The sequence below is a fragment of the Schistocerca nitens genome, chromosome 11 (assembly GCF_023898315.1).
Source record: "Schistocerca nitens isolate TAMUIC-IGC-003100 chromosome 11, iqSchNite1.1, whole genome shotgun sequence".
Lineage (NCBI taxonomy): Eukaryota > Metazoa > Arthropoda > Insecta > Orthoptera > Acrididae > Schistocerca > Schistocerca nitens.
In genome coordinates, this window is record NC_064624.1 from 174,135,199 (window position 1) to 174,248,874 (window position 113,676).

Sequence of the window (113,676 nt, forward strand, 5' to 3'; positions counted from 1 at the left end):
CACTTTGTTTCGTTAATAATTATGCCATACTGTCAGACGGCGGAAAAGCTGATGCAGATGTTCGACATGCTGATATACAGAACCAGAGAATACTAAACTGTCGTCCATATAACAAAATACGAATGGTAATTCTCGAAGCACCTCATGCATGAATCTTTGCCATGTTTGGGCAGCGTTTCTGAGGCCAAATGGCATAAAATTGTACTCAAACAAACCGAATGGTGTGATAACTGCTGTTTTTTTAATGTCAGATGGAGCCATGGGAATCTGGGAAAATGCTTTGACGCAGTCAATCACACTAAATATTTTGGCATTGCTAATCGTACTGTTAAAATCAGTCACATTGGGTACTGGGTAGCGGTCGGGAATTGTGCGGGCATTGAGCGCCCTGTAGTCTCCACATACTCTCCATGAATTGTCTTTTTTACGGACCATGTGAATTGGAGATGCCCATGAACTATCAGACCTACTTACCTGTTTTTAGAAGTCTGTCGAACTCAGCTCGCGCCGCGAGCAGCTTCTCTGGAGGCAGACGCCGCGGGCGGAAGGCAACGGGTTGACCTTGTGTCGTGCTGATGTGGTGTTGAGTATTGTGTCTGCATTTCCTGGTTGCGTTGACGGGTTCGGTAAGTGCTGGAAAGTCTTGAAGCAGTTTACGAAAAAGTGACTCCTCCGACAGTGCTCTGATATTGCCTACAGTATACGAATCGTTACGACTGTCGGGTGACGTGTGCGCCCCGCTTAGTTGCGGGTACGAAATCGTATCACAATATCCCGACGCGGATGACGCGGTAGATGAGCCGGAAATCTTCGTGCGGAAAGACACGGGCACATCGCACAGCACTTGAATCGACGCGGAAGACGCAGTAGGCAATATCCCTTCTGTGGGAACTGTCACCAAACGACGGTTAACCAGGTCGGGCATAAGTCGGTAGATCCGTAAAAAGTCCGCTCCAATTATAGGACTCGGCACATCAGCAACCACAAAAGTCCATTTTGGATGGAAGTTGGAATTCAGATGTAATACCAACTGTTTCTCACCATAGGTAGATATTCTGGAATTATTTGCCGCAGTCAGCACATGTTGCGTTGTTGTCGTGAGTTTATCACCTCTCTTTCTTGGATAAACACTGACTTCTGAACCTGTGTCGATCAGAAACTTCTCACCTGAAGAGAGGTCCAACACGAACAATCGGTGTGATTGGTTGACTGCAGACACCGTGGCGTTTTCACCTCTTTGAATCACGCTATGACTCGGGCGCCTATGTTGTTGTTGACGAACGTTAGCGCCCTTTAACGCCCGCCTTTTAAGTTTGGGTAGCTGCAGGGTTGAATACATTGACGGGCAGTGTTACCGAAGCGTCTGTGGTACCAGCACCATTGATCTGTCAAATCCTGTTGGATAGCATTTCTTCGTCTTTTCCAACTGCGACTTCGTAGTTGCTGGTGGTGTGAAGTTACTTGCACGTTGAGTTTTGCCACTTGTGCTGCCAGTAGCTGTATGGTGGGTTCGGTCGATGAGCACTGCTGTTGGGAAGTATTATTGCATGTTCCTGGCTCACTGACGTCAGATTCCATCACACTACACGTTCTTGGGTCTCCTGGCTGTAGTTGAATTCGGAACACGCAGAAACTTCGGTTAAGGTGTTTGCGATGGTGTCTGCCTTTTTTGCTAAGACTTTCAATGGTAAGTCTGTTTCTGCTGCAATGACGGCACGGATGTTGGCAGGAAGTATACGAAGCCATATTAGACGTAAAGGCTCTTCAGGTAGGAGTTCCGGGCCGGCTAATGTACGTAAGGCTTTGAGTACTTGTGACGGAGTCTTGTCGCCCAAATCTTCGTATGCGAAAATTTTTTGTAGTCGCAAATGACCGAGCGGGGTGGCGCAGTGGTTAGACACTGGACTCGTATTCGGGAGGACGACGGTTCAATCCCGCGTCCGGCCATCCTGATTTAGGTTTTCCGTGATTTCCCTAAATCACTCCAGGCAAATGCCGGGATGGTTCCTCTGAAAGGGCACGGCCGACTTCCTTCCCAATCCTTCCCTAATCCGATGAGACCGATGACCACGCTGTCTGGTCTCCTTCCCCGAAACCAACCAACCAACCAACCTAGTCGCAAATCTGGTGACAACGTATAATGCTGTATGAGAGCTTCCTTTAGCACAAAGTAGTTTTGTTGCGACAAGGTTTCTTCTACTTGCTCTATCACTTCTAAATTTAGATGTGAAACCACTATATTAAATTTTTCAATGTTGTTAGACACCCCACGCTGTCGAAATATGCATTCAGCTTGCGTAAACCAAAGCTGGGGCCGCGTCGGCCAGAACGCGGAAAGCTTAACATTTCCGTGTCGCGCGTAGGTACTCCCATCTTTTGCGTTAACATCTGTCGTTCCGTTTTGTGGCGAATCAAAGGGCGTGGACCGCGATCCTTGGTCGAACAGACTGTAGTCTTCAATCTTGATTCCACTGCCCCATGCTTTTGTCTCTGAATTCATTATTCTCGTCGGTATATATATTTTCTTTATGCTTCTGCTACGATTTTTCGGGGTCACCACTATGGGAGCCTTTATATTTTATGAAGTAACAGCTTTTTCATGAGATGAGAAAACATTTTATTTTCCAAGCACAGATCAAAAACTAACAAGAATAAACAACTCGTAACCAAGCCGATTACGGCAAAGATAAATATCTATCAGCTGCGGCTTTCACCCGCTGTTTTTGGCGCAGTGAATAAACGACGTCGCCACAATCTCTTTGTAGTTTGTATGATTTCAGCAGATTTGTCGTTTGGTATCTGTTTTGGATACTTGTGAACATTATACTTGTAAATGTGATTGTTTCCCTGTTGCTGTTAGTACGGTGTACATTTGATACGCGAAGAAATTGTAGAAGTATACCGTGAAATTTAGACCCGAAAGTGTGGCTAACCTGAAAATGAACTCCTAGGATCATGCCGTACCGGCGTACCTGAGTAGCAGAAGGTTCGAAATTTAAAAATTGGTTGAGTTCGTGTGGTTTTTTGTTGTTCTGATTTCTTCTACAAGTCTTTGTGTGTTTGTTGTTTTCGTGTTTGCGCGTAAGTATAGTTGAGCTGGAATCCTGATTTATGAGAGGCACATTTAAAGATTTCAGCATGTCCAAGTAACAGTGAAATGTAAAAGTTGTATCAGCGTTGTCTTAGGAATCGGTTGACTAAATCGAGGATTGTTTTGTGAAAATTATACGTCTTTATTTGCAGACGAGGATATCATATTGTAAACCCATTTATAAACTTACACCTGTCTTTTTCTGTTTCAGAATGTTCAACGCGGGTTTGAACGATCATTCAGCTAAAGGCATTATGGGTTATGTGAAACAGGAGGACACGGTATGTTTTCACATCCTTAGTGGCGGGATGAGCTTGTTTAATTAAACTATGTCGCTTAGATATTGAGGTTGTGGGACATTTGTAACTTTCTGAAAATCACATTCAGCATATGAACAGGTGGATTGCTTAGATTGAGGATGGGGACCGCCTTGGTTGTAACCATTTTCACTTCGTTACCACAAAATGTTTCTTCGCAATGGACCGTACTCCCCTCTGGCGAAGCAATTTGAAAAATCAAGCAGCAAATTTGTTTGTTGTGGTTTAATGGTAGAGTAAACCATGTACGCACAGAGCGCCACCACTTTCAACACTAATTTTTTATTTTTTTTATTCTATGGAAACATATGATGCTTGGGTATAGAACATTTCATACTTCATTTGTGCTTTAATGAGAAACTTTGGTATAGTTATCCACGTTTAGATCAATACATAGGCTGTATGGATGCCATCAATTGGGGGTGCAATATTTCTTATCTGATAAATGTTTCGTGGATTCTTTAATTAGTCTTACAGTATTTATAATAATGTATTCTTGCTTAATTCATTGGGTATACAGGAATATTAACTGGCTGTCTACAGTTACATTAAATACTCATGCACAATGTAACAGCTGTTTGGATGATGTATTCACATGGTACAGTCAGAATTTCTAGATTTTTGAATGAACCTGTACAGTGGCCTTGTTGCTACTATTTGTTATACACAGAGACCTTTTCTGTATCTTGAAGAGTCCGTATAACTGAAGTATTTGTATTGTAACAAAAATAGGTCACTTTGGGGCATGAAATATTGGAAACTGGTGCAAGGATTCACAGAGCATAATATTCTGTGGATAGTCTTTTTTACCAAAGCCTTTACATTTTCTGTTGAAATCTAGCAGTCTAAATTCAACCCAATGCATCATCCTTTGTACTTGTTGTATGATCATTGTGTGCTTTATTGAACTAGAAGCATATAGAATCAGTTTTCTTTTAGATTTAAAGGTATGTTATTTTTTAGTGAGCAGGTGAGGCCATTTTCAGGGCTGCATTAGAATTTTCTGTGAATTGTGTTGGAGCTTTAGCTGTGCTAATTATGTTGCTGTCATCAGAAAACTGTATTCTTTCTCAGCATCTGAACCTTGGGAAATCGGTAACATCCTTGTCCGTGGGACTTTTATGGTATTCATGCATTCTTTGACACAAACTGGGATTTCAGCAACACCAGTTGACCTCTTATTTTTATTTTTTAGTTAGCATATTATTCTTGTCACCCCCCCCCCCCTTCCTCTCTCTCTCTCTCTCTCTCTCTCTCTCTCTATCTCTCTCTCTCGACAGAGTACAACTGAGTTTGGTTGCTGGTCCAGGGTGGGTAAGATGTACGTGTCAGAAAATTTGTTTTAATTTCTTTACAATGTTATTGAAGTGCTTATTCACAAAGTTTGCTATTTATTTTGGATGGTTTGACTGTCTTTGTTTTTAATTTGTTAATTTTTGTTTGCACAATCTTGCCGTTTTCTATGTTCTAATATTGCAGGCTTCTTTACTTTTAGTTTCTGTTATCAATAGTATTGATGGTTTGTAACTTTTTTAGTGGATAGCAGTAGCTTACTATAAAATCTCCCAAAGATTTCATGAAATTGCAAAAAGGGTGTGTCTGTGAGACTAGTTTTCATAGAAGTGAGGTAACTAAGTGTTTGAGGATTTGTTGATACGTCTACTCATCCAGGTATTTCTCTCTGAAGTTGGAATGGAATGCAATGTTTTGAGAAATTTCTCTTCAAATTTTAATTTAAATATGGACAGTAAAACATTTTTTTCTGTTATTTCAACATACACTTCCTCCCACTCTACATATTTCTACAAACATTTTTATTTTTAATATCTGATGCAGATGACCTAACAGACCTAGATTTTGATCATTATATATAATCATTTTTTCTTGTCTTTACCTGTTGCTACATGGTCTGTAAGAGTAGACGATTGAACCCCTACCTTTCAAGGAGAATCTACTGTGGAAACATGCAAATTCATATGAGGTTAAAGCTAAATACAGAATTTCGTTTACTGTCCACCTATGGTCAGTAAGATGTAAAATTGAACTGTATGTTTGTATTTGCATTTATCAGCATCCCATGGATGTTTATTTTGCGGCATAGCTGCTGCACTTGCTTGGCATCTGGACAAAGCATTGAATTTGTTAGTCAGTAGTGACGTGTAGCTAGCGTGGCACTAACTCCTGCATCGGGGGAAGGGGTGAGGGGTGTAGAGTCTGGTTTTAGGGAGATTCGGGTATGCACAATGTTTTTGGCTATAATATTACTTGAGACGCTCAAAATTGGTAATTAGAGCTTCCCCCTGTACTTTCATGCTTTCCCATTATGGCAATGTATTCTTTATATGCTATGGTTATCGTTTTATTCCCCATGATTGTTTTCGTTGTTAATGTAAGCATCTTATCGGCAATTTTTAGAACTGCAGTCATCTGTAATTACTGTTATGGTTTGCTTTTATGATGAGATTTAGCAATTGAACACTATCATAGCTCACAACCTGCAGGTGCCATCTGCTGAGGACCACATGTTCTGGTCTTAGGGACCTTGTATGTTTCCATATCCAGTGTGATGCATGCAGCCAGAATATGCACAACATTGTAGGCATGTTTTTGATGTAAAGATTTACTGTAAGCTTGATACTGTTTGGTTTGCATTGGACTGTGCCATATGGCATAATATGGTAATCTGCTGCTTTCTTCTTATTTCTAGTGTAGATTGTCACTTTGGGGACAGAGCAGGTTACACATTTAAAAAAAAAAAAAACCCTTTAGATCCTCTAGTGTTTTATTCTACTTTATAGTACTGCGCCCTTTGGCAAGGGTATTTACATACTGGGATATTTTATGCACTGTATCCCAAAGTATCTACCAAATGCTAGTAAGTTCTTATATGCCTTCTTGGTAATCCAATCTCACTAAATGGGCTAATACCACTGTTATGAAATTTTGTTTTTCTTCCGGTTAGGGCAGTCGGATGGTGCCTAAATAAAGATGAAATGAGTCGGTGGGAAATAATAAAAAATTTGAACACTGCAACTAAGGCTGCTTGTTTCTTCATGTGAAGTACATAGTGTTCACAAATGTACTTCTCGTGGCTGAACATTATTTTTTATGATTTGATGGAAGACTGTTTAACATTTAGTTGTACTTTTTGTGGTCGTCACCTACTTTTTAAGCTTGAGGTTACAAAATCCTTAAGATGGGATGGAACCACTGCTTTTGCCTGCTTGCTACACTGCACATCTGATTTGCTGCTATTTCTTCCTCTTTTTGATGCCTCACCTTCTGTTGCTTCCACTCACTGGCTTGACAAATTGTTAGTACATAACCCTGGGAATTTGGGAATTACGGAAGCGTCCGATCCCGCCCGTCTGCTTTGACCCATGACGTCACAAATATGGCGGAAACGACCATAAACCATGATTCCAGTATGGCGCATATAAAGTCATTATGTACACATTGTGAGGACATAAATATATCGAAAAACAAACACACACACTTTCCACAAGAAGCGTAATGACACTAACGGGACAAGCGCGGGAAATGGGGTGTTTTGGGTGGGGGGCAAACTAAATATAAACATATTTAGACGTCCACCCCCATACAAAACCACACAAAAAGACGAAAAAAACCGACATCACAAAACTCCCCAAATACCACTAAACAATATCATCTGGAATCGGACACTTCCCTTGACCTATATAGCTCAACAGCAGCTACCGATCCCATAAATTAGGATCAAACACTTCCCTTGGCCTATATAGTTCAAAAACATCTCCTGATACCAACATACACAGGCACACATCGGGATCGAACGCTTCCCTTGACCTGCGCACTTAATTTTCTCCGTCATATCCATTCCTGAACAAAAACAACGAATTAATTCTACTAAAATTACCACCCGACGTACAGCGAACACTAAATTAACCTTCACACAAAATCGTTAACTCACTGAAACGAATTCCACTACAAACACAGCTGACACACTAACAGTTCTGGATAGTGAGCAAAAGCAAACTGAGCCCATTACACCACATGAACGAAAACCCTGAACATACCACCAGAGAGCACAACACGACGACATCTACAAAGACGCCACACTCAAACCAAAGTCCGCGCCGTCATGACGTCACACGACAACACCATTACGTCACGGGTCAAAGCAGACACGTGGGATCGGACGCTTCTGTCGACCCGGAATTTGTATAGTGCGCTTAAAATAAGTTCCAAATTTTGACCTCTGGCTCACAGGAAGAGACGAGATGCCGTAGCTGAGGTAACACTGATGGCGTGTCTGCTTTCCGTACCGCGCTGCTGTCCGTGTGCTTGCTAATGCACCACTGTTGCGATGCTGTGGATAAACAGAACCAAGTGATGTTACACATTAGATACATCTATGTTCAACAGCTCTACTGTAGTAGTTCATTTTCACATTGAATTGCCTGGCAGTCACCAGGTGTTGTGGACAAGTGTTTTGTGTCGGTGTTGCGTCAGTAATAACAGTGCGGCGTGTCTGAATGTGCGATTCTCAATAAGAGAGGTCATCTGAGAACACGTTCACCGGCTGCGAAAATACTGAACATTGGAAGCAGGATACTGATTCGTGGACAAAGTCGTGAATTTGTGTTCCCTGTGTGCAGTTATTTTGAACTTGAGTGCAGTAGTGGCAGTCTGATTCTGAATGTTACAGAACAGCTGCTGCTCCTTATAGTCAGCAATCTAGATTCCTGAGAATTGGGAAGGATAAGGAAAGAAAGGAAAATATGAATGACAAAAGAACATCAGCTCATTCTTCACTGGAAACTCCGGGCCAGAAATGAGGTTAAGATATGTGGATAACAAAGATGGGCATATTAAAGCAGGATGCAATGTGCAGATGTGTGTTTGCTTATCAGTACCAGGAGTACCCTACAAATAAGCTTCTTTTCAGCCGTGAAGCTTTGGAGCTGTTCGTTAGGAGGAGGTTGTCAGTTTGAAATTATCTTTACGAGCTTGGTTTCTGGAAGAACAAATTTTTGTCTTGAGAATCTATCTACATCGGTACTCTGCAAACCACTGTGAGGTGCATGACAGAGGGTACTTGTATAAGTTACTAAGGTTTCTTTCTGTTTCACTCACATATGGAGTGCAGGAAAAATGATTATTTGAATGCCTCTGTGTGTGTGTGTGTGTGTGTGTGTGTGTGTGTGTGTGTGTGGTAATTATTCTAATCGTCTCCTCACGACCCCTATGTGAACGATATGTGTGGGTTTGCTGTTTATTCCTAGTGTTACCATTTAAAGTTGGTTCTTTAAACTTTGTTGGTAGACTTCTTCGTGCTAGTTTGTCTATCTTCAAGAATCTTCCAGTTCAGTTCCTTCATCATCCCTGTGACACTGTCCGATGGATCAAACAAACCGGGGACCATTTATGTTGCCCTTCTCTGTATGTGTTTAATATACCCTGTTAGTTCTGATTGGTACAGGTTCCACACACTTGAGCACCATTCTAGAATTGGTCACACAAGTGATTTATAAGCGATCTCCTTTGTAGAATGCCTTGTACTCTACCAATAAACCAAAGTTCACAGCCTGCTTTACCCATGACTGAGCCTATGTGATCATTCCCTTTCATATCCCTACCAAGTGTTACACCCAGGTATTTGTAAGACTTGAGATGGCCGATTCCAACAGTGACTGACTGATATTATAGCCATTGGGTACTAAGTTTCTTTGTTTTGTGAAGTGCAAAATCTTGCATTTAGAGCAAGTTGCGAACCTCTGTAGTGGTGCACATCAAAGGCAAGAAACTGACATCATTGAGTACTTCCAGATTCCTCAATTATTCTACAATTATGGGCAACAACAACAACAACAACAACAACAACAACAGTATCCCTTTGTGACCTTTCATATTGGTAGAAGATTATTCAATTCTTTCCTGTTTTGTCTGAATGCCTCCAATCACGAATTCCAATTTTCGCTAATTCCTCTTTGACACATTCCTCTCACCTCAGCTTGCTCTTTAAACCCTTTTGATTCCTTCACACACTGCATTTAATATTGTCTTAATCATTCTATCCTTAGCTCCGAGTACCACTCGTGCCCTTTCCAGTCTTTTAATCTTAGTGCAACTAATAACATCTCGTTCTCTGCACACATTATTTTCTCCGTATTTGAATCTCCACCACCACACATTTTTTCCACTGGTCCCAGAATTTGTCTCAAGAGCTTTGTTTCAAATATGCCAACTTGCTATTCATCAAATTATGATACTGTCCAGATTACAATACCTGGTCTCACTAAAATCTTAACTAGCTTTCCCAAGCAACAACTTGCCTTTCAGATGTTTTCTGAGGGCACGGTAGAAGTCGGATGACATTACCTGTTTTTGGATTTCAGAGCTTGGAATTCGTGATTGGAGGCATTCAGACAAAACAGGAAAGAACTGAATAATCTTCTACCAATATGAAAGGTCACAAAGGGATAATGATGTGGTTGTTGTTGTTGCCCATAATTGTAGAATAATTGAGGAATCTGGAAGTACTCAATGGTGCCAGTTTCTTGCCTTTGATGTGCACCACTACATTTTCAATATCTTGTGCAACTGCACTGCACTTCTTTTGGTATTTATTGAGTACTTCTCGGTTAAGATTAGATTCTTCAGCAGAAGCACCTTTTTTATTTGTTCATCATTTTTGTACCATAAGGCAACCCCCCCCCCCTCGTTCCCCCCCCCCCCCCCAAAAAAAAGCAATTTTTATTTACTAAAAGCTACTATATTTTAATAGTGGTCACCTTCTCGAAGTTTGTGAATGGTATAAGTTTGCTAGTTTAATTCCCATATGTTGCAAGCAACCTTTCTCAGATTAAAGATTTGGCTGGCTGTAGACATTTTAATGCTGCAGCTCCCCATGTCCATTTAGAAATCATTGATACAACATTTGATGCTAATTAAATGTATTTTTAAGCTAGTCATATAGCTATGTATATGTGTATAGTGTGTTTACAATAAGTCCAGTACGGTGCGAGTGGAGGGAAGTGTAGTTGCCAGTGTGTGCTGGGCATGTCAGCAGGTGACTGCAGTATTTATATCTGCATGGATACTCTGCAAATCACATTCAAGTGCCTGGCAGAGGATTCATCGAACCACCTTCACAATTCTCTATTGTTCCAATCTCGTATAGTGCGCGGAAAGAATGAACACCTATATCTTTCCGTACGAGCTCTGATTTCCCTTATTTTATCGTGGTGATCGTTTCTCCCTATGTAGATCAGTGTCAACAAAATATTTTTGCATTCGGAGGAGAAAGTTGGTGATTGGAATGTGAGAAGATTCCGTCGCATCGAAAAACGCCTTTCTTTTAATGATTTCCAGACCAAATCCTGTATCATTTCAGTGACACTCTCTCCCGTATTTCGCGATAATACAAAACGTGCTGCCTTTCTTTGAACTTTTTCGATGTACTCCGCCAGTACTGTCTGGTAAGCATCCCACACCGTGCAACAGTATTCTGAAAGAGGACAGACAAGCGTAGTGTAGGCAGTCTCCTTAGTAGGGTTGGGTTGTTTGGGGAAGGAGACCAGACAGCGAGGTCATCGGTCTCAGCGGATTAGGGAAGGAAGTCAGCCGTGCCCTTTGAAAGGAACCATCCCAGCATTTGCCTGGAGCGATTTAGGGAAATCACGGAAAACCTAAATCGGGATGGCTGGACGCGGGATTGAACCGTCGTCCTCCCGAAGCCTCCTTAGTAGGTCTGTTACATTTTCTAAGTGTCCTGCCAATAAAATGCAGTCTTTGGTTAGCAATCCCCACAATATTTTCTGTTTTTTCCTTCCAATTTAACTTGTTCGTAATTGTAATACCTAGGTATTTAGATGAATTTGCGGCATTTAGATTAGACTGATTTATCGTGTAACCAAAGTTTAACGAGTTCTTTTTAGCACTCGTGTGGATGACCTCACACTCTTCGATATTTACGGCCAAGTGGCACTTTCGGACCATCCAGATATCTTTTCTAAATATAGTGCCAGGTCTACTCGGCACAGAACCATGCATGTTCGCTTGACTACGTGAACAGCAAGCCGTGCAAGCCGGCCGATCTCCCATCTTTCTCAAACAATTTTAAAGAAGCTATGTAGTAATAAACTCTTATTCTCGTGCATCTTATGGTTTAATTCGTCAGCTTTGTGGTGAACCCTGTCTCATTTCTTTAATGGTCACAGTTATTGTGATATTTCGATAGTAGGTAAACTACTGCAAGAAATTCTTATTTTGTAATGAAAAATAAGTATTGCTATGAATTTGTGTTTGGTACTTGTTAGGTTGCATGTTACTGCATATTAGATCTAGATAATATATTGAATTATTCCTTAAACTTGAAAGGCTATTGCTGTCTGTTTCCAATCTCGTGAAAATGGAATGTATGTAAAGTGCTTCATCACAGACTTGTGCAGTGGTGAAAAAATTAGAACAAAATATTGATAAATTCATAATATCTCATAAATGGTTCTTGTAGATGATAGTGGGCAAGGCGAGTGCGTTTCGGCGTATGATTAATATGCGAAACTTCCGTGTCTCTCGTGACATTCGAGTAACTGCATATTTTTTCAATGAAATAGCATTATTATTGAGGACCGTTAGTAGCTTGTGAAATGAGAACAGCTGTGGTTTTGTACAATATAAATGACACCTATTTATTTTTATACTGAGAATGAGCTGTTTCATAAACTATTGACCTGACTTGGACTCAGTTGTTTGTTTAATAATACACTATTTCAACATTGTCACAGTTTCAACTGCGCTAGATGTTAGAGTGATGAATACACTCCTGGAAATTGAAATAAGAACACCGTGAATTCATTGTCCCAGGAAGGGGAAACTTTATTGACACATTCCTGGGGTCAGATACATCACATGATCACACTGACAGAACCACAGGCACATAGACACAGGCAACAGAGCATGCACAATGTAGGCACTAGTACAGTGTATATCCACCTTTCGCAGCAATGCAGGCTGCTATTCTCCCATGGAGACGATCGTAGAGATGCTGGATGTAGTCCTGTGGAACGGCTTGCCATGCCATTTCCACCTGGCGCCTCAGTTGGACCAGCGTTCGTGCTGGGCGTGCAGACCGCGTGAGACGACGCTTCATCCAGTCCCAAACATGCTCAATGGGGGACAGATCCGGAGATCTTGCTGGCCAGGGTAGTTGACTTACACCTTCTAGAGCACGTTGGGTGGCACGGGATACATGCGGACGTGCATTGTCCTGTTGGAACAGCAAGTTCCCTTGCCGGTCTAGGAATGGTAGAACGATGGGTTCGATGACGGTTTGGATGTACCGTGCACTATTCAGTGTCCCCTCGACGATCACCAGTGGTGTACGGCCAGTGTAGGAGATCGCTCCCCACACCGTGATGCCGGGTGTTGGCCCTGTGTGCCTCGGTCGTATGCAGTCCTGATTGTGGCGCTCACCTGCACGGCGCCAAACACGCATACGACCATCATTGGCACCAAGGCAGAAGCGACTCTCATCGCTGAAGACGACACGTCTCCATTCGTCCCTCCATTCACGCCTGTCGCGACACCACTGGAGGCGGGCTGCACGATGTTGGGGCGTGAGCGGAAGACGGCCTAACGGTGTGCGGGACCGTAGCCCAGCTTCATGGAGACGGTTGCGAATGGTCCTCGCCGATACCCCAGGAGCAACAGTGTCCCTAATTTGGTGGGAAGTGGCGGTGCGGTCCCCTACGGCACTGCGTAGGATCCTACGGTCTTGGCGTGCATCCGTGCGTCGCTGCGGTCCGGTCCCAGGTCGACGGGCACGTGCACCTTCCGCCGACCACTGGCGACAACATCGATGTACTGTGGAGACCTCACGCCCCACGTGTTGAGCAATTCGGCGGTACGTCCACCCAGCCTTCCGCATGCCCACTATACGCCCTCGCTCAAAGTCCGTCAACTGCACATACGGTTCACGTCCACGCTGTCGCGGCATGCTACCAGTGTTAGACTGCGATGGAGCTCCGTATGCCACGGCAAACTGGCTGACACTGACGGCGGCGGTGCACAAATGCTGCGCAGCTAGCGCCATTCGACAGCCAACACCGCGGTTCCTGGTGTGTCCGCTGTGCCGTGCGTGTGATCATTGCTTGTACAGCCCTCTCGCAGTGTCCGGAGCAAGTATGGTGGGTCTGACACACCGGTGTCAATGTGTTCTTTTTTCCATTTCCAGGAGTGTATTTCTAAACTCTGGTTTGTTTTGACAAAAGAAGCAGATTTAACATGGCAATAAGAGAAGTTATGTATCCCTCAAAACTTGTCACAGTTGTTCATGAATCAGTCTCCTCAACTATCTTCATTGTGTGGCTGACAACTTGAGACCAGTCCTGTCGTATAACATTCGCAGTGGCATCTTTTGTCAGCATTTCGACCTCAGTGAATGTAAACTTTGTGCTGTTGTTGGCCACATTTTTTGACCTAGTCCCATATATTCTGTCGGATTTAAATGAGCACGATACAGAGGAAGCCTGATTAAACTGTACAGTTTGCCTACAGCTAGATCGTCGACCTGGTGGTGTGAAGTTTTGGCTTGTACAGCACTGCTAATTTCAACTTTATCTCGTGGAACATTTCTTTGTACCCTGAGCAAAATATCCACTTTGCTCCACAGCATTGTTGGAGATTTACACATCACAACAGAGGGGTCGACAGAAGCGTCCGATCCCACGCGTCGGCTTTGACCCGTGACGTCATGACGGTGCGGAGTTTGGTTTGTGAGTGTGGCGTGTTTGTAGATGACGTCGTGTTGTGGTTTCTGGTGGTATGTTCAGGATTTTCGTTTGTGTGGTGTAATGGGCTCAGTTTGCTTTTGCTCATTATCCAGAATTGTTAGAGTGTCGGCTGTGTTTGTAGTGGAATTCGTTTCAGTGAGTTAACGATTTTGTGTGAAGGTTAATTTAGTGTTGTTCGCTGTACATTGTGTGGTAATTTTAGTAAAATTAATCGATTGTTGTTTTTGTTCAGGAATGGATATTACGGATAAAATTAACAGTGCGCAGGTCAAGGGAAGTGTTCGATCCCAATGTGTGGCTGTGTATGTTGATATTGGTATCGGGAGATGTTTTTGAGCTATTAGGCCAAGGGAAGTGTTGGACCCTAATTTATGGGATCGGGAGCTGCTGTTGAGCTATGTAGGTCAAGGGAAGTGTCCTATTCCAGATGATATTGTGTGTAGTGGTATTTGGGGAGTTTTGTGAAGTCGGTTTTTTCGTCGTTTTGTGTGGTTTTGTATGGGGGTGGGTGTCTAAATTTGTTTATATTTAGTTTGCCCCCACCCAAAAACACCCCATTTTCTGCCCTTGTCCCGTTAGTGTCATTAGGATTTTTGTGGAAAGTGTGTGTGTTTGTTTTTCGATGTATTTTCGTCCTTATAACGTGTGCGCAACGACTTTTTGTGCGCCATATTGGAATCATGGTTTATGGTAGTTTCCGCCATATTTGTGACGTCATGGGTCAAAGCAGACGGGTGGGATCGGACGCTTCCGTATTTCCCAACAGAGAATTCCGAGGAATGTTTCGCAGCAGAATGTTATCTTCACAGTTGGTGAACATTTTCCTGGAGGACACTTTTATTGCAAATATCATATTCAGATGTACTGAACTGTTGTTATTAATTCAAATCAAATCCAAAACACTTAGTCACAATACCTGATGACAACAGAGCATTCCAATGCCACAAAATGCGGCTTTGAGACCTGGTGAATGTTGACGCATCTAATGCGTGTGGTGCAGTTTATTTGTGGTGTGGTAACAGGGGCACTTTACCGGCAGAACGACTGGCAGCTTGTTAGGGAAAGCTGGCTCAACATTGCTGTCTCATAGGCAACGGTGTCATGTCCCCCTCCAGGTAGCCAAATGTAAAGAGTCGCAACTAATTTTAAAAGAAGCTATAGCTATATAGCACAAGACACAGCAAAGTGAAAAAAAAAGCTCTAAAGTAGTTTTACAATGAGAGATATATTTTAATGCTCATCTTATTTTGTGGATGTATTTGTGGCTTCAAATGTTAAATTCTGTAGGGGACGATGTGAAGGTCCAGGTCTGTTGAATGTTAGTGAAGAATTTATTCACATTTCATTTCCCATCTAGTCGTGGCAAACAGCGATACCTATGCGTCAGCTCTTTGCACATCACTAACTAGTCTTCCTACTAGCATCTGCAGATATCATTTTAATCACTGTCCTCAGTTAAGTTCTTAAAACCTTTCAAATGCATTTTAAATATAAATCAGTTTTCAACATAAAAAGTGACATGTAGAGAACATACCATTCAGAGCATGATGAATCTAACATAAAACTCCACATGTAGACAGAGTATGCCCCATTTCAGCCTGAAATAAAGAGTAACTTGCTTTTGGTGCGTATGACAAATGATGTATTTCAGTATGAAGTTATGGATTGTTCCAGACCTGGTAATTGGTCAAATTAATTTACGTACATAGTTTTGTGCATCCATGAGTGAACAGTTACAAAGAAAACATTCCTCTTGATATAAGAAAATTTGTAAAAATAATTGTTATTCTACATAACTTTCAAACAAAGCTTTTGTAAAAATTACTGACAGTGTCCCATCACCAAATTAATACACACTTTGTATTTTCTTCTATATGATTGTTCTTTTTTTTTATGAAAAATTGAGTTTACTTTTGGAAAGATATGACGGTTCTTGATTTAAGGGGTAATAAAATGTTAGAAGAGGTACCGCAGCCAAAATATTGTAAAGTGTGAAATACGTACCATTTCTGGTCAAATTGAACAAATGGAACCTGCAGAATAATTAATTTCTTTTAAAATTAAAAATTAAAATGTTCCGTGAAGTGTCACAGAAAAATCTGGAAAAGAATGAAATTATAATAAAAATTTCCATACAATACACCAATCACATAGGCACCTTTTTGTACCTCAGACTTTAAACTTCAGGTAAAATGTAACTGAAAAAAGTGCAGTCATTAATTTTGTAAAACAGTATCTTAATCTATTGTTCAGCAAATATCCCTGCAATTGTGATTCATTATGACATACTCTTAAATATACCTTGTTGCCAAATGTTTCATCAATATGTGATTGCTGTTACTGCTTTGTGTGTATACACCACCATTACAGGAAAAAATAACTTATTTTCTAGGATACTGGCATTGTGACGGTGAAAAAAGAATTCGATCTGGAATTTGAAGAACTGGAATTCGAAGATTACAGACCAGAGGTATGTGTTCGCTAAATTAGTATTTTAATTTTTCACAAAAGGTTGCTGTTTGTTTAATAATCATATTCATCAGATGTAGGATTATCAGTTTACATATGTAAGGTCTTTTAATGGATGTTTGCAGGGAATGTATTGAATTATTTTTCAACCAAACTATGAGCTCTGTACTTCTTTCCTATTACACTCTGAGAAGAAGGGGAAAAAAATACACACTATGAAGCAGTTACGCAAATTGGTCACAAACTGATAATTGTAAAGGTATTTTGATGGAAGATGTAAAACTGTATACTGCGGTTGCCAATGGATGAATGTGTGATACTGCAGCACAGTTTCACCGCCCAACTGGCAAGGATAGTAAACAGGGGACATGTTGATACCAAGGCATAAGGACTTGGTGAATTTCATCCTGTGTACTCAGCTGGACAGTAACTGTGCCTCACAGACAAGTGTGTGAATAATATATGCAGGTGTCACCCTTTGAGACAGGGCATGTAACTGGCCTCAAAGAACCCGATTGGAGTAATTGTCAGAACACTCAAAATTGAAATTTGAGCAATGCCACTATTCGAATGGTGTTGGCGGGTATGGGTGAATCGTGGCCAAACACACTGTAAAGTTGGAAGCAGTCAACCTAGAGACAACAGAACACAAGAATAGAGCAATCATCAGAGTGGAACTCGAAGTCCCACATCAGTATCATCATCGATTTGATCTCCCCGGGGGGGTTCACTGCTCTTTGTCGCGCTTGTGCTCGGCTACCGAGGGCCCCCACAGCCTTTGCAGCATCTTTTCACTTCCGTCTATCCTCTTACTATTCCTTTTCCCTCGGGAAACATGTCTGGGGTGTTTTTGGGAATGTGTTCCCCATTTTCAGTAGTGGACATAAGAACAGTTTCACCAGTTTTTCATTCCTTTTTTCCTTTCTTCATTTACCTTCTCCTATCCCTCCTCGACTTCAGGGTTTGAGGTGCCTCTTTTTTTCTCCCTGTGCTCTACCGAAGGCTGACCCACGCATCTGAGCCGATCATCTTCAGTCAGTGGCTACGTAACGTAAATGGAATGAGGCTAACGATTCAAAGACCCTCCCAACTGCTCCACGGTTTCTCGTGGTTTCACATACTGAAGATCATCAGTCCTTTGCAATGGGAAATAAGTTTCTTAATCAGAAAGGTGTTGATGTAATTGCCAGCCCTGTGAAATCTTGCTCTCGTTTACCGATGGCACTTTGCTTTTGGATACTGCTTGTGATTCTCAAGCACAACTACTGCTTGCCACTTCTCCACAGTTATTATGATCATGTTGAGGCCCATAGAACTCTGAATTCTTCCCTCGGTGTATTTTACACTAGACTGCTCGAAGGTCTGATTGAGGCAGAAATCCAAACGTAACTCTCTGATCAGGTTTTCATTGCCGTCCGTGGGGTAATGAAACAGGTAGATTCCTCCTTAGTGCCAACCCACACTACTTCTCACTTTTGATACAGTGGTGCTTCTGTCCAACATCAAAGCAGGCTACAAAGTTACCACAGTCTGACTGTACTTTCTGAACCTGATGCACTGCTACCGTTACCATTGTTTCCACCACACTCGAATGTCTTGTTGACACCTGGCCAAATGTGTAACCTGTGTAGGCATGTGCACGAGGGTGGTTGTCCACCTCCATTTCTGCACATAACTGTAATGACGACCGTGCTGCCTCGTCTCGAGATTGTCCCGCGTATCTCGATGAGCGGGCTGTTCAGGTGATCTGGGTAAAGGAAAAAGTGCCTTACCGGTCACTCGCAAGTACTGGCTAGTTGCAAACCCTGTGTTCTACCATCTGGCACTTACAGTATTGTGCTTTACGGATTTTGGTCCACGGAGGACGTGGCCACGCAGAGGTGCGATCTCAAATTCAGCTCTGACGATGTGAAATTGCGCAGTGTCACACAAGTATCGCTGTCTCCTGATTCAGTTGTGCAATAAACCACCAAACATTTGCCTCCCAGGGTGAAGTCTCCTGCTCCACAACCAACTGGCCAGAAAGGACAGAAGGAATACTCCCTCAAAGACTTCTTACATCCCTCCAGCTAATAAACATCTGACTCTTCCTCTGCCAAGCCGAAAGGCTCCAAGAAGCCAAACAAAGGCAAACGGTCTTCTCGGAGAGCCTCTTCGACGGTGTCGCCACCTGATACCCTCACTTGGCTGACCTCCCTGTCTCCGGTGTGCACCGCCAACCGTTTTTCTGCCCCGGACCTCGCAGATCGACAGAGGGAGAATGCGTACGCCTCTGTAGATCTGATGGAGCAGGATCCTCCAGTCTCTGTGCCATGTAACAGTGTCTTTGAAGGCTGGCACTTGGCAGCTGCCGAGGTGACACTCCTTAATTTTTTCCTTCTTCGCCTTTCCTCATTATGACTCCTTCAATGGAACGTTTGTGGCCTACAACGAGGATGTACGGCTTCTCTTAGAATTGCAGCATCCATTAGTTCTCGGCCTACAGCAAGCAAAGTTGTCCCCTCTGAGCTTTCTTTCACATTCCCCCCACCTGCTCCAAGGATGGCATTCCACCTCATGGGGAAGTCATACTGCTCATATGAGATGACGTTCATCTCCTAACTGTCGGCCTTCATACTGTTGCAGTTCGCCTTTTCTTTCCTCACTTGTATCACTTACATCCCTCTGTCATTCGACATTCAGCATGGCAGATTTCCTCCTACTTATTGGACAGTTAGCTCACCCCTTTCTGCTGCTTGGTGACTCTAATGTGCACCATCCACTTCGGGGTTTGCCTGGGACCTGTCAGAAAAGTGCCCTCTTGGCTGACCATTTCAAGCAACTTAACCACCTCTACCTTAACACAGGAGCACTCACATTCCTTTCAGACTCCACACACCTATTCCCAGCTGGATCTATCCTTCTGCACTGCCCAGCTTGCCCATCATCTCGAGTCGTCTGTTGTCTCTGACACACATTAGTGACCATTTCCCGTGTGGTATCCGTTTGCTGACTCCTACCTCACCTATGTGCATACCCAAATGGCAGATTACTAAAGCCGACTGGAGGCTTTGCTCCTCCAGGTGGAATATCTTGCAAACTTTATCCTTACTGCCGCGGAATATTCCGTTCCTCGCACTTCCTGTTTACAACACCGTGTCCCTGTCCGTCGGTGGACTGAGGCGTGCCACAATGCAATACACGTGCCGAGACGTGCTCTCCGTGTTTTTAACCGTCATTCTATGATGGCAAAATGCATTTATTAAAACAGTTGGTGCACAGTGTCGTCGTGTTCTTCGGTATAGGAAAAAAGCTAGATGAATTTCATCCACTAGTTCTTTCAACAGTTCCACTCCCTCTTCCATCCTGGGGACCAACCTCAGACAGCTCCCCGTGACCGAGATCCGTTCCCCAATCTCCGTCCTGATGGTAGCAGACAATACCATAGTGGACCCTATTGCTATCTGAAACACCCCGGGCCTCCATTTGTCGACATTTTGAGGTCCTCCCATTATCGCCCTGCCTTCCTCTACCGGAAAACAGTGGAGGTGGCTCAGGCGATTCCCTACTCTCCTCAGAGTTGTGAGTGCTACAGTGTCACCTTTACTATGAGGGACCTAGATCGTGCTCTTACTTCATCCTGATCCTTCGTCCCAGGGCCAGACGTGTTCACATTCAGATGTTGCAGCAACTTTCTCTCGTGGGCAAGCACTTTCTGCTTCATACGTACAACCGCATCTGGGCAGAGGGCACATTTCCCAGATGTTGGCGTGGAGCCACTGTCGTACCCATACCTAAGCCTGGTAAGTGCAAACACCATCTTTCTAACTACCGCCCAATTTCTCTCATCGGCTGTGTTTGCAAGGTCACCTGTGTTTGGAAGGTGATTTATTTTTTATTTATTTACACATCAAGTTCCGTTGGACCAAATTGAGGAGCAAATCTCAAAGGTCATGGAACGTGTCAGTACATGAAATTACGACATAAAAGTAGTAACAGATTAAAATAAATGTTCACGAACCTGGAAAAATTCGGTCCATAAGTTTTAAGTAAACGCTATCAGCAATACAATAAGAATCGGCTTAATTTTTCAAGGAACTCCTCGACAGAATGTGAGGAGTAACACATGAGGAGACTCTTCAGTTTCGATTTGAAAGGCCATAGATTACTGCTAAGATTTTTGAATTCAAGTGCCAGCTTATTGAAAATGGATGCAGCAGTGTACTGCACACCTTTTTGCACAAGAGTTAAGGAAGTCCGATCCAAATGCAGGGTTGATTTCTGCCGAGTATTAACCGAGTGAAAGCTTCTTATTCTTGGGAATAAACTAATATTGGTAACAAGAAACGACAATAAGGAATACACATATTGAGAGGCCAATGTCAAAATACCCAGACTCGTGGACAGAGGTCGACAAGAGGTTCGTGAACTCGCACCACTTATTGGCCGAACCGCCCGTTTCTGAGCCAAAAATATCCTTCTAGAATGGGAAGAGTTACCCCAAAATATAATACCATCCGACATAAGTGAATGAAAATAAGCAAAGTAGACGAATTTTCGTGTCGAAGTATCACTCACTTCTGATAGCGTTCGAATAGTAAAAGTGGCAGTATAAAGTCTTTGAACAAGATCCTGAACGTGGGCCTTCCACGAAAGTTTTTTATCTATCTGAACACCTAGAAATTTGAACTGTTCAGTTTCACTAATCTATGCCCTTTCTGTGAAATTAAAACGTCAGGTTTTGTTGAATTGTGTGTTACAAACTGTAAGAAATGAGTCTTACTGTGATCTAACGTTAGTTTTTCTACAAGCCGTGAACTGAGGTCATGTACTGCATTATTTGAAACCGAGTCAATGTTGCAGACAACATCCTTTACTGCCAAGCTAGTGTCACCAGCAAACAGAAATATTTTAGAGTTACCTGTAACATTAGAGGACATATCATTTATATAAATAAGGAACAGGAGTGGCCCCAACACTGATCCCTGGGGCACCCCCCAATTGACCGTACCCCACTCAGACCCCACATCACCGCCATTCTCAACATTGTGAATAATGACCTTTTGCTATCTGTTGCTAAGGTAAGAGGTGAACCAGTTGTGAGCTACTCCCCGTATTCCATAATGGTCCAACTTCTGGAGCAATATTTTGTGATCAACACAATCAAACGCCTTAGTTAGACAAAAAAAAAAAAAAAAAAATGTGCCAAGTGTTCGAAACCTTTTGTTTAACCCATCCAGTACCTCACAGAGAAAAGAGAATATAGCATTTTCAGTTGTTAAACGACTTCTAAAGCCGAACTGTACATTTGATAGCAAATCGTGTGGTATAAAATGATTAATTATCCTTACATACACAGACTTTTCAATATCTTTTGCAAACACTGATGGCATAGAAATAGGTCTAAAATTATCTACATTACCCCTTTCTCCCTTTCTATAAATCAGCTTTACTACTGAGTATTTTAATTGCTCAGGAAACTGACCATTCTTAAAGGAAAAATTACAAATATGGCTAAGTACAGGGTTAGCATTTGCAGCACAGTACTTTAATACTCTGCTAGACACTCCATCATAGCCATGAGAGTCCTTAGTCTTCAGTGATTTAATTATTGACTCAATCTCTCTCAATTGTCTGTATCACACAGGAGTATTTCAGACATCAGTCTCGCAATGGCATTTGCCAAGAAAGCTATGATTTCCTGTAGAAACTAAATTTTTATTTAATTCGCAAGCAATGCTCAGAAAATGGTTCAAATGGCTCTGACCACTATGGGACTTAACTTCTAAGGTCATCAGTCCCCTAGAACTTAGAACTACTTAAACCTAACTAACCTAAGGACATCACACACATACATGCCCGAGGCAGGATTCGAACCTGCGACCGTAGCGGCCGCGCGGTTCCAGACTGTAGCGCCTTTAACCGCTTGGCCACCGCGGCCGGCACTCAGAAAATGATTGTTAAATACTGTACATATATCTGACTTATCAGTGGCAAAAATATTTTTGCTGCGAACTGACTTTGTTGTCGACCTTGTGCTGCTGACCAGACACTTCCCTCACAACTGACCATATGGTTTTAATTTTATCCTGTGAATTAGCTATTCTATTTGCATACCACATACGCTTTGCCTTCCTACTAACATTTTTAAGCATCTTACAATACTGTTTGTAATGGGCTACTGTAGCTTGATTGTGACTACTACTAACATTTTGATATAATTCTCACTTTGTTCTACATGATATCCTTATCCCACTAGTCAGCCACCCGAGCAAACCCATTACTGCTAGTACCCCGTTTAGAATGTGCTAATGCAAAGCAACTCTCAAAGATCATGAGAAATGTGTTAAAGAAAGTATTAATATTTGTCATCTATATTATCAGCACTATAAACATCCTGCCACTCTTGTTCCTTGACAAGTTTTAAAAAAACACTCTATTGCTGTTGTATTAACTTTCCTACATAGTTTGTAATTAAATATAACATTGGTTTGAGTACAAAAGCGTTTTAGTGTTAAAATTAGTGCATCAAGGTCTGAAAGACCATTCACACTTTTACTAACAGAAAGCCCATATATTGATGAAGAATGAATAAAAATATTGTCTATGACTGTACTACTGTTCCCCTGGAAAAAACACAGTTTGCATCAGATCATATGAATTTAGGAGATCTACCAACATCCTTTTTCTTGCACAATCATATACAAAATTAATATTGAAGTTACCACATATAACTACTTTCTGGTACTTCCTACAAAGTGAGTCAAGAACCCTCTCTAGCTTGAGCAAAAATGCTCTGAAGTTGGAGTTTGGGGACCTATAAACAACAACAATTAGAAGTTTAGTATCACCAAATTCAACTAACGCTGCACAACTTTCAAAAATCTGTTCAGTGCAGTGTCATGATACGTCTGTGGACTCAAATGGAATACTGTGATGCAAAGTATGCTTCATGCCTGGCTGGTACGGTGGCTCGAGTTTCGCAATTTCCTAATACTGCACAGTGTGGCTTTTGAGCGTGCCGTTCTGCAGTTGACCGTCTCGTCACTTTGTCCACCCGTGTTGTGAATGGTTTTCTGCAGAAATCTCAGACTGTGGTCGTGTTTTTCGATTTGGACAAAGCTTAAGACACCTGCTGAAGGACGGGTATCCTCCGTACTCTACACATGTGGCTTCTGAGGCAGCATCCCTTGTTTCCTTCAGGAATTTTTAAACGACAGAGTTTTCAAGGTACACGTGGGTTGTGCGTCAGGTTTCCGCCCTGACCGTCGTCCTCATTGCCATTGCCACTAGCTCTCTAATGGCCTGTCTCCTGCTGGGCATCTCTGGCTCCTTTTTCATTGATGATTTTTGCCACCTATTGCAGTTTTCCACGGACTTCTTTCACTTCGCGGTGTCTTCGGCAATGTCTCGATAGTCTTTATTCACGGAGCATCGATAATGGCTTTAGTTTCTCCACTGACAAAACCGTTTGTATGAATTTCTGGTGATGCAATTGGTTTCTTCCACCTCCTGTACATGTTGGGCCTTGTGCTCTTCCATTTATTGAAACTGAAATTCCCGGGGCTCCTGCTCAATAGGAATCTTTCTTGGTCCTCCCACGTATCTTACCTGGCAGCCCACTGTATGCGGTCCCTCAATGTCCTAAGTGTCCTCAAAAGTACTTCCTGGGGAACAGATCAAACCACCCTCCTGCGTTTGTACTGTCCCCTTATCTGTTAGAAACTAGACTGAGTGTTTTGTTTCTGCATCTGCGTGGCTGTCCGTCTTAAACTGTCCCAATACTATCCACCATCGTGGCATCCGTTTGACCACTGGCACACTGGAACCTAGCACAGTTGATAGTCTGTATGCAGATAGAATAACATTGTGGATAGGCTACAACCTCGCCTCACTCCCTTCCCAACCACTGCTTCCCTTTCATGCCCCTAAACTCCTATAACTAAATTGTAAATAGCTTTTCGTTCCCTGTATTTGACCCCTGCCACCTTCAGAATTTGAGACAGAGTATTCCAATCAACATTGTGAAAAGCTTTCTCTAAATCTACAAATGCTAGAAATGTAGGTTTGTCTTTCCTTAATCTACCTTCTAAGATAAGTTGTAGGGTCAGTATTGCCTCACGTGTTCAAACATTTCTACAGAATCCAAACTGATCTTCCCTGAGGTAGGCTTCTACCAGTTTTTCCATTAGTCTGTAAAGAATGTGACAGAGTTTACACCCCTAAAGAGATGTGGACATCATAGCAAACAGTATTTCTCCTGCTGTGGTGGAATGTGAAGACATAATGGACTTTGACACATGGTGGCTTTGTCAGTACAAAAGAAACGTACAGTCTAGGGAAACGGCCCATCTCAAGATGCCTCGCCACGAGAGAGGGAGGGAAGGCAAAAAAAATTCTGTGGCAATGTTCAAAGAATTTCGTTATGACGCAATAAAGCCAGGAGTCGTGACAGTCTGCCCTTTGTAAACAGCTGTGTCAGTTACTCCATTAATCTGGCAAAAACTATACGTGCTTCGATTCAAATTGGCTTGCAAAGGCTATGTGATGGAAAAAGGTTAGAATTGATAAAAAAGAAAACTGAAGATATTCAGAAAATGGTTAAGTACATCGATGGAGAAGATGCTGAGATTTTGTATGAAGAGATATTGAAATGACCCACTGCAAGTGATAACTTGCCATGACAAATTATGAACTATCCAGAACTTTGAATTCTATGAAGCAGCTGTTTTCATGTTCAGTTGAAAATAATTTTCAAATAATTAGTTAATGAATTTGAGTTTTAGTCCAGAATGTGTAATTTTGAACATAGTCATAAAAGTGCTAAAGTCCCTTGTTGACTGAAGAAAGGATCTGTGTTATAAATTTTCAGTTTTTTTTTTCATAAGATATTTTTAGAAGACATGAAAATTATTTTCATTCACAGTATGTATGAGTAGCGAGCAACAAATGTCAAAAATTTCAGTTCAGTCTGTCAAGTAGTTTAGCAATAACAGTTTCTTGTCTCTCCTGAAAAGTAAGAAAAATTTACACAGTTATTTTTCCCACAGACCAATTCAGTTCATGAAGACATTCTGAATCAAACTGAGGAGAAAGCAACATTACAGCACAATGTGGCCAGAAGAAGCAGTTGGTCACTAAGACACATTCTGAGACACTGAGGAATGCTTAATTTGGTAGTGGAAGGAAGTGCAGGGGTAGAAATTGTAGAGGGAGACAGAGACTGGGATACATTAAGCAGCTTCTAATTAATGTGGCATACAGGAGTTGTGCAGAGATGGAGAGGCTTGCAAAGGACAGACTAGTGTGAAGAGCTGCATTAAATGCAGACTGCGAACAAAGTACAAGGAGTAAAGCTAACTACTTACTTCACAGTAGAGGTGGCGTTTGTTGACAAGCACGTAAATGAGGCTGAAATCACCAATGAGCTTTTGCTCAATGTCATTCCTCATCGTTTGTACTCCATGCAGAACAAATTGTGTGTGTGTGTGCGCGTGTGTGTGTGTGTGTGTGTGTGTGTGTGTGTGTGTGTGTGTGTGTTCTGAATGTTAAATTGTTCAAATATACAAATATAAGATAGAATGAACCATTTACCATTGCTTCCACACATAAGGTGTATACTTTCTAGATACTAGCCAATGTAAGAGGGGGTGAGCCTTTACTAAGGAAAGACATTTTGTTTCAGGAATTTGGGGATAAGGTGATAGAGCTGTTTGGTCTCCAGAATGTATCTGCTGACGCCAATGGTCTCAAGGTAAGTTATGTCCCTTCGGGATTTAGAACTTCTGTGTGTAATATGTAAGAAGCATATTAAGTTGGGAATTGTAGATTGGTTCATTAAGAATTACGTAGTGGAACACTTCAATTTTTATAATTTACATACAATACCTGTACAAAACGTGTATCAAAACACTTGTCAGAGACTTTTCCATATCTGATATAGGTTTTCTGAATTTACCTTGGACTTTAAAAGTTTTTGCAATGTAAAGTGGTGAAATTTATAGATCAGGTTAGTGGTGTACGTGAGTATTCTGCACAACAGTGTTGTGAGCATTAGCTGAGAGGTGTGGTGGGAAGAAGGAGGGCGTGTGTCAGTAGCTGGCTCTGCACAGCCAATGAGGGAACAGTGGGCAGATGTGTTTCCAAACAAGATACAAAGGAATAGTGGCACATTCTCACATCAATATAGATGTGAGATCTGCTGTGTATGTGAAAAAAGGAGCTAAGCTCTGATTGCACTGTTGACAACCACCTTAGAAATCACGACGTACTCAAAAGAAACAACAGAGTATTCGTGGCTACCAAGTATATAGATTCCAATGCTGCTCATAGAAATAAGTTGCCTCCTTTCTCGCCTCCCTTTGGTTATGTGAAATTGTTGTCCCATTGGGTATGTGAAGCTGACGATTGCTAATTTGTCAGCAGTAAAGAAACACCCCTGTGGCTGATTCTGGTGCCGATCTACACTTTAGCCTGAGAACGTTAGTGTGATATTCACATCTGCAGCTTCACCAACTGGCTACCAAATGCTGCATTCCAACATAACCTAGACAACCAGTTACGCTAAAGATTGTTCTGTCACCAAAACCAGGACTTCGGGGGTTGATGTCCGATACCACACTCCTGCCATTGATTGTAGTTTAGTTAAAGAAGCTCCCATTCTGTAGTGTCAGTCTAACTATACTCTCTTGTTTTGTTGTTTCCAGATTTCAACCTGCCAGAATGATCAAGATTCAGCACAGATAATAATCAAAGAGGAAACTGTAAGTACAGCTGTGTTTTCTCATTGCAATTTTTCATTTTATGTTCTATTTACTTACTTTCTGTAATTCTGGTCCCTGTTAACTAATGTAACACAACTGAATACTGTGTGACAAATTTTGTTAAAATGAATTCTATGAACACCTAATATAAAAATGTGGATCTCATTATCAGTGTACAACACCAGTCATCAAGGGTGTGGTGTTGGGGAACTTAAAAGTGTATTTACAAATTTTCTTGGCATAAAGGTATATACTTCACTATATATTTATATGTAAAAAGGTAGCAGCACCTGTTGGACAATGCATTCAATTCAGTTATATTCTTTATTCACCATTGACCTCTTATAGAAGAATAGGTTTAGACATTAAATGTACAGTTAACAACTTTACAGTGAGGTTCTTATAGTTCAATTCCTGATCTTTAAGAAATATTGGTAATGTTGTTTTCAGTAACAAGTAGTAATTCAGAAACTTGAAAATATTACATAGCAAGTGCTGAGCAGATATTGGAAGTTTACAAAAAAGTTATAAGCATGTTATTTTATGTGAATTTGCGGTGTGTCAATCTGTATTGGGGTATTGAAGTCCAGTTTGTCTTTTTAGCTCTCTGAAGTTGTATATTTTCTCTGGTGTAAAGTGGTTGCAGCTTTGCAGAAGTCATGCAGAAATAAAGAGGCATTATGTGGAACTCCTTTTAGATGGAGGACAAAATGCAAGAAGTGAAGCTAACTGTATATTTCACAGTAGACGAGGCATTTGTTGACAAACATGTAAATACGGCTGAAATCAGTGATAAGCTTTTGATCGATATCATCATTCAGAAATAACTGTCAACTTAAGGTGTGGTGCTGGGACAAAGTAACTGTGTTAGTTTGTACTTACTTTTACTATTCCAATATTTGTCTTCTGTGCAAAAACACGTATGTTGCTAGTAATGATTGCAAGTGTGTGTTTAGTGATAAAAATATTAATCAGATGAATGAATAAATGAACTATTTATCATAACTTTCACACGTAAGGTGTGCAGTTTTAAGGTGTGTAATTTGTAGATACTAGCCAACGTCAGGATTGAGCCTTTACTGAGAAAAGACATTTTGTTTCAGGAATTTGGTGATAAGGTGATAGAGCTATTGGGTCTCCCAAATGTATCAGCAGATACAAATGGTGCCAAGGTAAGCTATGTCCCTTCCAGATACAGTACTTGTATATGTAATATACAGGGTGTTCATTTTAACTGAAGACATTGAAATATCTCAAACTAAAAATTAGATCAAAAAAAGTTACAGTTCCAATTTGTTTATCTTGGAGGGTGACTTTCACTGATACCACAATTCCCCCCACCCCACCACCACCACCACGCATGTGGGTGAGGGGGCTGGCTTTGAAATCTTCAATGGGAACCCCTGTTTTTATTGCAGATTAAGATTTTTACAGCAAAATCTGCATATGTTTTGTCTGAAGCATTTTCTTCGTTTTTCCATAGATGGCACTGTAATCGGAGAAATAGAAATGGATAAGCAGTCGTAATTTGTGACATGTTACTCAATAGCCTTTTAATATTCAGTGGCACGTGGACCCACCTCTGTGCTGTGAGGGTACTACATGCCAATATTCAATAACTTCTAATTGGAAATCCCATCTGCAATGTTGTATTCCCTCAACATATCAAACGTTTTTGGATCTGACGTGTAGTTCTCGAGATATTTCATTGTCTTTACTTCAAATGAATGCCCTGTATAAGAAAGTTATTAAGTTGTGAATTGTACATTGGTTTGGAAGAAGTTATTTAGTGGGCTATTGCCCCATCCATTTTCCATTGTTTACGTATGATATAAGTAAATAATACGCATAAAAGTACCCTTCGGGACTTACCCATTATCTAATATAGGTTATGTCAATTTATTTTGATACTTACTGCATGCAGCAGTATTCTCAACACTCGCGGTGTCGTATTGGGGGGGGGGGGGGCTGGCTGGGGGAACTAAAGGAGTTGTGTTAGCTGCTGTCCCTGTACCACCAGTGAGAGGGCAGTGGGCAGACTATATTTTTCCAAGCAAGGTATGGAGGAATATTGCGATATTCTCACGTCAATATTGATGTGAAATCCACTATGGAAAAATAATCTGTGCTCCCAGGTCCCATCTTAACAACCGCTTCAGACATTGTGACATACTCTGAAGAAACAACCGAGATTATAGATTTCAAAGCAGCTCGTACAAATATATTGTCTTTTCTCACCTCTCGTTGGTTATGTGAAACTATCATCCCATTGGGTACATGCAGCTGACATATTGCCAACCTATGAGCAGTAGGGAAATACCATTGTGACCAGTGCTGTCTCTGATCTAGACTTTAGCCTGACAACCTATATTTAGCATTCACATTCAGTAGCTTCACCAACTCGTATTTAACTTATTACGTGCTAACTTAACCCAAAAAATCTACACCACAGATCAGGCTGTCATCACAACAGATATTTCAGGGGATGGGGGCCATTATCACACTCTAGCATTTGCTTACATTTCAGTTAAAGCAGCTGTAATTCTGTAGGAGGAGGCTAATCTACTCATTTGTTTTGTTCACAGGTTCCTACATGTCAGAATGATCATGAATCAGCACAGATAATAATCAAAGAGGAAATTGTAAGTACTTTTGTGTTTGTTACTCTTTGAAATTTTTTATTTCATTAAAGTCGATTTATTTATTTTCTTAAATTCTACTCGCTGTAATATTCTTCTAACTGTATGTGGTACAGAAAATTTTGCTAAATATTTACAGGCATCTAATTTAAAAAGCCTGCATCTTAATACCAGTGGTCCACTTTGTGTATGGTCATCGGTGGTCTGGAGTTGAAGAACCTCACAGATTTTTGGGCCTTTTTTTAGTTTTATTTGTTTTTTTTTATTTTTTTATTTTTTTATTATACGAAAATTTAGTGATAAGACTACTCTTATGCACAGGATTTGTATAGTGGCATGTGATTCCATTGTAGCCAAGTACAAGAGAGGGAGGGTGGGGTAGGGCAATATACTAAAAGTTTAAAACTCAAAATTATTTTTATTATGCATTTTGAATGTGAAGTCGATAAACTGACTGGTGGCGGCATCAGAATACTACCCCAGAGAGATCCGTCAGGCATGTGACCTCTTTCAAGTAAACTTCCACAAGGTACATGTAGAAAAGCTGCTTCTGCAAATTTTTTGATGTTGAAGTGCCCCCCTCCAGCAAGACTCCCAGAAGTAACTTCTGCAAGTTAGTGGAAGTGTTTTCTTGCTGCAAGTACCTGTCAGTTGCTGGAAGTTTTCTCACACTTCCAGAAGATTTGAGAGTTCAATATCGGTTTGAACATCTCTGTGTCAAAAAGGAGAAAAGCATAAAGTTGGATGGGCCAAATTGAATGTAATATTGAAACCCTGAAGCATACATAATGGCCAGTTCAGCCAATGAAGTGAGAAGTGACTTTGCCATTGCCGATTACTTTTTTTTTTTTACAAGAAGCAGCGGAATAACAGTACAGGTGTCTTAAAATTTTAGTTGTTGTTGCATTTTTGTGTCCTGTTTTCAATTATTTAATCGTAAAATGGAGAAGAGGTATTTGAAATTTATGTAAGACATTCCCAGAAAGATACTGTAACCTTGCTCTTGTCTACCCATGATTCAACTAACACTCTTCAGCAAATATTCCCAACAAGTTCCTGGAACATAACCTGTGTGAGCTTCTGCTGTAACGTGAACACTTCAGGAAATTGTTCACAAGCTGCTTGTGGAAGTTACATGGTAGTGGATACATGCCTCAGATCAAACAGGCTTAAATAGATTAGTTCACTTACACCTTTTCTTAGTAGCATTCAGTTTCATAAAGTGTGTGTTTGCATTTGGAATAGCATTAAATTTCACTGTTACTGCCATGTTGGTGCAATATGGCTAACACTACGGAATAAATGCAAGATTTAGAAATTTGCTTACAATAAATCCCAAATATAAGGTAATTAATCTGAATTACTTTGAACTTGTAATTGTGAAGCAGTATGTTTTTAAAATGCAAGACTATTAATTGAACAATAAGTATAGCCTCTACCATGAACAGGCATTGGAAAAGATTAGTGATGTATTGCAGTAAGAGGTTATTTTTATGGCAAACTGTATTCAAAGAATAATTTTGACTTTAAAAGGGGTGTAGTGAAAATTAGATTCTTACTAATGCCATTTGGTAATTACTGTGAAAGCAGCAGTGGTCACCCGTCATATTTCAACAACAGGTCACATCATCTTCTTTGTGCTCTCATTTCAGAGCTACAACTATGCTCAGCATGCTAGCCACCACTGGACTTCAGTAAAGGTCGCCGTCAGGCAAAGATAACTTTCAACATTTTATCGCGCGCGTGTGCACACGCGCGCGCGCACACACACACACACACACACACACACAGTGAAGTGAAACACTGTTAGCAAACGGAAAAGTTGAAAGTTGTATTTATGATTTGAATACTACTACAGAATCGAGCTTTGCAATAACAAACAAGGCTTGAGGTGAGAGGATGTGGAGAGAGGAGGTGGACAGAGGGGTTCAAGGAAATGGACATACATTAATTTGTGTGTCTAAACATTTATTACAGTAACGTGTAAGAATTTGAAGTACATTTTGAGAATTGTTGCAAGTGTTACCATTTTATACATTATATGTATTTATATAATATATGCATTAAAACCATACATAAATTAAAGTAGTAGATACCTAAAGACACCTATATTAGAATTCAACATATTGTCAAAATTTCGAAGCAGTCAGTCCGGAACTTTTGGAGATTCACGGTTTTGAACAAACGAACATTAACATATTTATATATATTAAAAGTTTTGAGAACCAAATATCTTAAGTTAAAACAAAGCATTCATACATAATGTACATAGTAAGGTTCAACAGTTTTCACAAAATTGTCACCTTCACTCCCTGGCTCATTCACAGCTTACAGGCCATCGGTTATGTAATGTGCAACCAACTTAAGTAAAATCCACTAGCCACATGGGAACTGTACCACTATAGCAGTCACGGTACCTGTACGTTACATCCTCTGAACGACAGGCAGTTAGTTTCTATTATTTTTACCAGCAGAGTAGTAGTGCATAAATATTTAGTAAAACAAAACTTCCCACTCAGTGGAAAAAATGGAGACGTGCATGCTAGTCGAGATTGGAATGACAGTTCTATAAATAAAATATATCGTGCCCAGTGCAATTTGAAATCTCAGAAACTGTCAGCAAAATGTAATATACAGTCAGAGTAACAACAACGAGATTCTTCCCTAAAATAGAGCATAGAAAAAGAGTTTATTAACATTCAGTACCCCAAACTTAACTAATGTCAATACAGTTAGTAGTCGGCATAACCAATATACAGTAAAATGCAAACCCACAAACATGGTCAATCTGAAAGACATGTACACAACACACTGACAAGAAGTCGTGCCATATAGCTGATGGCCCAATACATATGCTAGCTGCAGTAACGTGATGTAAACAGTACCACCAAAACTGTAATTTCCCTTCCAACACAGTACAGCTCTTACATGTGAAACATTTTGCACCAGGAAATGAGCTGGGAATCGAAACCTGGATCACCCTGACAGGTCAAGACAGACGGTAGTATCCAAAGATGCGGGTACAAAGTTCCTTAAACACAACTTGTAACTTTCAAACCAAATAACACGATACAAAACATTTCTGGCTGCAGACAGTGTAATCTCGTTCTGGCAGTGTTGTAACTTAATCCTTTGACTGCTGGAGACGCACCACTTGCTCGGCACGCTGAGGCGCTGCGGCCTGCGGCGTAATCTGGCAGCCTGCACTAAGTGCCTGTCCCTCGGACCCCGCTGCCCGACCTGCCCTGTGCTCAACACTTCTGGACCGATTACAACTTGCGCAGAGCCAGCATGAATGTTTGACGACTTTGAGCTGTAATACCTTGGGCAATAGTTTTTGTACAGAAATAAAATTTGGCCATATTGCACAACTTTGTGTTCTCTGAAGAAGAAGAAGAATAATGAAAAGAATTTCATGAGCCATATTGAGACAGAAAATTGTAGGTAAAATTGGCCAAAAAAATACTGTGTTGGCTACACAAACCGTAGTCAGTCTTTGGCCACACCAATCGGCCTCGTCTAGCGTCCTCGGTCCGTATATTCTTCTTCAGACAGCCCCAGCATACCGTATTTACTCGAATGTAAGCCGCACTCGAATCTAAGCCACACCTGAAAAATGAGACTCGAAATAAAGGAAAAAAAAATTTCCCGAATCTAAGCCGCACCTGAAATTTGAGACTCTGAATTCAAGGGGAGAGAAAAGTTTTAGGCCGCACCTCCAAATCGAAACAAAGTTGGCCCATTGTAATATGAGACACAATTTAGGTCGAATGAAAGACGATACAGCTACAGTAGTTTGGTTCGAGTCGTAAGCTTAGCAGTTAAGCTTTACCAGGTAGCCATTGCTATGCGTCAGGCGCTCCGTCCGTATTTATACGGGTACCCTTCCTTTTTCACGTGCTTCGTCTGGTTTGAATCTATTGCTTATTTTGCTTTGATCTGATAAGTGCCGTTTTCTTTGTTATAGGTGTTTGTCACTCTAAGCTGAAAATGCATTACTGTACTGTGTCATGCACTGTTTGTCGCATTTTGATAGTGCGTGTTTACAGCCTGTAGCCGCTCGCGGCATGACTTGCTTTTGTGCGCGCTACCGCCGCTTAAAAAAGAGGAATCGTCTCATTAGCGAAACAATGGCAAGAGACTGCTATTTGTTGTTACTTACACTGCTGCTTTCTTTGATAATGATCAACAAGAACCAAATAATAGACTGCGTATGATAGAACATGTTCTGAACGAGAGTTTAGCGAAAATTTTTCTCCGTTTGCAAATCTTTGCGGCCGCTTCTTTAGTACATCAAATTCTGCACAGAAATTAGTCATCTTACATTTAAAATCTAGTCAGTTGCCGTGCTTCATTTCTGACTGTATCAATATTAGGCATAAGAATAATACGAATATAAACATGACATGACACGATACGTATATTCTTCCGCGTTTGCTGTTGTCTCACTCTAGTTTCGTAGTTTATTAGGCAGACAGGATTTAAATGAGATAGCAGCAAACACGAAAGAATACATGGCAAAATGTTTATATTCGTATTATTCTTATGGTGAAGAGAATAGTGCATGTAATTCACATTTCATCAGGTTCCTATTAGCAACCATCTCTTCTCACAGGTAGGAAAAAACTCGGAACGTAGAGTTGGCCATATTGACAAACATCCCTAACAGTCTTGCCAGTCGGATTTTCGTAGTACATTGAAATTCTGCTACATTCGAAGATGAACAATACGGAATTTGTATTTACTTCGTTGGATAATGTATGAAAATGCAGTGGTCGAAACTCGGGGCGGAGAAAAAAAAGCTCGTCTTCTACCTTTTTTTTATTTATTTATTTACTGATGCAAAGGTTTTGGCGCCAGTATTTTGCATTGTGCCCACAAAGCATGCTTGTGTAGAGCTACATATATTCGACGGCAGAAGTTAGTTGTTGCGGCACCTACCAACATTTTTCAGAACTTCCGCTTGCTTTGCACTCGATTCTAAGCCGCAGGCGGTTTTTTGGATTACAAAATCCGGAAAAAAAGTGTGACTTAGATTCGAGTAAATACGGTACTCGTATCCTCTCTGACCTGATCGATCCATTGGAGTCGTGGTCCTTTGCCTCTAATACCTTCCTCCACTACCTGCCTGATGATCTGGCATTCTCGACACATTACGTGTCCGTACCACTTAAGTCTTCTTTCTTTGATCACTGCCACAATGTCCATCGATTTGTATAGCTCCTGAAATTCACAGTCCTTTATTTTCCTCCAATCATCTCTGTCCTTCACTGGCCCAAAAATCTGTCTGAGGATGGTATTCTCAAATGTCAAGAGTTTTCTTTCCATTGTTTGGACGATGGTCCAGGTCTCTGCTCCACGTGAGACTACAGGTTGTATTATTGTCGTGTACATCTCGGTCCTTGAGGATATCGACGGAAGCCGGGACTTTTAACAGCTTTCCCAGAGCTAACCTTGACCTGTTTCCTGCTTGTATTTGTGTGGTAATTTCCTGGTCTATCTCGTTCCTGTAATTGAGTATAGTCCCAAGATATTGAAAGTCTTTTACCATTTCAAAGACTTTGTCCTCCACCTTCAGGGGGTCTGTCATCATTTTCTCTGCTAACTAAGAGGTATTTTGTCTTATCCGTATTCAACTTCAGGCCCGCTCTCATTGCCTTTTCCATTAATGTGCATGTCATCTGAACCAGGTCTTGCTCTCTCTCTCTGCTACTAAAACTAAATCATCCACATAGGCCAGAGTGTTGATCCTTCCTCTTAGTTGCATTCCTGTCTCCAGGCTTGCTACCTCTCTTAGGGCTCTTTCCAGTACCAGGTTAAACAGAAGACAGAGAGGCAGTCTCCTTGTCACACTCCAGTCATCACCTTGAACTTCGTTGATATGTTTCCGTTTACTTTCACCATGCATGTTGTCCTTTGGGTGCGTATTTGTGTCAGTTTTATGAGTTTTGTGGGAACTTGAGCCCTTTAGAGTTCTTGCCGTATTGCTTGTCTATTCACACTATCACATGCTAGTTGGAAGTCTACAAAAAAGCAGTGACCATTTTTGCGGAATTACCAGCTGTTTGCTAGCACTTGCCGTATTGTATGTAAATGGTCTACAGTTGACTTTCCCTTTCTGAAACCTGCTTGTTGGAATCCCAGTACTTTCTCGACATGTGGTGTTACTCGCTTCAGTAACAAAATGCTCAAGATCTCGTTGGGTCTCCTTTCTTTGGTATAGGGCAGATGACAAGACTCCTTCCATTCTTCAGGGATCCTTTCCTTCTTCCAAATTAAGCAGATTAAGTGGTATAGACTCGCCAAAAAAATAGTTGCTCGAAAAATTTCAAAGTTTGGCTTCTTGCATCTCCTGGACTAATGCTATGACTAACGTGAACCTTGGCATGTAGTAACCTAACAACACAAGGTTCTCAAATATAAAGTTTTATGTGCTTAGAACTTTCCAGTACTGAATGAATCGAGCACAAAATTGAAGATTTTTCTAAAAATGTCAGAAGTGTGGTATTTTTGTTCCGATATTGCTAAAAAACTAAGTTCTATAAAACATTCCAAGTTATATAATTGGAAAAAATATAGGCGCAAAAATCAGCCCCGAAAACAATGTAAACTTCAGATTCGCATATTTATTGGAATTAATGCATGATGAAAATGAAATTTATAGTGCAATAGATTAGTAGCACAAAGATAGGGAATAAAAATTTTTATTCCCCAACTATTTTCCAATAATCTACAAATAAGTGAAAAAGATGTTGAATTTTATGAAAACGTGAAAACAGGGTATATTTGATACTTCTTTTACAAATACCGTTTTCTATTATTGCTTCAAAGCCAGTCTCATTTGAACAACCAATTTTAAGCCATCCGCCCTCTCCAGAACAGTGAGTTTGTTTCCAGTATTGGCTAACAACAGAGGCAAAGTAGTAAGAATTAACTTTGGCGTGTTATTTCTTGTTGATCGAAGGTGTTTGAAATCGGTTACGGAAAACAGGTTTTATACAAACATACGGAATGTGATCGATATTTGTACTACGAAGGAGAAAAGAATATAACTGTGTATGTTACGTGTTAATAATTTAAGTGTATCGTATGTAGGTTAATATATGGGTTTTGTTTTACTGGCACAATCTACTCGGTGTAATTAAATTTGCCATAGTATAGATACTTCGCCATCTTAATCACGAGATCAGTTTGTTTGCCAGGAAACTACTACATATGAAGAAGTCGGGCATTGTTTGAATAACACTTAATGGAATGTTGCAAGTTTTGCATTGGTATTTAGTTTCCCGGCGCACTTTGTATCATGCAAACCACGCATATGCGCATTAGCGTACTTTTCTGCGGATGTTCACTCACAGTAATAGCTGGAAAATGTTTTCCAGTGAATCGCAGAGGATTCTCTTCATAGTAGCTGCTTCCCCTACCAGCTTTTTCTTCTGTTCTTTAGTATAGTTTTCTACAGTCTCCGGTACGAGAGAAAGGTGAAAGTCTGTGAGTGCTATTTTTCGCCCTGTTACCGACCGGTGGAGAGTATGAGCCTTTAGAATGCACAAATCAAGAATGTGAAAAAAAATATTTCTTGTGGCATTTCACAGTGTTACGCACTGATCCCATTGAGCTCAGTAACATGTCACAATGGTCAACTGCACCCGTACTCTATTTGTAATCTACAATACGTTGTGGTTTCTTTATATTTTTGGCAGGATTTCTGTCAGTCTTCTCTGTTGCAACCATTTGTGTTGTGTGACTTACGGTCACCATGCATGCCTCTCTCTTATCGCAACACTCAATAGTAAGGATCTTGTCAGTGGACTTACTGAGTGTCTCCTGGTTTTAATTTCTTCTGCAGTTTTGAAATGTTGTGCCTATTCTTATGAACAGTGCCACATGTGGCTGCTCCGTGGTTGTGAAGCCGGAGGAAGAGGTCCGAGCTGGAGTACCAGTTATCGACATACAAAATATGACCCTGTTCTAAATGCCGTCCCATAAGAGTTGCCACTACGTCGCCACTTTTCCCTAAATTGTGGAACCCAATTTCTGTTGTGCATATACATATAATAAAATCCAAAATATGCTCACTCTGACAGTCACACGGTACAAATGGCTTTATTCCGAATCTGCTTCGCTTGATTCGAATAAATTGCTTAAAAGATAATCATCCTTTGAACAGCAAGAGACTTTCATCTATACAAAGCTTGTGATGGTTACGAAATGAATTATGAAACGTCTTATGAACTTTGTCAACAATCGTCGTAATTTTAAGTAGACTGTCACTTCCAGTACTTGCAGGGCTATCACTGAAGTGTAGCATTCACAGAAGTAGGCACAAAAATGGTCTCAGGACATAGTTCCGCTGAAAAATGGTGTGTTCAAAAGTGTGTCGCCGGACCAATAAACACTTAATTTTAATTTCTTAACTTGCGCCATTAGAAGGCAAGTAGCAACAAAAAATAAATTTCCTCAAATCCAGTGTCTTTCCACTCTGGCAGTTGAGAATTCACAGATTCCGTATTATTTTCTCTGGTGTAAATGTAAAAGAGATTTGTTGTGTCTGCTATAAATTGCAACAGTTCTTCAGTTATGAATGTCACAATAATGAAAGAATGCTTAGGTCAATATCTAGTTCACATTTTGTCCTGAACTCTTCATCAAAGTAATGGTTTAACGGCTGAAAATCAGTTTCTTTTCAGTCAAACGTGTCACTTAAGTGTGGTCTTTTACGAACCGTTTCACTGTCACTTTGATTCCTCGGATTCAGAGAAACTGATGACTGTAATTCTTGCTCTCCCCTCTGATGCAAAGGACTGAGGAGTACAGCTTCGAGATTCTGTCGAAGACTCACCACTGCTAGCAACGTCAGATAATTCACACTCACTGTCGATCATAGTGAGCGTATCCAGGATCTCTCTATCTGTGCAACCACACCGATGTGACATTTCTCCCGTAGGAAACAAGAAAACTGATGAAAATACAGGAAGCGAAGTCAAATTCTGCAAAGAGGGAACACAGCAACGTACATGTATGCACTATCGAACCATACAGTCAGACCACTGAACAGCTACAGGAAGAGCAGGGCGGAAAGACAGTTGTGCGCATTTACGTGTGTGTCACGCTCAGGTAGCTGTGACTCGGTGTGCCTTTGTCCCTAACGGTGAACTGAGGGCCGCGCTTAAACACGTCAGGTGCGCCAGGGAACGGTGAGGCACGATGAGTTAAAACGTCCCCAGCAGTTGAAGGGTTAAACTACCGAAGTAGTTGCAACTTAACAGTTGCCGAGGACATAGGTAGTGAACAAAATGGAACATATCAGGTGTGTTCAGTAAATTGCCGAGTGAATTCTCTCGCCCCTCAAACATGTTCCCTCCTAGAAATTCAGCTACTAACAGACTATAACTGCCCTCTTAGTTATTTAACAAATTTCTAGGCTATTGGACAACTAAGAGGAAGTAGTTCGCGATTACATCCAGATATGTAGGTGGTTCTTTACTTATACTGTGGGACTGAAGGCAACCTATGCACCACTCCATAAGATTATAATGATGTATACTTAACAATTTTCTTGATTTGCAAGTCACTCAATGGAAACAGCTTGTTAACTCTCAAGACAAGTAAAATGTTCCCTAAGCAGTCCATGGCTGTCAGTCTCTCTACCCACAAAGTAAAATTTAATTTGAAAATTACCGTATGAAGGGTCAAATTGATTGACTGACTCACAATAAAACTTCTTTCAAGATCCGGTAAACAGTAACTTTGTTAACGTTGAAATACCCATGTGGCATTAATGACAGCCACACACATAATATCAGGAAATTTCACATCTCTTGATAACGTGCAAATAATTTGACGAAACTTCTTCCACATTTATAGAATTACTAGCTGCAATACCCAGCATTGCTTGGGCTGTTTAATATCGCCACACAAGGTGACTGACCCACGTGCCTTGTTGATAGTTGTAGCAAAGGCAAACTGCATGGGAAACTACAGTTGCTTTAAATAGAAGAGCATATTTGAACCACTGGGTGTCAACAGAGTGCGATGACTGGGTGTATACGACCTGGGACAACCGGGAGATGTGGGGAAAACCCGGGAATTTTTTCATCCGGGAGAAAAGCGGGAAAAACCCGAGAATTGTTTAGAACTCTGAGAATTATTCATTGTATTAGTTTTCAGTTAAATTTTTGTGTTTTTTGACTGGTAAGAACCAATACTCTAACAAAGGATATTACTGTATCCCACTACTGCAGAATGATACTGCAGCAACAAAACATGAACGAGAGAAAGAAAAACGAAAATAAAACTTAAGTTGCAAAGGAAATGCGCCATATACAACAACACAACACAGTGCTCGTACAAGCGTCTGCCAACAGCAAAGTGTGTCAAAAGCTTTAGGAAGACTATGCAATGCTTCGTAACAACAAATTGCCTCCGATGAGCGTGACGTGACAACTGTTTAAATTAGATTCGTTTGAGCAGTTGCGGGCGGGCTCTTGCGCATGCACAATTGAGTCTCGTATGAGCAGTACCTTCTCTCACTTCTGGTTACAGAAGTGTGGGTGGGTGCCACTATCTAATATTGCCTCAGTTCGGAAATATAGTAAATCTGGGGCTGATGCACAGAGCAGTCTGAGTTGTGGTGGAGAGGTGGGTCGTCGCCACGTGACCTGTGTTTACGTCTAGTGATTTTGTTGCTTCCTCTTCGTTTATTGCTCTCACGTTAAATGATAATAAACTGATTTTTGCGGCAGGTAGCTATCAAATTAATTAAAATACGTTTGAATAATTACGGAAGGTAAAATAAGTTACTAGTTTTAGATTTTATTTCCACCTTCCTGACAGTCAAGCATTAATTGCCTTGCAGAACAATGAAGTTATTTTTGTCGGTTTTCTAAAGAGATTTGACTTTTATTAATCTTTTCAACCAGGTAGTCAATTTATTTGAAACAAAGTGTTTAATTTCACACTATTGGCTAGTTTCAACTGTTCGCTGCATTTCAAGTGCTCGTATGGCATTATACCATAATAAAGAACGAAACATGAGATAATACAGTACTGGTACTCCAAGGAAATTTACATATGAATCTGGACATACGAATATGCATTTTAAGCCGAATTATGCATTTTAGTATGGTTCACGAATTTCCGATGGTCTTGAAGTGTCCTCTGATGTCTTGTTTCTTTTATGACATAATGTGAGATCTTTTAATGTTTTACACGTACAAACATACTGGCTTCCTACGTCATCGTAGCTGCACAAGTGGGGTAACACCTAGTATCTGGTGCTCTCTGACAACTACTGAAATGAACCTATTTCTAACAGGTCATGGGAAAATATTGCGAATGGTGGTTTGAAACCGAATTTCCTTTTATGCTAGATGAACTATATGCGAGAATGTACGATGAATTTCTAAAATCACAAAGTGTTTGACTCACTTAAAAATCAACTGTTAGAGGACAACCATTTAGAAGAATTTCGAGCCCAGAAGATCCAACATTTACGTTGTTATTACAAATTTTACTGGCACATTTGTGTGATCTGTCTAAAAGTGTAACACGCACAATAAAAGATCAACATTATATACGGAAACTTAGCTTCTCTTCCAGCTTATTAATCTTAGAGACCAATATTATATGTGAATGCTATGTATATTAATTTAAACAATTAACTTTTCTTATTTGTGTGTTTGCACTACTTAAGAGAGATATTGCTATTGGCTGACTACGTCATGTGTCCTATGCTGTCATCAGCTGGCGAGATCACATGACATGAGCTATGACTGGATTACAAAAGCGCGTAGCAATCTCGATTTCAATGCTTTGGAAAGTGACATACGGTATTTGGTGGAATTCAAATTTATACCTTCGTAATATGGAAATATGCAGCGTACAAGTTGCTGCACATCAAAGGTTTTTCAGAACATGTTCCCCCCCCCCCCCCCCCCCTCCTCCCCGAGTTTCGTTTCCTAAGTGCCAGGAAATTCCACCTCGGTATATAAAACCATAAACATTCAAAGGATTGATGAGTTTCACAGTGCCAAGGAAGAGTATACTGTCACTTAACACGATAAAAGTGTATTTTCACCCAGGAGAAAGTGTATTTTTAACCGCGAAATCCGGGGAATTTTGTTTTTGTCCACGTATACACCCTGGATGAATGAATGTGTCTTCACCTGCGGCAGGTTTTTTTTTTTTTTACCCGTACGACTAGACTAAGTGATGCTCAAATAAGAAATGGTGATGTAAACTACTTTAAAACATTCGTTTCCAGAGAAAATACTCTGTTATCAGTATTTGATAAACTGAAATTTGATGTTTCTGTTAAACTTTGAGAGGAGCAAAATGTTTTGCTGATAGCATTTTTAATTAATTTCTTTGAACAAAGTTTTGCAAACTTTATATGTAAGGGTTATATGAAAAGGTTGATCCAGACTAGTTACCAGAAATGATACCTGTATTACCTCAGCATATCACAAAACGCCTAAAGGATTAAGTGGAAGTACTGGACCGTAGGGCAGAGGAACATTCACCTTTTATTCTTCACAATATTTATTGAAAGTCAATCAACAGAAATAACAATTATCATAAACTTCAAGTGAGAGAACATTTGTACATGAAGCTCATCAGTTGGCCTTAAATACCAAAGAAAATATAAAAGTTCTGCAAGGTATGTAGGAGAGCTTCTGTGAAGTTTGGAATGTAGGAGACGAGGTACTGGCGGAATTAAAGCTTTGAGGACGGGTCGTGAGTCATGCTTGGGTAGCTCAGTTGGTAGAGCACTTGCCTGCGAATGGCAAAGGTCCTGAGTTAGAGTCTCGGTCCAGAACACAGTTTTAATCTGCTAGGAAGTTTCACAGTCCGCTGCAGAGTGAAATTCTCATTCTGGAAGTTTCAAAGCATAACAACTTTTCAAATGCGAAAGGGAATACCATTTTTATTGAAAATAGAATACACTCGACGCCTAAAGGGCTATTGTAAGATTACTTACAGGCAGTTTCGAAACCTTGCCCAAATATATTCGTTTAAAAGAAACCGTAACCTTACATACGAACTCCAAACTACACAGGCAGTAATTTACATCACACACTACTCTTACAAATAGTTCCCAGCTTACTGCATTGGCCAAGTGCGGACATGAACGTTCTGCGGAGCAGCTGACACGGACCACACCTGGTTGTGCCGCTCGGGCCTCATTTATCGGTCTGACAGAGGGCGCGAAGTACAGTAGGTGCATCTGACTTCACTTCCCCCGAATGGTTAACTCGGAGGGCTGTCATTGTGTGCACTTAGACCTTAATGGAACATTCAATTGTGTCAAATGCAAGAACAAGTGCACTACACGCCGGAAGCGGCTACAAGTGTAGCGGAGTACGTGTGGAGTGCACATGTGGGTTTTTTAGGTTAGAGAATTCCCTCCCTAGGCCTGACAAGACGCCTCCTGAGACGCGGAAAGGTAGGAGTAGGCAAAGTACAACAGGGAATAACAATATTAATGTGCTAATAGTAAACTGCAGGAGCGTCTATAGAAAGGTCCCAGAACTGCTCTCATTAATAAACGGTCACAACGCCCATATAGTACTAGGGACAGAAAGTTGGCTGAAACCAGACGTAAACAGTAATGAAATCCTAAACTCAGATTGGAATGTATACCGCAGAAACAGGCTGGACAGTGAAGGGGGAGGCGTGTTTATAGCGATAAGAAGTGCAATAGTATCGAAGGAAATTGACGGAGATCCGAAATGTGAAATAATTTGGGTGAAGGTCACGGTTAAAGCAGGCTCAGACATGGTAATTTGATGTCTCTATAGGCCCCCTGGCTCAGCAGCTGTTGTGGCTGAGCATCTGAAGGATAATTTGGATAATATTTTGAGTAGATTTCCCCACCACATTATAGTTCTGGGTGGAGATTTTAATTTGCCGGATATAGACTGGGATACTCAAACTTTCATAACGGGTGGCAGGGACAAAGAATCCAGTGAATTTTTTTTAAGTGCTTTATCTGAAAACTGCTTTGAGCAGTTAAACAGAGAACCGACTCGCGGCAATAACCTATTAGACCTTTTGGTGACAAACAGACCCGAACTATTTGAAACAGTTAACGCAGAACAGGGAATCGGCGATCATAAAGCGGTTACTGCATCGATGATTTCAGCCGTAAATAGAAATATTAAAAAAAGGTAGGAAGATTTTTCTGTTCAGCAAAAGTGACAAAAAGCAGATTACAGAGTACCTGATGGCTCAACACAAAAGTTTTGTCTCAAATACAGATAGTGTTGAGGATCAGTGGACGAAGTTCAAAACCATTGTACAATACGCATTAGATGACTATGTGCCAAGCAAGATCATAAGAGATGGAAAAGAGCCACCGTGGTACAACAACCGAGTTAGAAAACTGCTGCGGAAGCAAAGGGAACTTCACAGCAAACATAAACATAGCCAAAGCCTTGCAGACAAACAAAAATTATGCGATGCGAAATGTAGTGTGAGGAGGGCTATGCGAGAGGTGTTCAATGAATTCGAATGTAAAGTTCTATGTACTGACTTGGTAGAAAATCCTAAGAAATTTTGGTCTTATGTCAAAGCGGTAGGCGGCTCAAAACAAAATGTCCAGACACTCTGTGACCAAAATGGTACTGAAACAGAGGATGACAGACCAAAGGCCGAAATACTAAATGTCTTTTTCCAAAGCTGTTTCACAGAGGAAGACTGCACTGTAGTTCCTTCTCTAGATTGTTGCACAGATGACAAAATGGTAGATATCGAAATAGACGACAGAGGGATAGAGAAACAATTAAAATCGCTCAAAAGAGGAAAGGCCGCTGGACCTGATGGGATACCAGTTCGATTTTACACAGAGTACGCGAAGGAACTTGCCCCCCTTCTTGCAGCGGTGTACCGTAGGTCTCTAGAAGAGCGTAGCGTTCCAAAGGATTGGAAAAGGGCACAGGTCATCCCCGTTTTCAAGAAGGGACGTCGAACATATGTGCAGAACTATAGACCTATATCTCTAACGTCGATCAGTTGTAGAATTTTGGAACACGTATTATGTTAGAGTATAATGACTTTTCTGGAGACTAGAAATCTACTCTGTAGGAATCTGCATGGGTTTCGAAAAAGACAGTCGTGTGAAACCCAGCTTGCGTTATTCGTCCACGAGACTCAGAGGGCCATAGACACGGGTTCACTGGTAGATGCCGTGTTTCTTGACTTCTGCAAGGCGTTCGATACAGTCCCCCACAGTCGTTTAATGAACAAAGTAAGAGAATTTGGACTATGGGACCAATTGTGTAATTGGATTGAGGAGTTCCTAGATAACAGAACGCAGCATGTCATTCTCAATGGAGAGAAGTCTTCCGAAGTAAGAGTGATTTCAGGTGTGCCGCAGGGGAGTGTCATAGGACCGTTGCTGTTCACAATATACATAAATGACCTTGTGGATGACATCGGAAGTTCACTGAGGCTTTTTGCAGATGATACTGTGGTGTACCGAGAGGTTGTAACAATGGAAAATTGTACTGAAATGCAGGAGGATCTGCAGCGAATTGACATATGGTGCAGGGAATGGCAATTGAATCTCAATGTAGACAAGTGTAATGTGCTGCGAATACATAGAAAGATAGTTCCCTTATCATTTAGCTACAAAATAGCAGGTCAGCAACTGGAAGCAGTTAATTCCATAAATTATCTGGGAGTAAGCATTAGGAGTGATTTAAAATGGAATGATCATATAAAGTTGATCGTCGGTAAAGCAGATGCCCAACAGAGATTCATTGGAAGAGTCCTAAGGAAATGCAATCCGAAAACAAAGGAAGTAGGTTACAGTACGCTTGTTCGCCCACTGCTCGAATACTGCTCACCGGTGTGGGATCCGTACCAGATAGGGTTGATAGAAGAGATAGAGAAGATCCAACGGAGAGGAGCGCGCTTCGTTACAGGATCATTTAGAAATCGCGGAAGCGTTACGGAGATGATAGATAAACTCCAGTGGAAGACTCTGCATGAGAGACGCTCAGTAGCTCGGTACGGGCTTTTGTTAAAGTTTCTAGAACATACCTTCACCGAGGAGTCGAGCAGTATATTGCTCCCTCCTACATATATCTTGCGAAGAGACCATGAGGATAAAATCAGAGAGATTAGAGCCCACACAGAAGCATACCGACAATCCTTCTTTCCACGAACAATACGAGACTGGAATAGAAGGGAGAACCGATAGAGGTACTCAGGTACCCTCCGCCACACACCGTCAGGTGGCTTGCGGAGTATGGATGTAGATGTAGATGTAGATGTAGATGTAGATGTAGCCCGGACCCACCACGATAATCGAGGCCTCGGTGGGTGCCGACATTCGAACCTCTGCATAAGTGTATCACGGATTTAGCGTACTCTGGTACATCGTGCAGTTGGAGCTCCACAATATTGTCTGGATCAAACTGAACACTCAGTTTTAAAACATTACACGCAATAATCCCCACGGCTTGGATAGTAAGGCAGAATGCTGAAGCCACTAGACACCGAGCAACAACGGGTCGATCAGAATGGTGCAACAAATTGCGTAGTGTCCGACCACAACATGGATTACTAACAGATTTTCGTAAGTGAGCACCCACTGATAGTTTAGTGTCAGGTGAGGTACACTTCCAATACGGAAGGCAGAAGGTGCGTGGCCAGTGAAAGACATAAATAGAAAGATGTCACCTTATCAGGTCAGCGAAATGATCGTCCAGCAGCATCAGAGGGAGGTCACCAGTTCAATCTCGCAATAACATGTAATCGGTTAACGGCCACCAACGGCTTGGCTGCGCAGACCATCCCGAGACACAGCTGTTAAAATTGTCACCTGTACAGTTCATTTTCAAAACACCTCTTCGCCGACCAGGTTACCTCCTCTCATAAGAAACTGTCGCCTCTCCCCATCCAAAACAGCTCTTGCGCTCACCCGTCGATCCGCTCACTGCCGCACCGCCTCGCGACAGACCCGCAAGTGCCGAAAAGTTTGCACCTCTGAAGGAATATCGATAGCTGCAAAGCCGGCATGGTTCAGAAAAGTTGGTAATGTCGTTGCAAAGAGAGAAATGAGTGCACATGTGAAAATACGCCATCGATGGGAGCAGTAGTTCGTAAGTTAATGTCAAAGTTGCTATAATGTAACCTGATAATTACACTACTGGCCATGAAAATAACTACACCATGGAGATGACATGCTACAGACGCGAAATTTGACAGGAAGAAGATGCTGTGATAAGCAAATGATTAGCTTCTCAGAGCATTCACACGAGGTTGGCGCCGGTGGCGACACCTACAACGTGCTGACATGAGGAAAGTTTCTAACCGATTTCTCATTCACAAACAGCAGTTGACCAGCGTTACCTGGTGAAACGTCGTTGTGATGCCTCCTGTAAGGAGGAGAAATGCGTACAATCACGTTTCCGACTTTGATAAAGGTCGGATTGTAGCCTATCGCGATGGCGGTTTATCGTATCGCGACATTGCTGCTCGTGTCGGTCGAGTTCCAGTGACTGTTAGCAGAATATGGAATCGGTGGGTTCAGGAAGGTAATACGGAACGCCGTGCTGGATCCCGATGGCCTCGTATCACTAGCAGTCGAGATGACAGGCATCTTATCCGCACGGCTGTAATGGATCGTGCAGCCACGTCTCAATCCCTGAGTCAACAGATGGGGACATTTGCAAGACAACAACCATCTGCACCGACAGTTCGATGACAGTTCGGAGACCGTGGCTGCGGTTACCCTTGACGCTGCATCACAGACAGGAGCGCCTGCGATGGTGTCTTCAGCGACGAACCTGGGTGCACGAATGGCAAAACGTCATTTTTTCGGATGAATCCAGGTTCTGTTTACAGCATCAGGATGGTTGCATCCATGTTTGGAGACATCGAGGTGAATGCACATTGGAAGCATGTATTTGCCATTGCCAGACTGGCATATCACCTGGCATGATGGTATGGGGTGCCATTGGTTACTGGTCTCAGTCACACGTTGTTCGCATTGACGGCACTTTGAACAGTGGATGTTAAATTTCAGATGCGTTACGACCCGTGGCTCTACCCTTAATTTGATCCCTGCGAAACCCTACATTTCGGGAGGATAATGCACGACTGCATGTTGCAGGTCCTGTACAGGCCTTTCTGGATACAGAAAATGTCCGACTGCTGCCCTGGCCAGCACATTCTCCAGATCTCTCACCAAATGAAAACGTCTGGTCAATGGTGGCCGAGCAACTGGCTCGTCTCGATACGCCAGTCACTACTCTTGATGAACTGTGGTATCGTGTTGAAGCTGCATGGGCAGCTGTACCTGTACACGCCATCCGAGCTCTGTTTGACTGAATGCCCAGGCGTATCAATGCCGTTATTAGGGCGAGAGGTGGTTGTTCTGGGTACTGATTTCTCAGGATCTATGCACCCAGATTGCGTGAAAATGTAATCACATGTCAGTTCTAGTATAATATATTTGTCCAATGAATACCCGTTTATCATCTGCATTTCCTCTTGGTGTTGCAATTTTGATGGTCAGTAGTGTATATGAATGCACGGTGTCTGTTCTTTTGGGCATGTCTGAAATAACAGACATCACATGGAATCCACACCTGTAATAGACATTATGTAAATTAAGGTGGAGGGGGGAGAGAGGAAAGGGCAGGAATTATTGTCAGTTGCATCAGTACGTTACGTGAAATTGGCAGCGACGAGTGAACGTGTGTACCAGACTGTGAGTTGGCCCCAGTATCTCCTGCTTACTAGGCCGTCGCATTAAGCACAGCGCCATGCAGACACAGTGTCTGCCACAATTGTGCGCACTGTCTCGGCACATCTCAGTGCCGACCCACGTTCCCACAGGATGCCACTTACCCGCAGTCCTCATCAGTGTCCTCCACGCTTGTTAGTTTGAGATTCCTGCAGAGGTCGAACTTAATTGTGCTTCTGCACTGAAGGTGGTGGATTCGTGGCCTGTAGAGGCAAATCTACGTGTACATCTACACCCGTACTCCGCAAGTGTGGCGGGGAGGGTACCCTGAGTACCTCTATCGGTTCTCCCTTCTATTCCAGTCTCGTATTGTTCGTGGAAAGAAAGATTGTCGGTGTGCCTCTGTGTGGGCTCTAATTTCTCCGATTTTATCCCCACGGTCTCTTCACGAGATATACTTAGGAGGGAACAATATACTGCTCGACTCCTCGGTGAAGGTATGTTCTCGAAACTTCAACAAAAGCCCCTACCAAGCTACTGAGCGTCTCTCTTGCAGTCTTCCACTGGAGTTTATCTATCATCTCTGTAACGCTTTCGTGATTACTAAATGGTCCTGTAATGAAGCGCGCTGCTCTCAGTTGGCTCTTCTCTCTCTCGTCTGGCAACCCTATCTGGTACAGATCCCACACCGGTGAGCAGTATTCGAGCAATGGGCGAACAAGCATACTGTAACCTACTTCCTTTGTTCAATTATATGAACGCCCGAGCAGAATAAGCAGGCATGATTTGTATTACCTAAATGGAGGCAGAGAGGAGATCAGAGTACTCCGATGTCCCACTCGGCACTCCGTACGGTGTCAGTAGCTTTGTGCGTCACCTGTTGTGATGTGGACTTTTGCCGACTGAATCTGTCTGTGACACTCGCCTGAGAAGTTCCTCCAATGAAATAGTAAAACAAAATGAGAATTTTATCTGCATATTCGTGGACTCTTGCACATTTTCGTCTCTTTCAGCACCTTCGCTACTTGCGTCTTTTGGGTGGTGGGATGTTATTTGTTCTAGTTGTGTGTGAATATCGTGATAATTTAGGCTGACACCTTTTAACTCTTGATGTGTGCATACTTTGAACTAAGTAACTCACAACTTTTATTTAAAATGTTATTGAAAGTGCAAACTATACTTACTACGCTCGTGTCAACCAATTTTTATGGATATATTTTTATACCATTTCGTTTCTTGTCTGAGTGTGCTAAATTGACAAATGGTTTGCATTTGTAGAGCTGAGGGGAAACGCTCCCAGGAAGCAAAATCGTGGTGACACACTGGCGCCATGTGATGCTACAGCTGGAAAAGTGGGGTCAGACTAATGTTTCACCAGAATTTTGACACACAATTTAATTAGAATTCTTTGCCAGAAGAAAATTAAACATGAATTTGCATCCAAGGTGCAGAAGTCAGCTTCCATTGAAAGCTGAGAAACCTAGTTTGTGTTTCTCTTGAAGCACCTGAAATTTTGGATGTTGTTAGATGTGTTGAGACATTGTTTGTTGCAGGATTGTGACATTGACAACGGCTCTGTCAAAGACTTTGATTCTCCGCATTTTGCAGATGAGGTGAGTTCTCATTTGAAAGTTACTTGATGACCTCTAAATTATGGCTTTTCTTTTGTCTGTTGCATGTACTGTAACTGTTTTGGCTTTCTGTGGCTACTGCCACATAACGTTTTGGTCTCATTTTATGTATGGAACTGCAAATAAAAATTATCTACCCAGCAAAGAACATCAGTAAGAGTAAAGTCATACAAATAACTGATTGTAATAATTGGTGGGGATATAATGTGGAAAACACATGGGATCCATCCTAATTAAAGCAGGATCCAGATTTCAAGTCTTCAGTAGGATCTTGATAAAGTGCAACCTTTCTCCAAAGCCGAAGAGTTTCAAAATAGTACAGCAATCCATCATAGAATACAAATATTAAATGTGGATTTCAGACAACAGACGTCGCACCAATGCAGTTAAAGATTTGACACTCCGCCATTTTGTTGTCACCAAGTGTCGGATGCACACGAGTGATAAATTGGAAAAGTGTGTGCATAACCTTGTGTTGTTATTCTGAATATGTTGAAATTTATTCCAAACAAAGAGCATTCACATACAGCAATAACTTTTTGTTTTCATATGAAGAAAACTGCTGTTGAATCAAGCTGATTGCTTCAGAAACTTACGGCAAACATGCTCCATCGCAAGATAAGTGTCAGTGATAGTTTCGACATTTCAAAAATGGTGACTTCAGGAGGAGGAGGAGGAGGAGATTAGTGTTTAACGTCCCGTCGACAACGAGGTCATTAGAGACGGAGCACAAGCTCGGATTAGGGAAGGATGTGGAAGGAAATCGGCCGTGCCCTTTCGAAGGAACCATCCCGGCATTTGCCTGAAGTGATCTAGGGAAATCACGGAAAACCTAAATCAGGATGGCCGGACGCGGGATTGAACCGTCGTCCTCCCGAATGCGAGTCCAGTGTGCTAACCACTGCGCCACCTCGCTCGGTCCGGTGACTTCAGTCTTGCAGACAAAGAATGGGGAAAACCACAAAAAAAAAAATAGATGTGGAATTGTGAGCATCGTCGAACGAAGATGGTTCACAAACATAGTAACAACTTGCTGCGCAATTGGGTGTTAGTCGACAAGCTGTTCCCAGTCGGGTACGAGAGATGGCTTGAACGACAGGCAAAAGGAAAAGTGCAAAAACTTGTGATTTTGATTGCTCGGTACAAAAGGAAGTCATTTTGGCATTGTATGCTAAAGAGGATGAAAAGTGGATTTACGATGAGAATCCCAAGCGCCAAAAATTGTGAAAGGAGCACACCGTCCATATCGAACATGGGACAGAAAGACAATGCTTTGTGTCTGGAAGCACCAGAGGGGCGTGGTCTATTATGAGCGGTTAAAACCTGGAAAACAGCTCATATTAAACGTTACCAACAACAGTTGACTGATTTGACCCATTCACTGCTTGAAAAAAGGCCACAGAACCTGAAGAGGCAACAGTCATTTTTCTTCGTGACAGTGCTCCTATACATGTGGCAAAACTCAGCTGGGACGTTCTATACCATGCAGCCTATGGCTTACTCACCAGACTTGGCTCCTTCAGAGTACCACTTGTTTGCAATGACGGGTCACGCACTTGCTGAGCAGCGCTTTGGTTCGTACGAAGATGTGAAGAAATGGCTCGATGAATGGTTCGCAGCAAAGGGGAAAATTTTTGCTGATGTTGTTTTCACAAATTTCTCGAAAGATGGGAAAAATGTGTAACAAACAATGGAGCATAATTTGAATAAAGCGCTATTTATCAGTCCCCTGAATTTAATATGTATTTTAGACAAAAAAAATCTGCATTTCGTACTTCTACACCTGGTAGAGCTTGAGTGTACTGTCGGCTTAAATTTGGTTCGTTTAGCTTTGTTTGAAGTGTAAGGATCTTATGAAAGACAGGACAAAAAATAGACATTTGCAACAAGAGTTGCCATGATGTGAACATGTATGGCTAAGCCAGTGTTGTTGTGTAATGGTCCTGTCAGATTTCAAAGTTTAGAGTTTGCTTACCTCAGTTGGTGGAAATCGTTCATTATTCTGCTTACCTCAGTCTTCCGTGTAGACTGTAATTGTAGATGCAGCAATTGAAGAGATGTTCTCCTTATCGTGCAGCGTATGTTGGAAGGCAATGGCATAAAACTATTTCTACTTTCGTTCAGTAATTTTACTAACATTTCTTGTACATGTGTTTCATTTGTTCTCAAAACCATTATAGTATTCTTCATATAACAACTAGTTAAGAATACAGAAGGACAAAGAATGTACAATAAAATGTACAATAAAATGTTAATTTGTTTTTTCAAACTCATTACAGTTATTTATGTTTGCCTTCATTTATTTTATGGGTGACATGCTGCCCCAGTGTAGGCCAGTGACTGACAGGGCCATCTGCACACACACTTATCTCGCGAAGTCACTGCAATTGCTGTCATACTTTGAAGTACATATCATCCCTTGGGCTGGTCTTGTAATGAGACACATTTTTTTTATTATGGTGTGTGTGTGTGTGGGGGGGGGGAGGGGGGGGGGCATTTTTTGGATTACGATTGTCATAAATATATCCTGAACTGTTACTTCTTGACTCAACATTCAGGTTAATGGTGTTAAATTTTTCCTTTGTGTTATGGGCTTCTTCACCTGTGCAACTTTCCCTTTGTCGGAATCTGTAAAGTTTTCTTGAACTTCAACTCTCTACTAAACATTAGAAAGCACCTCGTCATAGGTACCAATATATTGCTCTTTCCTTTACAACACGGAATCACTTCTTATAAACTACATGAACATTAATCGCTCTTGATACTTACTCTGTAAGATGTTCACTCCTTACAGATGGCACAAAATCAGAAAGCTAATCATACAGTCTTCTGTGATGTCACCATATTGTCACGGTATTTGATGTTCTGTGGCGCATAGAGTGTGTCCAAGCCGGGATGTGGCAGCACAGAATAAACCGCCTAACCAAGAGGTACTGCAAAGTGGGGAAAATGTGCTAGTGTTGTCCCACCTTGCAAACTTACTGCTTCCATTCAGACCCGTGTACATCCACAAATATGAATAAACTTCCAAACAGGAGTCACTTCCAAACTCATCTCTTAACAAATAAAAATTCTTCCAAATGTCACAAACACTATTCGCCAGTTAGGTAAAAAAGGGATAAAATCTCCCTTTTCTCAAAGTAATATTACACCACATATTGCTCTTCTTAGACAAATGATGCCATAATCATCTTATTACCCAAATAAACAAAGAATATTTGTAATTGTGAACAGCTTTGGACATTTATGTACTGAAAAATATTTATGCACGACCAAGTAGCAGTTCGGTCAATTTGGTTATGCAGTTCAGTTGCCCTATGTTGCGATAATAGGTGCTGTACTGTAAGTCCATTTCCAGTAATGTCCAGTGCTCATAGAGAACTCGGCTTGAACTACCCACTTACTGCAGTTTACCTGACATTGAAGCAACCTGATCAAAATTACATAAACAATGTGACAGAGTAGCATACTCATTCAGTATGCATTTAAGATCTTGAGGTAAGATTTGGTCCTCCAAAGTTAGAGTGCAAAACTATTTTTACATTGTCTGTATTACTCTATAGTTAAGGACTAGTAACAGAGTAACTGTCAGTTATCTAGATACCCTGGATGGATATTCAGTTTCTAATCAGTCATAAACAGTCCAGTTGCTTTATTGTGACCGACTGTCAGAAGCCTGAATAACCACCTCTTTCAGCAAGGACGTGCAGGAAGGGTCCGTGAGGTTCTGTAATGTGTTGAGGGGGATGTGGAGTTAAGCTGACTCCAGTGTTGTGGCCAGCTGTGACAGCTTTCTCGGTTGGTGATCCACGGCTCAAATGGCCCGATTGAGTTGGTCCTCCAGATTCTAGATCGGATTTAAATTCAGTGTGTTTGGTGGGCAGGGGAATATGGTAAACTCACCTGGTCTCTTCGACCCACACATTTTCAGTGCAACAAGCTGTGTGGTGTGTTGCATTGTCCTGCTGGTAGATGCCATTGTGTCAGAGAAAAAAACAAACTGCATGCACACATTGACATTGTTACTGACAATAGATATGTACTTGTCGGTCTGTTGTCCCTTCCTGAATTGTGACGAAGCAAGCTGGAATATTTTTAATTCCTCTCTTGTTTTGCCATCTGCCTCTCCTTAAATTCATTTTGTTACTTTTAACTGTTCCCCATTAGCACATGTGAATATAATCTGTATTTTCATAAGAGAGAGGTTGGCCCTCAGTTCTAAAGGATTTAACACCAGATCTAATTTTGTGCTTAGTTTTATGTATTTGTTTGATTTTCTAATTTATTTTGGTTATTCCTAGTAACTTTCATTATAGGGAAAAATCAGTAATTGTTTCGTAACTTAAATTCTATTGTTGACATATAAACAAATATAAATTCTGTAATAATTGTAAATATTTGGAAGATGAAATGCTATTAATCTTAAAATATCTATTTAGATCTCTTAAAAAACACGTTAGCGAAACCAGCTCTTCATTAATTCCAAACTAATTAACGGTTTTGTCATAAGTATTGTTTGCATAACTATATTTGTTAATTTTTGTGATTTAAACAAATAATTTGGCCTAAACCTTGTAATAAACTGAGCTGTTAAAAAGACGCAATTTTTTGATGTATTCAGTTAATTTAATGAGTTAAGTTTTAATTGTAACTTCTGTAAATTTATCGTCAAACAATGTGTAGTTTCAGTACCATTTATTGTGACGATATATAAAGGCCCGATTTTTGGCCACGAAACAGTCAGTCCACGGCCGAGAATTTGACTAGTAACCTTTGCCGGTTAGAATAACAGCAATGCTTCAACTTAACCATGTAATAAGTGTTAAACGATTATGCCGTGCGTAAACCGGTGAGTGTCTGCTCCATACGTACCTCATTATTCTTAAAAAACTGTGAACTTTGTGGTTCGGTTATACTGCTCGTAGACATTCGACAAGAACTATTGTAGGAGTATGCGGAGTTTTGCCTGCAAACTATTAATGGGGTTTATCGCAAGTTAAACAGTAGTGCACTGGCCGTATAACTGTGTATTATTAGGGAGCTGTGAACAATGAAATTAAAGTGCTGTAAAACTTAACTGTGCATATGTCAGCTACATCATTTAAAGTAGTCAGTGTCTGAATCCACAACCCATTTTCCAGCCAGTGTAGCAACACAGTACATAGACACTGAGGACAACAAACAACCGTCAACAAAAAAAATTAAAAGCAGGTGGAACCGCCACAGAATGGCTAGATCATCCAGGGAATGCCATGAAAATATTCCCAGATAACACCACTCCTTCCTGTGACTTCGACTCTTCCGATTGTACACCCTAATGGCCATCTATCCGACGGAGCATAAAATGCCGATTCATCTGAGGCGGCCACCTCTCACCACTCATTGGACATCCAATTGCAGTATTTGTGTGCAATTTCCAGCATTCGTCTCCGATGAACAGAAGTCAACTTGGGTGCACGAACCAGGCACCGACTGTGGAGGCCAATATGCAGCAGTGTTCCCTGAACAATTATTGAGGAGACACACTGTCCATAGCCCCTTTGTACACCTGGGTGGTCATTTGCTCATCGATTTGCCTGTATATATCTCCACAGCTGTTATTTGCTCCTGTTGTCTGTGGTGCACTACAGTTACCAAATGCCGGTTTTGGAAAGCGCGATTTTACCATGCACGGTATACTTTAACCGTGGTGGCGTGGAACCGGATTGCAAACTTGGCCGTTTTGAAAATGCTTACACTCTTGGCCTGAAAGCAAATGATCATTTGCTCTTGGTCATCAGATTAACTGCTGTGTTTATGCATTACGACAATTACTGCACTGTTTTCCACATCCCCCGACACACTTTATATACCCTCCACTGCTAGCGCTGTCATCTGCCATCTGTGAGTAGTTGTTGCATGCTGACATTTTTATGGGCAGTGGTCACATTAATCACTTAGCAGGTGCGCCATATTTTCGTAATGAGTGTGGGTGCGAGGCGTACTTCGTATGTGTGTAAAGAATAGCTGCCTTTGTTACTGAGGTAAAAATTTATAAGCAAATCACACTTCAATCTTGGTTTAATTTAACAATGATAAAATAAGCTTACATCATGAGCTAAAGCACTATTTAATCAAACAATAATAAAATAAACTTTAAAAATAGGTTAACGAAAGGCAAACCTACTTATATAGCATTTATAGACTTAGAGAAAGCTTTTGATAATGTTGACCATATCACTCTTTCAAATTCTAAAGATGGGAGAGTAAAATACAGCGAACGAAAGGCTATTTACATTTTGTACAGTCGTAACATCGGAGGGGTATGAAAGGGAAGCAGTGGTTGAGAAGGGAGTGACACAGGGTTGTGGCCTATCCCCAATGCTATTCAGTCTGTATTTTGAGCAAGCAGTAAAGGAAAAATTTGGAGTAGGAATTAAAATTGAGGGAGTAGAAATAAAAACTTTGAGATTTGACAATGACATTGTAATTCTTTCAGAGACAGCAAAGGACTTGGAAGGACAGTTGAATGGGTTGGAGAGTATTTTGAAAGGAGGATAAAAGATGAACATCAACAAAACGATAATAATGGAATGTAGTCTAATTAACTCTAGTGATTCTGAGGGAATTAGATTAGGAAACGGCACACTTAAGGTAGTAAATGAATTTTGCTATTTGCGAAGCAAAATAATTTGAGGGTCAAAGTAGGGGGGATATAAAATGTAGACTGCCAATTGCAAGAAAAGCATTTTAGAAGAGAAATGTAACATTGAGTATAGATTTGCCAGAAAGTCCTTGCTGAAAATATTTGTGTGAAGTGTAGCCATGCATGGAAGTGAAACATGGATGATAAATAGTTTAGATAAGAGGAAAATAGAAGCCTTTGAAATGTGGTGCTACAGAAGAATGCTGAAGATTAGATTGGTAGGTCACATAACAAATGAGGAGGTATTGAATAGAATTGGGGAGAAGAGGAATTTGTGGCATAACTTGATCAGAAAAAGGGATTGGTTGGTAGGACACGTTCTGAGGCATCAAGGCATGACCAGTTTAGTACTGGAGGGCAGCATGGAGGCAAGGCATGACCCGTTTAGTACTGGAGGGCAGCATGGAGGATAAAAATCGTAGATGGAGACCAAGAGATGAATACACTAAGCAGATTCAGAAGGATGTAGGTTGCAGTAGTTACTCAGAGATGAAGAGGCTTGCACAGGATAGAGTAGCATGGAGGAGAGCTGCAGCAACCCGATCTTTGGAATGAAGACGACAATAACAAACAAAATAAACTTTTATTATATCACTCTGTTGCCACGTTAAAGTTCTACCACTCACTAATCCACTTGAAGCATTAAACAGTGCAGTTGCATCAGATCCCAGCCAACCACTTACTAGATTGCTAATTATCTTGTAGACAACTGCATCATTATGGGATTGCGCTGCTAGCTTGTAATCTAGGTTGTTTTCTCACACAAATTGTAAATTTTTCCTCACCTATCTCACTGTTTATTTTATATTGCCACTGCTGACTTGGAATTCTGACAGAATAACTTTGGGCTCACAAATGTCAAATAAGAACTGAATGGTACAAGAAAATTTATTTGAGTTGGCACACACATAGGTGCATCTGCTTAAGGATCAGTGTTGCTGGGCTGTGTAAAATCCTTCAGTATCATCTTCTGTTATCCATTCAATGTTTAAATTCGTTGGGAAGTGGTAAAAACAGGTTTCTAAAGACCAGGAGCATGTACTGGATATTGACATCTGTAATATGTCCTATGTTAATTCGTGGGGCTATAGTATGGTGGAATACAGCAGAACAACAGGTGCCTGCTAAGGCTTTTGGGAAGATGCAGAGACTGGCCTCCTCATCTGTAACAGGTGGAATTCACAGCACACCCACTGCTGGGACGGACACCGTGCCGGTCGGACGTGTCCCTGTTACGCCATCGTTACAGTGGAGGCAGCAGCACTGGCACACGGGCTAAAAACTGAAAACCTTTAGGATATCCAGAATCTCACATAAAATAGTGGTAGTGAGAAATAGGGCATGTTGGATGACTGTACAGTAACTTCCAGCTGCTTAAATAAATCTTTCTAAGTAACAGTCAAAAGTAGTGTGTAGTGGTGTAATGAGCCATGGTACTACACAGAAGACATTCTGGTTTATTGACAGATGGAAAGCAGACTCGGGTGCCGGGGCTGGGATAAACGGGTACAGCCTAGACTAGAAAGAGCAGTCTCTCTAGAGAAGCTGGCCACGGTAGTTTAGGTGGAAATATTTGCTGTCAGCTTGTGTGGAGGAAAATCTACATCTTTTCTACAAAAATTGTGGCATCTACATTCGTTTCGACAGCCGAGCAACTCTGAAGTCTCCACCACCACCTGCAGTGAGATCAGAGATTGTTGCAGAATGCCACGCAACCTTGTGAGGCTATGGGAAAACAGGGTAAACCTGCTGTGGTGTCCCCGGTCACTCGGGAAACACGGCAGTGAAAAAAGCTGGTAGGCTGGCCGGGACAGGAAAGACGATTCAGTTTGTTAGATTGGAACACATCCTAACCTTCACTAAGGCAGCGGTAAAGTAGAAACTACATTAGGAGGCAACATGCGGAGTATTGGACTACAATCCCAAACCAAAAACGTGGAAGCCAATGATGCTGAAACTATGTTTGAAGAGAAGTTCTGCAATCCTGAGCTTGAACAGGAGGCAGGTGAATCTTGTGGAAGGACTAAAGACTAGTTGTGGGAAATGAGTGACAGAAATTTGAGCTCCAGATGGCCAAGTACTTAAAAAAAGAAAATAACATTTTTAGTGCATGTTGGGTGAAGCATGAGCCATTTATGTTGGCATAGTTTGTAGGCAGCAGATGATGCAGCAGAAAAACTACAGAACAATAGTCAGTGTGTCGTTGGGTTGAGTCACTGTGCAGGAACTTTATTTTAATATTTAATTTTTCTGTTCCACTACAAATAACCAAAATTATCCTCAGTGTACTGTATTTAGTAATGCTTTTATAAGGCACGAAAAGGAAAGATGAAGAAAAATTTGGCATTGAAAATAAATTAACAGGAGAGGATTGTAAGATGTACACAGGAATTTCGTATTGATTAGCTGCCCCAACAGACGTTGGCCTGTCCAAATTTCAGTGAATTTATTTGCAGTCTTTTGTGGTTTTGTGAAAAGCTATTGGAAATGTGTAAACAAAATTAAAATGGAGAAAAAATGTATTTTTGAGTAATCATTATATCAATGATTGTCGCCATGGATATTCATTTTGAGGAGTAGCACATTCAGAAGTATTCCAGTGGCAAATTTGTCATGCAGTTGGAATGTGGTCAATCTGGAACCACACGATTTTGTTTCATTGAAGTCTCGATTGAATTAAGTCAGAATTTAATGTCAAACAAATGATTTATTTTCTTCCATTAAATATGAAGTCGCAATGAATATCACTCAGATTTAGACTGCAAGATCAATGTTAAAATAAATAACTAACACAAAGAAATCTCTTGTTTTGATCGGCTTCCTCTGACGAATCATCGATTTCTGTGCTTTGATGCACTAAATTTTTTGTTTTGTTGTCTGCTGTGAAAACAAACAAATCTGATGATTTCCTGGCATCGCAGCAGACAACATACAATTGCCTGTGTGAGAAGCGTGGATTTTCTGGGTTAATGCTGCAAATACTCAATGACTGCCCTTGTGAATAGTTTGTCATTGCGAATGCAAGCTGCTCCGATGAGTTGTTTCCATTCCAGGAGTACACCGAACAAAACAAAAAAAGCATCAACCAGGTAAGTCATCGTGTAGCCCATCATCAGTTAAGCTAGTGTGCATACGGACTTTTGTTCAAATTTTCAGACATTCCTTTGCCGTTGTCCCACAAAAAATAAAAAAAAGAATTACACATATCCACCATTTGAATTGTGAGTTTTAGCCTTGAGTTCATAGAAATATCCAATGGAAACAAGCCGTTTCATGTTTTCCTGAATTTTCTGAGCAACTTTTCCAATTTTTCTTTCCCTAAAAATCTTACTGGGCTATTATGAACCCTTTTTCTGCTGTTCTCAATTGATGGGCTTACTGACAAACAGTTAATTTTTATTTATTTGGATTATTTTGCAGGTGTTGATTTAGACGTGTTGGGGCAAAACAGGAAGCAGTAATTTTCTGAGCATCTTGCGCGCTTTATGAATGTGACATATTTACAATGATGGGGTTGATTCAAAACGTTTCTGCGGTAAAACATACTTGGGTTGCATTCATAAAAGATTCTCTCTTATCAAACGTTGTCAATGAACCATGCGTAATGCTTAATTTTGCCAAATCTCGTGATGAGATAAGAACAGATTTGAAGTTTCTTGATCAAAATCTTTACCTGATGATAAAAATAGATATCATACAGCACTAGCAGAGTGTGTTTGGGAAAAATTACTTTCATACTGTACAATGACAAATCTTCATCATCTTGAAAATTTTCATCATATCATTGTAAATTTTTTGTCCTTGCTGAGAGTCAGTTAACAGAATAAAATTTGTTCTCCTGCATGTGGGGGCTTTGTTGTTGTTGTTGTTGTTGTTGATGATGATGATGATGATGATGATGATGATGATGATGCTGTTGCCTTCAGTCCTGAGACTGGTTTGATGCAGCTCTCCATGCTACTCTATCCTCTGCAAGCTTCTTCATCTCCCAGTACCTACTGCAGCCTACATCCTTCTGAATCTGCTTAGTGTATTCATCTTTTGGTCTCCCTCTACAATTTTTACCCTGCACGCTGCCCTCCAATACTAAATTGGTGATTCCCTGATGCCTCAGAACGTGTCCTACCAACCGATCCCTTCTTATGGTCAAGTTGAGTCACAAATTGTTCTTCCCCCCCCCCCCCCCCCCCAATTCCATTCAGTAACTCCACATTAGTTATGTGATCTACCCATCTAATCTTCAGCATTCTTCTATAGCACCACATTCTGAAAGCTTCTATTCTCTTCTTGTCCAAACTATTTATTGTCCATGTTTCACTTCCATACATGGCTATACTCCATACAAATACTTTCAGAAACAACTTCCTGACACTTAAATCTATACTCGATGTTAACAAATTTCTCTTCTTCAGAAACTCTTTCCTTGCCATTGCCAGTCTACATTTTATATCCTCTCTACTTCAACCATCATCAGTTCTTTTGCTCCCCAAATAGCAAAACTCCTTTACTACTTTAAGTGTCTCATTTCCTAATCTAATTCCCTCAGCATCACCTGATTTAATTAGACTACATTCCATTATCCAGGTTTCTGAACTGTACATTCTGCTAGGTTTAAGTTAATCAATTGTGCATCATGGTCTGACAATCCATTTATCACAGGGAAAGCATGTGTGAGTTTTTCATCCTCATGCTGTACAAATACACTATCTACTATCTTGAGCTATACTTGTAGGAAAGTTGATCACTTACTCTAAATTATATGTCATTAATAACACTTCTAGTTCACTTTTCCTATCAGAATTCCCAGAAAGTTTACATTGAAATCATCACAGATTAATAACTTCTTTTTGTCTGACAGACAGCATAATATGGAGTCTACTTTTTTTATGAATAGCTTCCAATCTTCTAATGGGGACCTGTACACTGTTGCTAATATCAACACTACATTATCTTGCTGTAGTTCACATGCACAAACTTCAAAGTGCTGATCGCCACAAAATTTACTTACTTCTACAGTTTTGTACTTTTATCCACGTTTTGCGTCAATAGCAACTCCTCCTTTATCCTTGCTAGATCTGCAAGTGTAAGACTCTAAATTATACCCGTTTATACTGTCATTTCCATTCCCACAGTTACGTGTTGTTCAGACAAAGTATATAAACGTCATTCTGATTTTTGACATTATCTAAACACACTAACAGCTCATCTACTTTATTTTTTATTCTCCTGATATTTTGATGAAGTGAATTGATACTACCCTTTGCTTTATCCCTATTTAGAGTACATGAAGCTTCTTTTATTTTATTTTTCTTGACTGTTGTCTCTGTGGACTTTGGCTTTAGCCTAAAACCCTGTCTGCCTGGTACCATTAACCACAGGGATCATCCCTTGTGTGACTGTGCCCCCCCCCCCCCCTTACTGTATCTGCTAGTAGTGAGGCTAAGTTATCTTTCTCATTCCTATTTAGGTGCAGGCTGCGTGCAGTGTATTTCCACCCATCAATAGAATCAACTGGATCAACACTTCTGTGAGATTTTGCCGGTATCTGGAGAACCCTGTTCAGCTCAGTGTTAACATGCCTTACAGCAGTGTTTACCCAGGGCCGATCATGGCACTGAAAGACTTCCACAAACCCCGCATTTGTGTGCCCAGTTTCTGCTCCTATTTCGTCCAGGTCACTTTTAATACTATATCTTGGATTCATAGCCAGTAATAAAGTTTGTTAACTATTTGTGTTACATTAGATGGTGAAAATAATGAAACGTATCTACATTTTCCGTATCTACATGACTAAAGTACACTGCATTTCACATTTACTTGCTTGGCACAGGGTTCATAGAACCACCTTCAGATTTCTTTTCCCATTTGCTGTTAGAGTGGAGCATTCAAAACATAAGGATTTTAAATCCTTCCATGAGAGCTCTGATTTCTCTTACTTTATTCGAATGGCAATTTATCCCTGTATAAATGTGAGTTAACAAAATATTTTCATTTTTGTGGGAGAAAGTTGGTGACCGAAATTTTGTGAGAAAATCTTGCCACAACAAACTTCTTTGCTTTAATGATTGTCATACCAGTTGACATATCTGTGATACTCTCTCCTCTACTTTGTGGTAGCACAGAACAAGCTGCTCTTTGAAATTTCTCAGTACCCTCATCTACTGAACACAGCACATGAACAGCAGTACTCCAGAAGAGGACAGACCAGGGTATTGTAGGCAGTCTCTATATTAGGTTTGTTATAGCATCATAGTACCCTGCCAGTGAAATGTCATCCCCACAATTTGTATGTGATGCTTCCAGTTTAAAGTTGTTTGTAACAGTAATCCTGAGGAATTTACTTAAATCTACAACCATTATATTCTTTATTTACATGTAACTGGTTCCTAATGGAATTTCTTTTAGTACTCATATGGAGGACATCAGACTGCTTATATTTAGGGCAATTACTACTGGGCAATTACTGTTTTTTGCACCATGCTGGTATCTTGTCTAATTCATTTTGCAATTCATGTTGGTTATGTGTCAATAACTTTCTTAGTCAGTTTTTGTAATCTTTGAACAGTGTTTGATCTAAAACACTACTGTAAATTTATGTCAGTGATAGTAATGTGTAATTCACTGGATTACTTCTGTTTCCTTTCCTGCTTATTGATGTGACCTGTGTGTCTTTCCAGTGAGCAGGCGCACACATTTTGTAGAGCAAGCAGTGGTATTTAACAGCTAAAAATGACATTGTTTCATCGCCATACTCTGAAAGGGACCTAATTGGATTACACTTTGGAAAAGATTATTTGTCTGTAAGTGACTTCGGTTGCTTTGCTTACTGAAGATACGTACTTCTAAAGCTGTTCTTGACTTGAATTCTGGAATATATACTGCTTCGTCTTTGGTGGTGGAATTTCAGGAACCCTTCTTAAGTAATTCCACTTTAGTGATGCTGTCATCAGTAACATTACCGTTACTACTTTGTGGTGAAGGCATCTGTTCCGTCTTGCCATTTGGTATACTTCGTACAGCCAAATCTCATTGGATTTTCTGCCAACTTTCGAAACAAAATTTCGTTGTGGAAACTAACTTGCATTGAAGTTTGTGCTAAGTTTCGAGCTTCTGTAAATAACTATTACTTGTAAAAGCCATCTCTTTGCTTGCCCACGCTCGTATGTGTCTCGTTTGTCATTCCTAATGGTGCCAGGGGTGCCTTATACACTTGGTATTAAAATATGTCATATACATACCAAATGTGGTTAAAATTACTGCAGGTGTTTTGATTACATGCTTGACCCCACAAATTGAAGTGCTAAGTGTATCCCAGCCTCATAGTATTTTTTCCTAGGTAGTAAGTCACATGTTTGTTTATGTCTTTGTACATACTGTGTAAACCACCATAGTGCCTAGCACAGGGGAATTAAGAACCTGCCATTTCTGTTTCTTCATGGTCTCCATGATGTTCCTCCATGGGTGTAACAAACCTGTGATCATTTGTGTTGCCAGTGTTCGTATATGTTTTGTATCTGCTGCTAGTAGTAACCAACACGGGTCAGACACACTTCAACAGTATTCTGTCCGCAGCTCGTGGTTTAGTGTGCATTGCTGCCTCTGGATCTTGGGGTCCCGAGTTCGATTCCCGGCCCGCTTAGGGATTTTCTCTGCTCGGGGACTGGGTGTTCGTGTTGTTCTCATCATTTCATCTTCGTCATTCTAGACAGTGACTAGATTGGACTATGAAAAAATGTGGACTGTTTAAAAATTGAAACTTTGTATGGGTGCTGATGACAACGCAGTTGAACGCCCCACAAACCAATAATCATCATCAACAGCATTCTACAGTGGGGCCCTCAAGTGGTTTGTAACCTATTTACTTTGTGGACTGTCTGGTTAACTGCCAGGACACTGGGATAATGCAAGGTCTGGTCTTCTGCCTTACATACAGCTGAGCTTATGTAATCGATCCATTTCCTATCACTACACGTTCTTACATGTAGGTGTTTGCATGAGTTGATCAGACTTGTATTGTGACTCAATGATGTAGTCATAGGATATTACTTTTTTCGTAGTGTGTAGTGCATGATTTTACATTATTGAACATTTAAACTGTAATGGCAGTCTCTGCACCATTTCAAAATCGTATCATGAAATGATTAGATATTTTTGCAATTATATGCAAATAGTATATCATTAAAGGTAACAGAATCCTGCAAATAGTCTGAAGTTGCTATTATAGTGTCTCAGAAGTCATTAGTTACAGCAGGAATAGCAAGGGTCCCAACACACTTCCCTGCAGCAAGCACTATGTTATTTCTACTTACGTCAATGATTCTCCATTCGAGTCAACACACTGCTTTTTCCCCTATTGAGAAATCCTCAATCCTGTAACCAAGTGTGTGATATTGCACATGATAGTACTTTAGTGTGCAAAGTGTAGTATAAATTTCTCCACGCTTTCCAGAGCTGAGCTTACATGTCACTTCTTTTTGTACTGTGCCCTCAGCCCCATTTTTTGGGATGCTAAGCATTTCCTGGTGCCATTCATTCTTACCAGCACTCCTGTTATCAGGACTTAACATTCAGCACAGCCATCTACAAAACTGTGGATTCGATACTTAATACATTAAAGACCAATTTTTCAAGTATATCCCACTCCACCACCATTAACAGTTTTCTCCAAGTTTTACCTCGACAGTAATTGGTGCAAGAATAAGTTGGGTGGTTTATCTGGACTTCAGCAGAGCTGCTTAAGTTACAGTACTGGCTATCCCCATTGTGGGTGGTTTGCTGTGCATTTTGTTTCTGAGCCGTGTTCGTTACAGAAATTTTAGTATTGCTCATTAGTGCCTTACCAGGTAAGTCTGCTGGTGGAGATAAACCTACAAAAAAGAGCAATAGGTTTTTAAGGGGATACTAGTCAAACAGAGACTGTAAATTACAGAGATTTAATATTATATTTCTGACCCTACCTTCTGAGTACTTAAGTAACATATTTCTTTCTCCCACACATTTCTCCAGGAACGATGCTGATGATAAAAATTTGTGAAATTAGAGCTTGTATGAGGGCTTATTGACTGATGCATTTCCAGTAGACTGTTCTCAAATGGAACAGTCTAGGGTGAAGATGGTATTGGCAAATTAAGTATTCTCTGCCATATTACGTAAGCTATCTTCTGGAGGACAGAGGGTCTGTCGGCTAGGAGTCACCGGGCATATTTTCTCTGGGGTTTCCATCGATATTTGCAGCTTTGTTTCTGCAGTGTCGTGTAGCTGGAGTAAGCCCAAACAAATTGTTCATTACATCTTTCACGTGTCGCCAAGTGTAGACGGAAGGCATTGGTCCCTTTCCCTTTACAAACAAAATTATTTTTAAGCCAGGATTTCATGTGTCCAACCAATAGAGCAATCTTAAACGAATCTAGTGTGATATTTGTTTTATCGATATTTGCACCACTGGCCATTAAAATTGCTACACCACGAAGATAACGTGCTACAGACGTGAAATTTAACCGACAGGAAGAAGATGCTCTGATATGCAAATGATCAGCTTTTCAGAGCATTCACACAAGATTGGCGCCGGTGGCAACACCTACAACGTGCTGACATGAGGAAAGCTTACAACCGATTTCTCATACACAAACAGCAGTTGACCGGCGTTGCCTGGTGAAATGTTGTTTTGATGTTTCATGTAAGGAGAAGGAATGCGTACCATCACGTTTCCGACATTGATAAAGGTCGGATTGTAGCCTATCACGATTGCGGGTTATCGTATCGCGACATGGCTGCTCGCGTTGGTCGAGATCCAATGACTGTTAGCAGAATATGGAATCGGTGGGTTCAGGAGGGTAATACGGAACGCCGAGCTGGATCCCAATGGCCTCACATCACTTGCAGTTGAGATGACAGGCATCTTATCCACACGGATGTAACGGATCGTGCAGCCACGTCTCGATCCCTGAGTCGACAGATGGGGACATTTGCAGAACAACCATCTGCACGAATGGTTAGACGTCGTTTGCAGCAGCACGGACTATCAGCTCGGACACCACGGCTGCGGTTACCCTTGACGCTGCATCACAGACAGGAGCGCCTGCGATGGTGTACTCCACAACTAACCTTGGTGCACGAATGGCAAAACGTCATTTTTTCGGATGAATCCAGGTTCTGTTTACAGCATCGTGATGGTTGCATCCGTGTTTGGTGACATCACAGTTAACGAACATTGGAAGCATGTATTCATCATCGCTATACTGGCATATCACCCGGCGTTATGGTATGGGGTGCCATCGGTTACACGTCTCGGTCACCTCTTGTTTGCATTGGCGGCACTTTGAACAGTGGACGTTAAATTTCAGATGTGTTACGACCCGTGGCACTACCCTTCATTCGATCCCTGCGGAACCCTACATTTCAGCAGGATAATGCACGACCGCATGTTGCAGGTCCTGTACGGGCCTTTCTGGATACAGAAAATGTTCGACTGCTGCCCTGGCCAGCACATTCTCCAGATCTCTCGCCAGTTGAAAACGCCTGGTCAATGGTAGCCGAGCACTGGCTTGTCACAATACGCCAGTCAGTACTCTTGATGAACTGTGGTATCGTGTTGAAGCTGCAGGTACACTGTATACGCATGTCTATTTGACTCAATGTCCAGGTGTATTAAGGCCATTATTACGACCAGAGGTGGTTATTCTGGGTACTCAGGATCTATGTACCGAAATTGTGTGAAAATGTAATCACATGTCAGTTCTAGTATAATATATTTGTCTAATGAGTACCCATTTATCATCTGCATTTCTTCTAGGTGCAGCAATTTTAATGGCCAGTAGTGTAGTTACGGAGACAAAAATGGGAAGTATAACCAGTACTCCAGCAGTGACAGCCCCACCCTGGCCTATACTGACTGCTGCCGCCGTGCAGCAGCACTGCCCAGTCGCTACTGCAGCACTGGTTATTCCTTGTGTCTTACTGTCCCTGTCAATACGTGTTAATATAACAAAAATTGCGCTAGATTAATTTGAGACTACCCTATTGAATGAACACATAAAATTCTGCTTTACAAATTAATTTGTCTAAAATGGGAAAGAAACCGCTGCTTTCCATGGATGCTGGCTGTCACATGTAAGACGTGGTGACCAATACTTGCTTGGCCGATTCCAGCTACACATTGCAAAAATAAAGTTGTGTGTATTTGCTGATGTGCTAGAGAAAATTTGCACGGTGACTCTTAAGAGGCAGACCCTGTAGATGCAGGTATCACTAGGTACAAGAAATGGCCTTGTTAATTTCTTGGTATTGCTCCAGTTGTTGGGAATTCAAAGTAGCTATTTGTTCTGAAATATTTGAAGCTGTGTTCTGTCAGTATAGGTCAGCAGGAAATCGTAAAGCTGTCAGTAACCAAAAGTCTGTATGTTATTGTCACAGAAAACGACTGATCTTTAAAATGAAGATACAGATTTGCCAGCCAGCGCACATCTTCAAGAGACAAAAATTTAGTATCCCAAATACACACATAAAAGTACAAGAAACAGTTTTCTTTTAGAACTACTTGTTCCTTATTCGGGGAGGAGATGGGGATAGGTAGGAGGTGGTTTGAAAAGGAAAGACTGGTGACTCTAGCTTCAGCATAGGGGGGGCACAAAGACCACTAATATTTATGCTCTGTTGATGAATTCTGACATTACCACAACACGAAATTGCAATTGTAAATGTATTTTAACTGTGAAATCAGAGTATGATGAAAACAAATAGTGAGAGGTGGGAGAAAAGAAGAAAATTAATCAGGGTTTGGCACTTCACAACCTGTTAACAGTAATATTTAACCGACTGCTTATCACCAAAATTTAAAGATACATCTTAAATACTTTCAACCTTAGTTTTTATCTCTTGATTAATACCTCTCATCAACCATGAAAAATGTTATTTAGAAGCATAATATTTTGTAAAATAACAATTTTTCAGCCTCTGTCACATTTTCCAACATTTACTTGGACAAAACGTACTGGAAGTTTGCTACCATCGCGAAATGTGCAACCGTAACATCATTTCTGTCCTCCTAATCGCTCATAAAAACCAGAGGTTACATGCTGTACCACCTTACAGTGAGGCCTTCAGAGGTGATGGTCCAGATTACTGTACACACCAATACCTTTAATGCCCAACGGCACATCATCTTGCATTGATGCATGCCTGTATTCATCGTGGCATAGTATCCACAAGTTCATCGAGGCATTGTCGGTCCAGATTGTCCCTCTCCTCAGTGGCAATTTGGCATAGATCCCTCAGAGTGGTTGATGGATCACATCATCCGTAAACAGCCCTTTTCAATCCATGCCAGGCATGTTCAATAGGATTCGTGTCTGGAGAACATGCTGGCCACTTTAGTCAAGTGATGTCGTTATCCTGAAGGAAGTCATTCAGAAGATGTGCACGATGGGCACGTGAATTGTTGTCCACGAAGATGAATGCCTCGCCAATATGCAGCCGATACGGTTGCCCTATCGCTTGGAGGATGGCATTCAGGTATCCTACAGCCGTTACGGCACCTTCTGTGACAACCAGCGGAGTGCGTCGGCGCCACATAATGCCACCCCAAAACAGGGAACCTCCACCTTGCTGCACTCGCTGGACAGTGTGTCTAAGGCGTTCAGCCTGAACGGATTGCCTCCAAACACATCTCCGATGATTGTCTGGTTGAAGGCATATGCGATGCTCATCAGTGAAGAGAATGTGATGCCAACCTGATCAGTCCATTCGGCATGTTGTTGGACCCATCTGTACCACGCTTCATGGTGTCGTGGTTGCGAAGATGGACCTCGGCACGGACGTCGGGAGTGAAGTTGTGCATCATACAGCCTATTGTGCACAGTTTGAGTCTTAACATGACGTCCTGCGCCTGCACAAAAAGCATAATTCGACATAGTGGCTTCATTGTCAGGGTTCCTCCGAGCCATAATCCGTAGGTAGCGGTCATCCACTGCAGTAGCAGCCCTTGGGCGCCCTGAGCGAGGCATGTCAGTTCCTGTCTGTCAGTCAAAGGGGCTGTGTCTGTGATACAATATCCGCGGTTAAAGTCTATCTTCAGGAGTTCTGGGAACTGGGGTAATGCAAAACTTTTTTGATGTGTGTACAATCAGTTTTCTCACTCATTAGATGCAACCTCGTCATATCAGAGTAGCACTTGCACCCGTCGTGTTCAGGTATTTGTTGGATATACTCAAATATCTACCTTCTGTAGTTTTTACTCTCCACATCTCCCTCTAGTACCATGGAAGATATTCCCTGATGCCTCAATACATTCTATCGTCTTGCAGCTTCTCCTTGTCAGTGTATTCTACACACACTTTTCTCTGCCAGTTTTGTGGAGAGCCTCCTAGTTTCTTGTCTTAGGAGTCTGCCTTCATTTTCAGCGTTCTCCTGTAACACCACGTCTCAAATTCTATATTCTTTTCTTCCTCACAGTCCACGATTCACTAATGCTGTGCTCCAAATATACATTCTCAGAAATTTCTTTCTGTAATTAAGACCTGTGTTCGATACTTATCGACTCCTAGTGGGAAACCAGTAAACCTCCCCAATTCTTTGAAGTGTTGGACTCCTGTGCAGTAAAACAGTTTCAAACCTGTGGTTACTTTACAGATGTATCAGTGTGTTAAAATACTTGATATTACACATGTAAGCAAGGAAAAACTTTAGAAAAGGTTTGAAATTATGCTTAAAGTTTGTTGAAAGTTGCTAAGTACTCTTATTAGAAACACTGGATGAGTAATACAGTCAGGATAGTTTACTCTCCCGTTTTTCGGGCATCTTAGTGTTTGATGTCCTGTCCCCTGATCTGTCTCTTACAACAATATAATTTTTCAGATTCGTTCAGTGATGTGTAGATACTGCCCACAGAGTGTAAAGTAAAGAAGTAATAAATTAAAACTTTGTGTCTGACGTTGAAGTTTTACCGCGAGCCATTTTAAGCAGTAGCTAGTTTCCAAGCATCTCAATGTCTGATGTCATATCTCCTGAATTTCTTAATGATGATTTATGAAAGCATTTTAAATATTTAAATTTGGTCAACAACAATGCAAAATATTGAAAATAAGATTTTTGTTGCACCTGGAAGCCATTAGATTAGCAGCCTGCCCGCAGCTATTACTGGGTTGCAGGTACTAGGATAGTCACTTGGTAGTACGAGGTAACACAAAAAAAATTGGACTGAGAGTGTGCTATCATTCGTAGTGCAGAGTTCTCCCAACGGACAGGGTTAGTAGAAGCCTTTACAAAATGACTGTACAGACGACATCAGTGTGTAGCTGAGCGTGTGAGCGTAGTGTTTCTCTGACTTTCGGTGTGCTCTGCTTGTGAAGTTGTTATGGCAACTTTAAGAGAAGAGAGTGTGTATGAAATTTTGTTTCCTGCTTTAAAGAAATCAACAGTGGAGACTCACCAGACACTTATAGTGGCTTTCCAGGATGATTCTAAGAGCCACATGAACATTTTCAACTGGTTTGGGCACTTTTGACTTGATGAGACGAGTGTTGAAGAGCAAACTCATCCTGGATTTCCTGCAACATAGCCAAATTAGGGGAAATGTTGAAAAAATCTGACAAAAAAACGAGAAGCATTGTTACACGAGTGACCAAATTTCGTCAGACGTGTATGTGGGTTGGAGCTCGTGCCAGTGAAATTTGAGTGAAAACTTGCAGAAGAGACGACCTGCCACTAAATTTGCTGCGTGTCTTCTCACACAGGAGCAAAAAACCGTGCACGTGAATGTGTACCAGGACTTGATAAGAGATTGAAAGTGACCCAAACTTTTTGAACAAAGTCTTTACAGGTGAGGGGAGCTGGTGTTACACGTATGACCCAGAAACCTAGCACAGAAACCTAGCAAGCATCAGACCAGTGGAGGACTCCCAGCTCTCCTAGACCAAAAAAGTAACCTGGGCAAGTGAGGTGGAATTTGAAGATGATGATCATTGTACTCTGGGCAGACTGTTAACCATTAGTTTTATTTGGAAGTTTTAAGACATCTGCGAGAGGCTGTGTGGAGGAAATGCTCGAAACATTGGCAGTCGGGTGATTGGTTCGTTTGTCGTGACACTGTTCACACACACATGCCCTTATGAATGACTCACTATTTGGCATTTGATGATGTTGATGTTTGGTTTGTGGGGTGCTCAGCTGCGCAGTCAACAGCACCTGTACAGAGTCCCAATTTCTAGTCACTCCCTTTGGCATTTGATGGATGGTCTGTCACTCCACCTTCCATATTCCCCACGCCTAGCCCCGTGCAACTTTTTCCTATTCCTGTAAATGAAAAAATTTAAAAGGGAAGTGTTGCAATGTGGAGGCAGCAAAAACAGCTTCGCAAAGAGTAGTGGACAATGTCAAAGTTGAAGAGTTCCAGGCATGATTCAAGCAGTGGGGAAAAAAGACTTGACAAGTGCATTGCCATCTGATGGAAAGTACTTTGAAGGTGACTGAAGGAATTGTATAAAAGTTTATGAATGAATGTTTTATAACAAAAATTCAGTTTCCTTTGGGTCTCCCCCTTGTATACATGTCCTGTTCATGTATTTCTTATGTTCTCCTTGCTTCATCTGTCATGCATTATACTCCTTCCAGAGTACAGTTGGCTTAATTCAAACCTCGATAAACGAAATTTATTGTTAATCGAACTTGTTGTCGCTTCCCTTGAAAAAACTTCAGTAAATCAAACTAATCCTGTGTTCCTTCTGATCCTGTGTAGTAAGTCTCCCCTGACCAGCGGTTGTGGGTGACTTTCCTCAAATCTACTCCTTTCCTTAGACCTCTCCAGTCCTTTTCCTTCACCCTTCTGCCTGAAGGAGCCACTGGCTCCGAAAGTTGCCAATTACAACTGTCTTCTGTCTGTCTGTGTCTGTCTGTGTGTGTGTGTGTGTGTGTGTGTGTGTGTGTGTGTGTGTGTGTGTGTGTGTCCTGCCACCACTTGGTGAATAGATTTTTTATACATCCAATTAAATTATTTTATCAATAATTGATTGTTTTCATTGTTACAATCCTGTGTTTTGGTGCACTTGAAATGTTGAAGTGACTGTCATGAAAAATGCCCTGCAAATACTCTAATTTGAGATTGGCAGCTGTCTATCACTAGTTAATTCAAACTGTCAATTGTTCAAGTGTTCATCTCTTCGTGACACTCCTGTGCTCTCTCAACACAGCGCAACTTCATACAGCATATAGATCAGTTGTAAAAATGACTTCTTCAAAGTGTTTGACTTTCACAGATAAGGTGGTGGTTATTGAGGCTGTTGAATGAGGAATGACAAAAAAGCATGTAATGGAAATTTTTGGGGCTGCACATTTGGGCTGTCAACAACTCCGAAGCCGAAAGATTACTGAAAACGTATCATAAGCAGTGAGGAAGTGAACCCCGTGAGATAAGTTTTTGTTTCCTGAAGAATCCTTGTGGAAGTGTATTTGTCACTGTAGAGGACAAAAAAAATCTCTTCGAGCTGACGTGCTTGAAAAGCTTCAGTCATTGGCTGTTAGTCTGGGCACTGAAGGCTTAGCTGCTAGTGTGCTATGGCTTACAAAAGACATAAACTTTGTTTTGTGGAGAAAATGACAGTGTTGATACAGTTTGTTCAGCATGGAAAAATGAATGAAATTGACACTTTCTTATGTAATTTCAAAAATGTGTGTCTTTCTTTGAAATGCTAAAACAAATAAAAAAAATGTTGATAAGTTTAATGCTAACCACATTTATAATACTTTTCATGACTCACCTTTTTGTGGATTACTCTTTGCGTATTCTGTGCTCATTGTGTTAGGTTTATTTAACAAATCCTGTAATTCTTTTGCATAAACCTGAACAGAGGAGTGCTGTCATCATTTAGTAGCATTGATGTCCTTGCATCCTAAATTTTAATCTCACTTCTAGAACATGGGGGAGAGGCTGCATTCATCTCTTATGTGCTTTTTTAGTGTCATATGCTTGTTGTCTGTCATCATGCGACTGAACTAATTTTGCAAATTGTTGCAGGTACCGGGTCCAACACTCAGGAGGTCATCAAGGAGGAGGTAAGTTCTGTGTCCAGCTCTTTTTTTTTTGTGTGGGGGCAGGGGGGGGGGGGGCGCTGATGCAAGCTGTCGAATGTAGACGTAGCAGTTTCCCTCCTACATAAAACCTGCTGCTAGGCAGCATCCGTAGTGTTGTTTTCTACACCCTAGATGCCTGGAATACAACCAAACTAAAGTACAGGGTGGCAATAATCAACCTTTTGCTACTTGACAGGGCCCTTGTACAATGAGTGACTGTAGGGCAATGAAACTTTATGGAAACGTTTGTAAGGACATATAGAAGAGAATTAATGAATAAACCATTGAAAGAAAGATGTTTCAATTTCCATGTGTGAGAAGGTAACTTTCGTCACTTGGTTACCGTGTTTACGTTCGAGTGTACAGACATTAGTCCGTGTGATGACAGTCTACATCCCTGACAACCTGAATGTTTGTACAGATACCATTTCACATTGGCTGTTGACATCTCCCTGGAGCAATTCTCAAATTGCTGGCTAATTATAACTTTGAAATTGTGTTCTACAATCCCATTGTAGGAACAGGACCTTTCTGTACTCCTTTAACGCATCGCAACTCTCAAAGAGCAGCAGCACGGTTCTTTTGCTTAAACAGCTTCAAGAGTAAAAGCTCTGCTAATCTTGTCCACACCCATGTTAACTGTCTGCAACTATAATCACACTGATGCTTGTGGTTCAACCCTGTGTTGCCGTACCAGTACTAGCATCTAACAAGAAGTCAAGGCACTGACACCAATAACAATGCAAATCCTGTGTTGCACAGTCTGAATGTCATTTCTATAAAGTTGGGTATCCATGTGATAAATAGTTTTGTCTACTAGCTCAAGTTTAATAAATTAATACAAATTAAGTTGCTTGGATTTAGAATGCACCCCCCCCCCCCCCCACACTCTCTCTCTCTCTCTCTCTCTCTCTCTCTCTCTCTCTCTCTCTCTGTGTGTGTGTGTGTGTGTGTGTGTGTGTGTGTGTGTGTGTGTGTGTGTGTGTGTGTGGACAATTTTAGTACTCCAGTAGGAATCCCTCGACAGAAGACAGCATTCTTTTCGTGAAATGCTATCAAGAAAATTTAGAGAACTGGCATTTGAAGTTTGCTGCAGAATGACTCTACTGCTACCAATGTACATTTCAAGTAAGGACCATGAAGATAAAAAAAAAAAAAATAGGGCTCATAAACTTGCATCTAGACAGTCATTTACTCTCGCTCTCTTTGCCATAGGAGTTGCAATAAAAGGTAGCCTCTGCCACGAATTATATAGTGGCTTGTGTAGTATGTATGTAGAGGGAGATGGAAGTGGAGTTGACACGTGGGTGTTTAGGAGAGAGTGTGTGAGCGATGACAGATTGAGCTGAGGTGCTCCTATGCCTGTGCACATTCGGAAACAATTGTGCAACTGTAATCATCTGTATTTCGAGTTTTTGGTGGATATACAAGGTGTACATAAAGACTGGGAACACTTTCAATTATTTATGGCACAAGAACCAAATGTTGTACAGATATCTGTATATGTCATTTTGAAGAGAAACCCTGAAAGTTTTTTTTCGTGTATACCACCACGGCATAGTTCGGTAATTTGCCGATCGGTGCTAGTCGCAAACGTGGCGAATTTAGGTGCGAAGTGAGTTTTCTGTGTGTTGGAGTCTGACAAAAACGAGTGTGCTAAAACTGTTCAATGGATGTTTAGAACTGTGCACAGTAAGAAGCCACCAACAAGGAAGGCCATTTACCACTGGCACAACAAATTAGTTAAAACGGGCTGCTTGTGCCCACCAAAGAGAAGTGTGAGTGAAGTGAATGTGGAGCGCATACGAGAGACATTCGTAAGGAGTCTGAAGAAATAGATGTGTCGTGCATCCCGTGAACTCGAAATGGCTCCAGTGGCAGTGTGGAAAGTCCTGTGACAGAAGCTGTCTATGAAACCATTCAAATTGGAGCTAGTGCTGCATCGACAGATCGGCCGTACTACAGAAGGGGACAGCTGTTTCACGAAGTGGCCTCCCCGATCACCAGATCTCGCTCCGTGTGACTTTTTTCTGTGGGGATACATTAAAGATCTGGTGTATGTACCGCCTCCACCACGTGATGTAGCAGAGCTCCAGGAGAGAATACAGGAAGCGACTGCCACAGTCTACAATGCAATGCTGGGAAGGGTATGGCAAGAATTCGATTACCGTATTGTCGTCTGCTGGTTCCCTCGTGGTTCACATATCGAATGTTTGTAAGAAAACACTTTCAGCATTTCTCTTCAAAATGCACTATTTATGACATCTGTACAATATTTAGTTCATGTGCAATAAATAATTGAAAGTGTTCCCGGACTTTATGTAGCCCCTGTATCTGCAGTTCACTGTGACCTGGTTAATTAGCAAATAGTTTCCCTCAGATCTATTGGATTTAAAGGATGCAACCAGAGATACTCCATTTCAAGAACAAATGTTTTGAGCATATATTTCTCTTCTGTATTCTGACTGAACTGACACTGAAACTTTAGCAGTCGCAATGATTATTTTAAATGAGGGCCACAGAATACTGGAGGGGCCAGAGATGTCATTCAGTGGTAAATAGCTTTGCAGGAACTGAATCTCCTGTTAGCTGCTCGGTCTGTGCTGGAGTATCAGTGGCTTGATAGGAGCTGCACTGTAGCCATGTCTTTCTGATCTGATTGAAAAACATTCTAGATTCTGTTGTTTGTGCGAACTGGAACAACTACCTCTATTAATTAAACCCTTTGCTAAATGAATTTAGGCTGCGTCCTTCACAACATAGGCCCAGAATGAGAAAAGGAGACAGTAGAATTTCGACATAGTCATACAGTATAGAGTGGGCAACATCCATGAAGTACTCTTGATTTATTGGGCACTAAGAGCCTGACGTACCTTTGGTGCTCTGCGCATACCTTGCGAACTGGAGACACCTTCTGCCCAGCCTTGTGGATCAGCCAGCCTTGATAGCATCTGAAAATGGTGCTGCCTGTAGTGGAGGGCAAAAGATAACTTGAAATTTAAAATGATGAGTATCTTATTTTCAATGAGACTTCCTGTGTATTCCGTGTGCTACTGTGTTTAAAATAACGGTTGCAAGTTCTTTTCAGTTTGTCAGCTCACTTGGAAGACGGCTGACAGGTATACAGTAGAAACATCGGCTGAAGAAACTAAATTCCTGTGGTTTCACATCCAAAATACGGGGTCAACATTGCTGAAATCAACAAACTGCAGGGACAAATTCCAGACCGGAAAAGGAGGAAAAATTGTTCTACGAACGTGTGTCCGGAAATGCATTGTTGCCCCGGTGTATGGTGCTGACGAATGAAAGTACCTCTGACAATGTGCCACATGTTCCTTGTGTGTTGCAGGCTGTGTGATTGATGTAGCATGCTGTAAGCAGCAGAATGGTCTGGTATTCATTTTGGGGACAGTCGGAGATGGCGTTTGTGGCTGGCCGAGCAGATGGAAATGGTTGAGAGGCGGCGCAGCTATACCGAAGCAAGTACCCTCACAGACACCAGCCACATCACACACTTATAAAGTCCTTTCTGGGCATTTGTGTGACCACGGGACCCTTCAGACGAACGTGCAAGGAGGCGGACTTTTAAGAAACCGATAGTCTAATTTTCTAAATGATGATTACTTTTTGGAGGCCTGGTAACTGTAAAATGGTCCGCACAGGAATTTTTTTTCACTTCATTTCTTCACCATTGAGAACATTTGAATCATTATGGGCAGAGCCCTCCAGCCTGCTCAGGATTTTGATGATCTAACACGGCAATTGGAAATAATTTTGTACGGTATCCCTCAGGAGGATATCCAACTACTTTTCCAATTATTGACTTCCTCAGTTTGTGAAACTCTTCCTCCTTGAATAAATCATGCAGTTTTTCTGAAATAGTAATCATCTGTTTGTCTGTACAGCACATCTGCAGATTTCCATTCCGTTTGAATAATTCCTTCATCGTGCATATATTTTTGTCCGAGGCTGTGCTCGAGCGTCGATCTGACATATCGGCAACGTATCAGAGAGCGTGCCTCTGACTTGGTTAAATTTCTTCCTCTAAGGCAGCCTGGCGAGAACCCCAAACACTAGAGTGGTATTCGAGAATGAATTGCACAAATGTTCTGTGTATATTCTGCTTGTATTCATTCCACTTCATCTCTCTTTGCAGTATTAAGCTTAGACGTATAATCAGAGTGTGTGTGTGTGTGTGTGTGTGTGTGTGTGTGTGTGTGTGTCGAGCAGCACACCACTGCAAGTGGAAGCATGTATCCTGTAAATTTTCACTTGTTTATGTAGAATTTGTCAGTTACCACCATAAGCTACGACAACTCACAACAGATCGAATAAAAATTCACTGAACAATTCACCACAAGCTGGCCGCGATGGCCGAGCAGTTCTAGGCGCTTCAGTCCGGAACCGCACGACTGCTAAGTAGTTCTAAGTTCTAGGGGACTGATGACCTCAGATGTTAAGTCCCATAGTGCTTAGAGCCATTTGAACCATTTTTTAATTCACCACAATCGCATTCAATGCTCGGGGTGACAAAGACATGAACAGAAGAGTTCTCAGGCCACTACTAAACGTGCACTGGCTGTCGGAGAATGTGTGATGTCATGTGTGCAACAGCAGCCTAAAATTGACAACCTTTTCCTGTGACTCTGACTATAATATTGTACTTGAACATGAAAGTATTATGGTGTGTATACGTCTTCATTAAGGTACATTTTTCACATTTAGAGCTAACTGTCATCACACCAAAATGACATTCTATCATAGTCGTCCTCTCTCCTACAGACACCAATAATGACAGATCATTTATGTGTATAGAGGACAAGAGTGGCTCTATCACACTCCCATGGGCACTCCTGATGATTTTCTTGCATGTGGTGAACACTCACCATCAAGGACAATGTACTGGGTTCCGTTACTTAATCTTGGAGCCAGCCAAGTTTCTGAGAACCTGTTTCGTATGCTCAGACCTCCTTTAAGTCTGCAATGTGGCACTGCGTCAGACACTTTACAGAAATCGAGGAATTTAGAATCTGCCTCTTGCCTGTTGTAGGTGTTTCTCATGAGAGTGCTAGAAAGGGCCAGCTGAGTCCTGCATAAGCAATGCTTTATCTGTGTCGATTAGTGGATAGCTTTCCTCCGTGGGACATTTATAACTTTCAAACTTAGAGATGCTCAAAAATTTTGCATCAAAGTAATGTTCAGTATATTGGTCAATAATTTTGTGGGTCTGTTCTTCCACCCCTCTCATATACAGCTGTCACCTGGACACTCGTAAATTGCTTGTGCTTCTGCACTATGCGAGACACCCCCGCACGGGTCTGGGGGTTAGAATAGGCCCGAGGTATTCCTGCCTGTCGTAAGAGGTGACTAAAAGGAGTGTCTCATGTTTCAGCCTTTATGTGATGGTCCCCTGTAGGATTTGACCTCCATTTTTTTAAATTTTCCCGAAGAGCTAGCCAATTGGGGAAGGGTGCATCATTCCTGGGTGCATTTTCCTCCATCCACTGTGCAGTATTGTTTTCTGCACTGATGACGATAATGGGCTTGTTTGCGCCTGATATCCAGCACAGTGGCCAGTCCGTTGTGGTGGGGCTGCCATGTACCCTGTCGGTTGTAGCCCCCCTGACAACACAGGGATCTCTCTGCTGCTATTAACTCCCCACGTATGCCGAGGGGTAGATGCCCATCTCCCTGGGGCATCGGGACTCCCGGCAATGGCCATCCTGCCAGGTGGCCTTCGCTGAGGCTGGGTGGCGCCTGTGGGGAGGGCCCCTGGTCGGAGTGGGTGGCATCAGGGTGGATGACATGCCATGAAGCGTAGTACGTCATCCCTTGCTGGTGGTCCACCACCAGCAATCTCTAAGCGGTCGAGGTCTGACTTCAGTGCTAAGAAATATGACCCCCAAATCGTTTCCCTCTCTGGCCACATCGTGGGAGGAACGCCAGGCTAAGGCTGGCAGTGAAGCTTATTTGCCCGGATACCTCGTATGTATGAGAGTTGATAGGGAATCTTTCATGTCAATGAAGCCTCAGTTTTTTGTGGAACATTTAGAGGACACGTTTGGGGAGGTGGAGGGCTTGTCCAAAATGTTCTCTGGGTCAGTTTTGATAAAAATGGCATCCTATGCCCATTCACGGGTATTACCTGCTTGTGACAACGTGGGGGATGTTTCTGTTACCATCATACCTCATAAGAGCTTAAATATGGTCCAGGGTATTATTTCAGATGGACCTTCTTTTACAGTCTGATGACGAGCTACACACCAACTTAGAGCAACGAGGTGTTCATTTTGTTTGGCGTGTCCATCTGGATCCGAAGGATAGTAAAGTTGCCACCGGTGCCTTTTCCTTGGCCTTAGAGGGTGACACATTAGTTGAAAAAGTCAAGGTGATGGTTTACTGCTGTGCTGTGAAACCGTATATCCATCCTACAATGTGGTGCTTTAAGTGCTGGAAGTTCAGCCATATGTCTTCCCACTGTACTTCCAGCATCACCTGTCACGATTGTGGACATTCTTTACATCCGAATACTCTGTGCCCTGCCTCCCATCTGTGTCAACTGCGGAGAGCACTGTTCCCCGTGCTCGCCGGACAATAGGATTCTACAGAAAGAAAGGAAAATAATGGAATAAAAGATCCTGGATTGGCTGGCCTACACTGAGGCTAAGAGAAAATATGAGAGGCTGCGTCCTGTGCATATGACACTCACTTATGCCTCGGCTACAACAACGATTCTAGCACCTTCCGCCATGTACAGACTCCACCCTTCCCCTTGATCATGGTGGACACTCCAATCCCTGTTGCTCTGTGCTCTGGCACCCCCCCCCTCCCACCCCACCCCCCCTCAACCATCAGGGACATCAGTTCTCACTTCTCAGCCAGTGAAGTGCAAGTCTCATCCACCAGTGGCTGAAACACACACAGGTAACTGGTTGTAGGGCTTCACAATCCTCTTCAGTCCCCGAGACTGAATCAGTGAAGCCCTCCCAGCCGGAAAAACCTAAGGAGCAGTGAGAGAAACCAAAAAAGAAAAAGACCCCCAAGAACAAAGACATAGCGGTGGCACCCACACCACCGCTACCTACAAGCTCTGCGTCTGAGGATGAAGTGGAGATTCTGCCGTGCACTGAGGACCTAGATCTCGCTGGGCCCTGAGGGCACAGTGGATGTCGATCACACAGGTACTTAATTGTTGGCAGCAGGTGACATTGAGGTGTAAACTGCCTCATTGAGTGTATCATACCTTTTGTGCCTCACAATAACGTCATCCCCCAGTGGAATTGCTATGGTTATTTGCACCGTCTGGCTGAGCTGCGGCAGTTGTTAAGCCTTACACCTGCTTTCTGCATTGCCATCCAGAAAACCTGGTCCCAGGCAATGCAGACCCTGCCTTCTGTGGCCATAGGGGATGTTACAAGAAGTGTAGCAAATATAATAGTCAGGTGGAGTTTTCGTCTATGTCCTGAACTCTATATGTAGTGAACCTGTGCCCCTTCGCACTCCCCTTGAAGCTGTGGCTGTCAGGATAAGGACAACACAGGAAATAACTGTGTGCAATTATATCTTCCTCCAGATGGTGCAGTTCTCCTGAATGTCATCAACTCCCTAAACCTTTCCTACTTTTGGGAGATTCTAACGCCCATAACCCCTTGTGGGGTGGCACCATGCTTACTGGCTGAGGTAGAGATGTAGAAAATTTACTGTCTCAACTCGACCTCTGCCTCCTAATTACTGGGGCCCCCACACATTTCAGTGCGGCTCATGGTATTTACTCATCCATAGATTTATCACTTCGCAGCCCGGGACTTCTCCCATCTGTCCACTGGAGAGCCCATGATGACTTGTGTGGTAATGACCACTTCCCCACCTTCCTGTCAAACCTCCGGCATCATTCCATGGACGCCTACCCAGATGGGCTTTAAAGAAGGCAGACTGGGAAGCTTTCACCTCTGCTGTCACCATTGAATCTCCTGACGTGGTACCGTCGATGTGGTGGTTGAACTGGTTACTAGAACGATCGTTTGTGCGACAGAAAACATGGTCCCTTGTTCCTTAGGGTGCCCCAGCAAAAGGCAGTACCTTGGTGGTCGCTGGAAATTGCTTATGCCATTAAAGGGCATAGGTGGGCTCTACAGTGACATAAGCAGCACCCTTGTCTGGAGCACGTTATAGCTTTTAAACGGCACTGTGCCTGCATTCGCCAGCTTATAAAAAGACGGAAACAGGAGTGGTGGAAAAGGTACGTTTTGACCATTGGGTGCCATACGTCACCTTCCCAAGTCTGGAGAAAGATCAGACGTATTTTTGGGTACCAGACCCCAACAGGTTTCCGTGGCATTAACATCAATGGCGTGTTATCTACTCTCACAAATGCGATTGCCGAGGGCTTTGCCCGAGCCTCTGTGTTGGAGAATTACCCCACAGCCTTTCGAACCCTCAAATGGCCGATGGAAGGGCAAATCCTCTCGTTCACTACACGCCACACTGAACCCTATAATGCCCATTTAGAGAGCAGGAGCTCCTCAGTACCCTTACACATTGCCCCAACACATCTCCTGGTCCAGATCAGATCCACAGTCAAATAATTAAACATCTCTCTTCCTATTACAAGAGACATCTCCTCATCATCTTCAATCAGATCTGGTGCAATGGCACCTTTCCATCGCAATGGCGGGAGAGCACTATCATTCCCGTGCTCAATCCCAGTAAAAACACGCTTGATCTGGATAGTTATCAGCCTGTCAGCCTCACCAACATTCTTTGTAAGCTGCTAGAACATACGGTGTGTCGGCAGTTGGGTCGGGTCCTGGGGAGTTACTTGGCCTACTGGCTCCATGCCTGGGTGATTTCCGCCTACTGGTGTTGCCGAGCGGCACCTACAGGGAGCCATACACAAGGTGCAGTCAGCTGCAAAGTCATGTGTCGTGCACTTTAGTCTGCATTATATCATTAATCCAGAACCAGTCAGTCACTCTAGTGGAGACATATCGATTCTTAGGACTGGTTTTCGACGTTAGATTGATTTGGCTACCTCACCTCTGTCAGCTTAAAGTGGAGGTGCTGGCGGCACCTCAATGCCCTCCGCTGCCTGAGCAACACCAACTGGGGTTCAGATCGCTCTACGCTGTTGCAGCTATACAGAGCCCTTTTTCAATCCCGCCTTGACTATGGGAATGGTTTGGCATCGCCCTCAGCACTGCGTTTACTCGACGCAGTGTACCACCGTGGAGTTCGACTAGCGACAGAAGCTTTTCGGACGAGTCTGGTGATCAGCGTCCTGATGGATGCTGGTGTCCTTCCATTGAAGGTTAGGCATGCACAACTGCTGGCCAGTTACGTCACACACTTTCGTAGTTCTCCTGAGCATCCCAATTACCATTTTCTTTTGCCACACACGGGGGTTCATCTCCTGCATCGGTGTCCCAGGTCAGGGCTTAAGACTGCAATTCGTGTCCGATCGCTTCTGTCTGAACTGGAGTTCTTCCCTTTACCACCTCTACTCGAGATCCATTCGTGAAGACCTTCACGGTGTAAACCTAGGCCAAAGCTTCGTCTGGAACTTCTGCACGGCCGTAAGGACTCAGTTAATCCCACGGCTCTGCGCTGTCACTTCCTCTCGATTCTTGACATGTCCCGAGCTCTGAAGTTGTTTACATTGGCAGCTCTGTTGGCTTCACCTACGATCAGAGGCCACGTTGAACAGCATTCCTTGCCTGATTGCTGCAGTGTTTTCAGAGCAGAACTGGTGGCTTCCTTGCCTGATTGCTGCAGTGTTTTCAGTGCAGAACTGGTGGCTATATCTCGTGCACTTGAGTGCATCCGTTCATGCTCTGGCAAATCGTTTCTTCTCTACTGACTGCCTGATCAGCTTACAAGCTACCGAACAGTGCTATTTTTGCCATCCGTCGGTAGGGCCATCCGGGAGTCCATCCGTGCCTGGGACGGCCCCGTCGTTCAGTGGTGTTTGTGTGGACCCCGGGACATGTCAGAATCCCAGGCAACGAACTTGCTGACAGGCTGACCAAACAGGCTACGCTGGAACCTCTTCTGGAGATCACCATCTCCGAATCTGACCTGCATTCAGTGTTACGCTGCAAGACTTCTCACCTTTGGGAATAACCTTGGTATGCACGACAAACTGCATGTCATTAAGGAGACTACGAATGTGTGGAAGTCTCCCATGTGAGCCTCTCTCAGGGGCTCTGTGGTTCCCTGCCGGCTCCACATTGGCCGTACGTGGCTAACACGTTTACCTCCTCCGTCGTGAGGACCCACCTTAGTGTCACTGTGGCTCCCCTATGGCAGTCGTCCATCTCTTGCTGGGTTGCCCAATTTTAGCCGCTCTGCGGCAGACTTTTAACCTTTGCAGTACCCTACCTTTGGTGTTGGGCAACAATGGCTCAACAGCAGATTTAGTTTTACATTTTATTCGTGAGGGGGGTGGGGGGGGCATGTTATCATACCATTTGAGGGTGTCTCTTTGGCATTCTCTCCAGGGCCTCCACCCTTCCTCCAGTTTAACTCTGTAGCCCTTTCTTTGCATTTGTTTGTTGTGGTGTTCGTCTTTTCTCTTCATGTGTTCATCTTGCCTTGTCTTTTGGGGTGGACAGTTTAGTGTGTTGCAGAGTGGCTGGCACATCCTCTTTTATTCTTGTGATCAGCCAGCCCGGACCTTGTGCTCAATGGTTTTAATACCTTCTTCTACTTTCGCTTGTGGTGTACATTTTTCCTGTTTTTTGTTTGTTCCATTCATTTTCTTTTTAGGTGTGGTTCCACATTCCTTTTCCCCCTTTTACTTTCCCAAACATACTTTGGGTGTTGCTTTACCATAAGCCTTCTTTGCATCAGGGAATAGGGACTGATGACCCTGTAGTTTGTTCCCTTTATACCACAAACAAACAAACCAACGAACCAACCAGCTATGCGAGAGATTTTCAGTAAATGGAAGCTAAGCATGTGGCCATTTGGATTTTGTAACTACTTGTTTTTGGCTGCTTTTCAATGACGGGGATACTTCCTTCTCTGTCCTCCGTATAGGAGTTTGTGTGGTTGTCAGTTGTATATCTATATGATCCTCTATGTAAATGACAAATGCAAAGTTTTAAACTTAAACCTGTCCTGTCCTGCTACACCATACTGGTCCAAGAGTAAAAAGAAACCTAAGATTTTGTTTAGTAGCGTATTTTCTGGGATACTTGGCCAGCATGTAATTGTGGAAGTTGTATGCTTTTGTGCAGCAATATTTTTCTGTTTGTTGTGATGTATATTATGTCTGACTTTTTTGGAAACACCGTTTTTGACTCATCGAAGTTCTGGACTCGGCCAGTTAGTGGCTGTGGTGTTGGACTTGTAGTGAAAGAATTTGGGGAAGCAAGGTGAATCCAGTTTGGATGTGGATGGTTAGCAAGGTGGTAACTGGATGACGGTGAGGTATGTGCTTTCTGCTTGCCCTAATAAACAGTTACAGGTCTGTGCGGATGTAGATATCCTCAGTAATACTGACTTTGCAGATAAAAGTCTGAGGCTATGAGGATATCTGCAGTTCCCCAATAGTGTTTACTTTGTGTGCAGTCTCCATATTTAGATTTTAATCAAGAAGCGATCGATAATAGTGATTTTGGATGAATTACCTCAACGTTGGCTCGAATGCACTGTATCCTGGGGAGTGTAGATTTGTTGTAAATTTGTGCAGTGTCATTGCGATCCCGCTGATTTTCTGCACATTTACACATACATTCCATTCCGGTTGTACTAGCAACTGCACTACATCTGGCTATTCCTGTTTTGTGTATGTTAATGTAGGTCACTTATGTAATTATTGAAAACAGGCGTTAAGTGAGAAAAAGGCTTCTCTAGAACCCTGCATCAATTTAAATGATCGCTTTATGGTCTGACAATTGTTTATCACTACAGTGTAATGTTCAGTGTAAAATCAGTTAATTTATCTGTGTTCCTTTTAACTTTGTATAAAAATGTGGTCCATTTTCAGTCCACTGAGAGGTGTGATTTCAACAAATGAAAATTCAGGCCACATGCTAGTTTACGATCAGAGCTCCAGCATACTGAACACGTTAAAGTAGTTTACCAGATTGTAATATCGACCATTGTGGATAAGAAAGATGGAGATAAGGAGAGCGTTTTTATTACCTACACAGACTTCTGTTGACTGTGAAGAATGGCTGCTGTAGGAGGAAACGAATAAAGGAAAGCTGGTACTTCCGGAGTGCTGTACACTCACCTCGGCGTGAGGGCGGACAGTGAGGCCGTTAGTCTGAAATGAGACCTTCGTAGAGGTCAGATGGAGGGCAGTGGTGAGAATGGATAGAAGGTGTTGAGAGAAGAGTGTTTTGTGGGCATGATTTCTGGAAGTGTGGGTGACACGTAGGTGACAGTGGCTTCAGTTAGGAGCTGTCAGGGTTTCACCTGTAGTGACGGGTTAACAGATACGCGTTTTTAAACAATTTCCTTGTATCAGACACACACTTGTATTTCTGTAAAACTGTTTCAGTGCCACATGGAAGCCTTTGCCTGAATGTGCTTTTGAACATAGTATCACAACCAGCCAACTTCTTTATTCCATTATCATAAGAAAGCTGCTACCTTATCGGGCAACCACTGTTCAACAACCATTGTGAGGTTGTCGTTACACTCCTGACCACTTAAATGCTTCCTCAAGTGCTGGATGGCAGAGCGGGGCTATACAGGAGGTGATAAAGCTGGTACCAACTGTTTAGTGGAGGTTTCACGAAACGAGGTGTAGTGGTAGTTTTAATTATCGCATCAGAAAAATTGAGTTAGTCATGAGACACATTAAGGGTGTCAGTTGCTCTCTACATATTCATTTTTGATGCTCTCTACATATTCATTTTTGATGAACACATTTTTCCTCGTCATGGATGACTTGGAGACCCCAGTTTTAGGAGTCTGCATTTTACAATTAGGGAAACATTCCTCCCCAAAAGCCACATAATCACAATTCTGGAAATCCCTGTTGTGCAGTGGCTTTTTGCCTGAGGTGCTGTGTCAGGAGAATGTGTGAGATGAGACAAAATTTGATTGCCCAAACAAGCAACCTGTGAGACTGTGTGTGTTGCAGAATTAGATGGGACATTCTTGTCGAGATAAAACTCCCGCTCAGTCATTTTCCTGTAACGCATTGTCGTGATAGCCTCCCGTAACCTCGTGACGAGATTTTGATAGTATGCTCCTGTGACAGTTTGCCCCATATGGGAATAATCTGTTAGCCCCACACAGCGACAGTCCCATGACACACCCGGCATCACTTTGTCGTATGACAGTTTGGTCTCGATCTTCCCCGGTGTGGTGAATTCGCACATTTCCACTGCTTCCTCTGCCCGTTGGTCTCTGGCTCACAGTGGTGTAGCCACAACTAGCCCGTGATTATCAGGCAGCAGAGGATGTAATATAGATTGGCTCGCTTTTCCGTTATTACCTCGGTGGTGGGTTTTTTGAATGAGTGCGAGCATTAATGGAACTCGGCTTACGCCAGCATTCGTAACGTACAAAATGTCATGCAACAAACAGTCCTCTGTCTGATTTTTCAGTTTCTCAACTATCCCCCTTGATTTATGGTGTGCTAGTCTGAGTACTGTGCCTCCACTTCTGTTGGGGCTTCTGGTTCTTCACAGTAAAATGGTCTGCCACTTCATTCTTAGTCGTTCAGACTTATTTGAACTCCTCGGAAGCATCCGCATCACCTAACCACTGCACAGTTAATGTAAACTTGTGCCAACTTGGCACAGGTTGTTGCAGCATTGTCCCCCTTCAGATGCAGATGATGAATTACTGCACGATATCCCCTACTATCGATGGGCTGTAGTACTTTGCTTTGGCTTGTTCAGCGGCATGCTACAGTACTGTGGTGTGGGATGTCGGTGCATATGAGGACTGTGCATATCCACAAGCACCATCCCGAGCCTTCCCCAAATCTAGTACACATTATTTTTGGCTGACATTGCTTTCCTGAACTCTTTCTTTGATGATATGAAATGCCTCCATTCTGTGGATTGTTGTTTAGATTCTAATGTAACAGGAGTCATTTATGTTTCATCTCCAGTGACAGTGTGGCTAAAAAATTCTTCTTTTGAGGTATTTTGAAGCATTGGATGCTCAGCACTTTATAAGTCAAATTTGAGCACAGCTTCCAGTAGTTTGTGTTGTGTAATAATTTATCTGTCTCTTATAACATAGTCGGTAACTGTTCTAGATCGTCTGTCCTAGCCGTAGCTAGTTATTTTATGTGGCCATCTTGTATCTTGAAGAAGGTATTTTATTCCATCGGTTTATTTTTGGCACAGAAGTCTGACAATCTCGCCTCAAACATTCTTTTTCCCATCTGAAAGGGACATTACATTTTCGTAGTCTGATGTGCAGACTCCAGCTCGAGCAGTTATGTCCCGTATTATATGAATTTGTGGCATCTGTTCTTTCAAATGTGTCTGGAAGAACAGACACCACGCGGAATCCGCAGCTGTGAAACATTCTATGTAAAGTGAAGGGGACCGTGCTGTCAGCTGCAGCAGCACACAGTGATCCCCTTCAGTTCATACTCTCAAAAAAAAAAAAAAAAAAAAAAAAAAAAAAAAAAAAAAAAAAAAAAAAAATTCACTCTCGCTGTGAGGAGTCTTCGATTTATGTATGCAGTGTCTGTTATGGTTTCAGTATATTCGTACAGCACAAAACGAACTCCATTCTTAGCTTCCTTTTCCTTACCATGCCTGTATAGGTTGTAACCATTCCTCAAGTACTGTGATTTCACCCCTTCCGTTTTGTCCACTTACTCCTAATAAATTTTTCTTCCTCCCATCCATTAAGTTAATTAACTCTTCACACTTGCCACTGAATGTAATTGTATTCAGGAATCCTACATTTTTTGGTTTCTTGATAAGGCCCCTTCCGGTCATGCGGTAAATATCACCAGAGAGAGAAAGACGGCAATAGAAGTGACCAAGAGATTGCACTGTCTTGGCTGATTGTCCTCTAGTCAGTGAAAATGAAAAGTCCATACAATCATTGATCTTCTGTACCATGATCTAAAAACAGATCTATTCATTAACAAGGGTTAATTCCTTGTCAGTTTTATAAATATTTTTCAACACAGTTTATTTGGCCACCCTGTAAAATCACTGGATACAGCCGAAACCCTCAAAATATTGTCTCGTCAGGTATTAAATAAATGTCGGAGGCAATGAAAGGACAGGTACCTTTGGTACCTTTAATAACGTTTAGACTACTGGTAGCTTAAGCCACATTGAAACAAAAAGCAGTTCCTAAACTAAATTTTAGTCCAGAATGAAATTGCAGTCCAACATTCTAATTTTGCACGAGATTATTTCTTTTGGATCGGTTTCTCTTGCTGACCCTGCCTCCATCTGTATACACAATACAGGCACCTTCCTTTTTATTGAATGTAGCTTCAAAAATATATAATTTTGGGCCATCAGACTTCATCCAAAATTATAATCTAGAATGTTTTCCTAACAAATTTTTGCCACTCGGTTGTATAAAATAAATTTATAGCATCTTTGTTTACAAAACTTTACTGTATGGTTAAATGATGATGGCGTCCTCTTGGGTAAAATATTCCGGAGGTAAAATAGTCCCCCATTCGGATCTCCGGGCGGGGACTACTCAAGAGGACGTCGTTATCAGGAGAAAGAAAACTGGCGTTCTACGGATTGGAGCGTAGAATGTCAGACCCCATAATCAGGCAGGTAGGTTAGAAAATTTAAAAAGGGAAATAGATAGGTTAAAGTTATAGCAGGAATTAGTGAAGTTCGGTGGCAAGAGGAACAAGACTTTTAAACACAAGAATACAGGGTTATGAATACAAAATCAAAATCAAACGGGTAATGCAGCAGTAGGCTTAATAATGAATAAAAAAAGATAGGAGTGCGGGTAAGCTACTACAAACAGCATACTGAGCGCATTATTGTGGCCAAGACAGACACTAAGCCCACGCGTACTACAGTAGTACAAGTTTATATGTCAACTAGCTCTGCAGATGACGAAGAAATTGATGAAATGTATGATCAGATAAAAGAAATTATTCAGATAGTGAAGGGAGGCGAAAATTTTATAGTTATGGGTGACTGGAATTCCACAGTAGGAAAAGGGAGAGAGGGAAACATGTTGTTGTTGTTGTTGTTGTTGTGGTCTTCAGTCCTGAGACTGGTTTGATGCAGCTCTCCATGCTACTCTATCCTGTGCAAGCTTCTTCATCTCCCAGTACGTACTGCAACCTACATCCTTCTGAACCTGCTTAGTGTATTCATCTCTTGGTCTCCCTCTACGATTTTTATGCTCCACACTGCCCTCCAATGATAAATTTGTGATCCCTTGATGCCTCAAAACATGTCCTACCAACCGATCCCATCTTCTAGTCAAGTTGTGCCACAAACTTCTCTTCTCCCCAATCCTATTCAATACCTCCTCATTAGTTACGTGATCAACCCACCTTATCTTCAGCATTCTTCTGTAGCACCACATTTCGAAAGCTTCTATTCTCTTCTTGTCCAAACTGGTTATCGCCCATGTTTCACTTCCATACATGGCTACACTCCATACAAATACTTTCAGAAACGACTTCCTGACACTTAAATCTATACTCGATGTTAACAAATTTCTCTTCTTCAGAAACGATTTCCTTGCCATTGCCAGTCTACATTTTATATCCTCTCTACTTCGACCATCATCAGTTATTTTACTCCCCAAATAGCAAAACTCCTTTACTACTTTAAGTGTCTCATTTCCTAATCTAATCTCCTCAGCATCACCCGATTTAATTCTACTACATTCCATTATCCTCGTTTTGCTTTTGTTGATGTTCATCTTATATCCTCCTTTCAAGACACTGTCCATTCCGTTCAACTGCTCTTCCAAGTCTTTTGCTGTCTCTGACAGAATTACAATGTCATCGGCGAACCTTAAAGTTTTTATTTCTTCTCCATGGATTTTAATACCTACTCCGAATTTTTCTTTTGTTTCCTTTACTGCCTGCTCAATATACAGATTGAATAACATCGGTGAGAGGCTACAACCCTGTCTCACTCCTTTCCCAACCACTACTTCCCTTTCATGCCCCTCGACTCTTATAACTGCCATCTGGTTTCTGTACAAATTGTAAATAGGCTTTCGCTCCTTGTATTTTATTCCTGCCACCTTCAGAATTTGAAAGAGAGTATTCCAGTTAACGTTGTCAAAAGCTTTCTCTAAGTCTACAAATGCTAGAAACGTATGTTTGCCTTTTCTTAATCTTTCTTCTAAGATAAGTCGTAAGGTTAGTATTGCCTCACGTGTTCCAACATTTCTACGGAATCCAAACTGATCTTCCCCGAGGTCCGCTTCTACCAGTTTTTCCATTCGTCTGTAAAGAATTCGCGTTAGTATTTTGCAGCTGTGACTTATTAAACTGATAGTTCGGTAATTTTCACATCTGTCAACACCTGCTTTCTTTGGGATAGGAATTATTATATTCTTCTTGAAGTCTGTAGGTATTTCGCCTGTTTCATACATCTTGCTCACCAGATGGTAGAGTTTTGTCAGGACTGGCTCTCCCAAGGCCATCAGTAGTTCTAATGGAATGTTGTCTACTCCCGGGGCCTTGTTTCGACTCAGGTCTTTCAGTGCTCTGTCAAACTCTTCACGCAGTATCTTATCTCCCATTTCATTTTCATCTACATCCTCTTCCATTTCCACAATATTGTCCTCAAGTACATCGCCCTTGTATAAACCCTCTATATACTCCTTCCACCTTTCTGCCTTCCCTTCTTTGCTTAGAACTGGGTTGCCATCTGAGCTCTTGATATTCATACAAGTGGTTCTCTTCTCTCCAAAGGTCTCTTTAATTTTCCTGTAGGCAGTATCTATCTTACCCCTTACGAGATAAGCCTCTAAATCCTTACATTTGTCCTCTAGCCATCCCTGCTTAGCCATTTTGCACTTCCTGTCGATCTCATTTTTGAGACGTTTGTATTCCTTTTTGCCTGCTTCATTTACTGCATGTTTATATTTTCTCCTTTCATCAATTAAATTCAATATTTCTTCTGTTACCCAAGGATTTCTATTAGCCCTCGTCTTTTTACCTACTTGATCCTCTGCTGCCTTCACTACTTCATCCCTCAAAGCTACCCATTCTTCTTATACTGTATTTCTTTCCCCATTCCTGTCAATTGTTCCCTTATGCTCTCCCTGAAACTCTCTACAACCTCTGGTTCTTTCAGTTTATCCAGGTCCCATCTCCTTAAATTCCCACCTTTTTGCAGTTTCTTCAGTTTCAATCTGCAGTTCATAACCAATAGATTGTGGTCAGAATCCACATCTGCCCCTGGAAATGTCTTACAATTTAAAACCTGGTTCCTAAATCTCTGTCTTACCATTATATAATCTATCTGATACCTTTTAGTATCTCCAGGATTCTTCCAGGTATTCAACCTTCTTTTATGATTCTTGAACCAAGTGTTAGCTATGATTAAGTTATGCTCTGCGCAAAATTCTACATGGCGGCTTCCTCTTTCATTTCTTCCCGCCAATCCATATTCACCTACTATGTTTCCTTCTCTCCCTTTTCCTACTGACAAATTCCAGTCACCCATGACTATTAAATTTTCGTCTCCCTTCACTACCTGAATAATTTCTTTTATCTCGTCATACATTTCGTCAATTTCTTCATCATCTGCAGAGCTAGTTGGCATATAAACTTGTACTACTGTAGTAGGCATGGGCTTTGTGTCTATCTTGGCCACAATAATTCGTTCACTATGCTGTTTGTAGTAGTAACCCGCACTCCTATTTTTTTTATTCATTATTAAACCTACTCCTGCATTACCCCTATTTGATTTTGTATTTATAACCCTGTAATCACCTGACCAAAAGTCTTGTTCCTCCTGCCACCGAACTTCACTAATTCCCACTATATCTAACTTTAACCTATCCATTTCCCTTTTTAAATTTTCTAACCTACCTGCCCGATTAAGGGATCTGACATTCCACGCTCCGATCCGTAGAATGCCAGTTTTCTTTCTCCTGATAACGACGTCCTCTTGAGTAGTCCCCGCCTGGAGATCCGAATGGGGGACTATTTTACCTCCGGAATATTTTACCCATGAGGACGCCATCATCATTTAATCATACAGTAAAGCTGCATGTCCTCGGGAAAAGTTACGGCTGTAGTTTCCCCTTGCTTTCAGCCGTGCGCAGTACCAGCACAGCAAGGCCGTTTTGGTTAATGTTACAAGGCCAGATCAGTCAATCATCCAGACTGTTGCCCCTGCAACTACTGAAAAGGCTGCTGCCCCTCTTCCGGAACCACACGTTTGTCTGGCCTCTCTAGATACCCCTCCGTTGTGGCTGCACCTACGGTACGGCCACCTGTATCGCTGAGGCATGCAAGCCTCCCCACCAACGGAAAGGTCCATGGTTCATGGGGGAAACATAGTAGGTGAATATGGATTGGGGGTAAGAAATTTGCACAGAGCATAACTTAATCATAGCTAACACTTGCTTCAAGAATCATAAAAGAAGGTTGTATACATGGAAGAATCCTGGAGATACTAAAAGGTATCAGATAGATTATATAATGGTAAGACAAAGATTTAGGAACCAGGTTTTAAGTTGTAAGACATTTCCAGCGGCAGATGTGGACTCTGCCCACAATCTATTGGTTATGAACTGTAGATTAAAACTGAAGAAACTGCAAAAAGGTGGTAATTCAAGGAGATGGGACCTGGATAAACTGAAAGAACCAGAGGTTGTGCAGAGTTTCAGGGAGAGCATAAGGGGACAATTGACAGGACTGGGGGAAAGAAATACAATAGAAGAAGAATGGGTAGCTTTGAGGGATGAAGTAGTGAAGGCAGCAGAGCATCAAGTAGGTAAAAAGACGAGGGCTAGTAGAAATCCTTGGGTAACAGAAGAAATATTGAATTTAATTGATGAAAGGAGAAAATATAAAAATGCAGTAAATGAAACAGGCAAAAACAAATACAAACGTCTCAAAAATGATATCGACAGGAAGTGCAAAATGGCTAAGCAGGGATGGCTAGAGGACAAATGTAAGGATGTAGAGGCTTATCTCACTAGGGGTAAGATAGATACTGTCTACAGGAAAGTTAAAGAGACCTTTGGAGAAAAGAAGAGAACCACTTGTATGAATATCAAGAGCTCAAATGGAAACCCATTTCTAAGCAAAGAAGGGAAAGCAGAAAGGTGGAAGGAGTATATATGAGACAGGCGAAATACCCTCAGACTTCAAGAAGAATATAATAATTCCAATCCCAAAGAAAGCAGGTGTTGACAGATGTGAAAATTACCGAAATATTAGTTTAATAAGCCAAGGCTGCAAAATACTAACACGAATTATTTACAGACAGAATGGAAAAACTGGTAGAAGCCGACCTCGGGGAAGATCAGTTTGGATTCCGTAACAATGTTAAAACATGTGAGGCATTACTGACCTTACGACTTATCTTAGGAGAAAGATTAAGGAAAGGCAAACCTACATTTCTAGCATTTGTAGATTAGAAAAATCATTTGACAATGTTGACTGGGATACTCTCTTTCAAATTCTAAAGGTGGCAGGGGTAAAATACAGGGAGCGAAAGGCTATTTACAATTTGTACAGGAACCAGATGGCAGTTAGGAGTCGAGGGGCATGGAAGGGAAGCAGTGGCTGGGAAGGGAGTGAGACAGGGTTGTAGCCTCTCCCCCGATGCTATTCAATCTGTATATTGAGCAAGCAGTAAAGGAAACAAAAGAAAAATTCGGAGTAGGTATTAAAATCCATGGAGAAGAAATAAAAACGTTGAAGTTTGCCGATGACATTGTAATTCTGTCAGACAGCAAAGAACTTGGAAGAGCAGTTGAACGAAATGGACAGTGTCTTGAAAGGAGGATATAAGATGAACATCAACAAAAACAAAACGAGGATAATGGAATGTAGTAGATTTAAGTCGGGTGATGCTGAGAGAATTAGATTAGGAAATGAAACACTTAAAATAGTAAATTAGTTTTGCTATTTGGGGAGCAAAATAACTGATGATGGTCAAAGTAGAGAGGATATAAAATGTAGACTGGCAATGGCAAGAAAAGCATTTCTGAAGAAGAGAAATTTGTTAACATCGAGTATAGATTTAAATGTCAGGAAGTCGTTTCTGAAAGTATTTGTATGTAGTGTAGCCATGTATGGAAGTGAAACATAGACGATAACCAGTTTGGACAAGAAGAGAATAGAAGCTTTCGAAATGTGGTGCTACAGAAGAATGCTGAAGATTAGATGGGTAGATCACACAACTAATGAGGAGGTATTGAATAGAATTGGGGCGAACAGGAGTTTGTGGCACAACTTGACAAGAAGAAGAGACTGGTTGTTAGGACATGTTCTGAGGCATCAAGGGGATCACAAATTTAGCATTGGAGGGCAGTGTGGAGCATAAAAATCGTAGAGGGAGACGAAGAGATGAATACACTAAGCAGATTCAGAAGGATGTAGGCTGCAGTAAGTACTGGGAGATGAAGCTTGCACAGGATAGATTAGCATGGAGAGCTGCATCAAACCAGTCTCAGGACTGAAGACAACAACAACTACAACAACTACAACAACTACAACAACTACAACAACTACAACAACTACAACAACTACAACAACTACAACAACTACAACAACTACAACAACTACAACAACTACAACAACTACAACAACTACTACAACTACTACTTTTGTACAAGAAGCGGCAGTAAATAAAAAGGTCGTTGTTTGTATACAGAGGGGTCCAGATAAAGTAGACACTCTTTGACAGTTAATATCTTAGGAACATGACATATTATTGCAATTTTGTGCTGTAACATAGTGTATAGTTTCCTCATCAGATGGTGGCATGGGTCTTCCAGCAGATGACAGTGTAGCAATGAATGAAGTAAGATTGTCATTTGAGCAAGACAAGGTCGTATTGAAGTGGTACTAGAAGCACAAACGTAATGGAAGTACGACAGTGGCAAAATGGGTGCGGCCACCATCATGTACAACAATTTATCGTATTTGTGATAAGTTTGGAGCCAACGGTAGTCTTTATGATGTGCATAAGGAAAGGTATGGCTGACCAAAAACATAAACAAGTCCAGCTTCCAGTGCTGCTGTGTTGCAAAATTTTACTAGGTCACCTCAGAAATCTGTAAAGCAGGGCGCACATGAAAGTGGGTTAAGCCAATCAAGTGTACAATGAATTCTGAAGGCTGTAAAGTGGAAAGTGTACATTCCAAGATTGCTGAATGCTATGAACGAGGATGACCCAGATTGAGGGATAGAGTACTGAGAGTGGTTTGAAGGCATGCTTTGTGAGCGTGAACAGTCTGCAGGGATGGCTATCTGGTCTGACGGGGCACAATTTAAGCTGAACGGCACTGAAAGCAGCCACAACTGCATGTACTGGGCTCCTGAAAACGTTCTCGTTCACGTGGACAAACAAGTCAATCAATTGTGTGTTAATGTATGGTGTGGCCTGTCATTGCGCAGTTTGATTTTCTCATATTGCTTTCAAGGTACCATAATTGTTGAGGTGTATCTTCATATGTTGCAAACACAGATTTTACCTACCAGCCGAGAGGTGTTTGAAAACATAAGATTTTACGTACAGCAAGATAGTGCTCTGCCTCACTACCCCGGAGACATCAGAACTCACGTGGATGTAAATCTACCTGGATGATAGATCGTCAAAGAGGAGTTGTTCAGTATCCACTGTGGTCTCCAGACGTTACACCTTTGACTTCTACCTGTGGGGGACCTCGCAAAATGAAGGTTTCAACAAAGCCAGTTACACTGAACGAGCTGTGAGAAACTATTGAGGCATCCAGTGTGGCTGTCACACCAGCAAAACTGACAGCAGCGGTTTGGCCAACAGTTCAGCAGCATTAACATTGTTTGGCTGCTAATGGGGTTCACGCCCTCCATCGGTGATGCTGGAATTCAATATGGTGTTGGCCCACCGTTAGCCTCGATGACAGCTTCCACTCTTGCAGGCATATGTTCAATCTGATGCTGGAAGGTTTATTGGGAAATGGCAGCACATTCTTCAAGGAGTGCTACACTGGGGAGAGGTATCGATGTCGGTCGGTGAGGCCTGGTACGGATTCGGCGTTCCGAAACATCTCAAAGGTGTTCTGTAGGATTTAGCTCAGGACTCTGTACACGCCAGTCCATTAAAGAGATGTTATTGTTGTGTAACCACTCCGCCGCAGGCCGTGAATTATGAACAGGTGCTCGATTGTGTTGAAAGATTCAGTGGCCATCCGCGAATTGCTCTTCAACCGTGGAAAGCAAGAAGGTGCTTAAAGCATCAGTATAGGCCTGCACTGTGGTAGTCCCATGGAAAACAACAAGGGGTGCAAGCCCCCTCCGTGAAAAACACGACCACACCATAACACCATCGCCTCGGAGTTTTACTGTTGGCACTACACACGGTGGCAGATGACTTTCACCGAGCATTCACCATACCCACACCCTGCCATTGGATCACCACATTGTGTACCGTGATTCGTCACTCCACACAACATTTTTCCACTGTTCAATCGTCCAATGTGTATGCTCCTTACACCGTGCGAGGCGTCATTTGGCATTTACCGACGTGATGTGTGGCCTATGAGCAGCTGCTCGGCCATGAAATCAAAGTTTTCTCACCTCCTGCCTAACTGACATAGTACTTGCAGTGGATCCTGATGCAATTCGGAATTCCTATGTGATGGTCTGGATAGATGTCTGCCTATTACACATTACGACCCTCTTCAACTGTCGGCGGTCTCTGTCAATCAACAGACGATGTCGGCCTGTACGCTTTTGTACTGTGTGTGTCCCTTCACATTTCCACTTCACTATGAAGTCTGAAACGGTGGACCTAGTGATGTTTAGGAGTGTGGGAATCTCGCATACAGATGTACGACACAAGTGACATCCAATCACGTGTCCACGTTCGAAGTGTGCGATTCTGTGGAGTGTCCCATTCTGCTCTCACGATACGTAATGACTACTGAGGTCGCTGATACGGAGTACTCCTGGCAGTAGGTGGCAGTACAATGCACCTAATATGAAAAATGTGTGTTTTTGGGGTGTCTGGATACTTTTGATCACATAGTGTATGTCCTTTTGATCTGCTAATATTGACTGTCAACCAGTGTCTGTTTTTTCTGACCCCTCTGTATGTAGCATGTTGTTCCCATGGTACTGATAAACACAGATTGAATTTTTAAAACATAGAATTGGTGAAGTGTCATTGTTTCCTCGTCAGTAGTTAATGGTTTTCTGTGAGTGCATTGTAGGTGATCTGTAACCACTGTGTAAACAGTGATAAAAGAACTAGCAAACTTGTTACTTGCCTATTGGTTGCATTTAACTGCTCCCCTGATGCCTATGAGTCTCTGACACACATCATACAAGCACCTAAGACCAGTTGGGCAGACCAATTAAGTAAATATTAATTAACCCCTACTTATAATGTTCCTATATGAGTATATTCTGTAGATTGTGTCGAGCAAGATTGTCAGACTTGACTTCTTTGGTTGGATACTGGGAGTATACTGATGACTAAACAATGGAGCAGCCCATTTTAGACTACTGCTCAAGAGTGGAGGACCTGTACCAAATGGGACTAAAAGTTAGTCCCATATATACCAAATGGGACTAAAGTCTTTTCCCCCAACATTTGAGGCTTTAATGAAACAAATTGGTTACACGTGTATTGTTCAAAGTATTTTCCATTGCTGGCAACTACTTTCTCCCATCTTTTGGGCAGTGTACGAATCCTGCGTCGAAAAAATTGTTCATCTTTTGAAGCGATCCACCAATCGATCAAATTTCCGACTTCTTCGTGAGATCGGAAGTGTTGGTCAGCCAGACCGGTGCACTATTGATCTAAACAGGTGATAGTCAAAGGGAGCAATGTGTGGAGAATACGGCGGGTGGGGTAGGCCTTCCCATTTTAACGTTTCCAACTACGTTTTGACCTCTTTCGCAATGTGAGGTTGAGTGTTGTCATGCTGCAAAATCAGTTTATCGTGCCTCTCGCTGTATTGCGGCCATTTGTCTTTTAATGCTCTGCTCAAACGCTTAATTGCGTTCGATAACGAGCACCTGTGATTGTTTCACTCAGTTTTAACACCTCATAGTACAGAACGCCGAGCTGGTCCCACCAAATGCAGAGCACGATCTAGGAGCCGTGAATATTCGGTTTGGCTGTCAACGTGGAAGCATGGCCGGGATATCCCCATGATTTTTTGCATTTAGGGTTATCGTAATGAACCCGTTTTTCATCCCCGGTAACAATGTGATGCAGAAATCCCTTCCGTTTTTGCTCTGAAGCAACTGTTCACAAACACACAAATGCCGTTCAACGTCTCATGGTTTCAGTTCACACGGGACCCAAGTTCCTTCTTTCTGAAACGTGCCCATAGCCTTGAGACGTTTTGAAATGGCTTACTGTGTCACTCCCACTAATCGTGCCAATTCTTCTTGAGTTTGAATCAAGTCTTCACTCAGCAATGTCTCCAATTCTGCGTCATCGAACACATTCTCTCTTCCACCACTATGCCGGTCTAAGACATTAAAATCACCGTTCTTGAAGTGTTGAAACCACTCAATACACATTCTTTCACTAATAGCGTCTTTAACATACGTATGTGAGAGTATTCAATGAGACTCAGCAGCTGTTTTCTTCATACTGAAACAAAACAGTAACACCTCCCCCAAATTACGAGAATTAGGCCCGTAAACTGACATCTGCAATCAAGAACAACTTTATGATGCAGACGCAAATCAACTAATGTTTGAATGAGGTTATGTTGACCGAGGTCCAAGCTAACTGCCTGACGTCTGCGATCTGTTTCTTTCGACCGCTACGTTGTCGCCACCTATCGGCAAACGGCGGAAGCAAAGTTGTACACCTTGTAGAAATATACCACAACTCCATACATCTTGCTCCTATTGGCATGTGAAAAGATAAAACAATTCCAGTGCGCAAAAAGGAATTTAATTAGTCATTCTCTTGCTATATGTGAATGTCATAGAGACCCTGATACTCGCTATAGTCTACAGCGGTTTGCAGAGAGAGATTCGATCGCGTGGACTCGGATTTCCGGTCGATAGAAAACTGTCACATCATAGTACTGGGCGCGAAGGTTTATTATATGATGCTTGATTCTGCATGATGCTGATTATTTGTTTACAATAACAGGGTGTATACAAACCGGGACATCCGGGAAAAACCCGGGATTTTTTTCATCCGGGAGAGAACGGGAAAAACCCGGGAATTTTTTTAGAATTCCGCGATTTTTTTTAGAATTCCGGGATTTTTGTTTTAGTTTTCGGTAAATTTTTGTTATTTTGACTGGTAATAAATATTCAAACAAAGGATAGTACTGTACCCCACTACTGCAGAATAATACTGCAACAATAAAACATGAACGAGAGAAAAAAACTAAAATAAAAATTAAGGTGCAAAGGAAATGCGCCATGTACAACAACAAAACACAGCGCTCACACAAGCATCTGCCAGCAGCGAAATGTGTCAAAGGCTTTAGGAAGACTATGCAATGCTTCATAACAACAAATTGCCTCCGATGGGCGTAACGTCATAACTGTTTACATTGGATTCGTGTGAGCAGTTGCGTGCGGGCCCATGCGCATGCGCAGTTGAGCCGCGTATGTGTAGTACCTTCTCCCACTTCTGGCTACAAAAGTGTGGCTGTTATTAGCTGTATAAGAAGTAGCAAGGTGCTACTCGGAAAAATTTTACTGTCGCGCGCAAGCTGCCATATTCGCTGGGAGCGAACCGGGGTATCTGGCCCGGGCGGCAATTTCATTGAAACATTAATCGCCTTGCAGAACAATGAAGGTATTTTTGTCGGTTTGCTAAAGAAATGTGGTTTTTATTAATCTTTTCCGCTGAGGCAGTATATTTGTACGAAATGTTTAATTCCACACTATTGGCTAGTTTCAACTGTTCTCTGCATTTCAAAAGAGCATGTTTTCGTCTTCTTGCAAGTATGGCATTATGTCATAATAAAGAACCAAAAATGAAAGAATACAGTACTGGTACTCCAAGAAAATTTACAACCGAATCTGGACGTACGAATGTGCACTTTAAACTGAATTATGGACGTTATTATGGTCCACGAAGTTCCGATGCTCTTGGAATATCCTCTGATGTCTTGTTTCTTTTGTGACGTAACGTAAGATCTTTTAATGTTGTACACGTACGAACATACAGGCTTCTTGCGTCATCGTAGCTGCGCAAACAGTGTGAGACCTGTTATCTGGCGCCCTCTGGCAACTGCTGAAACGGACCTCTTTGTAACAGGTCGCGGGAAAATATCGCGAATGATTGATTGAAAATCGTTACTTTCAAAGTAAATTTCCTTTTACCCAAGATGAGCTATGTGCGATGAATTTCTTTAATCACAGAGCGTTTGACTCTCATTTAAAAATCAACTCTTTGAGTACAAACATTTAGAAAAATTTCGAGCCCAGAATATCAGATTGTATGTGAAAGCTTTGCTTTTCTTGTAGCAACACTATGTATATTAATTTAAACCATTAACTTTTCCTATTTGTGTGTACGCGCTACTTAACAGTGATAATGCTATTGGCTGACGACATGACGTGTCCTATGCATTGAATATCCGCTGTATCGGCTGGCGAGATCAGGTGACGTGAGCTACGACTGGCTTACGAAAGCACGTTACAATCTCGACAAATTGATAAGTTTTACTGTTCCGAGGAGAAGTATACTACTGTTACTTGACACGGAAAAAGTGTATTTTCACCCGGGGGAAAGTGTATTTAAAACCGGGGAATCCGGGATTTTCTTTTCCTTGTCCACGTATACACCCTGAACAGGCGCGGCTAGTGGTTTCTATACTGGGGAAGGCTGCGGCATTTATCAATCGGAGCCAATATAGACCTCTGGTTACGTTACAGATTAGTCTGACATAAACAACTAAGAATTCAGGGGGAGGGGGGTGGGCAGCTCACTCTCTACCCATAATTTTACGTACTGTGTCTTCTATAATCAGGTATTAATTTATTAAATATCATTAGAAGCTAACTTCGAGTTAAAATCGTTGGTTAGTGTTTTTATACTTCATCATTACATTTTCTGACACTTTGCAGCAAATCATATGAAAAGACGCGTTTCGGAGAGATCTTTAATGCGATGAATGTTAACTTTGCAGCTGCTTAAAATTTTTGGTGTTTTCAGTTCTAAATTTAAGGCGTTTATTGTAGTTTACCTCCAAAGCTCGAAGTTAACATGTTTTTCGCTGGAATTACGTTTTTTGACCTTTGCGTGAAAATTCTTTAAGTCAGTGATACCAGTTTCAGTCCAGGCACTATCAGTACTATTTGTACGAAGACAGGTGAAACAGAAAAATGCATATTTCACTTCACAACCACACAAGCACTCAGCTGCATCGTACATTGCTCTATTAAAACTGCGTTTGTATCCTTGCCTAGATTTGCACTGTTTCTGTCCTTGATCGATCGTTAGATCGGCTCTGGGTGCACCAAGTTCTTTCACTTGCATCCTATGGCCGTGTTCCAAGTTTTTACCTATTAAATTGCACACTGAATTCATATTGCGCTGGTTTCACACTCGCGGTATGGCGCAGATATTCACAAGCAAGTAAAACTCACTAAAATCTTGCAAAATACACTCCGGAAAAGAAACTTGCTAATATCACACGATATCAACAAAAGCAGTCAGCATCAGCAAGCAAGGAAAGTAAAGTCACGGGACAAATTTCGCGCGCTTTGTCCTGTAATCACTTACGAAACTCTCGCTAGATGGCAGTACTGTTGTTACGGTTAGAGACAGGCCCCCACAACAGCACGAGTGGTCGACTGTGAAGAGCGGACAAATTGAATAGCTGGGCGGCGGCCATTAGAGTGGTAAACTGACGCGCGGAGTTCGAATGTTTATACATCGCTTTTGGTTATAAAACGCCTTCCGTTGAGTTAGGTCACAAACATAATGCCTCATTTAAATACGTTACTACAATATACTTCTTAATTTATGAACAAACAGCAACTAGTCACTGTTTATGACTATATCTTACGTACTACATGGAATCTGCCGTAGCTAAAAAGTTACGTACTGGCCCCCTAGCATTTTTCGTAGTTCATTTACGATAGATGTACGCAAAATGTATCAAAATACTCGAAGATTTGCCCACTATATTAATAGATATTTTCTGACTCTACCTTGCTTTAGATTTTATGACGAGAAGTGCGTTATATATGGCATAGTGCTTTGGCAACTCACGACCAAATTATCAAGTTTCAACCTAACCTAGACCATGAAAACACTACAGATCAGCCAACTTTCTTCAAAATGATCAGAACATATAAAATGGTATTCTGTCGGTCGGAAATGTTGCCCCCTGACAGCGTGTAACCATTTTTTGTAACAGCTGTGGTTTTGAGAAAGGAAACCTTCAAATAGATGCGCAGACATTATACTAATACCGTGTTACAAAAACATTTATTAAGCAAGTGCACTGACATACAAAACAATTTAAAATATTCACTTACCTGTGAAATGTAATGTTCGTTCCTTTCTCGAATTTATTTGTACAATTAGTCGCTGCACGACTCTTCACCATTGTACTTCTTTTGATTGGAACGTACAGACAGTAGAATTACGAGTAACAAATACTGTATGTACGTCCCAACAAATATACAACGTTGAATCAGGGTCTTCATAAACAGTACTACACAACACATCAGACTACAACCACTATAATGGCGTCCAGCCGAAGGTTCAAATTATCCCGCGACTGCAGCGCCATCAGTGAGTCTAGTTATTTTTTACAAGGTCTTTGGTTAGAGAGCCTGTAGTTACGGTCTTGTAGTGCACTCTGGCGGGATATTTGCAAACTTATTGTAAATGTGGATAAAATAGCCAATGGTAGAAACAAAACCACTATGTAAAACATTATCAAAACAATAATACTAAACGTCGATTAATGAAGCATCGAAGCGTAGTAGAGATGTGCAGAGACAGAGATTGGATAGCGAAGTTTCGGCCACTCTGCATTCCTTTATTACATAGATAGTGGAACGTGAAAAACGTGTGGTGGTTGGTATGACACCCTTAGGCTGCAAGCTCTGAGCCAGGGGGGCGCAGAAAGTTATGCGCAGAAAGCAACGTGTTTTCTCAGTTGTGCGCATGACGTCACGGTGGAAGCAGCTGTGCCAAACAGTACACAGTTCGAATTGTGATTGTTTTTCTTGTGTTGTTTTGTGTTTGAAGGAGTATTTTGATTGAGTTCTTTCTTCTGAGTTACTCAGTCAACAGCGGAAACATTCGGAATTCGGGAGTGTTTACGGTTTTTGCTGTAATTGATATTTGATTCGGAACTGAAATAGTGAGCGATAGTGGACAGCGGGATCAACATTGTGTTCGCCAGCTCTACAGTTTATGGTTCGTCCTGTGAAATTCTTATTGGAGAATCCACAAGTGAGTGAGAAAATTAATTTTTATAATGCCAGGCTGTGCTGTTACGGGCTGTTTTTCCTACATCCGGAACACACAGGCAACTTACGTAACGTATCACAGTTTCCCGCGTAATGAAACGTTACAAAAACTATGGTTGTCGAAATGTTAAGGCAGTGTAAATGTTGCGCATGCACGAATATGTTCTCGCCATTTCGCATAAACAGATTACTTAAGGTATTTACAGTCTGAAATGCTTAATTTGCCCTGAAAAAGGATGCTCAAGCCAGATGCAGTTCCTTCGTGCAATTTGCCATGCAATAGTGCGACGGTCAATGTGTCACCCGCAACAAGAAGACAGAACCAAACGGTATAAGAAACGAGAACTACATAAGATATCTCTGGAAACTCTGGAAAAGCTGTCACCAAATAAGAAACATCGTAATAAGAGCACATGTACAGATGACAGTTCTTTTTTTAAGACACAGATAAAGTTACTTTGATGAATACTATAGCGGCTTTAGAACGCTGTTCTTACAAACAAGTGTGTGCAACTTCGAGCTCTTAATTAAATTTATTTCAATGCGATTAAATGGATAGTTTCTGATTTATCTGAGCCGAGGTTTCGAATTTCAAGTGTGCGTCAGTGTGGTTGTGATCAGATATTTTACCAATGTGTGAGGCATAAGCTGCGAAAGAATATAATTCATCAGTTTTAACTGTAATATTTTAGCAGCAGAAAAGCAGTTTAGACATCTCATTTCTGGTATAAACAAAATTTTCCGCCAAAAACTTGATGTAAACACGCATGCCGTGTCGTCTGCTTCTGAGCGCTTGCTTCCACGCTGACGTCACTAGGCCAGCCAATAGCAGAGCAGAGCGCTTACTGCCCAACCTTATTATTTAGTAACCGTGTTCTGAGCCTTCGGGTCGCCCATAAAGAGCAGTACTATGTAGAAGCCACGCCCCCATACCGCTGCTACATGCAGCTTACGGACGTTCCAAGGCGCAGCCTAAACACTAGAGATGGGCAAAACTGTTCTTTTCAGAGATCGGATCAGAACTGTTCACTCCCTGAAATGAACTAGCTCTTTTTCATGACTCACCACTCATTCACAATAGGAAATAAATGGAAGGCACATTGCCCTTTAAACTTGGTCTATTCCAGTACTATACCTGGATTTTGATCTTATTTGATCCTATTGTGAAGTAACACAGATAATAAGTAAGAATTTTGTATTGTTTATTGAAATTTCCACGATATGACAAAGTTTTTGATTATTGATTTATTTTGCACTATCGTGGTTTTTTGGGTGATCGGAAAATGTTGTAACGTGAGATTTAAATTAACAATATATTTGGCTATAATGTATTAAAATTTGATTAACCTCATACAAATACATCGCAAGCCATATGTTTTTAAAGTGAACGTTTCCTTCTGAAGACGCCTAAAATCGCAAAATCCGTACCAGAATAAGAAAAAAATATATATAAATTTGACTGTAAGACTAAAGTGCTGCATATAGTCTTATGCAGAATAAAACAAGGAATATATTGGTGTATCACATTTTGCGATACGTTTATCAGTTCGCTCGTAATTAAAGCGTAAATTCGAGTGTCCATAATAAAAATCCTATCGTAAGAGGAGGAGTCAGGAACCTAATCTGATCAGTTTAAACAAATAAAAATAGAATAAAAACAAATTATGTATACATAACATAATAATGTAATATACATAGCGGTATTACTACGAAGAACAATATCCAGTAGAGACGAACTCCGATGCAGAGGCGTCGAGTCAAGCAGGTCGAGCCGCGAGCTGTATTACTGCATGAGCTAAGACCTCAGAGACGAGAGTGACACCTGAGTTGCTTTACTCAACGCTCTGGCTAGAGTCGAGAACGGTGGGATGAGCGTTGAGCGGTAGAGTTCCGTGGGCGGGGGGGAGCGGTGAGCGGCCACCAGCCACCCGCTCCGAGACAAATCGTCCGTTCTCTTGCGAGCAGGTTGTTGCAAGTAGTTCTTATGTTCTCCGCTAGGAGGCTCTCTGTCTTGTTGCTCGCATCAACCGCCCAGAGGGCAGGACGTGCGACTGAAACGATCGTCGACGGAGTGTGATGCTAAGTTAAGGTGCGCCAGACACTGCACGCGGCAGACGAAGCACAGAGAGGGCAGGGCATATGTGAAACACAAAATCCAATGGAGCACTGCACAATGCAGGCAGCCAAGGCAGAAGCAGGGCAGAGGCCGGCGCTGGCTGTGTTGTGTTGTGTGGCATGCCGTGTGCTCTGACCAGCAGAGGCCCCGCTGACCTGCTCCGTCTCTCTCTCTCTCTCTCTCTCTCTCTCTCTCTCTCTCTGCTGTGGGAAACGTTTGGAGCTACCGTTCTTTTTTTCTGAATCACTGATTGTTGTTCACTCCTTTGAAAGATTCAACTCTAGGAATCAGTTCAGGAGCGGATCCTCCATCTCTACCAAACACTACTAACCGTTCGGAAAACATCTATCGATACAAATAGTTCCAAAAACGTTGATCGTCGTTATTTTAATCGGAAATGTGCGAAATTCGTCCTGATAATTTAAATTTTGTAATATGTTCTTGCGAAATTTACTTTAACATATATTTTGGGGGCGGCTCCGCCTCAGAGCCTTTAATTACGAGCCGCGCCCGACCCCGAATAAGAGGCAAGCACTGTGTTAAACAATTTCCTCTCTGTTTTTATTTCATAGGTGTCAACGGTTTTCTCTAGATGACCTGTCGGAAAGCTCCACCGACGAAGCTGCAGTGTGCAAATTCAGAAAGAAGGTGCGGGTACGGAATTCTTCTCACGACGGAAGAAGAAGAAGATCGGACCGCGGCACTGTCTGTGGTAAATCCTTCCAGCTGTACTGCGACATATGCGGCAGAGGTTTCAGCCGGATCGGATATCTGAGGCGGCACGCGGATACGCATTCCGAATCGAAGAGGTACTCCTGCGGCCAGTGCGGCAGGTCTTTCGGACGCTCCGACAACTTGAGAGAGCACGAGCGGCTGCACGGGGGGGAGAGCTACGGCTGCGACGTGTGCGGCAAAGTGTTCTCGCAGCCGAGCCAGCTGAAGCGGCACGCGCTGCTGCACACGGGGGAGCGGCGCTTCCGCTGCGACGTCTGCGGCAGGGCGTTCCGGGAGCGCCGCTACCTGCGAGACCACCTGCGCGTCCACACGGGCGAGCGGCCGTTCGCCTGCCACGTGTGCGGTAAGTCGTTCACGCAGGCGGCGCACCTGCGCGTGCACGCGCGCCTGCACACCGGCGAGAGGCGCCACGGCTGCGACGTCTGCGGCAAGCTGTTCTTCCGCCGCACGCACCTCAAGCTGCACGCGCGCGTGCATACGGGGCTTCGGCAGAGGCGGAGGAAGGCGCGACGCTAGAGACGTGCTGTTTGTCGTATTTTACCACAGCTTACGGATAATTACAGAAAATCGTAAGGTACCGTCCTCTGCTGCTTGTTCAGAAGATCCGAACATGTCGGTAAAGAAAAGGGTGTTACGAACTTCTGAATATTTCTAAAGTGTTTGTACGTTGCTGTGAGACGTTTGTAACGTGGCTGACTGTTTGGATTTTGTGTGGGAGATTTTGTTGTGAAGTGCGTGTTTTTTATACTGCGTAGTGTGTGGTTGAACGTAGTGTACCTATTGACAGGAATACTATCACTTCAAAAACTCCTTGTGTTTGGAGGTGTATTTTCATAATTTGGGCTGGTAGCAATGTAAAGGCTTTGCCCAGTAGCTGATGGCAGTATAGTACCGTAAAATGGGGTGACTTTGTGACAAGTTTTGCATGTTTCCACTCGTACACTGATCAATTTTTAACATAAACTGAAACGGATGGCATCATAAGATAGCTACAACCTTCCTTTACAAGATTATGTCTTCAAAAAATTTGTATCTTTTTTATGAACGACTATATAAAGGGAAACAATGTTGTCACAAAGTCACCCCACAGGGTGGGGTGACTTTGTGACAACATTGTTTTTGGGTTACAAAGTATGGGAAAAAAATAATGTCACAATTTTGACCAATCAAAAAGTATATTTAATCAATGTACATGTGTTTGATACTTTGGTAGAGCTACATCATTTTTACAAGTGATGGAAAAGGAGCTCCCTAATCTAGATTTTTCACCTCAAAGAACCCTCGCTTTCCTACCGGTCTTGGGGGCTCGATAGTGTACAAAACTTCTTCTTTGGAGTACAGAATAGCATCTTCTTTAGTAGGCCACTTCCAGAACATCTTGGTCCTCTCCATAACGCTGACAATGTAGCCCTCTTGATTTTCTCCAGTCACACTTCCTGGAAGAAGTTTCCCTTCAAAGTTCACCACTACAAAATCATCCACTTTGAAAACGTTTTTTTCAGGAGCCATGCTGTCGATTCCAAAGACGTCTTTATCATTTGGAATCACTTTTGTGGGAGACATTTCAGGTTCTGAATCCTCCAAACAGCTGAAAGATTCATCCAGCACGTCGGGGTCACTGGGATCTTCATCCGTCCAGTTCCTCTCTCTGCTGTTGTCTTCATCTGAAGAGCTTTCTTCAGACATCTCACCTGCCAGTACAGCCTTTTCCTTGGATCCGCTGGGTCTGGAGGAAGTGCTGGCTTTTGTGTTCTTCCCTTTCGGCTGTTCCGCCCTACTGGCTTCGATTTCGGCACTGGAGATACTTCTGTCTGCTGGAACAGTGAGCCTTCTCCTTCTCTTGGGGGCCCGGCATCCTGTAACCTCTTCTCTCTTCTTCTGCAGTTCTTCTATGAAGATCTCACCAACCACTCCCGATAAGGACTGTAGGCTCTCTTCCAAGACGGCCTTCGGGAGTCTTTGGAGGACTTCCATTTTGTTAAGTGGAAAAATCCCAGTCTTCCTAAATCCTGACTGGAGATTTTTTATGATGTTCTCCTGCAGCTTGTCCATCATTTTCTTTAACAGACCAGGCAGTTCATCTTTTGGAACTGATGTGCACCAGCTACCAGATGTCGATTGCTTCCAATCTGACAAAATTTCACGCCAAATCAGTTTTAGAACTCTGAATATGGCAACATCTAGCGGTTGCAGTAGATGTGTCGCATTTGGTGGGAGTGCGATAAATTTTATCCCATACTTTTCGCAGAGTCGAATAACCACTAGGTTAATATGCGAACTCAAATTATCGCCAATAAGAACTTTTTGGCCATCTTGTTGTTTCAGTATGGGGAGCATAAGATTGATGAACCAGTCCTCAAACCCTTGGTGATCAAACCATCCAGATTTAGTACGATTGTAGCGGGCTCCTTCAGGTCCATTTTCGGTCCAGGTCGACCACATGTTCTCGGCCTTGTAATTTACGTATAGTGGAGCCAACAGTCCTGCGGCGTTCCCACAGACCATAATCGAAGTACACGCTTTGGAACAATTTTGTATCCGCTCTGGATATTTTGCTCCTCTTCTGACCAACACTTTTTTGCTTCCCGGATCGTCCTGGACGTTCGTTTCGTCGTAATTCCAAATTTTTTCTGGCGGAATACCCTCTAACTCCTTCTCTAAATGCTCAAAATATGAGTCAATCACTTCGGTATCAGTCGCAGCTCTTGCATATGTGATATTTTTGGCGACACGTTCGGAGAGAACATACTTATGCCGCTTCATAAATGACATGGCCCACTCTCTCCCAGGAAAGTTTCCATTTCCAAACACGGGAACTTTTCTTCCGGTTCGATCTAGATATGATTTGACGACACGGCGCAAATCAAGTAATGTCATTGGGAAACCATAAGATGCCATTGCAATGGAATGAGCAACGAATGTATCCTCTTCTTCTTTTGTAAAAATAGGTTGACCCCCATGCTGTCTTTTAGGTTTGACTGTTTCTGAGTTTGAGGTGGTCGAACGTTTTATCTCTTTGGTTTTGTTCCACAATGTGTTTCGATGAATATTGAACATAAAAGCAGAGAAAAAGAACGTATAAAACATATATACCAATTCAGAAAAAAATACCATACCTTTTAAAAGATGTTTAATAGAAAAAATGCCAAAAATATCAGAATTTTACGAAGGTAGGTTTAAAATTTGCATAAATGCTTCCTTTACAAATGCCAGAAGTTGCAAATTGGTGTAAAAACCCGTTTTATGACAGTAAAGTTTGTAACAAAATAAAGGAATGTAGGTAACTTCCTGGTGTACATAGCTGTATTTTGCTCCCTATTCAAGCAGAATAATTTGCTTAAAAACGCCAAACAGATGGTCATCTAAACGTCTATTTTAGCCTTACAGTATCCAATAAAACGTTTACTTCCTGTGTGACAGTGTATGAAAAATTAAAGAACTGCCACTAACCTTTCAGATGCTGCTCGCAGGGTCATTTTCTTTGTTAAAACCAATTTAACGGCTTTATCTAATGTCTCTGGAGAGTAATTTCTATAGGCTCTTGCACCCAACTTCCTTTTATAAGACCTCATCTTCTTTTCAGTGCTTGAAAGACAAAAAACGTGATAAAATATAACCTAAAACCATGGTGGGGTGACTTTGTGACAAGTTGGGGTGTCACAAAGTCGCCAGACAAAGTGCGTGCATTTCAGTTTTTGTCTCATATGTTCAACAAACATGGCTTGATTTAATCGATATTCTACAATAATTTGCCCAACATATTAACAAACAAATGTACATACCTGTTTTAGTTGCGTCCTTAACATAAACGTTTTCACAATATAAAGTTTCCCTCGTTTTACGAAAACGTAAATAACAGCGTTTCTAAGCAACGGCGTCGGAAGGAACTATGCGTGTGCAGAAGCTTCACCCTGCTGCCGCTACGTGGCGTGGCATGTCTGACAAACGAAATGCGTGGTTCAGCTCTTTCCTGAGACGAGCGGTCGCGGCGCGAGATTTAAAATACGAAAACTCGATCCCTTGTCACAAAGTCACCCCACCAGTCACAAAGTCGCCCCATTTTACGGTATATATTTTGATTTTCATTACATTCGTGTCATTAAAATTGTGTTGTGCAAAGCCCAAGCAACAAGGGCCAACGGTTAAATATTTGGAAAGGGCATGTCATTTGAAAAGTTGTAAATCAGTTATTTATTATTAAGTGGAACTAGTCCCAGAATTTACAGTGATGATAGAAAGATATTGGTCAAAGTGGCGGGATTCCGCAACTTCAGATTGCCAATTGATGTGTGATTTAACTCACTCGATTGGATTTGGTAATGTGCCACTCTCGAGGGTGTCGAGCGGTGGTGTGGAGGACAGTGTGGTTGCAGAACAAAACATAAAATAGTATGTTTATTACAATTAATAAGGGTTTTATTTCAAGAAACTATAATTTTTCTATTTTCAGAGTGTTGGCTGTCATTGTAGCTTATTGAGAAATGCATGTGATGAGATGGTTGTGAATAAGCCATGCTCCTTAAACGGCAACAGAAGTTTTGTCCACCAACTTTGGGAGGGATGTCGTGGTTGCACAATTTCTACAGAGACATATGCTACAGTGTGTATCTATGTGATATAGTAGATATATACTGTTTTTCAAAGATTATTTTTCCCATTGGGCATTGTTTCATCGTGGACCAAGACTATTCTTCGTTCTAACTTCCAAAATTAGGACCAAAAAATGTATTTGCAGTAGTTGGTTTTGGAGCTGTGACTAATTTACATTTCTAACATACGCACCAGCATAGCTTTCTCTGAGAGTCTTGGGTTTTATTTAAGCCTTAAAGCCAGTAGTTTCCATGCTCGCACATAGTATTTTTCAAAGCTGGGTGGTATTTGAATGCAGTGTTTCACTTAACTTGCTCTAGAGCCGAAATCATTTGCAGAAAATTAATGAAATTTTTGCTAATTGTTAACAGTATAGGCAAGAGTGCCCAATTATCAGTTACTTTTCTTTACGATTATATTTGACATACTTTATTTCATGCTATTTTAAAATAAAATACAGTTTTGCATGCCACAAGCATCCCAATAAAATACATCTTATCAAGGTTTTCATTACTGATATTATTTTGGTCACAAACTGTACATTATCTGACTTACGAGCAATTTGGTGTTTTTAAATTTGGGTTCCTATTATCTGATAATAGTCAGGATTAAGTACACCTCGATATAAGAACAAATACTTTTACTAAATAACATACAAGAACCTTACTTAAACAACATAGAGATGTTATTCATTTGTTTACGATGCAGTACTTGCTTAATTTATTACAATGATCACATACAAATGTTTTCCATCCCTTCTTGGCAACGCCAGAACACAGTTCGTATGCCCAACGAAGACATTTTGTGCAACGGATCCACTGTTCGCTACTTGGGTCTAATTTGTAAGTGTGATTGCAATATAGGCACTCCTCATCCACACTGTCTTCGTCATCAGTGGAGACTAGAGGAACACAATCGTCCTCAGACGAGGAGGAACATGAGTAACGCTGCCTTTTGTTTCCTTATTTCTGTCTTGTTGCAGGTGTTGTTGATCTGCAGCAGTTGACCTTTCCAAAGATAAACATTCTGGCAGGGCTCTGGCTAATATTGCATTTGATCGACCTGGTTTAGGCCTAGGCTTATCTGTTGGGCCTTGCAATTGCAACTTTTCTTAAAGTGATTTCTTGAAAGGCGAGCTAGTGATTGTAGCGGCTTTACCAGTGGGACCTGCTGTTGCATTCGTTTGGCTGACTGTTGGAGGCAGACACACATGGAAAGTTGAAACAATTTTTTTCGTTTGGCTGGGCTCCAAAAGTTCAGGATCATGGCCCATCACCCAACTGGATAAAGTCCATCGACCTAGGTGTCGAGTACTAATATCTGTGTTCGTGGGATCACGGTTCCCTCACAGCATTCAAATGAAACACGGTCACTTGTGTAAAGTAATGGTAATGATTTTATTAGATTAAAAATGTAGTTACACACAGTACACATACTCAAAAATAGTTGCCAAAATTGTTGACACATTTATCCCATTGTGACACTGGCTGGTCGATTCCATCCTTCAAGAAGTTAGTAGGTTGCTGTTTGATCCAGGCCTGGACCCAGTCACACACTTTGTCATCCATTGTGAACCGATGTCCGCGAATA

At 41.8% G+C, this 113,676-nt stretch overlaps 1 protein-coding gene across 2 annotated transcripts; it reads left to right on the top strand.

Annotated features, from left to right (window-relative positions):
• Positions 1-2,643: 2,643 nt before the first annotated feature.
• LOC126213447 (zinc finger protein 484-like) lies at positions 2,644-108,406 on the top strand. 2 transcript variants are annotated; one of them, XM_049941192.1, is made up of 10 exons: positions 2,644-2,761; positions 3,303-3,372; positions 16,576-16,653; positions 26,317-26,385; positions 27,338-27,394; positions 28,498-28,566; positions 29,980-30,036; positions 50,287-50,346; positions 74,055-74,092; positions 107,334-108,406. In XM_049941192.1, exons 2-10 carry the CDS (start codon positions 3,304-3,306, stop codon positions 108,010-108,012), a joined length of 1,176 nt encoding a protein of 391 aa, XP_049797149.1. In that variant the 5' UTR covers positions 2,644-2,761; position 3,303; the 3' UTR covers positions 108,013-108,406. The 2 variants fall into 2 exon arrangements, with proteins under 2 accessions (XP_049797149.1, XP_049797150.1); XM_049941193.1 differs by lacking the exon at positions 2,644-2,761 and adding an exon at positions 2,968-3,081.
• Positions 108,407-113,676: the final 5,270 nt, after the last annotated feature.

Excerpts from the sequence above, each read along its gene's own strand:
- LOC126213447 (XM_049941192.1), top strand. The coding sequence starts at position 3,304 with ATGTTCAACGCGGGTTTGAACGATCATTCAGCTAAAGGCATTATGGGT. Across the intron at positions 16,654-26,316 it reads TCGAAGATTACAGACCAGAG|GAATTTGGGGATAAGGTGAT; the intron begins GTATGTGTTCGC and ends ATTTTGTTTCAG. Across the intron at positions 74,093-107,333 it reads AGGAGGTCATCAAGGAGGAG|GTGTCAACGGTTTTCTCTAG; the intron begins GTAAGTTCTGTG and ends TTTATTTCATAG.